This window comes from Scyliorhinus torazame, chromosome 12 (assembly GCF_047496885.1).
Source record: "Scyliorhinus torazame isolate Kashiwa2021f chromosome 12, sScyTor2.1, whole genome shotgun sequence".
In the NCBI taxonomy this organism is placed as follows: domain Eukaryota; kingdom Metazoa; phylum Chordata; class Chondrichthyes; order Carcharhiniformes; family Scyliorhinidae; genus Scyliorhinus; species Scyliorhinus torazame.
Window position 1 is genome coordinate 93,170,515 of NC_092718.1, and position 121,896 is coordinate 93,292,410.

Consider the following 121,896-nt stretch of genomic DNA (forward strand, 5'->3'; position numbering starts at 1 on the left):
CCTAGGAAGTCCTCCTCCGGGACCTCGCTCCCAACTTGGCTGGCAGCCCCTGGACCCATCCTGCTCCGCAAACACGTGCGGGCGCACAAGTCGGACCCAGTGGTCGAAAGGGTCCATCTCCTCCATGCTAACCCTCAGTACACCGACGGCTGACAGGATACGGTCTCCCTACGGGACCTGGCACCCGCTGGATCCCCACACACACCCCCACCACCAATCCCACCCTCCCTCCCACCGCCCCCTTCCCAGGTGGATCGGTCCTCCCACCAGTCCCGTCTCGGGGTGATGAAGCTGCCGAAGAAGCTGAAGCCATCCTCCCGGAGCCACAGATGCCCGAGCTAGCGCCTGCATCACCACTGAAGCTACACCGATCGCAGAGGATGACCAGGGTCCCCAATCGACTAATTGCTTCATTCTGAACTGTAAATAAATTTTGTAAATAGTTGCGATGTGACGAGGCAAAACCACTGTACTGATGTATACCGGGTACCTCCACAACCTTAACCTCTACCACTGTGTAATGAGAGGCCACCAACCCCGCTGGACTCTTTTTTTAACAGGGGGTGAATGTGGTAGTCGGTATTAGGAGTATTACGGTACCCTGTAATGCTGTAAGACCATTGGTATAGGAGGTACTGCTTTCATTGGTTAAGCCTGCCTGCTGCTTCCTCCCAGTAAGGTGGAGTATAAGAGCCCGTGTCTCCCCAGCAGCTGCCTTCTGTACCTGCGTTGCTGGGGGAAACATCTAGTGTAATAAAGCCTTCAATTGTCTCCAATCTCACTTCTGGAGTTATTGATCGAGCATCAGTCACCTCTTCGAAAAGTTCAATCAAGTTGGTCAGGCATGAACTCTCCTTCACAAAACTGAAATGCTGACTGTTCTTGATTCGTCGCTGCCTCTCCAAATGCAGATTAATTCTGTCTCTCAGAATTGCTTCCAATAGTTTCCCCACCACTGATGTTAGACTGATGAGCCTGTAGTTTCCTGGTTTATCCCTTCCTCCTTTCTTGAATAATGATACCACATTGGCCATCCTCCAGTCCTTCGGCACCCCTCCAGCGGCCAGAGAGGAATTGAATATTATTGCCAGCACAATGATATTTCCTCTCTTGACTCACTCAGCAGCCTGGGATACATTTCATCTGGCCCTGGATATTTGTTTACTTTTAACCCTTCCAGATCACTCAGAACCTCCTCTCTGTCTATGTTAATCTCTTTAATTTTATTACAGTCATTCTCCCTGATTTCTATGGCCACACTGTACCTTTCGCGAATGAACACCGACACAAAGTATTCATTTAGAACCCTACCTACATCACCCAGCTCCACACACAAATTAACACTCTGATCCTGAATGGGACCTACTCTTTCCCTAGTTTATACTTTTACCCTTAATGTACTTGCAAAACAACTTATTTTACCTGCCAGTATCCTTTCATGACCCCTTTTTGCTCTCCTAATTTCCTTTTTAAGTTCCCTCTTGCACATTCGATGTCTCTAGGCCTTCTGCTGTTTTGCACCGTCACTCCTGGGTTGTTTTTCAAACACAGCCAGAGTCAAGGTGTCCCTCGCAGGTCTGGCAGTCTTTGTTCCTCCCTCTTTCACCCAATTCCCGTTTTCACCACCCTGAATGCAACAAGACAGCACTGAAGAAGCCCTCCTTTTATAGTTCCCGAATTCAAGGCTTCTGAAACTGCAGTACCTTTTATTGGGCCCAATCAACTAATTAGAATAAAGCAAATGAACAGGTGGACAAATTAAAAGGGGCCGCTCCCAAAAGGAATAAAGAGGAAACAGAAACTTAAAAACCATCAAACAATGATGTAAAAATTGGGGTGGATAAAGCAGTCCAACCCCTGCGGTGCCCACTGAGCACGGAAGGAACTCCTGTTTTAAAGCTGCAACTAAACATCACCGAGTCAAAAGAGCAACCTTTGGTTTGGTGCTAAATTAAAGAACAAACTAGACACTTGAATGAAATGAGCCCTTCTCATGATATTCAAACACACACATCATGATAGATAGACCAACAGACCAATTAGCACACATAACACGGCAGCCAATCACAGACAAGAGCAGACACCGTATAAGACAAGAAACACGACACCTGGTGGCTAGTCCATCTGGAGACAAGGACAAGGAAAGGACCTGATTAACAAGACACTCACTAAGTCACCACGTGATGAGTACCAAGACAGATCTGTAAATAACAAGTTGGAATAAAACTGCGTTGTACCAATCGCAACCGTGTTGGTTCATCTGTACCTCAGAGCACCCAACACCACATGATACCAGTGAGTGGATCGATACCTGCTGGCAAATCTGCCATCCTGAGCCATGGACACCCGCAACAAACCACAGCCGTTGCAAGTCGCTGGGAACCTGGGCACCAATTGGAAGCGCTTCAAGCAGCGATTCGAACTGTTCATGCGAGCCAACGAAAAACAGGGCGCCTCGGACGAAACAAAGATTGCCATGCTCCTCACTACCGCAGGTCAGCACGCCATCGATGTATACACCTCCTTGGTGTTCGCGGAAGACGAGAACAAATCTAAATATGACACGGTCCTCCTCAAGCTCGACCAGCACTTCAACGTTGAGGTCAATGAAAGCTTTGAGAGGTATGTCTTTCAGCAGCGCCTGCAAGGTAAGGATGAGCTCTTTCAACCCTTCCTGACGCACCTCCGCATACTCGCGCAGTCCTGCGGTTACGGCACCACCTCAGAGTCCATGATCCGGGACCAGATCGTTTTTGGCGTTGCCTCCGGTGGCCTACGCCAGCAGCTTCTTAAAATTAAAGGCCTGACCTTAGCATCTGCAGTGGAAGCCTGTGTCTTGCATGAAAATGCGACCAGCCGCTTTGCCCAATTTCAGGCGACCTAATCGGCACGGAGGGGGTCCCAAGCAATCGAATCGGCAAGCCAGGCCGCCCACGAGGCCAAACGCATCCAGGCAATCGAGTTTCTCCCGGCCCGCGGCCCGGACGAGGGCGGCCGTTTTGCGCGCTTTTTGAGGTCTCCCGTGTTTGTGCGCGCCAAAACCAACGGCATCATCGAGGGACGCACTGCGCAGGCGCGCCCGACGCAAGACCGAACTGCGCATGCGCAGTGGCGTAACGAACGCCATGACGTCATGACGTGCAGCAACTGTGGAGCTGCACATTTAAAAGGGCAATGTCCTGCAAAAACCCGACAATGCCTACGCTGTGGCAGGATGGGCCACTACGCTGCCTACTGTCGAGCGGTTCAACCGATGGATCCTCCACATCTCCGACAACCTCGCAGACACGTGCGAACCATCCAGCCTCCACATCAGGACATCCAACCCAATGACACAGTTGACCAAGACGCCTTCTGGGTTGCGGTCATTGATGTGAACCGAGTCAACATCATCAATCCGGCCGATGAATGGAGTGCCACCCTGACGGTCAACCCAAATTCGTCGCCCACCTACTAGACTGGACTTATGAGACTGTTCACACGTCAAAGTTTAGCAACTATTGTATTGTAACAAATGTGAGGTAATGCATTTTGGAAGGTCTAATGCAGGTAGGGAATATACAGTGAATGGTAGAACCCTCAAGAGTATTGAAAGTCAAAGAGATCTAGGAGTACAGGTCCACAGGTCATTGAAAGGGGCAACACAGGTGGAGAAGGTAGTCAAGAAGGCATACGGCATGCTTGCCTTCATTGGCCGGGGCATTGAGTATAAGAATTGCCAAGTCATGTTGCAGCTGCATAGAATCTTAGTTAGGCCACACTTGGAGTATTGTGTTCAATTCTGGTCGCCACACTACCAGAAGGATGTGGAGGCTTTAGAGAGGGTGCAGAAGAGATTTACCAGAATGTTGCCTGGTATGGAGGGCATTAGCTATGAGGAGCGGTTGAATAAACTCGGTTTGTTCTCACTGGAACGAAGGAGGTTGAGGGGAGACTTGATAGAGGTCTACAAAATTATGAGGGGCATAGACAGAGTGGATAGTCAGAGGCTTTTCCCCAGGGTAGAGGGGTCAATTACTAGGGGGCATAGGTTTAAGGTGAGAGGGGCAAGGTTTAGAGTAGATGTACGAGGCAAGTTTTTTATGCAGAGGGTAGTGTGTGCCTGGAACTCGCTACCGGAGGAGGTGTTGGAAGCAGGGACGATAGTAACATTTAAGGGGCATCTTGACAACTACATGAATAGGATGGGAATAGAGGGATATGGACCCAGGAAGTGTAGAAGATTGTAGTTTAGTCGGGCAGCATGGTCGGCACGGGCTTGGAGGGCCGAAGGGCCTGTTCCTGTGCTGTACATTTCTTTGTTCTTTGTTCTTTGTAACATGTTACTGTTTTATCGTTCCAGATCTCGTTCGGCCGGACCACACTTCAAAGTTTTTCTTCTTTTGTTATGGTACAACCTCGTTAGCATGCCACACCTGACATCGCCCCTTGTATATAGTTACGCCACATGTACATGCTGTAAATATCACGCACACACACCTTTAGCTGCACTCAGGACACATTCATATTTATAACCACGTAGGCACATAATCTTGTAAAAAAGGGGGGATGTCATGATATTCAAACACACACATCATTATAGATAGACCAACAGACCAATTAGCACACATAACACGACAGCCAATCACAGACAAGAGCAGACACAGTATAAGACAAGAAACACAACACCTGGTGGCCAGTCCATCTGGAGACAAGGACAAGGACAGGACCTGATTAACAAGACACTCACACAGCTGAACTCTCATACAACAAGCAGTCAGTGCTGGCTTCAAACCCTGTTCAAATTGTACACAACTAATCTTCCAAAAACTAACTCCTGAAAACTCATGTATGCCGACGATATCCGCCTCACTACACAAGCCCCAAAATTCACCACCTTGGACCAGACCCTCAATGTGGACTTGTCAAAAACTGAACAACGGTGACTAAAGCCAAGACCTGCAAAAATAGTATCCAGCTCATTCCATCTTCATAATGCAAAAGCCAAGAAAGAACTGAGCATCCAAAGGAATGGCCACATGTTAAAGCAGCACCCAACTCCAATATACCTTGGAGTGACCTTAGATCGGACACTAAACTTCCGGAAACATCTAAAAACAGCTGCAGTCAAGGTCAAGTTTAGAAACAACTTGATTGTCAAACTAGTCGGCTCAACGTGGGGTTCTGTTACCACCACACTTTGAACCTCAGCATTCGCACTCTCATACTTAGTAGCAGAATGCTGTTTGGTCAAGGTTACTGTGGTAATACCAGGTATTGTGGTACCAGATAGAGGAATAACCATTGGTCTACCATTGGGCAATGTGGGGTATAAGAACCAATGCCATCCCAGCAGCCTTCACTTCTGTAACTTCACTGCTGGGTACAGTTCTATCTGATTAAAGCTGAATCGATATGACTCCACGTGGACTCAAGCGTATTGATTGTGTATCAATTTAATCAGATAAGTACTTTTGAAGGATGGATCTCCTCATCAAGCCGGCGTGCCTTCAGCTCAGCCCGCACGCAGAAAACTCTACCGAGATTTTTAAGCATTGGCTGGCGTGCTTTCAGAGCTACCTCGAGACGGCTGCCGACACCCCCATGGAAATGCAGAAAATACACCTCCTATGCTCGCGGGTCAGCCCGGCGATCTACCCTCTGATCGAAGGGGCGGCGAGCTATGATAAAGCCATGGAACTGCTGGAAGGACACTACATTCGTCCACTTAATCAGGTCTATGCCCGTCACCTGCTGGCAACGAGACGGCAGAGCCCAGATGAGATGGTAGAAGATTTCTACAGGGCACTGATTGTGCTGGGCCAAAACTGCGGCTGCCCAGCGGTGACGGCGAATGAGCACTCCGAACTTTTAATTCGAGACGCTCTCGTGGCAGGTATGATCTCCCCCGACATTCGCCGAAGGTTGCTCGAAATGGAGACGCTGGGCCTCACCGAGGCCCGGGCCCTGGCAGGGTCTATGGATGTGGCGTACAAAAACGCCCTTGCGTACGCCCCCGCGTGCACCGCACCCCCCTGGGCTGCGTGGCACCCCGCCGTGGCAGCCGCCCAGACTTACCCGCTTAACTCCCAGACTTACCCGCTAACTCCGCAGGCCTGCGCGACAAGGTGCCCCGCTACCGCCGCCGGCCAACGCTGCTTCTTCTGTAGCCAAGCGAATCACCCGCGCGCGCGCTGCCCGGCCCGCACCATCACCTGCAAAGGGTGCGGCAAGAAAGGCCACTATGCCGCGGTCTGCTTCGCCCGTGCGGTGAACACGGTGTCCAATGTCTACCCGCAGCCATTCCTCCAGCCGCCCGCTGCGCAACCACAGCCGTTATTCCACGTCCCGACCGTCCCAGGCCCACCGCCGCACTCCCTTTTCCCAGCCCCGCCGGCCCAACGCACACCGCAGCCTTTGCCCCACCAGGCAGCGTCGCAGCCGCAGTCATTTTTCCCCCCGGCAACCATGCTGGAGGAGTACGCGCAGCCATTTTGTCCCTCGCCGGTCCAATCGTCGGGGTCTCCGTCCCCGAACCCCATGGGCGATCCCTGGCCGGCGCCATTTTGGATGGGGCCTCAAGCCCCCAGCGCAGCTGGCTATGTGCTGCCGGACCAAAACCCCTTGCTGCAGCTGGTCTCCGTCACACTGGAGCAGCATGCGCCGCCAGTTTACTCCTCCCCGCCGCCATCTTCCGAGTCCACGTGCGATCCATGGCCGGCACCATCTTAGATTGGGCCTCAAGCCCCCAGCGCGGCTGGCTCCGCGCTGCCCGACCAAAACCCTTTGTTGCAGCTGGCCTCCGCCTCGTGGGAGCAGAGTGCACCGCCATTTTGTCCCTCCCCACCGCCATTTTGTTTCTCCCCGTCGCCATCCTCGGAGTCCCCGGACTCCATGTGCGATCCATGGACGGCGCCATCTTGGATGGGGCCTCAAGCCCCCAACACGGCTGACGATGCGCTGCCAATCTTCACTCCTTGCTGCAGCTGGCCTCCGTTACCCTGGACCAGAGTCGGCCCCGAATGCGAGCAAAGGCCACCATGATGATCGACATCAACGGCCACGTTACGTCATGCCTCATCGACTCCGGGAGCACGGAGAGCTTCATCCACCCCAACACGGAAGTCCTCCTCGGGGACCTCGCTCCCAACCTGGCTCGCAACACCCGGAACTGCCCTGCTGCGGAAACATGCGAGGGCGCACAAGTCGGACCCGCTGGTCGAAAGGGTCCACCTGCTGCATGCCAACCCCCAGTACGCCTACGTAGCGTTCCCCGACGGACGCCAAGAAACGGTCTCCATCCGGGACCTGGCGCCCGAGCACCACGCGCGCCCGAGCCACTGCCACCCCCCGCCCCCCCTCCGTACCCGACCCAGAGCCAAGCAGGCACCGACGCCCCCTACAGGCACCCCTTCCTTCTGCCCATCTTTTGACCTTACAGCGCCGCCTAGGGGTGACGAAACTGCCTGGGTGGAGGACACCACGTTCCCGGAGTCACTACTGCCGGGGCCCTCACCAGGATCGCCGCAGAAACTTAGACGCTCCAGCAGGACGACCAGGCCGCCCGATCGTCTGATTGCAGCACCATGAAGAAAATTAACAACGCAAGAACTTTCTCCGCAACCCTCGATAGCATGGTACCTGCAATACCTGGTCCTACCATGAAAAGGCGGCAGTAATACTGGCCATCACCCCGCTGACTCTTTTGTAACAGGGGGTGAATGTGGTAATACCAGGTATTGCGGTACCAGAGAGGAATAACCATTGGCTAGACCGCGGGGTCTACCATTGGGCAATGTAAATAGCCCCGCCCTGAGAGGCAGGGTATAAGAACCAATGCCGTCCCAGCAGCCTTCACTTATGTAACTTCGCTGCTGGGTACAGTTCTATCTGATTAAAGCTGAATCGATATGACTCCACGTGGACTCAAGCGTATTGATTGTGTATCAGTTACGACGCACACACAGAGTTGACGCTCAGCTGGATGCTACCACGCGTATCATTACTGCAACACTGCACTCAACGCCATTCCCCTGGCTCCCTCTCCTGGCAAACATCACTCCTCCACATATCCACTGTCGTGCCACAACTCCCCAAATGATTTAAAAGGTTCACAATGCTTTCCAACCTGCCACTTTATGCTGACCTATACAGTCCACCCAAGGTATCATTCCCATCGCGAAGGTCGATCTGGAAAAAAACCTCCCACACAGGTCAATGCAAATTCTGCCTTGACAAATAAATGGGAATCATTGGGCATGACGTGTGCCTGATCTCAAACCCAACCCGACAGCTGCCTGGCTTCAATCTTCCAAGGAAAGAGTGGTCTACCCCCCATAGTTCCAGAACTGCCCATGGCCCCTGCTTGGCCTCCGGCCACAGATGGGGCATTAGTGCCTGCACCCTATGTGCCTGTGGGAGAGAGCAAACTATGCACCACATCATCGATGTTTGTCCGGTCCACAGACTCAGCGGAGGCCTATCCCCACTCAACACAGCAGGGCCAGAACAAACTGCTTGGCTTAGGGACTTTGTATTCGCTAAAAAAATAACAATGTAGTGCCCCCTCAGTACTGCTCCCAAAAGTGTGGAACTCCTGTAGTGCTGATCCTCTGACAGAGCGATGCTCCTATACTGCTGCCCTCAACAGTTCATTGCTCCCTCAGTACGGACCTTTTGATAGTGCAGCGCTCCCTGACAGCTGATTCTCTGACAGTGCAGCGCTCCCTCAGTACTGACCCTCTGACAGTGCAGCACTCCCTCAGTACTGACCCTCTGACAGTGCAGCGCTCCCTCAGTACTGATCCTCTGACAGTGCAGCACTGCCTCAGTACTGACCCTCTGACAGTGCAGCACTGCCTCAGTACTGACCCTCTGACAGTGCAGCACTCCCTCAGTACTGATCATCTGACAGTGCAGCACTCCCTCAATACTGATCCTCTGACAGTGCAGCACTCTCTCAGTACTGACCCTCTGACAGTGCAGCACTCCCTCAGTACTGACCCTCTGACAGTGCAGCACTGCCTCAGTACTGACCCTCTGACAGTGCGGCACTCTTTCAGTACTGACGCATTAACAGTGCAGTGCTCCCTTAGCATTGAATCGCTGACAGTGCAGCACTCCCTCAATACTGACCCACTGACAGTGCAGCTCTCCCTTATACCTGGCTTAGGACACAAGTTCAAAGTGAGGGGCAGGAGGTTTAGGGGGGATGTGAGAAAAACCTTCTTACTTCGACGGTGGTGACGGTCTGGAATGTACTGCCTGGATGAGCTCTTGGCACCTCATAACATTCAAGGCTATGGGCCAACTACTGGTAAATGGTGTTAGGTAGGTAGGTCAGGTTTTTTTCATGTGTCAGTGCAGACTCGATGGGCCTCCTCTGCACTGTATTTTCTGTGATTCTGTGGTTATTGACTCTCTGACAGTGTTGCAGTTCCTGGGTAGAGGTTTAAGTTGTTGAACTGCGACTTGAGAAAGAATATCCTGTGCCGATCTTCATTCAGCCCTGATCCAGTATCACAAAACACTATTTATTTGCGTCATATCAAATTGTGTGTTGTAGGATCTTATTGTGCTCAAATTGCCTGCCAGATTCCTGCATTGATTCATAGAGTCATAGAAGTTTACAGCATGGAAACAGGCCCTTCGGCCCAACTTGTCCATGCTGCCCAGTTTTTACCACTAAGCTAGTTCCAATTGCCCGCATTTGGCCCATGACCCTCTATACCCAGCTTTCCCATATAACTGTCTAAATGCTTTTTAAAAGACAAAATTGTACCCGCCTCTACTACTGCCTCTGGCAGCTCGTTCCAGACACTCACCACCCTCTGTGAAATAATTGCCCCTCTGGACCCTTTTGTATCTTACCCCTCTCAATTTAAACCTGTGCCCTCTAGTTCTAGACTCGTCTACCTTTGGGAAAAGTTGTTGACTACCTATCTTATCTATGCCCTTCATTATTTTATAGACCTCAATAAGATCACCCCGAAGCCTCCAACGTCCCAGGGAAAAAGTCCCAGCCTACACTTCACAAATACATTCTATCGCCTCTGAAGTGCTTTGGGCCACCCTGAGGTTGTGAAAGGTGCTATTTAAACACAAGACATTCGCCATCATTGTGTGACGGTTCCACATGTGATGGCCATGCAGGGAGACACCCAGTGCTGACTCAGGGTTTGGTCTTCATCAACAACCCATGTTAGCAAGATCTCCATGGCAGAACTGTGTGGCAGTCTGATAAACCATTCCAACCACCGGATACATACAAGCTTATGGCACGGAAGGGAGCCATTCAGTCCATCGTTCCTGGACTGGTTCTCTGAACAAATTTTCCAGTTGGCCCCATGCTGAAGTCCTGCCCTCAGATTTGTCCAAAGTTCTGCAATTCCGCTTGCCTTTTGATAATTCCTTTGGCCCTCCCAAGAAGTGTGCTCCAGATCGTAACAACCCTCCTCCTGGAAAGAACCTTTGCTCATCTCCCCCTCTCATTCTTTTACCCTTTCTATCCAACCTGTGTGACACCACTGACTGGAAAGGGATTCTCCTGATTTACACTAACCAAACCCCATCGTGATTTGGAACGTCTGGATTGAATCTTCCCTGACCCTCCCCTGCCCTAAGGAGAACACGCTTAACTTCACCAGTCTCTCCACATTCACTGAAGTGCCTGATGCGTGTTATTATTCTGGTAAATCTCCTCCACACCTTCTCCAACACCTTGGCACTTTTCCTAAACAGTGGCACCCAGGGTTGGACACAATCCTCCAGTTGATACCGAGGCAGTGATTTGGCAAGCTGTACACTAACTTCTTTGTTTTGTCCTTTATGCTCCAAGCTTGAGAACTAGGACCTGGCATCATGTCAACATCCTGCGTGCAGTGACTAAAGCACAGAATTGTTGAGGCCAATCTTTAATGCTTATTTTGGACATTAATATAGAATTACCGCAGAGAAACAGTCCATTTGCCCCATCTGCTCGGTGTTTCTGCTACAAAGAGGCTCCTCCCTCTGCCTCTCATCTCACCCCATCACCATATCCTTCTATGCCTTTCCCTGCCTCATCTGTTTATCCAGCTTCCCCCAAAAATGTATTGATACTCTCCTCCTCAACCACTCCGTGTGGTAGCAAGTTCCACATTCTCACCACTCTCTTGGTAAAGGAGTTTCTCCTGAATTCCCCATTGGATATTTATCTCCCACAGTTCTGGTCTCACATACTTGGAAACATCCTGTCTGCATCTGCCTTATCGAAACACCTTCATAGTTTTAAAATCCTCTATCAGGTCAGCCCGCGCCTTCTATTCTGTAGAGAAAAGAGCCCCAAACTGTTTAGGCTGTTTCAATAAGTACATCCACTCAGTCCCAGTATGATCCCTGTGAACGTTTGTCTGCATCATCTCCATTATGTCCATACTGTTATGGGCGAGGCGTTTTCAGAACCCCAAAATGTATCATGGAGTTCAACCAACCTCTCCCTTTAATGGATTTGTTGCTTCTCTGAGCACGCGGCTTTTTCCCTAGGTGCTGGATTACAATTATGGACACGTGGGTTTTTAAACACAAAACACTGTTTATTCCATGAACTCAACTTAACATCTTAAATAAACATTGGATCTCTTAACACCCCTTACTTCAAAGATAACTCAGAAAATATTGCAACAGTAAATAATTCCTTAAAATGTTCCTTCAAACTTCCAAGAGACTTAACACCTTTAAACAAAATCACATCAGGTTAAAGGTTTTACTATTATGAGTTTAAATCTCCCAAATGATCCAGAGATGGTCTTTTATGGCAGAGATCACAGCAAATCCAGCTCACTGTAAAACACAGACACTCACAAGCTCTTTTCAAACTAACTGCAGCTCTCTGGAAACACACAGACACACACACACTGCTTTTTAAACTGAAACTAAAAACCTGCAAAATGGCTGACCTGAGCTGGGCTCCACCCACTCTATGACATCACTGTTTTCTTAAAGGTACATTGCTTAAACATCCAGTTCTTAAAGGCACTCTCGCATGACAATACCTTTTTTTAACAATATGGAAACCAGAACTGCGCCCAATAAAGTTGATTGTGCTTTAACCTTCTCATCTAAAGGCCTAACTGACTTTCCCTTTTATTCAAACATTGGGACTTCCTCTCCTCACCAACTCAACCAGAAATCAAAATGGCGTCCATGAAACCATTATACAAAAGGGGCCTGTTGTAAATGCCCCGTGTGTGGTTGCTTTATCCAACCTTCGACCCTCCACAAAGCTGAGCTCATCCAAATCGCAGTTACCTCTTATCCTAACCACTCGCTGCTTCAAAATTGTTTTCCTGATATCGACTTTCAGTCGTTTCTCTTCACCTTATTTTGATGTCATCTGCTTCACAGCCCCCCTGTCAATGGGAAAAGATTCACCTGTTCTACTTTGTCTAAGTTTCTCCTGATTTAAACACCTCTGTAAAATGTTGTGGGTTCCTCAAATCACCAACATCAAGGACTTCCAACAAACCTAGTTCATTCCTAAGCTCAACAGCTACATTCAGTAATTCTGCTCTGCCCAAGATTCTGGGGATCATTCCAGCACTCCCTCCGCAAAACCTCGTTTGCAGTCTCATCATCACATTGTCACGTGACTACTCGGTCTGCATCTTCCCCATTTAGTTGCAACACCCGATGGGGTGAGATGTAACAGTATGTGACATGGGAAAGCATGCACAGATCATTGTGTGACATGGAGTAGAACAATGGACAACTATTTACATGTCTCTTTATGGCACAAATTAAGCTGTAGCAACTGGTGCAAAGCCCATCGCGTTTCCCACTCCCACCCCCGCCTTTTCTGTTGGAAAGGAAGTGGAATTTCAAAAGTCAGTTAGTTACAGGCGAAGTGGTAATAAATGACTATATACTACAGATTTGTGTTTGGCCTGCTCAGGTTCCCTGAACGTTTGATTACACCAGTTGGTGTGTAGACTTTCTGTGACCAATGACCTCACTGGTAGCAACACAGTGAGCATTTCATCCGTGTGTTCGTCAGGTGCAGGAGTAGCTATGTTGACCTCCCGAGGAGTCTCCATGCCTGCTATTGCAGGGGCCTTGGGTGGATGACTGAAGTGGTGTGCTATCTGTTGGTGCTGGTTCTGCTATGGAAGTGACGGCGATTGGGTACATAGTGGGCACCATCTGAGGCTACCACATAGCTATTTGGTTGCAGGGTATTACTGCATCCCACCGCCAACTGGTCATGCGGTATGAATCCTGACCGCTTGACCAGCTCTGAGATGGCCGAGCCTATGGGCATCTCTATCAGAGTGCATTTTGTTCTTAATCTGCGTTTCAGGAGGACATCATTCACGTGATCCTGGTGTGTCTGGAAAAGAGTCGTTGTGGCAGAACCTGTCACAGCAGATTTCACAGGTTGAGGAGTGCTGGATAGTATACTGTGTGATCCCGGGCACGTTTCTTGAGAAGGTGCTTGGCTGAGCGAACCGCTTGTTCCACCAAACGGTTGGAGTCTGGATATAGGGAGTTGCTCAAAGTTCATGGGTTGGATTCTCCACCGGCGGGATGCTCGATTACGCCGGCCGGTCAACGGGGCTTCCCATTGTGGGGCAGCCCCACGCCGTCGGAAACCACCGGGTTGCTGGCAAAATGGAGCATCCCGCTGGTGGAGAATCCAGCCTCATGTGTGTGCAAAGTTTCAAAATTCAGTAGCGATAAATTGGCGAGTGTTGTCTGTCATGAGTCTCTGAGGGATGTCGTGTGTGGCCAAGTGTCTCTTGAACTTGATGGTCACTGTTTTACTGGTCATGTTTGGCAGGTGGTCAAGTTCAAACCACCTGGAATACAAATCGGTTAAAACTAAATGTTGTTCAGCATTCCACTCAAAGAGATCGGCTGATGTGAATGACAATGGGAGATCTGGCACCTCGTGCAGATGCAACGGTTCCTTTGCTGAGGTTGCAGAGTTGCAGCTTTAGCATCATGCGCTTTGAACATGCAGGCGCAGTGTGGAGCAGCTTCTTTAAGAATAGTTCTGAGGGACTGATGATCTGTTTCAATAGTTGTAGGATCAACACATATGAAATCATGAAATTCCTGACAGGTGAAGACGGGAGCAAGGAGTCACTTTTCGATCTGTGCATAGCGAGTCTCAGTGTCAGTGAAGGCCCTTGAAGAAAGGCTATTGGTCTGTCATTCTGGATACAGACTGCACCAAGTCTGTGCTGGGAGGCATCTGCTGATATTTGATTTGACTTGATTTGATTCATTATTGTCACATGTATGAGTATACAGTGAACAGTATTGTTTCCTGCATGCTATACAGACAATGCATACCGTACATAGGGAAGGAAGGAGAGACAGCAGAATATATTGTTACAGTCCTAGCTAGGGTGTAGAGAAAAGATCAACTTAACATGAGGTAGGTCCATTCAAAAGTCTGATGGCAGCAGGGAAGAAGCTGTTCTTGAATCAGTTGGTACGTGACCTCAAACCTTTGTATCTTTTTCCTGATGGAAGAAGGTGGAAGAGGGTATGTCCGGGGGAGTATGCGTGGGGTACTTATTTATGGTGGCTGCCTTTCCGAGGCAGCGGGAATTGCAGACAGATATGAGAACGGGTGCCCGAACGTCAAAGTATTGTAGCACTGGTGTGGCTGAGAGTGTCTGTTTGAGTCCCTTGAAGACCGCTGTGTGGTGACCTTGTCAGCACCATTCGACATCCAGGTGGAGAAGCTGACAAACATGTCCAGTGACCTCACTATAAAATGGGATGAACTTATAAAGATAATTCTTCACACCAGGAAAGTGCTGTAAAGCGTGCTTGTCCACGGGAATGTTCATCTGCTGTATAGCCGATGTCTTGTCTGGGTAGGGCTTTACACCAACGGCTGTGAGTAGATGACCCACATGAGGAATCTGGTTGACCCTGAATCTGCATTTTGCAGAGTTCAGCTTCAGCTGTACAGTCCTAAGTCAGTCGAGGACGAGATGAAGATGTGAATCATGTTCTTGCATAGTACGACCCCAAACAAGGATGTCATCAATAATAATCTTGCAGGGTTGGCCTGCAAAGAATTGCTCCATGCATCGCTGGAAGATCTCGCTGCCAATGGAGGTCCCATAGGGTATGTGAAGAAAATGATATCTGCCTACCAGAGACATGAATGTGCCGAGTTTCAAAAATTCAGCATCTAGCAGGATCTTTTTAGAACCTGCATTTCGCATCGAGAATGCTGAACATCGTGGCACGTCTGCTATTGCCTGTTCCATGTCTTCATAGGGTGTTGAGGTCTGAGCAGTGTCCTGTTCAAGTACACTGGGTCAATACATATCCTGACTCTGCAATCTTTCTTTACTGAAGCCACCATTGCTGAAATCCACTCTATGGTCTTGCCTATGGGATTTACGATGCCTCGTGATGTCATCCGATTGAGCTCATCAGTGGCTTTCTGCCTCATGGCTACTGACACTCTTCTTGGAGCACGGCCTGTTGGTCGTACCAAATCATCTTGTCTCATGTGGTAGATAAATGATGGCTGACCAATAACGTGACAGTTGAAAAGATGTCATCTCTGAGGTTTGGAGTTGTAGAGTATCCCACGTCTGACACCGTAAAATGTTGTGGGTTCCTCAAATCACCGATACCAAGGACTTCCAACAAAGGCAGTTTATTCCTAAATTCAGCAGCTACATATAATATAAATTCAGATTACTGCGGATGCTGGAATCTGAAACAGAAACAGAAAATACTGGACAACTGCAGCAAGTCTGACAGAGTCTGTGCTGAGAGAAGGGAGCTAACATTTTGAGTGTAGATGCCTCTTCGTCAAAGCTTTGACAAAAAGTCATCTCAACTGGAAACATTAGCATCATTCTCTCTCCAGCTGCATATAGTACTTGTGTTCTGCCCAAGATCCCAGGGGTAACTCCAGCGGTTCCGCCATGTGACCTCCTATGTGGCTGCGTCATCACTTTCTCGGTCTAAAACCACTCGGTCTAAAACCTCTAATAAATCTCCTCTCCTCTTCTCCTCTCAGGCCCCTTTTCCAAGAAGAACAGTTCCAGTTTCTCCAGTCTATACAGGTGACTGAAGTTCCTCATCCCTAATCATTCTCGTAAATCTTCTCTGCAGCCTGTCTAATGATCTCCTTAAGTATGGAGCCCAGAATTGGACACAATATTCCAGTTGAGGATGAGCCAGCATTTTAGAAAGGTTTCAAATAACTTTCCTGCTTTTGTACTATATGCGGCAACTTATAAAGCCCAGTGATAACTTCTGCCTCAACTTTACACCTGCAAATTTTCTCATATTATCCAGTTCTTACAACCCTCCCTATCACTGTAACCACCTCCAACACCTACAACCCTCCCTTATCTCTGTACCCCTCCAATTCCCATAACTCTCCCTATCTCTGTATCCCTCTCTAATGCCTACAACTCTTCCTATCTCTGTAACTGCCTCCAGCCACTAAAATCCTCACTAACTCTATAACCTCCTCCTGCCATACAACCCTCCCCATCTCTGTAAACTCCTCCAGCCCTTACAACCCTCCCTATCACTGTAACCACCTCCAGCCCCTCGAACCCTCATTATCTCTGCAATCTCTTCCAGCCACTACAACCCTTCCTATGTCTCTAGCGTCCTTCAGTCCCTACAACGTCTCTATCTCTGTAACCACCTATCTTAGTAACCTCCTCCAGCACCTACAACTCTCCCTATCTCTGTAGCCTCCTCCAGCCCCAACAACCCTCCCTATCTCTGTACTCTCCTCCAGCCTCTACATTCCCCTCTATCTCTGTATCTCCTACAGCACTTACAACCTTTCTTTATTACTGTAACCACCTCAAACCCTCACAATTCTCCTTATCTCTGTATCCCTCTCCAACAGCTACAACCCTTCCTATCTCTGTAACTGCCTCCAGCCCCTACATCCCTCAATATCTTTGTAATCTCCTCCTGCCCCTACAACGCACCCCCCCTCCCCCCCGTCCCTGTAATCTCCTCCAGCCCCTTCAATCCTCCCTATTTCTGGAACCTCCTCCAGCCACTACAACCATCCCTTTCTCTGCAACATCCTCCAGCCCCTCCAACCATCCTATCACTGTAACTTCTGCCAGCCCCTCCGACCCTCCCTATACCTGTAACATCCTCCAACCTCTACAACCATCCCTATCACTGCAACCTTCTCCATCCCCTATGACCCTGCCTGTCTCTGTAACCTCCTGCATCCCCAACAACCATCTCGATCTTTGTCACCTCCACCAGCCCCTGCGACCCTGTCTATCTCTGAAACTTATTTTATCCACGGTGACCCTGCATATCTCTGTAATATCCTCCAGACACTAACTCTCTGAAATCCCTGCACGCATCTAATAATAATAATAACCTTTTATTGTCACAAGTATGAAGTTACTGTGAAAAACCCCGGGTCGCCACATTCCGGCGCCTGTTCGGGTAAGCTGGTATGGAAATTGAACCCATGCTGCTGACCTTGTTCTGCATCACAAACCAGCTGTCTAGCCCACTGAGCTAAACGCGACCTCTTGATCCCTCGATTTTCATCGCCCCAACATTGGCGTCCGTGCCTTCAGCCACCTGTGCCCCTCAGCTCTTGAACGCCCTGCCTGAACCTCCCCACCTCTCACTCTCCACCATTAAGCCGCTCCTTTACTCCTGCCTATATGACCAAGTTTTAGTCACTTGTCATAACATCCTGTGACTCAATGAGGAATAGGGAGAGAGAGCAATTAAACACGTGGCTACAGGGATGGTGCAGGCGGGAGGGATTCAGATTTCTGGGTAACTGGGGCTCTTTCTGGGGAAGGTGGGACCTCTACAGACAGGATGGTCTACATCTGAACCTGAGGGGCACAAATATCCTGGGGGGAGATTTGTTAGTGCTCTTTGGGGGGGTTTGAACTAATGCAGCAGGGACATGGGAACCTGGATTGTAGTTTTAGGGTAAGGGAGAATGAGAGTATAGAGGTCAGGAGCACAGATTTGACGTCGCAGGAGGGGGCCAGTGTTCAGGTAGGTGGTTTGAAGTGTGTCTAGGGATGTAGAGGAAAGGATGGCGAAGATGATTCTGGATAAGAGCGAAAGTAACAGGGTAGTTATTATGGGAGACTTTAACTTTACAAATATTGACTGGAAAAGATATAGTTCGAGTACATTAGATGGGTCGTTTTTTGTACAATGTGTGCAGGAGGGTTTTCTGACACAATATGTTGACAGGCCAACAAGAGGCGAGGCCACATTGGATTTGGTTTTGGGTAATGAACCAGGCCAGGTGTTAGATTTGGAGGTAGGTGAGCACTTTGGGGACAGTGACCAAAATTCGGTGACGTTTACGTTAGTGATGGAAAGGGATAAGTATACCCCGCAGGGCAAGAGTTATAGCTGGGGGAAGGGCAATTATGATGCCATTAGACATGATTTGGGAGGGGTAGGTTGGAGAAGTAGGCTGCAAGTGTTGGGCACACTGGATATGTGGAGCTTGTTCAAGGAACAGCTACTGCGTGTTCTTGATAAGTACGTACCGGTCAGGCAGGGAGGAAGGCGTCGAGCGAGGGAACCGTGGTTTACCAAAGAAGTGGAATATCTTGTTAAGAGGAAGAAGGAGGCCTATGTGAAGATGAGGTGTGAAGTTTCAGTTGGGGCGCTTGATAGTTACAAGGTAGCGAGGAAGGATCTAAAGCGAGAGCTAAGACGAGCAAGGAGGGGACATGAGAAGTATTTGGCAGGTAGGATCAAGGAAAACCCAAAAGCTTTCTATAGGTATGTCAGGAATAAAAGAATGACTAGGGTAAGAGTAGGGCCAGTCAAGGACAGGGATGGGAAGTTGTGTGTGGAGTCTGAAGAGATAGGCGAGATACTAAATGAATATTTTTCGTCAGTATTCACTCAGGAAAAAGAGAATGTTGTGGAGGAGAATGCTGAGACCCAGGCTATTAGTGTAGATGGCATTGAGGTACGTAGGGAAGAGGTATTGGCAATTCTGGACAGGCTGAAAATAGATAAGTCCCCGGGACCTGATGGGATTTATCCTGGGATTCTCTGGGAAGCCAGGGAAGAGATTGCTGAGCCTTTGGCTTTGATTTTTATGTCATCATTGGCTACAGGAATAGTGCCAGAGGACTGGAGGATAGCAAATGTGGTCCCTTTGTTCAAGAAGGGGAATAGAGACAACCCCGGCAACTATAGACCGGTGAGCCTCACGTCTATTGTGGGTAAAGTCTTGGAGGGGATTATAAGAGACAAGATTTATAATCATCGAGATAGGAATCATATGATTAGGGATAGTCAGCATGGCTTTGTGAAGGGTAGGTCATGCCTCACAAACCTTATCAAGTTCTTTGAGAAGGTGACTGAACAGGTAGACGAGGGTAGAGCAGTTGATGTGGTGTATATGGATCTCAGTAAAGCATTTGATAAGGTTCCCCACGGTAGGCTATTGCAGAAAGTACGGAGGCTGGGGATTGAGGGTGATTTAGAGATGTGGATCAGAAATTGGATAGCTGAAAGAAGACAGATGGTGGTGGTGGTTGATGGGAAATGTTCAGAATGGAGTTCAGTTACAAGTGGCGTACCACAAGGATCTGTTCTGGGGCCGTTGCTGTTTGTCATTTTTATAAATGACCTAGAGAAGGGCGCAGAAGGGTGGGTGAGTAAATTTGCAGACGACACTAAAGTCGGTGGTGTTGTCGACAGTGCGGAAGGATGTTGCAGGTTACAGAGGGACATAGATAAGCTGCAGAGCTGGGCTGAGAGGTGGCAAATGGAGTTTAATGTAGAGAAGTGTGAGGTGATTCATTTTGGAAGGAATAACAGGAATGCGGAATATTTGGCTAATGGTAAAATTCTTGGAAGTGTGGATGAGCAGAGGGATCTCGGTGTCCATGTACATAGATCCTTGAAAGTTGCCACCCAGGTTGATAGGGTTGTGAAGAAGGCCTATGGTGTGTTGGCCTTTATTGGTAGAGGGATTGAGTTCCGGAGTCATGAGGTCATGTTGCAGCTGTACAAAACTCTGGTACAGCCGCACTTGGAGTATTGCGTACAGTTCTGGTCACCTCATTATAGGAAGGACGTGGAAGCTTTGGAACGGGTGCAGAGGAGATTTACCAGGATGTTGCCTGGTATGGAGGGAAAATCTTATGAGGAAAGGCTGATGGACTTGAGGTTGTTTTCGTTAGAGAGAAGAAGGTTAAGAGGAGACTTAATAGAGGCATACAAAATGATCAGAGGGTTAGATAGGGTGGACAGTGAGAGTCTTCCCCCGAGGATGGAAATGGCTAGCACGAGGGGACATAGCCTTAAACTGAGGGGTAATAGATATAGGACAGAGGTCAGAGGTAGGTTCTTTACGCAAAGAGTGGTGAGGCCGTGGAATACCCTACCGGCAACAGTAGTGAACTCGCCAACATTGAGGGCATTTAAAAGTTTATTGGATAAGCATATGGATGATAATGGCATAGTGTAGGTTAGATGGCTTTTGTTTTTTGACTTCCCATGTCGGTGCAACATCGTGGGCCGAAGGGCCTGTACTGCGCTGTATCGTTCTATGTTCTATGTTCTATGTTGTTTGATAATTGATGTTGAGAAATGGCTTTGCCTATTGTGGTACAGTAAAGGTGCTATATAAATGCAAGTCATTGTTGTTGCTGTTGCTGCTTTGTGTTCCTTCCTTGACTGATGAACAGCTTGGTTTCGGTGATGGACGATAAGATGTACAGGTTGCTTCGGGGACATTCCAACCTTTCTTGTGGGGACAATGACGATGCTTAATATTCAGACACGCAAAGCTTGCAAGACAAGATTCTTCTTTAATGCGTTTGGATATGCCTCAATCAAGAGGAATAACTAAAATTTTAATTTCCTCATTCCCCCCTGGAGGAAACTATATTGTTGCAGCAAGTTCAGGGGATTCTGAATTTGTTCACATGCAGGTAGCTGGTCACGGAATCTAACTGGAAACTGGTACAAAAGCAAAACACGAGCAAAACTTAAATTGTTGACTCAGCCAAATGTACATCAACCCTTCTTTGGAATAGATGAGTTGCAGTTTCCTTGTAGGTCTTAGAATATTTCCTGCTGGGGACCTGCCAGAGTTCTGACCAATGAAATGATTTTCAGGAGCGTAGTCACTGTTGTTCTGTCGGAAATACAACTGCCAGTTGTTGCACAGCAAACTCTACTGAGACAGCAATGTGAGCAGGACCCATATCTTTGTTTTTTGTGATGTTGGATCCCGGGGAGAATGTTCCCTATTCACATTTTTACAATAACATTATGGGATCTTTCACACCCTGATCAAAAGTCAGGTGAGGCACTGCTTTCATGTTTAATCTGAACCCCTTTACTTGCTATGTGCAATGCGCTCTCTGGCCCAGTCATAATGCCTCTAGTTACAGCTGGAAAGCATGAAGATCGAATATCACCAAATCATTCTAAAAACAAAAGATACAGAGGTCTTCAGCTCGATTTGGACATGTTTCATCTTAACGTTTGCATCTCTGATGATGCAGCACTCGGTCAATACAGGGTGCTTCAAACAGTGCAACATTACTTTAGCACTGGCTCTTGAACAGTACAGCACTCCCTCCGTATTGACCCTCCGATACTACTGACAGCACCGCAATCCCTCGGTGCTGACACACCGACAATGCAGTACACCATCAGTATTGACCCTTCCGCTGATGCAGCACTCCCTCGCTATTGGCCCTCCGACAGTGCAACAGTCCCTCAGTGCTGACCTTCTCACAGGGCAGCGTGCCCTCAGTACTGACCCGCCAACAGTGCAGCTCTCCCTCAGTACTGACCCTCTGACAGTGCAGCACTCCCTCAGTACTGACCCTCTGACAGTGCAGCACTCCCTCAGTACTGACCCTCTGACAGTGCAGCACCTCCTCAGTACTGACCCTCTCACAGTACAGCACTCCCTCGCACTGACACAGCAACAGTGCAGCGATTTCTTAGTACTGACCCTCTCACAGGGCAGCGTGCCCTCAGTCCTGACCAGCCAACAGTGCAGCACTCCCTCAGTACTGACCCTCTGACAGTGCAGCACTCCCGCAGTACTGACCCTCTGACAGTGCAGCACTACCTCAGTACTGACCCTCTGGCAGTGCCGCACTCCCTCAGTACTGACCCTCTGACAGTGCAGCACTCCCTCAGTACTGACCCTCTGACAGTGCAGCACTCCCTCAGTATTGACCCTCTGACAGTGCAGCACTCCCTCAGTACTGACCCTCTGACAGTGCCGCACTCCCTCAGTACTGACCCTCTGACAGTGCAGCACTCCCTCAACACTGACACTCCAAGAGTGCAGCACTTTCTTAGTACTGACCCTCACTCAGTGCAACACTCCCTCAGTGCTGGCCCTCTCACAGGGCAGCATGCCCTCAGTAATGACCCTCTGACAGTGCAACACTGCTTCAGTATTGACCCTCTGACAGTGCAACACTGCCTCAGTACTGACCCTCTGACAGTGCAACACTCCCTCAGTACTGACCCTCTAACAGTGCAGTGCACCCTCAGTACTGACCCTCTGACAGTGCACACTGCCTCAGTACTGACCCTCCGACAGTGCAGCGCTCCCTCAGTACTGACCCTCTGACAGTGCCACACTGCCTCAGTACTGACCCTCTGACAGTTCTGCACTCCCTCAGTATTGACCCTCTGACAGTGCAGCATTCCCTCAGTACTGACCCTCTTACAGTGCAGCACTCCCTCAGTACTGACCCTCTGACAGTGCAGTGTTCCCTCAGTACTGACCCTCTGAGAGTGCAGCACTCCCTCAGTACTGACCCTCTGACAGTGCAGCACTCCCTCAGTACTGACCCTCTTACAGTGCAGCACTCCCTCAGTACTTGTAGTGTTGGGTGCTCTGAGGTACAGACGAACCAACACGGTTGCGATCGGTACAACGCAGTTTTATTCCAACTAGTTATTTACACATTTGTCTTGGTACTCAGCACGTGGTGATGGTGTGAGTGTCTTGTTAATGAGGTCCTGGCCTTGTCCTGTCTCCAGATGGACTGGCCAGCAGGTGTCGTGTTTCTTGTCTTATACTGTGTCTGCTCTTGTCTGTGATTGGCTTTCGTGTTATGTGTGCTAATGGGTCTGTTGGTCTGTCTATCATGATGTGTGTGTTGTGATGTGTGTTTGAATATCATGACATCCCCCCCTTTTTTACAAGATTATGTGCCTACGTGGTTATAAATATGAATGCAGCTAAAGGTGTGTGTGCGTGATATTTACAGCATGTCCATGTGGCGTAACTATATACAAGGGGCGATGTCAGGTGTGGCATGCTAACGAGGTTGTACCATAACAAAAGAAGAAGAACGTTGAAATGTGGTCCGATCAAACGAGACCTGGAACGATAAAACAGTGACATGTTACAATACAGTAGTTGCTAAAACTTGACGTGTGAACAGTCTCATAAGTCCAATCTAGTAGGTGGGCGACGAATTTGGGTTGACCGCCTCAAGGGTGGGTCGTGAACCACCGGCTGAGGTGCGAGCCTGGCCACGGGCGGCGACAGAAGGGGCATGGTATATGGCAGCTCCACGAAGTCGCTATCAGGAACCAGTGGAGGACACGGCGTCTGTGTATGGTTCCATTGCGAGCGTGGAAGTAGGCGAAGGGCTCGCCGATTGCGCCTACGCACGGATCCATCCGGCATGCGTACCAGGAACGAGCGGGGAGCCACGCGTCGGAGAACTTCGGCAGGTGCTGACCAGCCACCGTCTGGTAGATGAATGCGGACGTTGTCTCCAGGGGCCAGGGAGGGAAGATCAGTTTCCCTTGTGTTGTACGATCTCTTCTGGCGATCGCGCTGCAGTTGCATCCTATGCAGTACCGGAGCATGGTCTATTGTTGGTGCCAGGATGGAAGGCACAGTGGTTCTGAGGACGCGACCCATCAGCAGCTGTGCTGGCGAGAGACCCGTGGCTAGTGGGGCCGTGCGATAGGCCAGCAGGGCGAGGTGAAAGTCCGATCCGACAGCAGCAGCCTTGCAGAGGAGCCGCTTGGCAATGTGAACGCCCTTCTCCGCCTTTCCATTGGACTGGGAATGCAGAGGGCTGGACGTCACGTGTGTGAAGCCATACGAGGCTGCAAAGGACGACCATTCATGGCTGGCAAAACAGGGCCCATTGTCCGACATGACAGTCATCGGAATGCCGTGGCGAGCAAAGGTGTCCTTGCAGGCCCTGATGACAGCAGACGACGTCAGATCGTGCAGGCGTGTGACTTCTGGGTAATTGGAGAAGTAGTCCATGATGATAACATAGTCCATGCCAAGCGCGTGAAATAGGTCGACACCCACCTTCGCCCAGGGGGACGTCACCAGCTCATGGGGCAGAAGCGTCTCAGGAGGTTGCGCCGGCTGAAACCTTTGGCAGGTTGTACAGTTGATCACCATGTTGGCAATATCATCACTAATGCCCGGCCAGTATACCGCCTCTCGGGCCCTCCGTCTGCACTTCTCGACCCCCAAGTGGCCTTCGTGTATTTGATCGAGAACCAGCTGACGCATACTGTGCGGAATGACAATCCTGTCCAGCTTCGGAAGGATCCCATTAATGATGGTTAGGTCGTCTCGTACATTATAGAACTGCGGGCACTGCCCTTTGAGCCATCCTCCCGTCATATGGCGCATCACTCGCTGTAAAAGGGGGTCGGCCGCTGTCTCTCGGCGTATGCGGACCAGACTGGAGTCGTCAGCCGGCGGATTTTCCGCTGTCAAGGCCACCTGTGCCTCGACCTGACATACGAACCCCTCCGCATCTGGCGGCGTGCTCACTGCTCTGGATAGGGCATCCGCCACGATGAGGTCCTTCCCTGGCGTGTAGACCAGTTGGAAGTCATACCTCCTGAGTTTAAGTAGGATGCGCTGGAGGCGAGGGGTCATCTCGTTCAGGTCCTTGCTTATTATGCTGACCAGGGGGCGGTGGTCAGTTTCGACCGTGATCCGTGGAAGACCACAGACATAATCGTGGAACTTGTCTAAACCGGTTAGCAAGCCCAGGCATTCTTTTTCGATTTGCGCGTAGCGCGGCTCCGTGGGGGTCATAGCCCGCGATGCATAGGCAACCGGGGCCCATGATGATGTCATCCCTCTGCAGGAGCACTGCTTCAATGCCGGATTGGCTGGCATCAGTTGAGATTTTGGTGGGACGAGACGTGTCGAAGAACGCCAACACTGGTGCCGTGGTGAGTTTGCGTTTGAGCTCCTCCCTTTCCAGCTGGTGTGTGTTGCCACTGGAACTCTGTAGATTTTTTGACGAGGTGGCGCAGAGTCGTTGTGTGGGAGGCAAGGTTGGGAATGAATTTCCCTAGGAAGTTGACCATGCCAAGTAATCGTAGGACAGCCTTCTTGTCGGCCGGCTGCGGCATGGCTGTGATGGCGCTCACCTTGTCTGCACCCGGACGGACCCCTGACCGGGAGATGTGGTCCCCCAGGAACTTCAATTCGGTCTGGCCAAAGGCGCACTTGGCTCGGCTGAGGCGCAGGCCGTTTTCCCGTATGCGGGCAAAAACGCGTTGGAGACGATGTATGTGCTCCTGCGGTGTGGTGAACCAGATGATGACATCGTCCACATATACACGCACCCCTTCGATGCCTTTCATCATCTGCTCCATGATTCTGTGGAAGACCTCGGATGTCGAGATGATGCCAAATGGCATCCGGTTGTAGCAGAATCTGCCGAAAGGGGTGTTGAAGGTACATAGCTTTCGGCTGGACGGGTCCAGTTGGATCTGCCAAAATCCTTTAGAAGCATCCAGTTTCGTGAATATCTTCGCTTGGGCCATTTCACTGGTGATCTCCTCCCGTTTGGGTATGGGATAATGTTCCCGTATAATGTTATTATTGAGGTCTTTGGGGTCTATACAGATGCGGAGCTCGCCAGAGGGCTTCTTGACACACACCATGGAGCTGACCCATGGCGTGGGCTCTGTGACCCTGGATAGGACCCCTTGGTCCTGGAGATCCTGCAGCTGTAGCTTGAGGCGGTCTTTAAGTGGCGCAGGAACCCTGCGAGGTGCGTGAACGACCGGGATGGCGTCCGGTTTGAGGCGAATTCAGTATGTGTATGGCAGTGTTCCCATGCCTTCGAATGCCTCCTGGTTATGGGCGAGGAGAGATTGGAGCTGTGCGTTGAACTCAGCATTCGGGAAGTCAGATGTGCCGTCTAGAGAGAGAGAAAGAATTTGTTGCACAAGGTGGAGAGCCTTACATTCCTGTGCGCCCAGCAGGGAGTCCTTCGATGAGCCAACTATCTCGAACGAGAGTGTGGCCGTGTGTGTTTTGTGTGTCACCTGGAGCTGGCAGGATCCCATGGCCGGGATAACGTTCCCGTTGTAGTCGACATCTTGTACCGGGATGGCTGGATTGGTGGTCTGACCTTCATGGCATAGAATGCTGACCATGCTATGAGGTTGGCGGATGCGCCAGTGTCCAGGCGGAAAGTGATCGGCGATCGGTTGACCGTCAGGGTGGCACTTCATTCATCGGCCGGATTGATGGTGTTGACCCGGTTCACATCAATGACTGCAACCCAGAAGGCGTCTTGGTCATCTGTGTCGTCGGTTTGGATGTCCTGATGTGGAGGCTGGATGGTCCGCAAGTGTCTGCGAGGTTGTCGGAGATGTGGAAGATCCACAGGTTGAGCCGCTCGACAGTAGGCAGCGTAGTGGCCCATCTTGCCACAGCGTAGGCATTGTCGGGTTTTTGCAGGACATTGCCCTTTTAAATGTGCAGCTCCACAGTTGCCGCACGTCATGACGTCATGGCGTTCGCTACGCCACTGCGCATGCGCAGTTCGGTCTAGCGTCGGGCGCGCCTGCGCACTGCGTCCCTCAATGTTCCCGTTGGTTTTGGCGTGCACAAACGAGGGAGGCCTCAAAAAGCGCGCAAAACGGCCGCCCTCGTCCGGGCCGCGGGCCCGGAGAAACTCGATTGCCTGGATGCGTTCGGCCTCGTGGGCGGCCTGGCTTGCCGATTCGATCGCTTGGGACCCCCTCCGTGCCGATTCGGTCGCCTGAAATTGGGCATAGCGGCTGGTCGCATTTTGATGCAGGACACAGGCTTCCACTGCAGATGCTAAGGTCAGGCCTTTAATTTTTAGAAGCTGCTGGCCTACACTGGATGTGTGTGTTGTGATGTGTGTTTGAATATCATGACAGTACTGACCCTCTGACAGTGCAGTGTTCCCTCAGTACTGACCTTCTGATAGTGCAGCACTCCCTCACTACTAACCCTCTCACAGTGCAGTGTTCCCTCAGTGCTGACCCTCTCACAGTGCAGTACCCCACCAGTGCTGTTCTGGGCAGTTAGCCTGGAATCTGTTCTGAAGTCTCTGCAATGAAACCTATTTACATAACCTCTCTCTGTCTTAACTTGGAGAGATAGAGAGAGAGAGAAAGAGAGGAGGATAGAGAGAGAGAAAGAAGAGAGTGAGATAGGGATAGAGATAGGGAGAGAGTGTGCTATATGACTGGAGCCAGGAGGGAGGTGGGAGCTGGGAATTTGAACATTTTTCAGTTGAGACTTCCACTATGAATAGCAGTCATAGTGCAGATGAATTAGAGAACAGTTTAGATAGATGGGAAGTGTTAGACTCGAAAAGGTAGACAAGGATCAGGCGTGGTAAATTTGCTTTAGACTTTATTGGAGATCTCAAAATGGCGAGGAAACCAGGGACAGGATTCTCCCCTACCCGGCGGGGCGGGGGGGTCCCGGCGGGATGGAGTACCGTGAACCACTCCGGCATCTGGCCGCCCCAAAGGTGCAGAATCCTCCGCACCTTCAGGGGCTAGGACCGCGGCGGAGCGGTTTGCTTAAACATCCAGTTCTTAAAGGCACTCTCGCATGACACCTCCCCCCAAGAATAAAAAATAAACCATCAACTTCAAGATGGTTTCATTTTTCACTTTTGCGCCATCCACGAAGAAATGTACACAGTAAATATACCTTTTCACTTTAAAAAAACGCAACACATGCAAACAGGTATAATAATATAGTCCATTTTTCTTTGTTCTTCTTCCTCCAACCGAAATCCTTCTCGATTGAAAGTCTCTTTGAACAAAGTCTCTGCACGATCCATCCATTCCTCTACTCCTCGGCATTTCTCTTCAGAATCAGATAATTTAGTTCAATCTGACCACAAAGTCCCTTGCAATTCTCCAAGACAGGAGCATTGGTGATCACAGCTTTCAGGCAGTCAAATGCCTGTTGAAAATCCGCTGTCCATTGAATTTTTTTACGTTTCTTCAGCAATTCCTTCAGTGGAGTAATCACACCACAAAACCTTTGCCCAAATGTTCGATCAAATCCATTCATGCTAAGAAATCACATTATTTCCCTTTGTCTTGAGGATATCGGAAACTCCGCAAGGAAAGTGATTCGGGCTTCTCCAAATTCACTTTCGGCCAAGTTCATCACCAAACCCGCCTCCTGAAGTCGATCTAAGAACTCCATACGATGGTTTAAATGTTCTTTCCATGTCTGGAAGTTAGAAATAAAAGCAGATTGTCCCACTTTCACAATGCAATCCTTCAAATGTGAGATAGGATAAGAGTCCGTTCTTGTAACTGCATTCACCTTTCTATAGTCCACACACAACCATTGGGTACCATCTGGTTTAGGTACCATCACTATGGGTGAGCTCCAATGTCTGCAACCCACTTGAATTATGCCATTCTTCAGCATACTCTGAATCTCTCTGTTAAACTGTGCCAATTTTAAAGGGTTAAGTCTATATGGATGTTGTTTGATAGGAACAGCATTTCCCACATCTACATCATGTATAGCCATTTTAGTACTTCCCAATTTATCTCTACAAACTTGGCCATGTGATATCAATAACTCTTTCAGGTCAGTTCATTTTTCCCCTGGAAGGTAACTTAACAATTCATCCCAATTTTTAAGAACATCCTCATTTTCCAATTAAATTTGCGGTATGTGAAATTCACAGTCATCTGGATTTGGTTGGTCACGTTGAGTTAGAATCATTAAAACCTCCCTTTTCTCTCTTTCCCTTTCAAAGTACCTTTTAAGCATATTCACATGACACACTCGGTGAGTCTTCCTTCTGTCTGGTGTTTTTACCACATAATTCACCTCACTTAATTACCTTTCAATCTGATACGGTCCACAAAACCTAGCTTTTAAAGGCTCCCCTACCACTGGTAACAACACTAAAACTTTATCCCCACTGGCAAAACTGGCGATCGAACCATTGGCCATGTCATTGAGGGAGTCTAATAAATGGAGGGGGGTGGTCCGAGGGGGAGAAGAGCATCGGGTGTCGCTATATGCGGATGACCTGTTGCTGTACATGGCGGATCCAATGGAGGGGATGGTGGAGGTCATGCAGACTCTAAGGGAGTTTGGGGAGTTTTCGGGCTATAAGCTCAATGTAGGGAAGAGTGAGCTCTTTGTATTACAGGCGGGGGACCAAGAAAGAGGGATAGGGGACCTACCGCTGAGGAGGGCGGAGGGGATCTTTTGGTATCTGGGGATGCAGATAGCCAGGAGTTGGGGGACCCTACATAAACTGAATCTGACGAGGTTGGTGGAGCAAATGGAGGAGGATTTCAAAAGATGGGACATGTTACCGCTCTCGCTGGCGGGTAGAGTGCAGTCGGTCAAAATGGTGGTCCTTCCGAGGTTTCTGTTTGTGTTTCAGTGCCTTCCCAGCGTGATCACTAAGGCCTTTTTTAAGAGAGTAGGCAGGAGTATTATGAGGTTTGTGTGGGCGAATAAGACCCCGAGAGTAAGGAGAGGGTTCCTGGAACGCAGTAGGGACCGAGGAGGGTTGGCGCTGCCAAACCTGGGGAGCTACTACTGGGCAGCAAATGTGCCGATGATCCACAAGTGGGTTATGGAGGGAGAGGGGGCGGCATGGAAGAGGATGGAGATGGCATCCTGTGAAGGAGCGAGCCTGGGGGCGTTGGTGACGGTACCGCTGCCGCTCTCGCCGACAAAGTATACCACGAGCCCGGTGGTGGCGGCAACGCTAAGAATCTGGGGCCAGTGGAGACGGCACCGGGGTGCAATGGGAGCATCGGTGTGGTCCCCGATCAGGGGTAACCACCTGTTTGTCCCGGGGAAGATGGACGGGGGGTTCCAGAGCTGGCATCGGGCGGGGATTCGAAGAATGGGGGACCCGTTCATCGACAGGACGTTTGCGAGCCTAGGGGCACTGGAGGAGAAGTTAGAGTTACCCCCGGGAAATGCCTTTAGATATATGCAGGTGAGGGCTTTTGTGAGGCGACAGGTGAGGGAATTCCCATTGCTCCCGGCACAAGAAGTTCAAGATAGGGTGATCTCGGGTGTATGGGTCGGGGAGGGCAAGGTGTCGGAAATGCACCAGGAGTTGAAAGAGGGGGAAGCGCTGGTAGAAGAGTTGAAGGGTAAATGGGAGGAGAAGCTGGGGGAGGAGATCGAGAAAGGTCTGTGGGCTGATGCCCTAAGTAGGGTTACTTCCTCTTCCTCGTGTGCCAGGCTCAGCCTGATCCAATTTAAGGTGGTCCACAGAGCGCACTTGACGGGGGCGAGGTGGAGTAGGTTCTTTGGGGTAGAGGACAGATGTGGAAGGTGTTCAGGGAGCCCGGCGAACCATGTCCATATGTTTTGGTCATGCCCGGCACTGGAGGGGTTCTGGAGAGAGCAATATCTCAGGTGGTGAAAGTCCGGATCAAGCCAAGCTGGGGGCTAGCAATATTCGGAGTAGTGGACGAACCGGGAGTGCAGGAGGCGAAAGAGGCCGGCATTCTGGCCTTTGCGTCCCTAGTAGCCCGGCGAAGGATCTTGCTAATGTGGAAGGAGGCGAAGCCCCCCAGCCTGGAGGCCTGGATAAATGATATGGCTGGGTTCATAAAGTTGGAGAGGATTAAGTTCGCCTTGAGAGGGTCTGCGCAGGAGTTCTACAGGCGGTGGCAACCGTTCCTAGACTATCTCGCGGAGCGTTAGAGAGGTCGGTCAGCAGCAGCAGCAGCAACCTTGGGGGGGGGGGGGGGGGGCGGGGATGTCCTGGGAGGGGGAGGGGGGAGAGGGGGGACTGCCTGGGAGGGAGGTTTCCCATCAACCACCACCCTCTGTCTTCTTTCAGCTAGCCAATTTCTGATCCACATCTCTAAATCACCCTCAATCCCCAGCCTCCGTATTTTCTGCAAAAGCCTACCGTGGGGAACCTTATCAAACGCTTTGCTGAAATCCATATACACCACATCAACTGCTCTACCCTCGTCTACCTGTTCAGTCACCTTCTCAAAGAACTCGATAAGGTTTGTGAGGCATGACCTACCCTTCACAAAGCCATGCTGACTATCCCTGATCATATTATTCCTATCTAGATGATTATAAATCTTGTCTCTTATAATCCCCTCCAAGACTTTACCCACTACAGACGTGAGGCTCACCGGTCTGTAGTTGCCGGGGTTGTCTCTGCTCCCCTTTTTGAACAAAGGGACCACATTTGCTATCCTCCAGTCCTCTGGCACTATTCCTGTAGCCAATGATGACATAAAAATCAAAGCCAAAGGTCCAGCAATCTCTTCCCTGGCCTCCCAGAGAATCCTAGGATAAATCCCATCAGGTCCCGGGGACTTATCTATTTTCAGCCTGTCCAGAATTGCCAACACCTCTTCCCTACGTACCTCAATGCCATCTATTCGATTAGCCTGGGGCTCAGCATTCTCCTCCACAACATTATCTTTTTCCTGAGTGAATACTGACAAAAAAGAGACCGAGGGAGGGGAGAGATGGAGAGACTGAGGAAGGGGAGAGATGGAGAGGCTGAGGAAGGGGAGAGATGGAGAGGCTGAGGAAGGGGAGAGATGGAGAGGTTGAGGAAGGGGAGAGATGGAGAGGTTGAGGAAGGGGAGAGATGGAGAGGCTGAGGAAGGGAGAGATGGAGAGATTAAGGAAAGGGAGAGATGGAGAAGCGGGGGAAGGGGAGAAATGGAGAGGCTGAGGAAGGGGAGAGGTGGAGTGGCTGAGGAAGGGGAGAGATGTTGCCAGCCTATTCACTTGCTCTATTTAATCGTTCCCTAAAATTTGACATGTAATCCAATAGTGTAATTTCCGATTTCCCACCCACCAATTTTTCCTTAATCAATTTAAGTGGTCCTCTTACCTCATGACCAAAAATTAGTTCAAAAGGACTAAATTTGGTAGACTCATTAGGTGCATCCCTAATTGCAAACAATACGAATGGGATTCCTTTATCCCAATCCTCTGGATAATCTTGACAATATGCCCTCAACATTGTCTTTAATGTCTGATGCCACTGTTCTGATTCTGAATGGTACCTAGTTGATTTAAATTGTTTTATTCCTAAGCTATCCATAACTTCTTTGAATAACTTTGCAGGAAAATTCGTTCCTTGATCCGATTGAATTTCTGTGGGTCGTCCATATCGAGTAAAGAATTCAAGTAACTCCTCCACAATCCTTTTAGCTGCAATATTACGCACTGGAATGGCCTCTGGAAACCTAGTAGACACATGCATTACAGTCAAAATATATTGATTCCCACTTTTTGTTTTAGGAAGCGGTCCTACACAATCGATTAGGACCCTTGTAAAAGGTTCCTCAAATGCTGGAATGGGTATTAAGGGCACTGGTTTTATTACTGCTTGAAGTTTCCCTATCACTTGACATGTGTGACATGATTGACAAAATTTAACTACATCTTTATGTAGTCCAGGCCAATAAAAATGTTTCTGGATTTTAGCTTGAGTTTTCCTTATTCCCAAATGACCTCCCACTGGTACCTCATGTGCAACTCGCAACACCTCCTTTCTATACCCTACCAGCAATACTACTTGAAGAACTTCTGCCCACTTTTCATCCGCCTGCATATGTACAGGTCTCCATTTTCTCATCAAGACATCATTTTTACGGTAATAACACTCTGGTATACTCTCAGATTCCTCTTCCGCATATGCTTTCGGATATATCCGTTTTATTTCTACATCTTTCTGTTGTAACTCCGCCAATTTTCCTGAACTAAAAATATCCGCCTCATCCTCCACCTATTCTTGTTCTTTTTCAACCATCTGATCAAAAATCGTTTCTGATAATTGCACTTCAACATCACCTTCATTCTTTGATTTCTCCTCTTGTCTTAACCTGTGACTTTGCGACTTTGTTACTACACCATCCGGAAAAATCCCAGGATATTCGCCCTTCAACACTTCAGTTGACTGATTTTCCACTGGCTTATCAACCACAGTAGGCATCAGTCCCACCTGCGATCCAGCTATATCATTACCCAAGATGAACTGTATTCCTGGACAAGATAGTTTATCTATTAGTCCTACTACCACTTCACCACTCTTCACTGGACTTTCCTACCTTACCTTATATAATGGAACGCGACTCCTCTCACCCTGAATTCCACATATCACCACCTTTTCTGGCAACATTCTTCCCAAACGACATAATTCCTCATCTCTTACCATTAAAGATTGACTAGCCCCTGTATCTCTTAAAATTGTGACTTCTTTACCTGCTCCTCCTAATGCACATGAGTAAACTTTACCCACACAAGTAAATTCTTTAAATACATCTGGCACCTTCTTAACAATTACTCCTTGAACAGGCTGTACAATCGTTTGCATCTTCTTTGCTTCCCTTGGGCTTTCCTTTACCACACTAACAAACCCCACTGTCTTATCCTGTTTTACCACATCAGCCTTCCCAGTGCTTTTCTTCAACCACCAACACTGTGACTTTACATGGCCTAGTTTATCACAGTGAAAACATTTGAAACTTTTCGTTTCTTTTCCACCTTCCTGGATCTCTTTTTAAAATCTGAGGTACACTCCCCTTATTATCTCCCATCAGATCACCTTTACCTTTTCCACTTGAATATTTCTCATGTCACCAGTTTCTATCACTCACCGGCTGAAACTGATGTCGGAAACCAATCTTTGATTATAAACTAATTCATAATCATCTGCCATTTCCGCTGCTAATCTTGCAGTTTTAACCCTCTGTTCTTCCACATGAGTTCTCACTACATCATGAATTAAATTTTTAAACTCCTCCAAAAGTATAATTTCTCTGAGAGCTTCATACGTTTAGTCTATTTTCAATGCCCTTATCCACCTATCAAAATTACTCTGTTTGAGCCTTTCAAACTTCATGTATGTTTGACCAAATGTTTTCCTTAAATTTCTAAACCTTTGTCTGTAAGCTTCATGCACTAGCTCATATGCACTTAAGATGGATTTCTTCACCTCCTCATACATTCCAGATACCTCCTCCAGCAGTGATGCAAACACTTCACTCGCTCTACCTACCAGCTTTGTTTGAATCAGTAACACCCACATGTCCTGTGGCCATTTCATTTGTTTAGCTACCTTCTCAAATGAAATGAAAAAGGCTTCCACTTCCTTCTCGTCAAACCTTGGCACTGTTTGGACATATTTAAATAGATTCCCACCAAGCCTTCGACTATGACGCTCTTTCTCACTATCCTCATCACTATCATCCAACTGTACGTTTCCCTTCACGTCTGTCAATTTTAACTGATTGTCATGTTTCATGGCCATTTTCTGAAGTTCAAACTCCCTCTCTTTATCTTTTTCCCTGATCTGTATCTCCTTTTCTTTTTCTTTTTGTTCTGCGAGGGCTATTCTTTCTTTTCTCCTTTCTTCTCTCTCCTTTTCTTTTTTCTCTCTCTCTCTTTCTCTTTCTTTTTCCTCTCTCTTTCTTTCTCGTTCTTTTTCCTCTCTCGCACTCTCGTATTCCAGCCACTTTAATTCTTTCTCATGTGTCATTTGTTTAATTTGCAACTGAATTTTTTCCATTTCCAATGAGTCAAACTCTATCTCAGGCAACTTTAAATGCTTAACCACTGCCATAATTACCTCATCTTTTCGCATTTTGTCAGGTAATGTTAATGCAATGTTCTTCCCAAATCTAATAGTCTGCTTTTCGTTTATGTCCGTAAAGTACTAGGTGTGACATTCTCCACCCCCAAAAACTTCTGAGCCTCTGAAAGAGCCATTGTTCACAACACTCTCCCCACTTAAACTAAAATACCACACCGGAAAAGCAACAATCCTTCACAGGCTTTAAGTTCACAAAAGCCAATCCAACAGATAGACTTTTCTCCCCCTCGAGCCCCCAATTGTTATGGGCGAGGCGTTTTCAGAACCCCAAAATGTACCATGGAGTTCAACCAACCTCTCCCTTTAATGGATTTGTTGCTTTTCCGAGGACATGGCTTTTCCCTAGGTGTGGGATTACAATTATGGACACGTGGGTTTTTAAACACAAAACACTGTTTATTCCATGAACTCAACTTTGATTACAGAGTGATATCCCCATTGGGGAGTGAGTGTTGATGTGTTTGATTACAGAGTGATATCCCCATTATCGAATGAGTGTTGGTGTGTTTTAATTATGAGTGATATCTCCATTGGGGAGTGAGTGCTGGTGTGTTTTATTACACAGTGATATCTCCATTGGGGTGTGAGTGTTGGTGTGTTTATTACAGTGATATCCCCATTGGGGAGTGAGTGTTGGTGTGTTTGATTACAGAGTGATATATCCATTGGGGAGTGAGTGTTGGTGTGTTTAATTACAGAGTGATATCTCAATTGGAGAGTGATTATTGGTGTGTTTAATTACAGAGGGATATCTCCATTGGAGAGTGAGTGCTGGTGTATGTTATTACAGATTGATTTCGTCATTGGGGGTTGAGTGTAGCTGTGTCTTTTACAGAATGATATTCCCATTTGGGAGTGAGTGTTGGTGTGTTTTATTACAGAGTGATATCCCCATTGGGGAGTGAATGTTGGTGTGTTTTATTACAGAGTGATATACCGATTGGGGAGTGAGTGTTGGTGTGTTTTATTACAGAGTGATATCCCCATTGGGGAGTGAATGCTGGTGTGTTTTATTACACAGTGATATCCCCATTGGGGAGTGAATATTGGTGTGTTTTATTAAAGAGTGATATGTCCATTGGGGCGTGAGCATGGGTGTGTCTTATTACAGAGTGATATCCCCATTGGGGAGTGAGCGTTGGTGTGTTTTATTACAGAGTGATATCCCCATTGGGGAGTGAATGTTGGTGTGTTTTATTAAAGAGTGATATGTCCATTGGGGAGTGAGTGTTGATGTGTTTGATTACAGAGTGATATCTCCATTGGGGAGTGAATGCTGGTGTGTTTTATTACACAGTGATATCTCCATTGGGGTGTGAGTGTTGGTGTGTTAATTACAGTGATATCCCCATTGGGGAGTGAGTGTTGGTGTGTTTGATTACAGAGTGATATATCCATTGGGGAGTGAATGTTGGTGTGTTTAATTACAAAGTGATATATCCATTGGGGTGTGAGCATTGGTGTGTCTTATTACAGAGTGATATCCCCATTTGGGAGTGCATTTTGGTGTGTTTGATTAAAGTGTGATATATCCATTGGGGAGTGAGTGTTGCTGTGTTTGATTACAGAGTGATATCTCCATTGGGGAGTGAGTGTTGATGTGTGTTTTTACAGTGATATCCCCATTGGGAGTGAGTGTTGGTGTGCCTTCTTACAGAGTGAAATCTCGATTGGGAAGTGAGTGTTAGTGTGTGTTATTACAGAGTGAAATCTCCATTGGGGAGTGAGTGTTGGTGTGTTTTATTACAGTGAAATATCCATTGGGGAGTGAATGTTGGTGTGTGTTATTACAGTTATATCTCTATTGGGGATTGAGTGTTGGTGTGTGTTAATACAGAGTGATATCCCCATTGGGGATTGAGTGTTGGTGAATTTTATTCAATGATAGCTCCATTGGGAATTGAGTGTTGATGTGTTTTAATACAGTGATATCTCCATTGCGGAGTGAGTGTCGGTGTGTTTGATAACAGAGTGATATCTCCATTGGGGAGTGAGTGTTGGCGTGTTTATTACAGCGATATCCCCATTGGGAAGTGAGTGTTGGTGTGTTTTATTACACAGTGATATCTCCATTGGGGTGTGAGTGTTGGTATGTTTTATTGCAGAGTGATATCTCCATTGGAGAATGAATGTTGTTGTGTTTTATTGCTGTGGTATCTCCATTGGGGAGTGAGTGTTGGTGTGTTTTATTACAGAGATATATCTCCATTGGGGAATGAGTGTTGGTGTGTTTTATTACAGAGTGATACCCACATTGGGGAGTGAGAGTTGGTGTGTTTTATTACAGAGTGATATATCCATTGGGGAGTGAGCATTGGTGTGCTTTATAACAGAGTGATATCTCCATTGGGGAGTGAGTGTTGGTGTGCTGTATTACAGAGTGATATCCCCATTGGGGAGTGAATGTTGTTGTGTTGTATTACAGAGTGATATCTCCATTGGGGAGTGAATGTTGTTGTGTTTTATTACAGAGTGATATCTCCATTGGGGTGTGGGTTTTGGTGTGATTTATTATGCAATAACTCCATTTGGGAGTGAGTGTTGGTGTGTTTTATGACAGAGTAATATCCCATTGGGGAGTGAGTGTTGGTGTGTTTGGTTACAGAGTTATATCCCCATTGGGGGGTGAGTGTCTAATTGTTTGATTACAGGGTGATCTCTCCATTGGTGAGTGAGTGTTAGTGTGTTTTATTACAGAGTGATATCTCCATTAGGGAGTGAGTGTTGGTGTGTATTATTGCAGAGTGATATCTTCATTGGGGAGTGATTGCTGGTGTGTGTTATAACAGAGTGATATCTCCATTGGGGAGTGGGTGTCTGTGTGTTTGATTGCAGAGTGATATCCCCATTGGGGAGTGAGTGTTGGTGTGTGTTATTGCAGTGTTATATCTCCATTGGGGTGTGAGTTTTGGTGTGTTTTATGACAGTGATATCCCCATTGGGGAATGAGTGCTGGTGTGTTTATTACAGCGATATCCCCATTGGGAAGTGAGTGTTGGTGTGTTTTATTACAGAGTGATATCTCCATTGGGGAGTGAATGCTGGTGTGTTTTATTACACAGTAATATCTCCATTGGGGTGTGAGTGTTGGTACGTTTTATTGCAGAGTGATATCTACATTGGGGAATGAATGTTGGTGTGTTTTATTGCTGTGATATCTCCATTGGGGAGTGAGTGTTGGTGTGTTTTATTACAGAGTTATATCTCCATTGGGGAGTGAGTGTTGGTGTGTTTTATTACAGATTGATACCCACATTGGGGAGTGAGTGTTGGTGCGTTTTATTACAGTGATATCCCCATTGTGGTTTGAGTGTTGGTGTGTTTTATGACAGTGATATCCCAATTGGGGAGTGAGTGTTGGTGTGTTTATTACAACAATATCCCCATTGGGAAGTGAGTGTTGGTGTGTTTTATTACAGAGTGATATTCCCATTGGGGAGAGAATGTTGGTGTGTTTAATTACAGAGTGATATCGCAATTGGGGTGTGAGTGTTGGTGTGTATTACTACAGAGTGATATATCCATTGGGGTGTGAGTTTTGGTGTGTATTATTACAGAGTGATATCTCCATTGGGGAGTGAGTATTGGCGTGTTTTATTACAGTGAAGTCTCCATTGGGGAGTGGGTATAGGTGTGTGTTATTACAGTGATATCTCCATTGGGGAGTGAGTGTTGGCGTGTTTTGTGAGAGTGATATCTCTATTGGGGATTGAGTGTTGGTGAACTTTATTACAGTGATATCTCCATTGGGAATTGAGTGTTGATGTGTTTTCTTACAGTGATATCTTCATTGGGGAGTGAATGTTGGTGCGTTTTATTACGGAGTAATGTCCCCATTAGGGAGTGAGTGTTGATGTGTTTTATTACAGAGTGATATCTCCATTGGGGAGTGAATGTTGGTGTGTTTGATTACAGAGTGATATCCCCATTGGGGAGTGAGTGTTGGTGTGTTTTATTACAGAGTGATATCCCCATTGGGGAGTGAGTCTCTATGTGTTTGATTACAGAGTGATATCTCCATTGGGGAGTGATTGATGGTGTGTTTTATTACAGAGTAATTCCCCCATTGGCGAGTGAGTGTTGATGTGTTTTATTACAGAGTGATATCTCCACTGGGGAGTGAATGTTGGTGTGTTTTATTACAGAGTGAATTCTCCATTGGGCTGTGACTGTTGGTGTGTTTTATTATCCAATAACTCCATTGGGGAGAGATTGTTGGTGTGTTTTATTACAGAGTGATATCTCCACTGGGGAGTGAATGTTGGTGTATTTTATTACAGATTGAATTCTCCATTGGGCTGTGACTGTTGGTGTGTTTTATTATCCAATAACTCCATTGGGGAGTGAGTGTTGGTGTGTTTGATTACAGAGTGATATCTACATTGGGGATTGAGTGTTGGTGAACTTTATTACAGTGATATCCCCATTGGGAAGTGAGTGTTGGTGTGTTTGATTACAGAGTGATATCTACATTGGGGATTGTATGTTGGTGTGTGTTATTACAGTTTGATATCTCCAATGGGGAGTGAGTGTTGGCGTGTTTTATTAGAGTGAAATCTCCATTGGGGATTGAGTGTTGGTGAACTTTATTACAGTGATATCTCCAATGGGGAGTGAGTGTTGATGTGTTTTCTTACAGTGGTATCTTCTTTGGGGAGTGAATGTATGTGCGTTTTATTACGGAGTGATGTCCCCATTTTGGAGTGAGTGTTTGTGTGTTTTATTACAGAGTGATACCCACATTGGTGTGTGAGTGTTGGTGTGTTTTTTACAGAGTGATATCTTCATTGGGTATTGTATGTTGGTGTGTGTTATTACAGTTTGATATCTCCATTGGGGAGTGAGTGTTGGCGTGTTTTATTAGAGTGATATCTCCATTGGGGATTGAGTGTTGTTGAACTTTATTACAGTGATATCCCCATTTGGAAGTGAGTGTTGGTGTGTTTGATTACAGAGAGATATCTACATTGGGGATTGAGTGTTGGTGAACTTTATTACAGTGATATCCCCATTGGGAAGTGAGTGTTGGTGTGTTTGATTACAGAGTGATATCTACATTGGGGATTGTATGTTGGTGTGTGTTATTACAGTTTGATATCTCCAATGGGGTGTGAGTGTTGGCGTGTTTTATTAGAGTGAAATCTCCATTGGGGATTGAGTGTTGGTGAACTTTATTACAGTGATATCTCCATTGGGAATTGAGGGTTGATGTGTTTTCTTACAGTGGTATCTTCTTTGGGGAGTGAATGTTCGTGCGTTTTATTACGGAGTGATGTCCCCATTTTGGAGTGAGTGTTGATGTGTTTGGTTACAAGGTGATATCTCCATTGGGGAGTGAGTATTGGCGTGTTTTATTACAGTGAAATGTCCATTGGGGAATGGATGTTGGTGTGTGTTATTACAGTGATATCTCCATTGGTGATTGAATGTTGGTGTGTGTTATTACAGAGTGATATCTCCATTGGGAATTGAGTGTTGATGTGTTTTATTACAGTGATATCTTCATTGGGGAGTGAATCTTGGTGCGTTTTATTATGGAGTGATGTCCCCATTGTGGAGTGAGTGTTGATGTGTTTGAGTACAGTGTGATATCCCCATTGGGGAGTGTGTGTTGATGTGTTTGATTACATAGTGATATCTCCATTGGGGGGTGAGTGTTGGTGTGTTTATTACAGTGATATCCCCATTGGGGAGTGAGTGCTGGTGTGTTTTATTACAGTGATATCTCCATTGGGGAGTGAGTGTTGGTGTGTTTTATTACATTGATATCGCAATTGGGGAGTGAGTGTTGGTGTGTTTATTACAGTGATATCCCCATTGGGGAGTGAGTGCTGGTGTGTTTTATTACAGTGATACCTCCATTGGGGAGTGAGTGTTGGTGTGTTTTATGAAATTGATATCCCAATTGGGGAGTGAGTGTTGGTGTGTTTTATTACAGTGATATCCACATTGGGGAGTGAGTGCTGGTGCCTTTTATTACAGTGATATCTCCATTGGGGAGTGTGTGTTGGTGTGTTTTATGACAGTGATATCCCAATTGGGGTGTGAGTGTTGGTGTAATTATTACTGTGATATCCCCATGGGGAAGTGAGTGTTGGTGTGTTTGATTACAGAGTTATATCCCCCTTGGGGAGTGAGTGTTGGTGTGTTTTATTACAGTGATATCTCCATTGGGGGTGTGTGTTGGTGTGTTGTATGACAGTGATATCCCAATTGGGATGTGAGTGTTGGTGTGTTTATTACAGTGATATCCCCATTGGGAATTGAGTGTTGGTGTGTTTGATTACAGAGTTATATCCCCATTGGGAAGTGAGTGTTAGAGTGTTTTATTTCAGAGTGATATCCCCATTGGCGAATGAGTGTTGGTGAGTTTTATTCTGGAGTTATATCCCCATTGGGGACTGATTGTTTGTGTTTTTGATTACAGAGTGATATCGTTATTGGGGATAGAGTGTTGATGTGTTTTATTACAGAGTGATAGCTCCACTGGGGAGTGAATGTTGGTGTGTTTTATTGCAGAGTGAATTCTCCATTGGGGTGTGAATGTTGGTGTGTTTTATTACAGAGTGAATTCTCCATTGGGGTGTGAGTGTTGGTGTGTTTGATTACAGAGTGATATCCCCATTGGGGAGTGAGTGTTGATGTGTTTGATTACAGATTGATATCTCCATTGGGGTGTGAGTTTTGATGTGTTTGATTACTGTGTGATACCCCCATTGGGGAGTGAGTGTTTATGCGTTTGATTACAGAGTGATATCTCCATTGGGAAGTGAGTGTTGGTGTGTTTTATTACAGAGTGATATCCCCTTTTGCGAGTGAGTGTTGGTGAGTTTTATTACGGTGTGATATCCCCATTGGGGAGTGAGTGTTGATGTGTTTGATTACAGAGTGATATCCCCATTGGGGAGTGAGTGTTGATGTGGTTGATTACAGAGTGATATCCATATTGGGGAGTGAGTGTTGATTTATTTGATTACAGTGAAATCTCCATTGGGGAGTGGGTGTTGGTGTGTGTTATTACAGTGACATCTCCATTGGGGATTGAATGTTGGTGTTTGTTATTACAGAGTGATATCTCCATTGGGGAGTGAGTGTTGGTGAACTTTATTACAGTGATATCTCCATTGGGAATTGAGTGTTGATGTGTTTGATTACAGAGTGATATCTTCATTGGGGAGTGAATGTTGGTGCGTTTTATTACGGAGTGTTGTCCCCATTGGGGCGTGTGTGTTGATGTGTTTGATTAAAGAGTGATATCTCCATTGGGGAGTGGCTGTTGGTGTGTTTGATTACAGAGTGATATCCCCATTGGGGAGTGAGTCTCTATGTGTTTGATTACAGAGGGATATCCCCATTGTGGAGTGAGTGTTGATGCGTTTGATGACAGAGTGATATCTCCACTGGGGAGTGAATGTTGGTGTGTTTTATTACAGAGTGAATTCTCCATTGGGTTGAGAGTGTTGGTGTGTTTTATTATCCAATAACTCCATTGGGGAGAGATTGTTGGTGTGTATTATTGCAGTGATATCTCCATTGGGGAGTGAGTGTTGGTGTGTTTTATTACAGAGTGATACCCACATTGTGGAATGAGTGTTGATACGTTTTATTACAGTGATATACGCATCGGGGTGTGAGTGTTGGTGTGTTTTATGACAGTGATATCCCCATTGGGGAATGAGTGCTGGTGTGTTTATTACAGCGATATCCCCATTGGGAAGTGAGTGTTGGTGTGTTATAATACAGAGTGATATCCCCATTGGGGAGTGAGTGTTTGTGTGTTTTATTACAGAGTGATACCCACATTGGGGTGTGAGTGTTGGTGTGTTTATTACAGAGTGATATCTTCATTGGGGATTGTATGTTGGTGTGTGTTATTACAGTTTGATATCTCCATTGGGGAGTGAGTGTTGGCGTGTTTTATTAGAGTGATATCTCCATTGGGGATTGAGTGCTGGTGAACTTTATTACAGTGATATCCCCATTGGGAAGTGAGTGTTGGTTTGTTTGATTACAGAGTGATATCTACATTGGGGATTGAGTGTTGGTGAACTTTATTACAGTGATATCCCCATTGGGAAGTGAGTGTTGGTGTGTTTGATTACAGAGTGATATCTACATTGGGGATTGTATGTTGGTGTGTGTTATTACAGTTTGATAGCTCCAATGGGGAGTGAGTGTTGGCGTGTTTTATTAGAGTGAAATCTCCATTGGGGATTGAGTGTTGGTGAACTTTATTACAGTGATATATCATCATTGGGAATTGAGGGTTGATGTGTTTTCTTAAATTGTTATCTTCTTTGGGGAGTGAATGTTTGTGCGTTTTATTCCGGAGTGATGTCCCCATTTTGGAGTGAGTGTTGATGTGTTTGGTAACAGAGTGATATCTCCATTGGGGAGTGAGTATTGGCGTGTTTTATTACAGTGAAATGTCCATTGGGGAGTGGATGTTGGTGTGTGTTTTTACAGTGATATTTCCATTGGGGATTGAATGTTGGTGTGTGTTATTACAGAGTGATATCTCCATTGGGAATTGAGTGTTGATGTGTTTTATTACAGTGATATCTTCATTGGGGAGTGAATGTTGGTGCGTTTTATTACGGAGTGATGTCCCCATTGGGGAGTGAGTGTTGATGTGTTTGAGTACAGTGTGATATCCCCATTGGGGAGTGAGTGTTGATGTGTTTCATTACAGAGTGATATCTCCATTGGGGAGTGAGTGTTGGTGTGTTTATTACAGTGATATCCCCATTGTGGAGTGAGTGCTGGTGTGTTTTATTACAGTGATATCTCCATTGGGGAGTGAGTGTTGGTGTGTTTTATTACATTGATATCGCAATTGGGGAGTGAGTGTTGGTGTGTTTATTACAGTGATATCCCGATTGGGGAGTGAGTGCTGGTGTGTTTTATTACAGTGATACCTCCATTGGGGAGTGAGTGTTGGTGTGTTTTATGAAAGTGATATCCCAATTGGGGAGTGAGTGTTGGTGTGTTTTATTACAGTGATATCCCAATTGGGGAGTGAGTGTTGGTGTGTTTATTACAGTGATATCCCCATTGGGGAGTGAGTGCTGGTGTGTTTTATTACAGTGATACCTCCATTGGGGAGTGAGTGTTGGTGTGTTTTATGAAAGTGATATCCCAATTGGGGAGTGAGTGTTGGTGTGTTTATTACAGTGATATCCACATTGGGGAGTGAGTGCTGGTGTCTTTTATTACAGTGATATCTCCATTGGGGAGTGTGTGTTGGTGTGTTTTATGACAGTGATATCCCAATTGGGGTGTGAGTGTTGGTGTAATTATTACAGTGATATCCCCATGGGGAAGTGAGTGTTGATGTGTTTGATTACAGAGTTATATCCCCCTTGGGGAGTGAGTGTTGGTGTGTTTTATTACAGTGATATCTCCATTGGGGGTGTGTGTTGGTGTGTTGTATGACAGCGATATCCCAATTGGGATGTGAGTGTTGGTGTGTTTATTACAGTGATATCCCCATTGGGAATTGAGTGTTGGTGTGTTTGATTACAGAGTTATATCCCCATTAGGAAGTGAGTGTTAGTGTGATTTATTTCAGAGTGATATCCCCATTGGCGAATGAGTGTTGGTGAGTTTTATTCTGGAGTTATATCCCCATTGGGGAGTGAGTGTTGGTGTGTTTGATTACAGAGTGATATACCCATTGGGGACTGATTGTTTGTGTTTTTGATTACAGAGTGATATCATTATTGGGGATAGAGTGTTGATGTGTTTTATTACAGAGTGATAGCTCCACTGGGGAGTGAATGTTGGTGTGTTTTATTACAGAGTGAATTCTCCATTGGGGTGTGAATGTTGGTGTGTTTTATTACAGAGTGAATTCTCCATTGGGGTGTGAGTGTTGGTGTGTTTGATTACAGAGTGATATCCCCATTGGGGAGTGAGTGTTGATGTGTCTGATTACAGATTGATATCTCCATTGGGGTGTGAGTGTTGATGTGTTTGATTACTTTGTGATACCCCATTGGGGAGTGAGTGTTTATGCGTTTGATTACAGAGTGATATCTCCATTGGGAAGTGAGTGTTGGTGTGTTTTATTACAGAGTGATATCCCCATTGGCGAGTGAGTGTTGTTGAGTTTTATTACGGTGTGATATCCCCATTGGGGAGTGAGTGTTGATGTGTTTGATTACAGAGTGATATCCCCATTGGGGAGTGAGTGTTGATGTGGTTGATTACAGAGTGATATCCCCATTGGGGAGTGAGTGTTGATTTATTTGATTACAGTGAAATCTCCATTGGGGAGTGGGAGTTGATGTGTGTTATTACAGTGACATCTCCATTGGGGATTGAATGTTGGTGTTTGTTATTACAGAGTGATATCTCCATTGGGGAGTGAGTTTTGGCGTGTTTTATTAGAGTGATATCTCCATTGGGGATTGAGTGTTGGTGAACTTTATTACAGTGATATCTCCATTGGGAATTGAGTGTTGATGTGTTTGATTACAGAGTGATATCTTCATTGGGGAGTGAATGTTGGTGCGTTTTATTACGGAGTGTTGTCCCCATTGGGGAGTGTGTGTTGATGTGTTTGATTAAAGAGTGATATCTCCATTGGGGAGTGGCTGTTGGTGTGTTTGATTACAGTGTGATATCCCCATTGGGGAGTGAATATGGATGTGTTTGATTAAAGAGTGATATCTCCATTGGGGAGTGAGTGTTGTTGTGTTTTATTACAGTGATATCTCCATTGGGGAGTGAGTGTAGATGTGTTTGATTACAGAGTGATATCCCTATTGGGGAGTGGGTGTTGGTGTGTGTTATTACAGTGATATCTCCATTGGGGATTGAATGTTGGTGTGTGTTATTACAGAGTGATATCTCCATTGGGAATTGAGTGTTGATGTGTTTTATTACAGTGATATCTTCATTGGGGAGTGAATGTTGGTGCGTTTTATTATGGAGTGATGTCCCCATTGGGGAGATGTGTTTGATTACAGAGTGATATCCCTATTGTGGAGCGAGTGTTGGTGTGTTTTATTACAGAGTTATATCTCCATTGGGGAGTGAGTATTGGCGTGATTTATTACAGTGAAATCTCCATTGGGGAGTGGGTGTTGGTGTGTGTTATTACAGTGATATCTCCATTGGGGTTTGAATGTTGGTGTGTGTTATTACAGAGTGATATCTCCATTGGGAATTGAGTGTTGATTTGTTTTATTACAGTGAATTCTTCATTGACGAGTGAATGTTGGTGCGTTTTATTACGGAGTGATGTCCCCATTGGGGAGTGAATGTTGGTGCGTTTTATTACGGAGTGATGTCCCCATTGGGGAGTGAGTGTTGATGTGTTTGATTAAAGAGAAATATCTCCATTTGGGATGGAATGTTGGTGTGTGTTATTACAGAGTGATATCTCCATTGGGGAGTGAGTGTAGATGTGTTTGATTACAGAGTGATATCCCTATTGGGTGGTGGGTGTTGGCGTGTTTGATTACAGTGTGATATCCCAATTGGGGAGTGAGTGTAGATGTGTTTGATTACAGAGTGATTTCTCCATTGGGGAGTGGGTGTTGGTGTGTTTGATTACAGTGTGATATCCCCACTGGGGCGTGAATGTTGATGTGTTTGATTACAGTGTGATATTCCCATTGGGTAGTGAGTGTTTATGTGTTTGATTACAGAGTGATATCCCCATTGGGGAGTGAGTGTCTATGTTTTTGATTACAGAGTGATATCCCGATTGGGGCGTGAGTGTTTATGTGTTTGATTACAGAGTGATATCCCCATTGGGTAGTGAGTGTTTATATGTTTGATTACAGAGTGATATCTCCATTGGGAAGTGAGTGTTAGTGTGTTTTATTTCAGAGTGATATCCCCATTGGCGAATCAGTGTTGGTGAGTTTTATTCTGGAGTTATATCCCCATTGGGGAGTGAGTGTTGGTGAGTTTTATTCTGGAGTTATATCCCCATTGGGGAGTGAGTGTTGATGTGTTTGATTACAGAGTGATATCCCCATTGGGGAGTGAGTGTTTATTTGTTTGATTACAGAGTGATATCCCCATTGGGGAGTGAGTGTTGATGTCTTTGATTACAGAGTAATATCCCCATTGGGGAGTGAGCGTCTATGTGTTTAATTACAGAGTGGTATCCCCATTGGGGAGTGAGTGTTAGTGTGTTTTATTACAGAGTGATATCCCCATTGGCGAATGAGTGTTGGTGAGTTGTATTGTGGAGTTATATCCCCATTGGGGAGTGAGTGTTAATGTGTTTGAAAACAGAGTGATATCCCCATTGGGGAGTGAGTGTTTATGTGATTTATTACAGAGTGATATCTCCATTGGGGTGTGAGTGTTGGTGGGATTTGTTAAAGTGACATCCCCCTTGCGGTGTGAGTGTTGGTGTGTTTTATTACAGTGATATCTCCATTGTGGAGTGAGTGTTGGTGTGTTTTATGACAGTGATATCCCAATTGGGGAGTGAGTGTTGGTGTGTTTATTACAGTGATATCCCCATTGGGATAGTGAAAAAAGAAATGAAAATTACTTATTGTCACAAGTAGGCTTCAAGGAATTTAATGTGACATGCCCCACGTCACCACATTCTGGCACGTGTTCAGGTAAGTTGTTACGGGAATTGAACGGTGGTGTTGGTCTATTTTGGTTTGCTTCCAAAGCCAGCGATTTAGCCCAGTGTGCTGAACAGCTCCTGAGTATTTATGTGTTTGATTACAGAGTGATATCCATATTGGGGCGTGCATGTTGGTGTGTTTTATTACAGAGTGATATCCCCATTGGGGAGTGAGTGTTTATGTGTTTGATCACAGACGGGTATCCCCATTGAGGACTGAGTGTTTATGTGTTTGATTACAGAGTGATATCCCCATTGGGGACTGAGTGTTGATGTGTTTGATTACAGAGTGGTATCTCCATTGGGGAGTGAGTGTTGCTGTATTTTATTACAGAGTAATTTCCCCTTTTGGCGAGTGAGTGTTGATGTGTTTTATTACAGAGTGATATCTCCACTGGGGAGTGAATGGTGGCGTGTTTTATTACAAAGTGAATTCTCCATTGGGGTGTGAGTGTTGGTGTGTTTTATTATCCAATAACTCCATTGGGGAGTGAGTGTTGGTGTGTTTTATTGCAGTGATATCTCCATTGGGGAGTGAGTATTGGCATGTTTTATTACAGTGAAATATCCATTGGGGAGTGGGTGTTGGTGTGTGTTATGACAGTGACCTCTCCATTGGGGATTGAATGTTGGTGTGTGTTATTACAGAGTAATATCTCCATTGGGGATTGAGTGTTGGCTTGTTTTGTTAGAGTGATATCTCCATTGGGGATTGCGTGTTGGTGAACTTTTTTACAGTGATATCTCCATTGGGAATTGAGTGCTGATATGTTTCAGTACAGTGATATCTTTATTGGGGAGTGAAGGTTGGTGCGATTTATTACGGAGTAATGTCCCCATTGGGGAGTGAATGTTGGTGTGTTTCATTACAGAGTGAATTCTCCATTGGGGTGTGAGTGTTGGTGTGTTTTATTACAGTGATATCTCCATTGGGGAGTGATTGTTGCTGTGTTTTATTACAGAGTAATATCCCCATTGGCGAGTGAGTGTTGATGTGCTTTATTACAGAGTGATATCTCCACTGGGGAGTGAATGTTAGTGTGTTTTATTACAGAGTGATATCTCCATTGGCGAGTGAGTGTAGATGTGTTTAATTACACAGTGATATCTCCATTGGAGAGTGAGTGGTGGTGTGTTTTGTTACAGAGTGATATCTCCATTGGGGTGTGAGTGTTGGTGGGATTTATTCAAGAGATATCCCCCTTGCGGTGTGAGTGTTGGTGTGTTTTATTACAGTGATATCTCCATTGTGGAGTGAGGGTTGGTGTGTTTTATGACAGTGATATCCCAATTGGGGAGTGAGTGTTGGTGTGTTTATTACAGTGATTTCCCAATTGGAGAGTGAAAAAAAAAATGAAAATTACTTATTGTCACAAGTAGGCTTCAAGGAATTTAAAGTGAAAAGCCCCACGTCACCACATTCCGGCACGTGTTAGGCTAAGTTGTTACGGGAATTGAACGGTGCTGTTGGTCTATTTTGGTTTGCTTCCAAAGCCAGCGATTTAGCCCAGTGTGCTAAACAGCCCCTGAGTATTTATGTGTTTTATTATAGAGTGATATCCCCATTGGGGAGTGAGTGTTTATGTGTTTGATCACAGACGGATATCCCCTTTGAGGACTGAGTGTTTATGTGTTTGATTACAGAGTGATATCCTCATTGGGGAGTGAGTGTTGATGTGTTTGATTACAGAGTGGTATCTCCATTGGGGAGTGAATGTTGGTGTGTTTTATTACAAAGTGAATTCTCCATTGGGGTGTGAGTGTTGGTGTGTTTTATTATCCAATAACTCCATTGGGGAGTGAGTGTTGGTGTGTTTTATTGCAGTGATATCTCCATTGGGGAGTGAATGTTGGTGTGTTTCATTACAGAGTGAATTCTCCATTGGGGTGTGAGTGTTGGTGTGTTTTATTACAGTGATATCTCCATTGGGGAGTGATTGTTGCTGTGTTTTATTACTGGTTAATATCCCCATTGGCGAGTGAGTGTTGATGTGCTTTATTACAGAGTGATATCTCCACTGGGGAGTGAATGTTAGTGTGTTTTATTACAGAGTGATATCTCCATTGGCGAGTGAGTGTAGATGTGTTTAATTACACAGTGATATCTCCATTGGAGAGTGAGTGGTGGTGTGTTTTGTTACAGAGTGATATCTCCATTGGGGTGTGAGTGTTGGTGGGATTTATTCAAGTGATATCCCCCTTGCGGTGTGAGTGTTGGTGTGTTTTATTACAGTGATATCTCCATTGTGGAGTGAGGGTTGGTGTGTTTTATGACAGTGATATCCCAATTGGGGAGTGAGTGTTGGTGTGTTTATTACAGTGATTTCCCAATTGGAGAGTGAAAAAAAAAATGAAAATTACTTATTGTCACAAGTAGGCTTCAAGGAATTTAAAGTGAAAAGCCCCACGTCACCACATTCCGGCACGTGTTCGGCTAAGTTGTTACGGGAGTTGAACGGTGCTGTTGGTCTATTTTGGTTTGCTTCCAAAGCCAGCGATTTAGCCCAGTGTGCTAAACAGCCCCTGAGTATTTATGTGTTTTATTATAGAGTGATATCCCCATTGGGGAGTGAGTGTTTATGTGTTTGATCACTGATGGATATCCCCTTTGAGGACTGAGTGTTTATGTGTTTGATTACAGAGTGATATCCCCATTGGGGAGTGAGTGTTGATGTGTTTGATTACAGAGTGGTATCTCCATTGGGGAGTGAATGTTGGTGTGTTTTATTACAAAGTGAATTCTCCATTGGGGTGTGAGTGTTGGTGTGTTTTATTATCCAATAACTCCATTGGGGAGTGAGTGTTGGTGTGTTTTATTGCAGTGATATCTCCATTGGGGAGTGAGTATTGGCGTGTTTTATTACAGTGAAATATCCATTGGGGAGTGAGTGTTGGTGTGTGTTATTACAGTGACCTCTCCATTGGGGATTGAATGTTGGTGTGTGCTATTACAGAGTAATATCGCCATTGGGGATTGAGTGTTGGCGTGTTTTATTAGAGTGATATCTCCATTGGGGATTGAGTGTTGATGTGTTTGATTACAGTGAAATCTCCATTGGGGAGTGGGTGTTGGTGTGTGTTATTACTGTGACCTCTCCATTGGGGATTGAATGTTGGTGTGTGTTATTACAGAGTAATATCTCCATTGGGGATTGAGTGTTGGCGTGTTTTATTAGAGTGATATCTCCATTGGGGATTGAGTGTTGGTGAACTTTTTTACACTGATATCTCCATTGGGAATTGAGTGTTGATATGTTTCAGTACAGTGATATCTTCATTTGGGAGTGAAGGTTGGTGCGATTTATTACGGAGTAATGTCCCCATTGGGGAGTGAGTGTTGGTGTGTTTTATTACAGAGTGATATCTCCATTGGGGAGTGAATGTTGGTGTGTTTTATTACAGAGTGATATCCCCATTGGGGAGTGAATGTCTATGTGTTTGATTACAGAGTGATATCCCCATTGGGGAGTGAGTGTTTATGTGTTTGATTACAGAGTGATATCCCCATTGGGGAGTGAGTGTTGATGTGTTTGATTACAGAGTGTTATCTCCATTGGGGAGTGATTGTTGCTGTGTTTTATTACAGAGTAATATCCTCATTGGCGAGTGATTGTTGATGTGCTTTATTACAGAGTGATATCTCCACTGGGGAGTGAATGTTGGTGTGTTTTATTACAGAGTGATATCTCCATTGGCGAGTGAGTGTAGATGTGTTTTATTACACAGTGATATCTCCATTGGAGAGTGCATGTTGGTGTGTTTTGTTACAGAGTGATATCTCCATTGTGGTGTGAGTGTTGGTGTGTTTTATTACAGTGATATCTCCATTGTGGAGTGAGTGTTGGTGTGTTTTATGACAGTGATATCCCAATTGGGGAGTGAGTGTTGGTGTGTTTATTACAGTGATATCCCCATTGGGAAGTGAAAAAAGAAATGAAAATTACTTATTGACACAAGTAGGCTTCAAGGAATTTAATGTGAAAAGCCCACGTCACCACATTCCGGCACGTGTTCGGGGAAGTTTTTACGGGAATTGAACGGTGCTGTTAGTCTACTTTGGTTTGCTTCCAAAGCCAGCGATTTAGCCCAGTGTGCTAAACAGCCCCTGAGTATTTATGTGTTTGATTACAAAGTCATATCCATATTGGGGAGTGCATGTTGGTGTGTTTTATTACAGAGTGATATCCCCATTGGGGAGTGAGTGTTTATGTGTTTGATCACAGATGGATATCCCCATTGAGGACTGAGTGTTTATGTGTTTGATTACAGAGTGATATCCCCATTGGGGAGTGAGTGTTGATGTGGTTGATTACAGAGTGATATCTCCATTGGGGAGTGAGTGTTGCAGTATTTTATTACAGAGTAATATCCCCATTGGCGAGTGAGTGTTGATGTGTTTTTTTTCGAGTGATATCTCCACTGGGGAGTGAGTGTTGGTGTGTTTTATTACAGTGATATCTCCATTGGGGAGTGAGTGTTGGTGTGTCTTATTACAGAGTGATATCCCCATTGGGGAGTGAATGTCTGTGTGTTTGATTACAGAGTGATATCCCGATTGGGGAGTGAGTGTTTATGTGTTTGATTACAGAGTGATATCTCCATTGGCGAGTGAGTGTAGATGTGTTTTATTACACAGTGATATCTCCATTGGAGAGTGTGTGTTGTTGTGTTTTGTTACAGACTGATATCTCCATTGGGGTGTGAGTGTTGGTGGGATTTATTACAGAGTGATATCTCCATTGGAGAGTGAGTGTTGGTGTGTTTTGTTACAGAGTGATATCCCCATTGGAGAGTGAGTGTAGATGTGTTTTATTACAGAGTGATATCCCCATTGGGGAGTGAGTGTTGGTGTGTTTTATTACAGAGTGATATCCCCATTGGGGAGTGAGTGTTGGTGTGTTTTATTACAAAGTGATATCTCCATTGGGGAGTGAGTGTAGATGTGTTTTATTACAGAGTGATATCTCCATTGGGGTGTGAGTGTTGGTGTGTGTTATTACAGTGATATCCCCATTGGGGACTGAGTGTTGGTGTATTTTGTTACAGAGTGATATCTCCATTGGGGTGTGAGTGTTGGTGTGTTTTATTACAGTGATATCCCAATTGGGGAGTGAGTGTTGGTGTGTTTATTACAGTGATATCCCCATTGGGAAGTGAAAAAAGAAATGAAAATTACTTATTGACACAAGTAGGCTTCAAGGAATTTAATGTGAAAAGCCCCACGTCACCACATTCCGGCACGTGTTCGGGTAAGTTGTTACAGGAATTAAACGGTGCTGTTGGTCTACTTTGGTTTGCTTCCAAAGCCAGCGATTTAGCCCAGTGTGCTAAACAGCCCCTGAGTATCTATGTGTTTGATTACAGAGTGATATCCATATTGGGGAGTGCATGTTGGTGTGTTTTATTACAGAGTGATATCCCCATTGGGGAGTGAGTGTTTATGTGTTTGATCACAGACGGATATCCCCATTGAGGACTGAGTGTTTATGTGTTTGATTACAGAGTGATATCCCCATTGGGGAGTGAGTGTTGATGTGCTTGATTACAGAGCAATATCCCCATTGGCGAGTGAGTGTTGATGTGTTTCATTACAGAGTGATATCTCCACTGGGGAGTGAGTGTTAGTGTGTTTATTACAGGGATATCCCCATTGGGAATTGAGTATTGGTGTGTTTGATTACAGAGTGAAATCCCCATTGGAGAGTGAGTGTTGGTGTGTTTTGTTACAGTGATATCTCCATTGGGGAATGAGTGTTGGTGGGATTTATTACAGTGATATCCCCCTTGCGGTGTGAGTGTTGGTGTGTTTTATTACAGTGATATCCCCATTGGGGAGTGAGTGTTGGTGTGTTTTATTACAGTGATATCTCCATTGTGGAGTGAGTGTTGGTGTGTTTTATGACAGTGATATCCCCAGTGGGGAGTGAGCGTTGGTGTGTTTTATTACAGAATGATATCTCCATTGGCGAGTGAGTGTAGATGTGTTTTATTACACAGTGATATCTCCATTGTGGAGTGAGTGTTGGTGTGTTTTATGACAGTGATATCCCAGTTAGGGAGTGAGTGTTGGTGTGTTTTATTGCACAGTGATATCTCCATTGGAGAGTGAGTGTTGGTGTGTTTTGTTACAGAGTGATATCTCCATTGTGGTGTGAGTGTTGGTGGGATTTATTACAGTGATATCTCCATTGTGGAGTGAGTGTTGGTGTGTTTTATGACAGTGATATCCCAATTGGGGAGTGAGTGTTGGTGTGTTTATTACAGTGATATCCCCATTGGGACGTGAAAAAAGAAATGATAATTACTTATTGTCACAAGTAGGCTTCAAGGAATTTAATGTGAAAAGCCCCACATCACCACATTCCGGCACGTGTTCGGTTAAGTTGTTACGGGAATTGAACGGTGCTGTTGGTCTACTTCCAAAGCCAGCAATTTAGCCCAGTGTGCTAAACAGCCCCTGAGTATTTATGTGTTTGGCAAATAGGGTGAAGGAAAATCCCAAGGCTTTTTACACGTACATAAAAAGCAAGAGGGTAGCCAGGGAAAGGGTTGGCCCACTGAAGGACAGGCAAGGGAATCTATGTGTGGAGCCAGAGGAAATGGGCGAGGTACTAAATGAATACTTTGCATCAGTATTCACCAAAGAGAAGGAATTGGTAGATGTTGAGTCTGGAGAAGGGGGTGTAGATAGCCTGGGTCACATTGTGATCCAAAAAGACGAGGTGTTGGGTGTCTTAAAAAATATTAAGGTAGATAAGTCCCCAGGGCCTGATGGGATCTACCCCAGAATACTGAAGGAGGCTGGAGAGGAAATTGCTGAGGCCTTGACAGAAATCTTTGGATCCTCGCTGTCTTCAGGGGATGTCCCTGAGGACTGGAGAATAGCCAATGTTGTTCCTCTGTTTCAGAAGGGTAGCAAGGATAATCCCGGGAACTACAGGCCGGTGAGCCTTACTTCAGTGGTAGGGAAATTACTGGAGAGAATTCTTCGAGACAGGATCTACTCCCATTTGGAAGTAAATGGATGTATTAGTGAGAGGCAGCACGGTTTTGTGAAGGGGAGGTCGTGTCTCACTAACTTGATAGAGTTTTTCGAGGAGGTCACTAAGATGATTGATGCAGGTAGGGCAGTAGATGTTGTCTATATGGACTTCAGTAAGGCCTTTGACAAGGTCCCTCATGGTAGACTAGTACAAAAGGTGAAGTCACACGGGATCAGGGGTGAGCTGGCAAGGTGGATACAGAACTGGCTAGGCCATAGAAGGCAGAGAGTAGCAATGGAGGGATGCTTTTCTAATTGGAGGGCTGTGACCAGTGGTGTTCCACAGGGATCAGTGCTGGGACCGTTGCTCTTTGTAGTATATATAAATGATTTGGAGGAAAATGTAACTGGTCTGATTAGTAAGTTTGCAGACGATACAAAGGTTGGTGGAATTGCGGATAGCGATGAGGACTGTCGGAGGATACAGCAGGATTTAGATTGTCTGGAGACTTGGGCGGAGAGATGGCAGATGGAGTTTAATCCGGACAAATGTGAGGTAATGCATTTTGGAAGGTCTAATGCAGGTAGGGAATATACAGTGAATGGTAGAACCCTCAAGAGTATTGAAAGTCAAAGAGATCTAGGAGTACAGGTCCACAGGTCATTGAAAGGGGCAACACAGGTGGAGAAGGTAGTCAAGAAGGCATACGGCATGCTTGCCTTCATTGGCCGGGGCATTGAGTATAAGAATTGGCAAGTCATGTTGCAGCTGTATAGAACCTTAGTTAGGCCACACTTGGAGTATAGTGTTCAATTCTGGTCGCCACACTACCAGAAGGATGTGGAGGCTTTAGAGAGGGTGCAGAAGAGATTGACCAGAATGTTGCCTGGTATGGAGGGCATTAGCTATGAGGAGCGATTGAATAAACTTGGTTTGTTCTCACTGGAACGAAGGAGGTTGAGGGGAGACCTGATAGAGGTATACAAAATTATGAGGGGCATAGACAGAGTGGATAGTCAGAGGCTTTTCCTCAGGGTAGAGGGGTCAATTACTAGGGGGCATAGGTTTAAGGTGAGAGGGGCAAGGTTTAGAGTAGATGTACGAGGCAAGTTTTTTACGCAGAGGGTAGTGGGTGCCTGGAACTCGCTACCGGAGGAGGTAGTGGAAGCAGGGACGATAGGGACATTTAAGGGGCATCTTGACAAATATATGAATAGGATGGGAATAGAAGGATACGGACCCAGGAAGTGTAGAAGATTGTAGTTTAGTCGGGCAGCATGGTCGGCAGGGGCTTGGAGGGCCGAAGGGCCTGTTCCTGTGCTGTACATTTCTTTGTTCTTTGTTCTTTGTTCTATGTGTTTGATTACAGAGTGATATCCATATTGGGGAGTGCATGTTGGTGTGTTTTATTACAGAGTGATATCCCCATTCGGGAGTGAGTGTTTATGTGTTTGATCACAGACGGATATCCCCATTGAAGGCTGAATGTTTATGTGTTTGATTACAGAGTGATATACCCATTGGGGAGTGAGTGTTGATGTGTTTGATTACAGAGTGATATCTCCATTGGGGAGTGAGTGTTGCTGTATTTTATTACAGAGTAATATCCCCATTGGCGAGTGAGTGTTGATGTGTTTTAATACAGAGTGATATCTCCACTGGGGAGTGAATGTTGGTGTGTCTTATTACAAAGTGAATTTTCCATTGGGGTGTGAGTGTTGGTGTGTTTTATTATCCAATAACTCCATTGGGGAGTGAGTGTTGGTGTGTTTTATTGCAGTGATATCTCCATTGGGGAGTGAGTATTGGTGTGTTTTATTACAGAGTGATATCTCCATTGGGGAGTGAATGTTGGTGTGTTTTATTACAGAGTGACTTCTCCATTGGGGTGTGAGTGTTTCATAGATTATCATAGAATTTACAGCGCAGAAGGAGGCCATTCGGCCCATCAAGTCTGCACCGGCTCTTGGAAAGAGCACCCTACCCAAGGTCAACACCACCACCCCATCCCCATAACCCAGTAACCCCACCCAACACTAAGGGCAATTTTGTACACTAAGGGCAATTTACCATGGTCAACCCACCTAACCTGCACATCTTTGGACTGTGGGAGGAAACCGGAGCACCCGGAGGAAACTCACGCACACACGGGGAGGATGTGCAGACTCCGCACAGACAGTGACCCAAGCCGGGAATCGAACCTGAGACCCTGGAGCTGTGAAGCAATTGTGCTATCCACAAGGCTGCCGTGTTGGTGTGTTTTATTGCAGTGATATCTCCATTGAGGAATGAGTGTTGGTGTGTTTTATTACAGAGTGATATCCCCATTGGGGAGTGAATGTCTATGTGTTTGATTACAGAGTGATATCCCCATTGGGGACTGAGTGTTTACGTGTTTGATTACAGAGTGATATCCCCATTGGGGAGTGAGTGTTGCTGTGTTTGATTACAGAGTGTTATCTCCATTGGGGAGTGATTGTTGCTGTGTTTTATTACAGAGTAATATCCCCATTGGCGAGTGAGTGTTGATGTGCTTTATTGCAGAGTGATATCTCCACTGGGGAGTGAATGTTGGTGTGTTTTATTACAGAGTGAATTCTCCATTGGGGTGTGAGTGTTGGTGTGTTTTATTATCCAATAACTCCATTGGGGAGAGAGTATTGGCGTGTTTTATTACAGTGAACTCTCCATTCGGGAGTGGGTATAGGTGTGTGTTATTACAGTGATATCTCCATTGGGGAATGAATGTTGGTGTGTGTTATTTCAGTTTGATATCTCCATTGGTGAGTGAGTGTTGGCGTGTTTTATTAGAGTGATATCTCCATTGGAGATTGAGTGTTGGTGAACTTTATTACAGTGATATCTCCATTGGGAATTGAGTGTTGATGTGTTTTCTTACAGTGATACCTTCATTGGGGAGTGAATATTTGTGCGTTTTATTGCGGAGTGATATCTCCATTGGAAAGTGAGTGTTTGTGTGTTTTGTTACAGAGTGATATCCCCATTGGGAAGTGAGTGTTGGTGTGTTTTGTGACAGAGTGATATCCCCATTGGGGAGTGAGTGTTGGTGTGTTTTGTGACAGAGTGATATCCCCATTGGGGAGTGAGTGTTGGTGTGTGTTATTACAGGGTTATCTCCATTGGGGTGTGAGTGTTGGTGGGATTTATTACAGTGATATCCCCACTGCGGTGTGAGTGTTGGTGTGTTTTATTGCAGTTATATCTCCATTGGGGAGTGAATGTTGGTGTGTTTTATTACAGAGTGAATTCTCCATTGTGGTGTGAGTGTTGGTGTGTTTCATTATGCAATAACTCCATTGGGGAGTGACTGTTGATGTGTTTGCTTGCAGAGTGATATCCCCATTGGCGAGTGAGTGTTGATGTGTTTTATTACAGAGTGATATCTCCATTGGGGAGTGAGTGTTGGTGTGTTTTATTATAGAGTGATATCCCCATTGGGGAGTGAATGTTGGTGTGTTTATTGCAGAGTGATATCCCGATTGGGGAGTGAGTGTTGATGTGTTTTATTACAGAGTGATATCTCCATTGGGGAGTGAGCGTTGGTGTGTTTTATTACAGAGTGATATCTCCATTGGAAAGTGAGTGTTTGTGTGTTTTGTTACAGAGTGATATCCCCATTGGGAAGTGAGTGTTGGTGTGTTTTGTGACAGAGTGATATCCCCATTGGGGAGTGAGTGTTGGTGTGTTTTGTGACAGAGTGATATCCCCATTGGGGAGTGAGTGTTGGTGTGTGTTATTACAGTGATATCTCCATTGGGGTGTGAGTGTTGGTGGGATTTATTACAGTGATATCCCCACTGCGGTGTGAGTGTTGGTGTGTTTTATTGCAGTTATATCTCCATTGGGGAGTGAATGTTGGTGTGTTTTATTACAGAGTGAATTCTCCATTGTGGTGTGAGTGTTGGTGTGTTTCATTATGCAATAACTCCATTGGGGAGTGACTGTTGATGTGTTTGCTTGCAGAGTGATATCCCCATTGGCGAGTGAGTGTTGATGTGTTTTATTACAGAGTGATATCTCCATTGGGGAGTGAGTGTTGGTGTGTTTTATTATAGAGTGATATCCCCATTGGGGAGTGAATGTTGGTGTGTTTATTGCAGAGTGATATCCCGATTGGGGAGTGAGTGTTGATGTGTTTTATTACAGAGTGATATCTCCATTGGGGAGTGAGTGTTGGTGTGTTTTATTACAGTGATATCTCCATTGGGGAGTGTGTGTTGGTGTGTTTTATTACAGAGTGATATCCCCATTGGGGATTGAGTGTTGGTGTGTTTTATTACAGTGATATCTCCATTGGGGATTGAGTGTTGGTGTGTTTTATTACAGAGTGATATCCCCATTGGGGATTGAGTGTCGGTGTGTTTTATTACAGAGTGATATCCCCATTGGGGAGTGAGTGTTGGTGTGTTTTATTACAGTGATATCTCCATTGGGGATTCAGTGTTGGTGTGTTTTATTACAGAGTGATATCCCCATTGGGGATTGAGTGTTGGTGTGTTTTATTACAGAGTGATATCTCCATTGGGGAGTGAGTGTTGGTGTGTTTTATTACAGTGATATCTCCATTGGAGAGTGAGTGTTGGTGTGTTTTATTACAGTGATATCTCCATTGGGGATTGAGTGTTGGTGTGTTTTATTACAGTGATATCTCCATTGGGGAGTGAGTGTTGGTGTGTTTTATTACAGAGTGATATCCCCATTGGGGATTGAGTGTTGGTGTGTTTTATTACAGAGTGATATCTCCATTGGGGAGTGAGTGTTGGTGTGTTTTATTACAGTGATATCTCCATTGGAGAGTGAGTGTTGGTGTGTTTTATTACAGAGTGATATCCCCATTGGGGATTGAGTGTTGGTGTGTTTTATTACAGTGATATCTCCATTGGGGATTGAGTGTTGGTGTGTTTTATTACAGAGTGATATCCCCATTGGGGATTGAGTGTCGGTGTGTCTTATTACAGAATGATATCTCCACTGTGGTGTGACTGTCAGTGTGTTTTATTAAAGAGTGATATCCCCATTGGGAAGTGAGTGTTGATGTTTTTGATGACAGAGTGATATCCCATTTGGAGGGTGAGTGTTGGTGTGTTTTATTACAGAGTGATATCCCCATTGGGGAGTGAGTGTTGATGTGTGTGATTACAGAGTGATATCCCCATTGGAGAGTGAGTGTCAGTGTGTTTTATTACAGAGTGATATCCCCATTGGGGATTGAGTGTTGGTGTGTCTTATTACAGAGTGATATCTCCACTGTGGTGTGACTGTCAGTGTGTTTTATTAAAGAGTGATATCCCCATTGGGAAGTGAGTGTTGATGTTTTTGATGACAGAATGATATCCCATTTGGAGAGTGAGTATTGGTGTGTTTTATTACAGTGATATCTCCATTGGGGAGTGAGTGTTGGTGTGTTTAATTACAGAGTGATATCCCCATTGGGGATTGAGTTTGCTGTGTTTTATTAAAAAGTGATATCTCCATTGGGGAGTGAGTGTTGGTGTGATTTATTACACAGTGATATCCCCATTGGGGAGTGAGTGTTGATGTGTTTGATTACAGAGTGATATCTCCGTTGGGGAGTGAGTGTTGGCGTGTTTTATTGCAGTTATATCTCCATTGGGGAGTCGCACCTCTCCGTGTCCTACCTCCTCTCTCTCTTCCTCATCAACCACCACGTCGTTTTGACAATTCTTTAAAAGCACAAGTGAACCGTCCCATCGGGGTATCGGCCCACCGGAGGTGGTGATTTGCGGAGGCCCGGGAGAATACCGGGTCCGGCCCACGAATGACATGCAAGCATCGTCTGCTGTACGTTCCGTTATGCATTGCGATTCTGCATCAAATCGTTGTCAGCCGCGATTTTGGTATCGGAACCTATTCCCTGCCCAATCGGGTTTTGCGATTTTGCTGTCGGCCGATGGAAATTCCCACTCCATATGTTTGCAGGTGTAGAATGAGAGGTTTCTGTCAAGGCCAACTACATCGGCTGACTGACAGGGAATAAAGTTGGAGTCATGGGTCGTCCCATGGAGAAATCCTTTATTATCAGTATCAATTTCTTCAGTCCATTTTCATCTCAACTGCACCCTCCCACTTCATCCCAATATCCCTGCTTCCGTTGGTGCTGAAAAATGTCTTGAACTCATTCTAGAATAGTCTCAGCGACTGAGTATCCATAGCTCTTTGGGATAGAGAAAGCCAAAGATTCACAACCTTCTGAATGAAGACATTTCTCCTCATCTCCGCCCAAAATGGCTTGTGGTGTTGGGTGCTCTGAGGTACAGACGAACCAACACGGTTGTGATTGTTACAACGCAGTTTTATTCCAACTAGTTATTTACACATTTGTCTTGGTACTCAGCACATGGTGACTTAGTGAGTGTCTTGTTAATGAGGTCCTGGCCTTGTCCCTTCTCCTGGTGGACTGGCCCCCAGGTGTCGTGTTTCTTGTCTTATACTGTGTCTGCTCTTGTCTGTGATTGGCTGTCGTGTTATGTGTGCTAATTGGTCTGTTGGTCTGTCGATCATGATGTGTGTGTTGTGATGTGTGTTTGAATATCATGACATCCCCCTTTTTTACAAGATTATGTGCCTACGTGGTTATAAATATGAATGTGACCTGAGTGCAGCTAAAGGTGTGTGTGCGTGATATTTACAGCATGTATATGTGGCATAACTATATACAAGGGGCGATGTCAGGTGTGGCATGCTAACGAGGTTGTACCATAACAAAAGAAGAAGAACGTTGAAATGTGGTCCGATCAAACGAGACCTGGAACGATAAAACAGTGACATGTTACAATACAGTAGTTGCTAAAACTTGACGTGTGAACAGTCTCATAAGTCCAGTCTAGTAGGTGGGCGACGAATTCGGGTTGACCGCCTCAAGGGTGGGTCGAGAACCACCAGCTGAGGTGCGAGCCTGGCCACGGGCGGCGACAGAAGGGGCATGGTATTTGGCAGCTCCACGAAGTCGCTATCAGGAACCAGTGGAGGACACGGCGTCTGTGTATGGTTCCGTTGCGAGCGTGGAAGTAGGCGAAGGGCTCGCCGATTGCGCCTACGCACGGATCCATCCGGCATGCGTACCAGGAACGAGCGGGGAGCCACGCGTCGGAGAACTTCGGCAGGTGCTGACCAGCCACCGTCTGGTAGATGAATGCGGACATTGTCTCCAGGGGCCAGGGAGGGAAGATCAGTTGCCCTTGTGTCGTACGATCTCTTCTGGCGATCGCGCTGCAGTTGCATCCTATGCAGTACCGGAGCATGGTCTATTGTTGGTGCCAGGATGGAAGGCACAGTGGTTCTGAGGGCGCGACCCATCAGTAGCTGTGCTGGCGAGAGACCCGTGGCTAGTGGGGCCGAGCGATAGGCCAGCAGGGCGAGGTGAAAGTCCGATCCGGCAGCAGCATCCTTGCAGAGGAGCCGCTTGGCAATGTGAACGCCCTTCTCCGCCTTTCCATTGGACTGGGGATGCAGAGGGCTGGACGTCACGTGTGTGAAGCCATACGAGGCTGCAAAGGACGACCATTCATGGCTGGCAAAACAGGGCCCATTGTCCAACATGACAGTCATCGGAATGCCGTGGCGAGCAAAGGTGTCTTTGCAGGCCCTGATGACAGCAGGCGACGTCAGATCGTGCAGGCGTATGACTTCTGGGTAATTGGAGAAGTAGTCCATGATGATAACATAGTCCATGCCAAGCGCGTGAAATAGGTCGACACCCACCTTCGCCCAGGGGGACGTCACCAGCTCATGGGGCAGAAGCGTCTCAGGAGGTTGCGCCGGCTGAAACCTTTGGCAGGTTGTACAGTTGATCACCATGTTGGCAATATCGTCACTGATGCCCGGCCAGTATACCGCCTCTCGGGCACTCTGTCTGCACTTCCCGACCCCCAAGTGGCCTTCGTGCATTTGATCGAGAACCAGCTTGCGCATGCTGTGCGGAATCACAATCCGGTCCAGCTTCAGAAGGACACCATCAATGATGGCTAGGTCGTCTCGTATATTATAGAACTGCGGGCAATGCCCTTTGAGCCATCCTCCCGTCATGTGGCGCATCACTCGCTGCAAAAGGGGGTCGGCCGCTGTCTCTCGGTGTACAGGGGCCAGACTGGAGTCGTCAGCCGGCAGATTTGCCGCTGTCAAGGCCACCTGTGCCTCGACCTGACACACGAACCCCTCCGCATCTGGCGGCGTGCTCACTGCTCTGGATAGGGCATCCGCAACGATGAGGTCCTTCCCTGGAGTGTAGACCAGTTGGAAGTCATACCTCCTGAGTTTAAGTAGGATGTGCTGGAGGCGAGGGGTCATCTTGTTCAGGTCCTTGTTTATTATGCTGACCAGGGGGCGGTGGTCAGTTTCGACCGTGAACCTTGGAAGACCATAGACATAATCGTGGAACTTGTCTAAACCGGTTAGCAAGCCCAGGCATTCTTTTTCGATTTGCGCGTAGCGCGGCTCTGTGGGGGTCATAGCCCGCGATGCATGGGCAACCAGGGCCCATGACGACGTGTCATCCCTCTGCAGGAGCACTGCTCCAATGCCGGATTGGCTGGCATCAGTTGAGATTTTGGTGGGACGAGACGTGTCGAAGAACGCCAACACTGGTGCCGTGGTGAGTTTGCGTTTGAGCTCCTCCCTTTCCAGCTGGTGTGTGTTGCCACTGGAACTCTGTAGATTTTTTGACGAGGTGGCGCAGAGTCGTTGTGTGGGAGGCAAGGTTGGGAATGAATTTCCCTAGGAAGTTGACCATGCCAAGTAATCGTAGGACAGCCTTCTTGTCGGCCGGCTGCGGCATGGCTGTGATGGCGCTCACCTTGTCTGCATCCGGACGGACCCCTGACCGGGAGATGTGGTCCCCCAGGAACTTCAATTCGGTCTGGCCAAAGGCGCACTTGGCTCGGTTGAGGCGCAGGCCGTTTTCCCGTATGCGGGCAAAAACGCGTTGGAGACGATGTATGTGCTCCTGCGGTGTGGTGGACCAGATGATGACATCGTCCACATATACGCGCACCCCTTCGATGCCTTCCATCATCTGCTCCATGATTCTGTGGAAGACCTCGGATGCCGAGATGATGCCAAATGGCATCCGGTTGTAGCAGAATCTGCCGAAAGGGGTGTTGAAGGTACATAGCATTCGGCTGGACGGGTCCAGTTGGATCTGCCAAAATCCTTTAGAAGCATCCAGTTTCGTGAATATCTTCGCTTGGGCCATTTCACTGGTGATCTCCTCCCGTTTGGGTATGGGATAATGTTCCCGTATAATGTTATTATTGAGGTCTTTGGGGTCTATACAGATGCGGAGCTCGCCAGAGGGCTTCTTGACACACACCATGGAGCTGACCCATGGCGTGGGCTCCGTGACCCTGGATAGGACCCCTTGGTCCTGGAGATCCTGCAGCTGCAGCTTGAGGCGGTCTTTAAGTGGCGCAGGAACCCTGCGAGGTGCGTGAATGACCGGGATGGCGTCCGGTTTGAGGCGAATTCGGTATGTGTATGGCAGTGTTCCCATGCCTTCAAATACCTCCTGGTTGTGGGCGAGGAGCGATTGGAGCTGTGCGTTGAACTGAGCATTCGGGAAGTCAGACGTGCCGTCTGGAGAGAGAGAAAGAATTTGTTGCACAAGGTGAAGAGCCTTACATGCCTGTGCACCCAGCAGGGAGTCCTTCAGTGAGCCAACTATCTCGAACTAGAGTGTGGCCGTGTGTGTTTTGTGTGTCACCTGGAGCTGGCAGGATCCCATGGCCGGGATAACGTTCCCGTTGTAGTCGACCATCTTGCACCGGGATGGCTGGATTGGTGGTCTGACCTTCATGGCATAGAATGCTGACCATGCTATGAGGTTGGCAGATGCTCCAGTGTCCAGGCGGAAAGTGATCGGCGATCGGTTGACCGTCAGAGTGGCACTCCATTCATCGGACGGATTGATGGTGTTGACCCGGTTCACATCAATGACCGCAATGCGGAAGGCGCCTTGGTCATCTGTGTCGTTGGTTTGGGTGTCCTGATGTGGAGGCTGGATGGTCCGCACGTGTCCGCGAGGTTGTCGGAGATGTGAAAGATCCACAGGTTGAGCCGCTCGACAGTAGGCAGCGTAGTGGCCCATCTTGCCACAGCGTAGGCAGTGTCGGGTTTTTGCAGGACATTGCCCTTTAAAATGTGCAGCTCCACAGTTGCCGCACATCATGACATCATGGCGTTCATTACGCCACTGCGCATGCGCAGTTCGGTCTTGCGTCGGGCGCGCCTGCGCACTGCGTCCCTCAATGTTGCCGTTGGTTTTGGCGCGCACAAACGCGGGAGGCCTCAAAAAGCGCGCAAAACGGCCGCCCTCGTCCGGGCCGCAGGCCGGGAGAAACTCGATTGCCTGGATGCATTCGGCCTCGTGGGTGGCCTGGCTTGCCGATTCGATCGCTTGGGATCCCCTGTGTGCCGATTCGGTCGCCTGAAATTGGGCATAGCGGCTGGTTGCATTTTCACGCAGGACACAGGCTTCCACTGCAGATGCTAAGTTCAGGCATTTAATTTTAAGAAGCTGCTGGCGTAGGCCACTGGAGACAACGCCAAAAACGATCTGGTCCCGGATCATGGACTCTGAGGTGGTGCCGTAACCGCAGGACTGCGCGAGTATGCGGAGGTGCGTCAGGAAGGGTTGAAAGAGCTCGTCCTTACCTTGCAGGCGCTGCTGAAAGACATACCTCTCAAAGCTTTCATTGACCTCAACGTTGAAGTGCTGGTCGAGCTTGAGGAGGACCGTGTCATATTTGGATTTGTTCTCGCCTTCCGCGAACACCAAGGAGTTGTATACATCGATGGCGTGCTGATCTGCGGTAGTGAGGAGCATGGCAATCTTTGTTTCGTCCGAGGCGCCCTGTTTTTCGTTGGCTCGCATTAACAGATCGAATCGCTGCTTGAAGAGCTTCCAGTTGGTCCCCAGGTTCCCAGCGACTTGCAACGGTTTGGTTTGTTGTGGGTGTCCATGGCTCAGGATGGCAGATTTGCCGGTAAGTATCGATTTACTCACTGGTACCATGTGGTGTTGGGTGCTCTGAGGTACAGACGAACCAACACGGTTGCGATTGGTACAACGCAGTTTTATTCCAACTAGTTATTTACACATTTGTCTTGGTACTCAGCACGTGGTGACTTAGTGAGTGTCTTGTTAATGAGGCCCTGGCCTCGTCCCTTCTCCAGATGGACTGGCCCCCAGGTGTTGTGTTTCTTGTCTTATACTGTGTCTGCTCTTGTCTGTGATTGGCTGTCGTGTTATGTGTGCTAATTGGTCTGTTGGTCTGTCTATCATGATGTGTGTGTTGTGATGTGTGTTTGAATATCATGACATGGCTGACCTGATAATTTGAATCCTGAATTTCAGTCTCACCAGCCAAGGAGGAATCTTTGCGCGAAACATGTCACACCTCTAAGTTTGCTGACGTAGAGAACTCCAAAGATTCACAACCCTGTGGGGGAAGAAATTTCAGTTTGAAATAGCTGACCCCTTATCTTGAGATTCTGATCCTGTGTTCTAAACTCACCAGCAAGAGGGAAACAGCCTCGCAGCATCTATCACTCCCTCTAAAATATACTATGCATTTCAATGAGATCAACTCTTGTTCTTTTCAACTCCAGAGGCTCCATCCCTCCCTGTCATGATATGCAGACATGCACATAATGAGATACAGACAGGCAGCTAATGAACACAGAGAACTGGACATAACCAATCAGCAGGCAGAACACTTGGGGGTGGTCTCCCACTATAAAAGGCACGAGGCACTCACACTCCGCCTCTTTCTACTGGGGACATCTACAGAGTGAGTCAGGTATGTATATCACATAACACCTACAGCACGTGACTAAGAGCTAGTCTGGTTCAGTCAGACAGAGTAATAACACTTAGGTTAGCAGAGAGTTGAACTCACAGATAACTGAGCTAACTGTGTGGTAGGTTCAATAAATCAAATTGAACTAACTTCAAGGTCTGGAGTATCTTTCAGTTATAGCTGCATCCAGTTGCAGCCCGTGTTATCTCAGTGTGCTTAACACGACATGGTACCAGAAGACTGCTATCCCTAGGTGGTTTGCCTCAATCTGTTCCATGATGACCAGCAAATGTATCCCGGCACCATGGAGAAGATCCTGGCTCCTCAATAGCTGCGGACCTCCGGCAATCTCAGTGCCAACTTGCGGACTTTCAAGCAAAGGTTTCTGCTGTACATCGAAGCCTCAGACCTTAAGGGTGATACAAGAAAGATCGCGCTTCTCCTCTCAACTGCGGGGGATCAGGCCATCCAACTCTTCAACTCGTTTAACTTCACCGAAGGCCAGGACAAGACAAAGTTTCAGACCATCCTGGACAAGTTTGATAGGCATTGTGAAGTGGACAGCCCGTGTTATCTCAGTGTGCTTGTCACGTCACTCCCCATTCGACAACATCCCGTGGCAGGAAATCATCTGGTGAATCTTCATTGCATCTTCTCTCAGGCAAATATGTCAATCTTCGGACGACGAGTCATTCAGACTCAAAAAGCTAACTCTGTTTCTCTCTCTGCAGATGCTGCCAGACCCGCTGAGTTGATCCAGAATTTCCTGCTTTGATATTTTTCATTAGGTGAGAAGGCTAGACGTGTTAACAATACTCCAGGTTTGGTCTGACCATAACCTGTCCAATTACAGCAAGACCTCCTGAATCTCATTCTCCAAAGACTCTTGCAATGAAGGTTGACTTTCCCTTGCTGTATGGCTGAGGTCCACTGATGTGAAATAGGGTCCACTTTTTTCTGGAAAAAATATACTTTATTCATAAAATATTTGAAAGAACTTCACAAACATGTCATGGCAGGTGCAGTATCATTTGGATCAATGTGAGGTTATCCACTTTGGTAGCAAAAACAAGAAGGCAGATTATTAACTGGATGGCCATAAATTAGGAGAGGGAAATGTGCAATGAGACCTGGGTGTCCTTGTACGCCAGTCAATTAAGGTAATCATGCAAGTACAGCAGGCAGTAAAGAAGGCAAATGGTACACTGGCCTTTATCGCGAGAGAATTTAAGTACGGGAGCAGGGATATCTTGCTGCAATTATACAGGCCTTGGCGAGGCCACACCTGGAATATTGTGTGCAGTTTTGGTCTCCTTATCTGAGGAAGGATGTTCTTGCTATAGAGGGAGCGATTTAATGGCCGCTTTGTGCGAAAGCGAAAGCGCACAAGGCCGTTAAATCGCAACAGAGGTCAATATAAAGAACCGCAACGGGCGTCGATCTGATGCGATCTAACCTATCTGCTCCAGTTAGCGAAATCTGAATCCCATCTCAGCATGGCAAGAAAACAATAATCACTACTTAAGCCCAACGAGAGCGAAGACCGATCTAATGCCCCACCGTGATCTAACTCTAACTGCCTCCCCAGAAGTTATCACACATGAACTGATCAGTACTCCTATTTAAAAACGTGAAGCTGGAAGAAGAACTGCTGTGGGGACACGAGGAGGTGAGTAGCCATCTTCGCTCCCGGGCAAAAAGATCACGGACACTGGGATTCCTGCTCCGGTGCTTGAAGGTGGTTTGCGGTGCCACCGGCGGCCAGCCTCGGTCGGGGGGGACCGCCATCGGAGCAGGGGTGTGTGTTGCGGAGAGGGGGGTGGCTGCCCATGGCCTGGCCTCGGCTTGTGTGGGGGGGGGGGGGGGGGCATGGGTGTCCCAGCGCCCGCGGGTCCACATGCAAACCCGTGGACCGTGTGGTCCCCTTCCAGGGGCAACCCCAGCCCCACCCCACCTGCCCCACCGACCACCCCTAACTCCTACTGACCATGGAAGCCTCTGGCCATCTGGCTGAAGGTGATTGGCAGTAGGGAATTGCTAATCATAGTTAAGTGAGCACTTCACACATCCTAACTGCATCACCGTGGGTTGATGCGCCATGTAGCATGCGGGGGTTATTGCCTAACATCCCAAACAGACCATGATGCCTGGACACTGTGGGAGGCAATACCATGGAAGCAGTGGCCAACATCTGAACACCCAAGCGATTTACGCCAGCACCGGGGACATTTCCGCGACCAGAGGATGGATGTGTGCACAGGGGAGGGCAAGCACCCTCTCCAGGTAACGTTATGTGCACGTGTCTGGGGTGTAGGATCTGGGATCTGGTGAGCAGTGGCCCCCGTTGCGGCCAGGGGAGCGTGGGCAGGGCGAACCTGGGGACAGGAAGTAGGGGTGTGTGGTGGGAGGAGCAATGGGTCTGGAGTGTCTCCGGGCAGAAGACACTGCTGATTGTCAATCTCTCCTGCTCCAATCATAGGTATATGGTCAGATACATCGAAAAGTAAATTGTCGCCGTATAATAGCCTGTGTTCCATCCCACCCCCTTATTATCTCCCTCCATTTATTTGAGCACCTCAGCGTAATGGTCAAGGACTCTTTTGCTTGTGTAAATAGTAAAGGGGACATGGCCATCCTTGTCTCAGTCCCCTCTGTAGCTGAAAATACACCAAGCTCAATTTGTTTGCCTGTACACTCACCCTCGGATCTGTTTACAATAATTTGACCAATGCTGCAAATTTAGGCTCAATCCCGAACTGAAAATGAAAAATGGAAATCGCTTATTGTCACAAGTAGGCTTCAATGAAGTTACTGTGAAAAGCCCCTAGTCACCACATTCCCGCGCCTGTTCGGGGAGGCTGGTACCGGAATTGAACCGTGCTGCTAGCCTACCTTGATCTGCTTTAAAAGCCAGCTATTTAGCCCAGTGTGCTAAACCAGCCGCAAAATGTTCCAACACCGCAAACAAATACTTCCATTCGACTCTATCGAACACGTTCTCTGCATGTAATGCCATTATTACATCCTGCTCCTTCTCCTCTGCCGGAGTCAAAACCACGTTTAACAGGCGTCGTACATTTGAAGCTAGCCGACTGCCCTTTCCGAATCCTGTCTGGTCATCCCCCACTCGCCGCGGTAGGCATTTCTCTAATCTAAGAGCCAGCATCTTTGTCAAAATCTTAACATTTATGTGTAATAATGATATGGGCTGAAATGACCCACACTCCATCGGATCGTTATCTTCCTTCAACAATAGTGAAACTGAAGCTTGACCCATTGTGTCTGGGAGCACTTTCCTTTTCACTGCATCTTCAAACATCATTACCAGCAGTGAAGCCAGTTTATCCATAAGTTTCTTGTAGAACTCCACCGGGAGTCCATCCAGGCCTGTTGCCTTCCTTGTCTGCACCTTCCCCATTGTAGTCTGTATTTCTTCCACCCCTATAGGTCTTTCCAATCCAGCCTTACCTTCTTCATCTAGCATTGGAAATTTCAATTAATCGAAGAACTTTTGCATATCCCAATCATCCCCTGGAGGCTCTGCTCGACACAAATTCCAATACAACATCTCGAACACCTTATTCATCTATTCTGGTGTGAATACCAACCTCCCTGTTTCATCCCAGACATATATAATCTCCCTCGAGGCCATCTGATGCCTAAGTTGCCAGCATCCAACCAGTCTTGTCCAATATTCATACACTGCCACTCTAGCTCGTCTTAACTGGCGTACAGCTTTCCTGGTCAATAGTAAATCAAACTTCTCTTGAAGCTCCTTCCTGCTGTTCAATAACTCCGATGTGGGTTTCACCTCATACTTCCCATCCACCACCAAAACTTTGTCCACGAGCCGTTGGTATTCTTCCTTCACTTCCCTATCCATCTGTGCTTTGCATGAGATCATTTCCGCCCCCCCTCCGCACTCCTGCTTTTGAGTTCCCCAAATCATTGAAGGCGAGACGTCCTCATTATTATTATGCATAATATGTTCAGCGATAACTTTACTCTTCTTTTCGTAAACGCCCAAATCTGCCACCAATCCCACATCCATCCGCCAGCAAGTCTTTGAATCGGACCCTTCTCCAAGACTAGTTCCACCAAATGTGGGGCATAATCCGAAATAGCGATGGTGGAATAATCCACTTTCTCACCCCCATAGTAGCACCCTCACTATGATGAAAAAAATCGGTCCTTGAATATACATTGTGCACCGGAAGGAAGAAGGAGTATTCCCTTCCCTCCGCGTGTAAAAACCACCATGGGTCTACGCCCATTTCCTTCATAAATGCTGCCAATACTATCACCCCACCTGAAGGATTAAATGTGCGTGGCTTCGAATAATCTAACTTTGGGTTCAGTACAATGTTTAAATCTCCACCTAGAATCAGCTGATATGTATCTAGACTTGGAATGGCTGCCATCAGCCTTTTCATAAACCCTACATCGTCCTGGTTTGGTTTCTGTAAACCTCACCCCCTTGTTGATTGGTATTGCCACTCCCCTTGCCCTCGCCCCGTAACGTGAGTAGTATGTCTGTCCCACTCAGCCCTTCCTTACCAGCAGTCGGTCCTTCTCCCTCAGGTGCGTCTCTTGTAAGTAGATTATGTCTGTTTTTAGGCTTCTTAGGTGGGCGAAGACTCTGGATCTTTTCACCGGGCTTTTTAGTCCCTTTACGTACCAGGAAACAATCCTGGTGCGGGGTTTCTGACCCCCCCCCCCCCAGGGTCCTGCGGGATCACCCATGCTTGGATGAGCCCCTGCACTCTGGTTTCCTTTTGTTAGGGGGCCGTCTAAAATGACCTCAGCACCGCTCTCACCATGAGGTCGGGCCCCAGCGCTTCAGGGCTTCCCTTTGTCCAGGGGGCACCCAACATGGCAGCCAAATAGGTGTACACCATGTGGATGTGCCCCTGCACTCCAGGGTCTCCCTTCGCCCTGATACCCTCTCGAGATGTTGTTTGCGGCGCCATCGCGCCCTGCTCCATACCTGCCGAGACCGGTGTCTGCTCTGTTTCTCTACCTCAACCTTCCCTTTTGTTCTGCGCTCCACCCCGACTCCTTTCCTTCCTCCCCAGCCCATCCCTCTGTCTACACCCACCTCCCCCCCCCCCTGTGTTCTTCCCCCTTCTGCCTCGTTCTCCTGCCCCCCCTTGTGCCAGACTCCCTCTCCCCTGTGAGGTGCACCGCACCCCTCCTTTCTTTTTGCCCTCGTGTTGGCCCTCCTCGCTAGTACGGTGGCTCCCCTCCCTGAGCTTGCCCGGCTCTGGCCCTGCTTTACCCTCCTCCTTCCACCTCTTCTCTCGCCCACCTGTCTGCTTTTCTGACTCATGCTCCCCTTGCTCTGCTCCCCCTCATCACATTGAGAGAAGAGGCTAGCCCGAAAATGATGTAGTACAATCGATTGATTGATTAAATTTATTGTCACATGTACCGAAGTACAATAAAAAGTATTTTTCTGCAGCCAAGGGAGAGTACACAGTACGTACATAGTAGACAAAGAGAATAATCAACAGAGAACATTGACAAATGGTAAAAACTGGATAAATGCAAATAACGGGATGCTGGAATCAGACATGAAAGAGAAAATGCTGGAAAATCTCAGCAGGTCTGGCAGCATCTGTAGGGAGAGAAAAGAGCCAACGTTTCAAGTCCGATGATTCTTTGTCAAAACTTTGACAAAGTCATCGGATTCGAAACGTTAGCTCTTTTCTCTCCCGACAGATGCTGCCAGACCTGCTGATATTGACAAATGATACAGCAACAGACAGTGATTGGTTACAGTGCGGAACAAGGGGCCATACAAAGCAAATACATGAGCAGAGCAGCATAGGGCTTCATGAATAGTGTTCTTACAGGGAACAGATTATACCAAGGGGGAGTCGTTGAGGAGTCTTGTAGCTGTGGGGAAGAAGCTGTTCCTATGTCTGGATGTGTGGGTCTTCAGACTTCTGTACCTTCTGCCTGATGGAAGGGTCTGGAAGAACCACTTCCACTGGCATAACCACTTCCTTACCTTGCAGGTCAGCTGTTCGGGAGAGAGAGGGAGCCAGGACCTTGGAAACAGCGCGGGAGTTTCAAAAAGCGCGGGAGCTGCGAGGCAGAGGGGACAGTTTAAAAGGGCGCGCTGTGGGTGAGGTAAGTACTGCATAACCACTTCCTTACCTTGCAGGTCAGCTGTTCGGGAGAGAGAGGGAGCCAGGACCTTGGAAACAGCGCGGGAGTTTCAAAAAGCGCGGGAGCTGCGAGGCAGAGGGGACAGTTTAAAAGGGCGCGCTGTGGGTGAGGTAAGTACTGCATAACCACTTCCTTACCTTGCAGGTCAGCTGTTCGGGAGAGAGAGGGAGCCAGGACCTTGGAAACAGCGCGGGAGTTTCAAAAAGCGCGGGAGCTGCGAGGCAGAGGGGACAGTTTAAAAGGGCGCGCTGTGGGTGAGGTAAGTACTGCATAACCACTTCCTTACCTTGCAGGTCAGCTGTTCGGGAGAGAGAGGGAGCCAGGACCTTGGAAACAGCGCGGGAGTTTCAAAAAGCGCGGGAGCTGCGAGGCAGAGGGGACAGTTTAAAAGGGCGCGCTGTGGGTGAGGTAAGTACTGCATAACCACTTCCTTACCTTGCAGGTCAGCTGTTCGGGAGAGAGATCAGTTTTGGGAGCAGGCCTATTGGCTGACTGTAAATCAGGAAGGATACAAAGGGTGTGGCTGAAGTGCCTTTAGAAATGAAGTGCTGAAGGCAAACAGAGTGTATCTGAGTTTGGGTAAGGCTGAGTTCGGGTAAGAGGGGAGTGACAAAAAAAAAAAAAAAAAAAAAATCAAGTTAATTAAGTAAAGTAATTAACTAGTTAAGGGAATTTGGTGCTCACCTGAAGGAGGTGCAGAGAAGCAGACCTGTGAGGGAGTCTCTGGAGCAACTACATCACAGCCAGCAGGTAAGTGTTTGGCTTGTAACTGGTAAGTGATTTCTCTCTCTTTGACTTTCTCCTAGCTGTGTAGTGTAGTTCAAAGTTAACTTCAGGTTTAAGTCATGGCAGGAGAGCTCAGACCCGTGTCATGCTCCTCTTGTGAGATGTGGCAAGTCAGGAACCCTTCTGGTGTCCCTGACTCCTTCATCTGCAAGAAGTGTGTCCAACTGCAGCTCCTGTTAGACCACTTGACGGCTCTGGAGCTGCGGATGGACTCACTTTGGAGCATCCGCGATGCTGAGGAAGTTGTGGAAAGCACATTCAGTGAGTTGGTCACACCGCAGATTAAAATTACTGAGGCAGATAGGGAAAGGGTGACCAACAGACAGAGGAAGAGTAGGAAGGCAGTGCAGGGATCCCCTGCGGTCATCTCCCTCCAAAACAGATTTACCGTTTTGGAAACTGTTGGGGGAGATGGCTCACCAGGGGAAGGTGGCAGCAGCCAGGTTCATGGCACCGTGGCTGGCTCTGCTGCACAGAAGGGCGGGAAAAAGAGTGGCAGAGCTATAGTGATAGGGGATTCAATCGTAAGGGAAATAGACAGGCGTTTCTGTGGACGCAAACGAGAATCCAGGTTGGTATGTTGCCTCCCTGGTGCAAGGGTCAAGGATGTCTCGGAGCGGCTGCAGGGCATTCTGGAGGGGGAGGGTGAACAGCCAGCTGTCGTGGTGCATATAGGCACCAACGATATAGGTAAAAAACGGGATGAGGTCCTACAAGCTGAATTTAGGGAGTTAGGAGTTAAACTAAAAAGTAGGACCTCAAAGGTAGTAATCTCAGGATTGCTACCAGTGCCACGTGATAGTCAGAGTAGGAATGACAGGATAGCTAGGATGAATACGTGGCTTGAGAGATGGTGCAAGAGGGAGGGTTTCAAATTCCTGGGACATTGGGACCGATTCTGGGGGAGGTGGGACCTGTACAAATCGGACGGTCTGCATCTGGGTGGGACCGGAACCAATGTTCTCGGGGGGGTGTTTGCTAGTGCAGTTGGGGAGGGTTTAAACTAATGTGCCAGGGGGATGGGAACCGATGTAGGAAGTCAGTGGGGACAGAAACAAAAGGCAGGAAGGGAGAGTGTGTAAAGCATGACCAGAGAAAGCAGGGCAGAGAGCAAGGAAGGTCTACATTAAACTGCATTTATTTCAATGCAAGGGGCCTGACGGGCAAAGCGGATGAACTCAGGGCATGGACGGGCACATGGGACTGGGATATTATAGCTATGACTGAAACATGGCTAAGGGAGGTGCAGGACTGGCAGCTCAATGTTCCGGGCTACAGATGCTACAGAAAGGATAGAACAGGAGGTAAGAGAGGAGGGGGAGTGGCGTTTTTGATTAGGGAGAACATCACGGCAGTACTTAGAGGGGATATATCCGAGGGTTCGCCCACTGAGTCTATATGGGTGGAACTGAAAAATAAGAAGGGAGAGATCACCTTGGTAGGACTGTACTACAGGCCCCCAAATAGTCAGCGGGAAATTGAGGAGCAAATATGTAAGGAGATTACAGATAGCTGCAAGAATAATAGGGTGGTAGTAGTAGGGGACTTTAACTTTCCCAACATTGACTGGGACAGTCATAGCATTAGGGGCTTGGATGGAGGGAAATTTGTTGAGTGTATTCAGGAGGAATTTCTCATTCAGTATGTGGATGGACCGACTAGAGAGGGGGCAAAACTTGACCTCGTCTTGGGAAATAAGGAAGGGCAAGTGATAGAAGTGCTAGTGAGGGATCACTTTGGGACAAGTGACCATAATTCCATTAGTTTTAAGATAGCTATGGAGAATGATAGGTCTGGCCCAAGAGTTAAAATTCTTAATTGGGGCAAGGCCAATTTTGATGGTATCAGACAGGAACTTGCAGAGGTAGATTGGGGGAGACTGTTGGCAGACAAAGGGACGGCTGGTAAATGGGAGGCTTTTAAAAATGTGTTAACCAGGGTGCAGGGTAAGCACATTCCCTTTAGAGTGAAGGGCAAGGCTGGTAGAAGTAGGGAACCCTGGATGACTCGAGATATTGAGACTCTGGTCAAAAAGAAGAAGGAGGCATATGACGTACATAAGCAACTGGGATCAAGTAGATCCCTTGAAGAGTATAGAGATTGTCGAAATAGAGTTAAGAGGGAAATCAGGAGGGCAAAAAGGGGACATGAAATTGCTTTGGCAAATAATGCAAGGGAGAATCCAAAGAGATTCTACAGATACATAAAGGGGAAAAGAGTAACTAGGGACAGAGTAGGGCCTCTTAAGGATGATCAAGGGCATTTATGTGCAGAGCCACAAGAGTTGGGTGAGATCCTGAATGAATATTTCTCATCGGTATTCACGGTGGAGAAAGGCATGGATGTTAGGAAACTAAGGGAAATAAATAGTGATGTCTTGAGAAGTGTGCATATTACAGAGGAGGAGGTGCTGGAAGTCTTAAAGCGCATCAAGGTAGATAAATCCCCGGGACCTGATGAAATGTATCCCAGGATATTGTGGGAGGCTAGGGAGGAAATTGCGGGTCCCCTAACCGAGATATTTGAATCATCGGCAGCCACAGGTGAGGTGCCTGAAGATTGGAGAGTGGCGAATGTTGTGCCCTTGTTTAAGAAGGGCAGCAGGGAAAAGCCTGGGAACTACAGACCGGTGAGCCTAACGTCTGTAGTAGGTAAGTTGCTAGAAGGTATTCTGAGAGACAGGATCTACAAGCATTTAGAGAGGCAAGGACTGATTCGGGGCAGTCAGCATGGCTTTGTGCGTGGAAAATCATGTCTCACAAATTTGATTGAGTTTTTTGAGGGAGTGACCAAGAAGGTAGATGAGGGTAGTGCAGTAGACGTTGTCTACATGGACTTTAGCAAAGCCTTTGACAAGGTACCGCATGGTAGGTTGTTGCAGAAGGTTAAAGCTCACGGGATCCAGGGTGAGGTTGCCAATTGGATTCAAAATTGGCTGGACGACAGAAGGCAGAGGGTGGTTGTAGAGGGTTGTTTTTCAAACTGGAGGCCTGTGACCAGTGGTGTGCCTCAGGGATCGGTGCTGGGTCCACTGTTATTTGTGATTTATATTAATGATTTGGATGAGAATTTAGGAGGCATGGTTAGTAAGTTTGCAGATGACACCAAGATTGGTGGCATAGTGGATAGTGAAGAAGGTTATCTAGGATTGCAACGGGATCTTGATCAATTAGGCCAGTGGGCCGACGAATGGCAGATGGAGTTTAATTTAGATAAATGTGAGGTGATGCATTTTGGCAGATCGAATCAGGCCAGGACCTACTCAGTTAATGGTATGGCGTTGGGGAGAGTTATAGAACAAAGAGATCTAGGAGTACAGGTTCATAGCTCCTTGAAGGTGGAGTCGCAGGTGGACAGGGTGGTGAAGAAGGCATTCGGCATGCTTGGTTTCATTGGTCAGAACATTGAATATAGGAGTTGGGACGTCTTGTTGAAGTTGTACAAGACATTGGTACGGCCACACTTGGAATACTGTGTGCAGTTCTGGTCACCCTATTATAGAAAGGATATTATTAAACTAGAAAGAGTGCAGAAAAGATTTACTAGGATGTTGCCGGGACTTGATGGTTTGAGTTATAAGGAGAGGCTGGATAGACTGGGACTTTTTTCCCTGGAGCGTAGGAGGCTTAGGGGTGATCTTATAGAGGTCTATAAAATAATGAGGGGCATAGATAAGGTAGATAGTCAACATCTTTTCCCAAAGGTAGGGGAGTCTAAAACTAGAGGGCATAGGTTTAAGGTGAGAGGGGAGAGATTCAGAAGGGCCCAGAGGGGCAATTTCTTCACTCAGAGGGTAGTGAGTGTCTGGAATGGGCTGCCAGAGGTAGTAGTAGAAGAGGGTACAATTGTGTCTTTCAAAAAGCATTTAGATGGTTACATGGGTAAGATGGGTATAGAGGGTTATGGGCCAAGTGCGGGCAACTGGGACTAGCTTAATGGTAAAAAACTGGGCGGCATGGACTGGTTGGGCCGAAGGGCCTGTTTCCATGCTGTAAACTTCTATGATTCTATGATTCTATGAAGGCAATGCCTGTGTGTGAGAGGTCTCTGATAATGTTGTCTGCTTTCCTGAGGCAGCGGGAGGTGCACACAGAATCAATGTGGGGGTGGCAAGCATTTCTTGCGATCTTGGACCGAGCGATTGCCATACCAGGCTGTGATGCAGGCGGATAGGTTGCTCTCTATTGCACATCTGTAGATGTTTGTGAGAGTCAATGCAGACATCCCAAATTTATTTAGCTTGCCGTGTAAAACAGAAAACAGATGCTTACAGTTCATGATATTATTGACTCTGTTTGTGGTCTGTCCTCCGCTCTTTGGTCCGATTTTTCCCCCGTCCCTTCAGTTTGCATTGTTGTTGCGGTTATTCCTCCCAGAGTTTGTTCGATTTAACAAACTCGTCAACCTCCGTTGGTGTGTTGAAATACAATTCCTTTCCCTTAAATATTACCCAGAGTCTGGCCGGGAATAACATCCCAAATCGCACCCCACTTTTGTAGAGTGCTGATTTTGCTCTGTTGAATTCGGCCCTCTTTTTTTGCCAGGTCTGCCCCAATGTCTTGGTACACCCTTATATTCTTCCCTTCCCACGTACACAATTTCGTCTGACAGGCTCACCTTCAGATTTTGTCCCGGCCCTGGAACTGGTGCAGCTTCACGATAATTGCTCTGGGCTGCTCCCCGGCTTTGGGCCTGAGTCAAAGCAAACTTGTGCGCCCTGTCCATTTCTGGAGCCCCCCCCCCCACAACTTGCCCAGCATTTGGGTGATGTAGCCTGTTGGGTCTCTGCCCGATATCCCCTGTGGCAGACCCACTATTCTGCCATCTGGACCTGTTTTCCTGGTGCTCCACTTTCCCTCTTAGGTTCACCTGGTCGTCACCAACCTGCTCACCTCGGTTTCCAGAGCTACGATCCTGTCGCTCTGGTCAGAGGCAGCCTTCTCCAACTCCAGCAATGGAGAGAGGGAGTCACTCCCACAGCTTTTGTTTCATCATAACTACTTGCTCCTTCCAGTTTCTAATGTATGCTCTGGTTACTCTGAACTATATCACCAGCACCTTCAGGCTATCTCTGTCTGACCTGACAGTGAAGGTGACAAGGGAGCTGTCAGCCCAGTTCCCGAACAATATGGGACTCCACTGCCTGGGATGATCACTCCTCTTATGCCCGAATCCACCCTCATGAACTCAGCAAACGGTTGTGTACAACGCATGAACAGGACGGAAGAGAGAGGGCAGCCCTGCCTGACTCCAGATTTAATTGGAAAGCTTTCTGATTCCCACCAGTTGATTGAGACTGTGCTACTGATGTTTGTGTAGAGTAGTTGGATCAAATTGTGGATCCTGCCATTTTCACCTGTCATGTGAGAGTACCTTTAAGAAATGGGTGTTTATCAAATAGCTGCAGTGATGTCAGTGTGTGGGTGGAGCTAAGCTGTGACTCTGCTTTTACTTTTGCTTTAAGCAAAAAGCTGGCGTGTGTGTGTTTTAATTTCGTTTTCAGAGTTGAAGAAGCTGCAGTCACAGCAAGAAGGTGCATTGATCTCTCTCTGCAATCTAAAGACTGTCTCCAGATCATTTGAGGATTAATACCTGTTTCCGTATAAAATTTAAACCCGCTGTCTTTCTGTAAAAAGGGTTTTTTGGTCTTATGAATGTTGTTAGGAAAGTTATGAAGGGTTACTTATAGAATATTGTATCTGTGGGGATTAATGGTGTTGATAGTTGTTAAGATGTTTACTGTGGGTTTATAAAGTGTTAACTGGATTCATAAATAAACATGGTTTTGTTTTAAAAGTACTTTAGATCTCTGTTGCATCACATGTGTAAAGTAGGCCCTTGTGCTCCCCATAACCACAATCTATAAAAAGTTGTGGGTCAGATGAACTCCATGATACACTTTGATGTTCTCTAAACCCTGGCCCATAACACACCGCAGTTCTGGTCAGGATGGATCACCGACGACATCAGGCCTGACACGATTGGCCTTGACCTTGGACAAAATGTTATAGTCCACATTCAACAGTGAAATTTGGCACCAATGCCTAATTGCTTGCCTTTCTACCTCCTGCATGTGGATGAGGGTAATAATGCCTTACCTCATAGATTCTGACATAGTCCCGGTCAGAAGCAAACTCTCTTATTACGCAAGCAGGTCAGGGTCGATCGAGTCCCACAGAGCCAAATCCAGCTCAGCCAGTAAGCCATCGCTTCCAGGAGTTTCACTCCTCGTGAAGGACTCGAGGGCCTTAGTCAACTCATCCAGAGTGAATGATATATGCAGGCTCTCACGTTTGCTGCCTGCTACAACCTCCATGATAGAGGACAGGAGGGTTTGGGAGGCCTTGCTGTCTGTGGCCTTCATGTCATACAGTCTGGGATAAAAGGATATGCTGATCCTCAAAATGTCAGACTGCGATGACTTTACAGAGCCATCTTCTTCCTGCAGGTTGCTGATCACAGAGCTCTCTATGTGTACCTTTTGGAAGAAGAAACCCGAGCATGTCTCATCCACGTAGCGGATACAGGACTGGTAGATGATCTCGGGTGGCTTCGTGATGAAGAGCAAGACTTGCTGCCCCTTCACCTCCTGGAAATCCTCCTTGATATCAACCCCAACTGACTGCAGCCAGAGCAGTTTCTGCATGCCTTTCTGGAGCTAGGATATTTCCCCCTATCTCTCTCTCTCACCTTCTGAACACCTTTGAGGATGAAAAACCTCTTGATGTTCTCCTTGATTGCTTCCCACCAATGCTTCAGGGAGTCAAAGAGGGATTTCACTGTTCTCCAATCTTTGTAATCCCTCTTGAGCTCCTCAGTATTCTCTGGGGCCGACAGTTTTACATTCAGCTGCCAAACCTCGGGTCACCTTGTAGGTGATAGTCATCCAGTGGGAGGCAGTGGTCAGAGAAGAACACCGGCTTGACATTGGTGGATCTGACCATGAAAGCTCAGGACACATACAGGAAGTTGATCCTCGAGCAGACAGACCTGTCTGGCTGTGACCAGGTATATCTACGATGTGCTCCATCTGCAGGGTTTCTGAAGATGTTGTGCAGCTTTGGCATCTTTTATGTTTCCATCAGGAGTCTGGATGAGTCGTGTCGTCTGTTGTCGGCACTGGTGGATCGTCCAGCTGCATCAGTTGAAGTCACTGCCCAGAATTACTTGGTATTTATGTACCGAGGATCCACACTCAGTTTGCTGCAGCCACACACAATGGTGGCCATCAGGATTATTATGTTGGTCATTCCATCCTCTGAGGTGCCTTAGTACAAATTGTTAAGTGGGAAGATCTATTAGGAAGCATCTACAGCAGGGGAACTGACTATTTCATCCAATTGGTCCGTGCAAGATTTATATTTCACATGAGCTTTCTCCCACCCTCCTCTCTTCATTTCACTCGATCTGAATTAACTTCCCGTCCCCTACCCCCTCATATATTTTTCCAGCTTCTGCTGGAATACATCAAGAGAACATTGGGATTGCTATTCTGAAAGTGTTACATTTTTGCCAACAACTACTCCATAATTCCACTGGGCGAATGTTATTTCTGTCGAAGGTTGCTTTTGTCACACTGAAAGGAGTCATTGTCATCAATTAATTGCTGTTGTATCTTGACTTGTGTGGATGGATGCCACTCCAACAACACACAAAGAGCTCGATACCATCCAGGGAAAAGCAATCCGATTGATTGAAACCTCAAACACCACTTTGACTATTTATTCTCGTTACTATGATCATACAGTGGCAAGAGTGTGTACCATCTGCAAGATGCACTACAGCCAAGGCTCCTTAGGCAGCAGCTTCCAAATCCATGATCACGACCACTAATAAGGACAAGGGCAGCAGACTGTTAGAATATCAGAACCCCAATTTTTGTTCAGATACCAAGTGAGAAATCCCAACAATTTGCAATTTGCAAAACTGTGAGTAAAGGATAATTCACCCTTGGAGTGATGACTCGGACCAATAGGTATTTTTAGTGTCAAAACAAACTTTAATTTAAGCACAGAATTAGCCACATTACTATTAAAGAAATAGCTTTACAATTAACAGTTAAATAAAAGAAAAAAACTGTAATTTATACTTTGCACCCTCATATTCCAAAAAGGGCTAGTTTAGCACAGGGCTAAATAGCTGGCTTTTAAAGCAGACCAAGGCAGGCCAGCAGCGTGGGTTCCATTCCCATACCAGCCTCCCTGAACAGGAGCCAGACTGTGGCGACTAGGGGCTTATCACAGTAACTTCATTTGAAGCCTACTTGTGACAATAAGCAATTTTTATTTCAATTCATTTCATTTCAGGTAGCCCCAATACAGTTCAAATGCCACTTATAAATAAAGTTAACCAAACAGTATTACTTCCGGTCGTCTGTGTAGAGAGGTTTGGAGAGAAACCCTTTCAAAATCAGATCCAGTACACTTATGTCTTATCAGGCCTTTCTGTTCAACCTAACAGCATTTGGCAGAACTGCAAACTACAGACAGACCTAGCTCCTCCCATTAATTACATCATTATATCCCATGATGACCCATGAACTGCTTCGCTAGGACTAAACACAGTCCCTCAAATTATCAGTACCCCAGGAATCCATCAAAAATATAAACACTATTCTATTAGTCCTTTATCTGTAACCAAATAAATGGTGTAAAACAGTAATCACCTCACCTTTTGCAACAACCTAATTACAGCTTTAGTAGACACACTACCAGTATGTATTTGAAACCAGGGTTTTAAATAACATCACTGCCACAAATTCATAGAATCATAGAATTTACAGTGCAGAAGGAGGCCATTTGGCCCATTGAGGCTGCACCAGCTCTTGGAAAGAGCTCCCTACTTAAGTCCAGAACTCCACCCTATCCCATAACCCAACAACCCCACCTAACCTAAGGGCAATTTAGCATGGCCAATCCACCTAACCTGCACATCTTTAGACTGTGAGAGGAAACCGGAGCACCCGAAGGAAACCCATGCAGACATGGGGAGAATGTGATGACTCCGCACAGACAGTGATCCAAGCCGGGAATCGAACCTGGGAGCCTGGAGCAGTGAAGCAACTATGCTAACCACTGTGCTACCGTGCCGTCCAATTTCTCATAAAAATTATCTAATAATTTCTTCCATTCATCACAAGACACATGTAACTACCCCCAAAGCGACTCACTATCCTGACTAGGAAATAATCCTTCACTGTCACTGGGTCAAAATCATAGAACCATCATAGAATCATAGAATTTACAGTGCAGAAGGAGGTCATCCGGCCCATTGGAGAGAGTACCCTACTTAAGCCCATGCCTCCATCCAATCCCCATAACCCAGTAAAACCACCTAACCTTTTGGACACTAAGGGGCAATTTAGCATGGCCAATCTGTTATATTTTAAATCATGACTTATCTAAAATACATATATTACTCTTGAATCCATCAGGATGATAAAATAGTCCTCTTGTTGAAAGATGAACTATTGAATGAGTAATAAAATAATAAACTGTGAGTCCTTTTACTCAATACTAAACTAACAATAAAGAATTAAAGTACATAACTATACAACTATGCACTGTCATAACAAACTAGTTCTAACTTCTCTCACTCTAGCTATTCTGTCTTGCTTGTTCACTATTCTGAATCACATCTTCATGTCATCTGACTTAGAAAAGGCGGGAAACCAGTTCTTATAGTATCTGACTGTGAGCCATCTAGTATTGAAATGACTGTACTACATTTACATACATTGATCATGTATATTGATATCTGAATATCACTACACAATCCACCCAACCTGCACATCTTTGGACTGAAACTGCAGCACCCAGAGGAAATCCAGGCAGACACATGGAGAAAGTGCAAACTCCACACAGACAGTCACCCAGGCCGGAATTAAACCCGAGTCCCTGGAGCTCTGAGGCAGCAGTGCTAGCCCCTGTGCCACCATGCCACCCTTTAACCCATGAACTCCATCCCTAACAGCATTGTGAGTGTACCTACACCACAGACGTCAGCGGTTCAAGAACGTGTCTGACGACCACCTTTTCAAGGACAATCAACGCTGGTCAAGTCATTGACAACAACATCTCAAAATTGAGTTAAAGATAAACTTTTTATTTTTTTCTCACAGGTTACTCCCTGATTTGTCACAAATGTAACAGTCTCACTGGCAGCTGTGCATTAAACACCACAACCGAGTGTAACAGAACAATTCATCATACATGCAGATCCATCAGTGTCAACGAAGTCTTTGGTATGTATTGTGCAACCTTCCACTGTGAGACTTCAACAACAGCAACTTGCATTTATATAGTGCCTAAATATCGCAAAGTGGTTCACAAAGTCGAGACCAAATAAAAATCTGACAGCCAGTCGCAGAGTGAAATATAGGTCACATTACCTGTGGTTAAAGTCATAGGTTTTTAAGGAGAATTCTAAAGGAGGAGAGAGAGTGAGAGGTTTACGGATGGAATTCCAGATCTTAAGGCCCAGGGAGCAGAAATCACGGACATCAATGGGAGAACAAAGGCATTCAAGGGATGGTCAATAGGGAAGAATTGAAGGAACTCAGAGATGTCGGAGGGTTAGGGTTGGAGAGCTGGAGGACAATACAGAGATAGGGAGGATTTTAGGGGCTGGAGGAGGCTGCAGAGATAAGGAGTGCTGTATGGCTGATGGAGGTTACCTAGATAGGAAGGGGTGCAGGGCAGGAGGAGGTTGCAGAGATAGGGAGGGTTGAAGGGGCTGGAAGTGGCTACAGATGTAGGGAGGACTGTAGGGGCTGGAGTGGTTGCAGAGTTAGGGAGGGTTATAGGGAATAGAAGAGGTTACAGATATTGGAGCATTGCAGAGATTGGAGAGGTTACTGAAAGAGGGAGTGTTGTCAGGCTGGAGGAGGTTGCAGAGAAAGGGACGATGTAGGAGCAGGATAAAGTTACAGAGATGGGAGTATTGTAGGAGCTGTTGGAAATTACGGAGATATGGAGGGTCGTAGGGACTGTCGGAGGTTACAGAGATGGGGAGGGTTGTAAGAGCTGGAGGAAGTTACGCAGATAGGGAGGGTTGTAGGGGCTGATGAAGTTTATGGAGTTAGGGAGGATTTTAGTGGTTAGAAGAGATTACAGTGTTAGAGAGGGTTGTAGGGGCTCACAGAGAAAGGGCGGGTTGTAGGGCCATGGAGCATATTCCAGAGATAGGGAGGGGTGAGAGACAGGAGGAAGTTACAGAAATGTGGGAGGGTTTAGGAAGTTACAGAGATGGGGAAGGTTGTAGTGTCTGGATTAATTTACTGAGATAGGGAGATTTGGAGGGTCTGTAGGAGGTTACAGAGATAGGGAGGGTTATCGGGACTGGAGGAGGTTACAGAGATAGGGAGAGTTACAGGGACTGGGGAGGTTACAGAGTTAGGGAGGATTGTAGGGGACTGGAGGAGGTTACAGAGATTATGAGGGTTGTAGGGGACTGGAACATATTCCAGAGATAAGGAAGGGTTGTAGAGTCGGGAGGAAGTTACAGAGGTGGGGAAGGTTGTACGGTCTGGATTAATTTACAGAGATAGCGAGATTTGGAGGGGCTGGAGGAGGTTACAGAGTAGCAAGTGTTGCAGGGGCTAATAGTGTTTACGGAGTTAGGGGGTTTTAGCGCTGGAGGAGGTTACAGAGATAGGGTGTGCTGTAGAGGCTGGAGGAGGTTACAGAGATAGGGTGTGCTGTAGAGGCTGGAGGAGGTTACAGAGGTAGGGTGTGTTGTAGAAGCTGGAAGAGGCTACAGAGATAGGGAGACTTGTAGCAGCTCAAGGAAGTTACGGAGACAGGGCGGGTTGTAGTGGCTGGAGAAGGTTACAGAGATCTGGAGGCTTTTAGATGTTTAAGGAGGTTGCAGAGGTAGATTAGAATATTTTCATGATCGTGAGAGGTCCTGAACTATAGAACTGTGTAGTGACAAGTAGAAAAAACATGCCATGGAATTTTGGCCTCTATTTCACAAGGGCTGGATTCCAAAGGGAAGCTGTGTTCTAGCCGCGCAGAGCTTTGGCTGGACACCATCCAGTGTAAGTGCATCAAATCTATACACTGTATCGCAGGAAGAATATTTCTCCCTTGAAGCGGATACAGTAGGTTGCTACCAGAACTAAATGGGTAATTAATGTGGACAGGTTGTGCAAAGAAGTTCTCTGAGACTTTGGTAATATAACATGATCTGATTTCTTCTGTTAGGTGCAGTACATACTCACTACATTCTGAGTGGTTGTGGAGGCTGTTTTGGCCTCCACTCCTTCAATAGTGAATTTTACTCCGACTATATACACACCACATGTTGCAGCTCCAGCCTCTGCAGTGATGATGTTAAGCCAGGTGAGACATTGAATCGCATAAATAGTGAGAGGAGGGGTGTGTGAGGGTGTCCGGTTCACCATTCTGTACCACACTTCTTTCAACCTTTAGAGAGAGAACCAATTGCAATATCTGGAATCTCCAAGTTAAAGAAGAAATTTACTTTTATATGGTGTCTATCACAACACCAGGCTACCCCACAGCACGTCAGAACCAATCTATTTGCCAAGGCTGTCGGAAACTGAGCAGTTTGCAATTATTATGAACATTTTTAAAATTTTAATATGTCTGACAAAATTGTGTTTGTGGAAGTGGTTCGTTTGTGGCACCCAACAGCCAGCGGGAGATAGAGGAGCAGATGGGTAGACAGATTTTGGAAAGGAGTAAAAGCAACAGGGTTGTTGTGATGAAAGACTTTAACTTCCCCAATATTGCCTCGGACTCATATACTGCCAGGGGCTTGGACGGGGCAGAGATTGTAAGGAGCATCCAGGAAGGCTTCTTAAAACAATATGTAGATAGTCCAACTAGTCCAACTGGCCTGGTATTGGGGAATCAGCCCGGCCAGGTGGTAGAAGTTTCAGTAGGGGAGCATTTTGGGAACGTGACCACAATTCAGTAAGTTTTAAAGTGCTGGTGGACAAGGATAAGAGTGGCCCTAAGGTGAATGTGCTAAATTGGGGGAAGGTTAATTATAACAATATTAGGCAGGAACTGAAGAACCTAGATTGGGGGTGGATGTTTGAGGGTAAATCATCATCTGACATGTGGGAGGATTTCAAACGTCAGTTGAAAGGAATTCAGGACCGGCATGTTCCTGTGCGGAATAAGGATAAATACGGCAAATTTCGGGAACCTTGGATAACGAGAGATATTGTAGGCCTCGTCAAAAAGAAAAAGGAGGCATTTGTCAGGGCTAGAAGGCTGGGAACAGACTAAGCCTGTGTGGAATATAAGGAAAGTAGGAAGGAACTTATGCAAGGAGTCAGGAGGGCTAAAATGAGTAACGAAAAGTCATTGGCAAATCGGGTTAAGGAAAATCCCAAGGCTTTTTACACGTACATAAAAAGCAAGATGGTAGCCAGGGAAAGGGTTGGCCCACTGAAGGACAGGCGAGAGAATCTATGTGTGGAGCCAGAGGCAATGGGCGACGTACTAAATGAATACTTTGCATCAGTATTCACCAAAGAGAAGGAAATGGTGGATGTTGAGTCTGGAGAAGGGTGTGTAGATAGCCTGGGCCACATTGAGATCCAAAAAGACGAGGTGTTGGGCGTCTTGAAAAATATTAAGGTAGATAAGTCCCCAGAGCCTGATGGTATCTACCCCAGAATACTGAAGGAGGCTAGCGAGGAAATTGCTGAGGCCTTGACAGAAATCTTTGGATCCTCACTGTCTTCAGGTGATGTCCCGGAGGGCTGGAGAATAGCCAATGTTGTTCCTTTGTTTAAGAAGGGTAGCAAGGATAATCCAGGGAACTACAGGCCGGTGAGCCTTACATCAGTGGTAGGGAAATTACTGGAGAGAATTCTTCGAGACAAGATCTACTCCCATTTGGAAGCAAATGGACGTATTAGCGAGAGGCAGCATGATTTTGTGAAGGGGAGGTCGTGTCTCACTACCTTGATAGAGTTTTTCGAGGAGGCCACAAAGATGATTGATGCAGGTAGGGCAGTGGATGTTGCCTACATGGACTTCAGTTTGACAAGGTCCCTCAGACTGGTACAAAAGGTGAAGTCGCATGGGATCCGGGGTGAGCTGGCAAGATGGATACAGAACTGGCTAGGTCATAGAAGGCAGAAAGTAGCAATGGAAGGGCGCTTTTCTGATTGGAAGGCTGTGACTAGTGGTGTTCCACAGGGATCAGTGCTGGGGCCTTTGCTGTTCGTAGTATATATAAATGATTTGGAGGAAAATGTAACTGGTCTGATTAGTAAGTTTGCAGACGACACAGAGGTTGGTGGAATTACGGAGAGTGATAAGGACTATCAGAGGATACAGCAGGATTTAGATTGTCTGGAGACTTGGGCGGAGAGATGGAAGATGGAGTTTAATCCGGACAAATGTGAGGTAATGCGTTTTGGAAGGTCTAATGCAGGTAGGGAATATACAGTGAATGGTAGAATCCTCAAGAGTATTGACAGTCAGAGAGATCTAGTTGTACAGGTTCACAGGTCACTGAAAGGGGCAACATAGGTGGAGAAGGTAGTCAAGAAGGCATACGGCATGCTTGCCTTCATTGGCCGGTGCATTGAGTATAAAAATTTGCAAGTCATGTTGCAGCTGTATAGAACCTTAGTTAGGCCACACTTGGAGTATAGTGTTCAATTCTGGTCGCCATACTACCAGAAGGATGTGGAGGCTTTAGAGAGGGTGCAGAAGAGATGTACAAGAATGTTGCCTGGTATGGAGGGCATTAACTATGAGGAGAGGGTGAATAAACTCGGTTTGTCCTCACTGGAACGACGGAGGTTGAGGGGCGACCTGATAGAGGTCTACAAAATTATGAGGGGCATAGACAGAGTGGATAGTCAGAGGCTTTTTCTCAGGGTAGAGGGGTCAATTATTAGGGGACATAGGTTTAAGGTGCGAGGGGCAAGGTTTAGAGGAGATGGACGAGGCAAGTTTTTTACACAGAGGGTAGTGGGTGCCTGGAACCTGCTGCCTGAGGAGGTGGCGGAAAAGGGACGATAGTGACGTTTAAGGGGCACCTTGGTAAATACATGAATAGGATGGGAATAGAGGGATACTGACCCCTGAAGTGCAGAAGATTTTAGTTTCAACGAGCATCATGGTCGGCACAGGCTTGGAGGGCCGAAGGGCCTGTTCTTGTGCTGTACTTTTCTTTGTTCTTTGTTCTTTGTTCTTTTTGTGTGTGGCTGTGTGTGACTAATTCAGCTTAGGACTGAGTATCGATGAAATTGAGACCAACAAAGGGATCAGGCGGGAAAAGTAATGAGTTGAAGTAAATATGGCCAAATTGGATATTCTACAAGTAAACAAAATGTGGGGTGAAATTTGTATTGGGTAATAGATAACGCTTTGGATTTTAGTTGTTAACTTTCAGAGAGAACGAAAAGGTTAAGACGGCACGGTGGCACAAGGGCAGCACGGTAGCACAGCGGTTAGCACTGTTGCTTCACAGCGCCAGGGTCCCAGGTTCAATTCCCGGCTTGGGTCACTCTCTGTGCGGAGTCTGCATGTTCTCCCCGTGTCTGCGTGGGTTTCCTCCGGGAGCTCCGGTTTCCTCCCACAAGTTCTGAAAGACATGCTGTTAGGTGAATTGGACATTTTAAATTCTCCCTCCGTGTACCTGAACAGGCACCAGAATGTGGCAACTCGGGGCTTTGTGCAGTAACTTCATTGCAGTGTTAATGTAAGCCTACTTGTGAGAATAATAAAGATTATTATTACTATTTTTAAATGTAAGGAAAGGTCATAAAGATATTGGGAAAGGTTATTGGGCTGGATTCACTGTTTTTGCTTAAGTGGAGGATCTGTGCCGTTTTATGTTAAAAAAATTGTTGCCGACCCCTGAAGTAAAAAACTCACCACGATTCTTAGAATTCCCCCTATACCAAAAAGGGTCAATAAGACATTCTAAATGGTGAACAGGGATTCTCACTCCCTGACTCCTATGCAGATTTAGGTGGGTGCTTTTCAGGTCAGTCTATGTTTTCAAGTTATCCCCCGGTATAACCCATATCTTCATAGAAGAATGTTTTCTATTTACCACTTAGTAGCATCGATCCTGGGTCCCGCGTTGCTAAGTAAGTAAAGTAGTCTTTGTACTAACCACTGTTTCAGGTTAAAACTTTTAAGTTATTTTATTTTTATATTTTTTCTTTTAAAAGATGCAATCACTGTCTTTACAGAAAAGTTAAAAGATCTTGCTTCTGGATTCTCCTGGTTTGTTTAAAAGACCTTCAGGTCCACCTTGACAATCATTCTTCTTTAGCTTTTGGTCTTCCTCAGATGGATTCGCTGTTCTGCTCGGTTTCTGTGCTCTATCCTTCCCATGACCGAGCTATGACAGCTGACCAAGGGCTTATATTCTCCTTCTAGCAGTTATTAAGTTTATATGACATTATCGTAAAGTAACTTTATTTTACTCTTGATTGTACAAGGTACCTTTAATCTGAATTATTTCTAACACAATTATGTGTTCATGTTGAGCATGACTTCAGCTCATCGAACTCTGATTACATTGTTTCCCTTGTGATGTTCAAAAGTGCTTTGATCCTAGAGGGGTGTTACATCTGCTTTCTGTCACTTCTAAAGTTGTTTTATTATCAAATAGTGCCCTTAGCTCAGAACTCTGACTCTGTTTAGGGGTTAACGTGTGTTCTCGTGGACACATTGTCTCCAGCTTCCCATATTCACCTGGTGTCAGCAGAATTTCACACCTAAACATTTGTCACCCAATTCAACTGAAGATCCTAGCAATTCTTTTTTAGCTGCTTACTAAAATAATTAACTTCAAAGAAGGGGCAAAATATTGCTTTTCACCATATAACTAAAAGTTCAATCTGCTGTGATTTAAAAGATATGCATCAGTTTTACGGCTTGAATAGTCACAAGATGTTTTCTTAACGCCTGTTTGATAAAGGCTATCTGCATTTCAAAACCTTCTTTTGCAGCTGCTGTTAACCCTTCGTGGGATTTTTCTCGACATTTTCTCATGTACCCTGAGGTCAGGTATTACCAGACTTCCATGTTTCAAATGACATATTTTTCCATTTTTACTTTTACATCCCGCACCAATCCTGTAAATGTTGAGGAGCTAGCAGACGCACCGCATAAACCTTCCGGCTCCCACGATAAAAGTAGCTGGAGAATTGCTGGGTCCGAGACCACGCATGCGCATGGCAACGACCTGCAGCGGTCGCGCTGTGAAACATGTCACCGGCCGTGCGCGGACCCCCTGGCCACATTCTGGCCACCCTCCATCAGTCCCCCCAGCCTTCGCGGAAGCCCTCCTCCCCCAGCCAGCAGCATGGCTCCCCCCCACCGACTGTGGCGGCACTGGACACAGTCCACAGTCCGCAGCTGCCACGCCGGGTTCCCGACTGCTGAGACCATGAGCCGACCGCGCAGTCGGGAACTCTGCCAATCAGGGGCGGAGAATCGAGGGAGGGCCTTCAGGTGACGGCGTCCAAACGCCGTACGGCGCGAGACGAGATGATGCCATTTCGGAAGGGGCGGAAGATACAAAACCTGTGAAAAGCAAAGTGATGCAGTCTTTGACCCCCTGAAGAGTCCTGTTGTTTTCAAAATGCTGGGTTTTCATAAAATTATCGAATTTTTACAGTGCAGAAGGAGGCCAATCGGCCCATTAAGTCTGCACTGAACCTCCGAAAGAGCACCACCCTATCCCTGCAGCCCCACCGGACCTGTACATCTTTTGGACACTAAGGGGCAATTTTATCATGGCCAATCCACCTAACCTGCACATCTTTGAACTGTGGGAAGAAACCGGACACCCGGAAAAAACACACGCAGAAATGGGGAGAAAGTGCAAACTCCACAGAGACAGTCACTCAAGGCCAGAATTGAACCCGGGCACCTAGTGCTGTGAGGAGGAGGTGCTAACCACTGTGCCACCACGCTACCCTTTGTGCCACCATGCCGTGGGTAGTCAGCAGGTGAATTACTCAGCACAGGATTCACAGCTTGGATTGGATTTTGTTTATTGCCACGTGTACCAAGTTACAGTGAAAAGTAATTTCCCGCGAGTAGCTCAACAGATCATTAGGCACATGAAAAGAAAAGGAAATAAAAGAAAATACATAATAGGGCAACAGAAGGTACACAATGTAACTACATAACACTGGCATCACGTGAAGCATACAGGGGTGTAGTGTTAATAAAGTCAGTCCATAAGAGGGTTGTTTAGGAGTCTGGTAACAGCGGGGAAGAAGCTGTTTTTGAGTCTGTTCGTGCGTGTTCTCAGACTTTTGTATCTCCTGCCCAATGGAAGAAGTTGGAAGAGTGAGTAAGCCGGGTGGGAGGGCTCCATAATACTGATAATGGGGAACTCAAGATGCAAAGCCATTGAATATCAACGGGTAATGGTTAAATGCTCTCTTGTTGGAGATGGGCATTGGCTGGTGTTTATGTGGTGTGAATGTTACTTACCTGGATATTTTCCAGGGCTTGCTGCATTTGGAGATGAACTTCATTATCTGAGGAGGTGCGAATACTGCTGAACATTGTGCCATCATCAGCGAACATCCCTTTATGATGGAAGGAAGGTCATTGATGGATCAGCCATCAATGGTTGGGCCTTGGACATAGTGCAGGTTACTGCACAGGAGGCCATTCGGCAGATGGAGGGCGCAATTCAGCAACCCTGTTGAGCCCAGTGTGGAACCGGGTGGAATGGGTGAATTGTGCAAGAGCTTCAAATTGGGCTCCGCACCGGCTGCCGGGCGATCGCGAGTCACCCGACTCACTCCGCCTGCATGATCTGGATCTCACCCTCGCTGGGCAAGATCCAGATCTGCATATTTAAACGAGCCATTATGTCAGATTCACTCGCCGCCCGGGACTCACCGGCCGCACCTGGGAGACCTCGCCTGGGCGCGGTTTAGTCCTGGTCCACACAAATGTGGACAGGGTGTATCAGCACCTGGGGGCTTCTCTCAGGACATTGGAAAGCCGTGGGTGGTCTGAGTCAGGGCAGTGTGGCACCCTGGCACTCCCCCTGGCACCTGGGTAGGTTGGCACTGCCAGGGTACCAGGCTGGCAGTATCAAGGTACCCAGGTGGCACTGCAAGGGTTTGGTCCTGGGGGGGAACCTTGCCACTTGGAGTGGGGTGAGGGGGGCTCCCAAGGGCCGCGCCGAGGATCAGGGGGCGAGGGGGGTCGATAGGGTGGGGGGGGGGGGGGGGGGGGGAGAGGATCAGGTCTGCAAATCAAAATGGCACCCCGATCTGCGGACAGGTGGTCCTGCTGGCAAGATTATCTTGCCAGAAGGAAATCATTCCAAGTGAGGCCTTGGCAGGGAGAAACTCCCCGAGGCCAAACAAAAGCAGCAAAGTACCATTGAATAGGGGGTTGTTGCTCACGGCTATAACCACTGAGAAACACGCCGCTTAAACACGCCTGACAGTAGGCTGAATTGCACCTAGTGTTTTGCTGCTTTCTGCAGGTTAACTCACCTAGTTTCACCCTCCCATCTTTCCCTGTCAGCCTCCAATTTCTTTTCTCTTCGGATAATATTCCAATTTCCTTTTGAAAGTCTCGATTGAAAACTGCCAGCACCACACTGGCAGCATTCCCACTCCGAACCACTCGCTTTGTAAAACATTATTCCTCATGTCTCTGTTGCTTCTTTTGCCAGTCACCTAAATCGGCGTTCCTCTGGTTCTCGACCCTTCCGAAAATGGGAACAGCTTCTCCCGATCTGCAATGTCTCCCTGATGATTTTGAACACCTCGATCAAATCTCTTCTCCAAGGTGAACAGGCCCAGACTGTCCAACGTATCCAGGTCACTGAGGCTCTAGTGTCTATTAATGAACATGGTCCTGTGTTTCTAGTTTGGGTGGTGTTTGATGCTTTGAATAACTCTGATGAACAGAATGCGACAGGTTAACATTATTGTCTATTTGCATTGCAGAGATAGAAAACAGCACACTGAATGGTCTGGAATGTCATGGCTGCTTCACCTTTACCAAGGCTGGGTGCACATCGCTGCTGGCCAAAGTGAAATGTAAAGGACAAAAAGATCATTGTGTCCACACTTCAGGCTTAAAGAGAGTGGGTGGGTCCAATTCTTTACTCATCGTTTTACTGAGCGATACAGAGAGAACTACAGAACATGTGGACCATTACCACCCAAAAACAAACCATTCGGTCCAACTACCCCGTGTTCCACAGGAGCCTCCTCCAATACCCTCGTCATCTCACCTATCACCATATCTTTCTGTTTGCTTTTATTTATTCATTTATGGGATGTTGGTGTCACTGGCATTTATTTTTAAAAAAATATATATTTTATTAAAGTTTTTCGATCAAACAAAAACAAAAATTTCCCATTTTACAACTTTGTAATATATACATTGATCGTTTTTTAAATAAATAATATACTAACGGCAACTGCCAACAACAAAATAAGAAACAACAGAAAAAGTAACTAAAATAGTAACTTCGTAAAATCTAATATAAATAACTAATATATAAACACACACATAAAACCCCTGAAGACCCAAATGAGCCCTCCCGCCCGCCCCCCCCCCCCTCCCCCCTGGGTTGCTGCTGCTGTCTTTCCTATTTTCCCTTATCGCTCTGCGAGATAGTCGAGGAACGATTGCCACCGCCTGGTGAACCCTTGAGCCTCTTAGTGCGTACTTCATCGGCTCCAATTTTATGAACCCTGCCATGTCGTTTATCCAGGCCTCCACGGCCGGGGGTTTAGCTTCTTTCCACATAAGTAGAATCCTTCGCCGGGCTACTAGGGACGCAAAGGCCACAACATCGGCCTCTCTCACCTCCTGCACTCCCGGCTCATCTGCAACCCCAAATATAGCCAACCCCCAGCCTGGTTTGACCCGGACCCCCACCACCTTTGAAATCACTTTTGCCACACCCACCCAGAACCCATGCAATACCGGACACGACCAGAACATGTGGGTGTGGTTCGCCGGGCTTCCTGCGCATCTCCCGCACCTATCCTCCACTCCAAAAAATCTACTCAGCCTTGCTCCAGTCATATGCGCCCTGTGTAGAACCTTGAATTGTATCAGGCTGAGCCTGGCACACGAGGACGAAGAGTTTACCCTACTTAGGGCACCTGCCCACAGCCCCTCCTCAATCTCTTCCCCCAGCTCCTCCTCCCATTTTCCCTTCAGCTCCTCCACCATCGTCTCCCCCTCGTCTCTCATTTCCCTATATATATCTGACACCCTGCCATCACCCACCCATGCCCCCAAAATCACTCTGTCCTGGATCTCTTGCGCTGGGAGCTGCGGAAATTCCCTCACCTGTTGCCTCACAAATGCCCTCACTTGCATATAGCGAAATGCATTCCCAAGTGGCAGCCCATATTTTTCTGTCAGTGCTCCCAGACTCGCGAACGTCCCGTCTAAGAACATGTCCTTCAATGTCGCAATTCCTGCTTGCTGCCAACATTTAAATCCCCCATCTATCCTTCCCGGGACAAACCTATGATTGTTCCTTATCGGGGACCACACTGAGGCACCCGTCACTCCCTTATGTCGTCTCCACTGCCCCCAAATTTTCAGAGTTGCCACCACCACTGTGTTTGTGGTGTATTTTTTCGGGGAGAACGGCAACGTCGCCGTCACCAGTGCTTTTAGGCTAGTTCCCCTACAGGACGCCATCTCCAGTCTTTTCCACGCCGCTCCTTCCCCTTCCCTCATCCACTTACATATCATTGACACGTTGGCGGCCCAATAATAATCACTTAGACTCGGCAGTGCCAGTCCCCCTCTGTCCCTACTGCGCTGCTGGAACCCCCTCTTTACTCTTGGGGTCTTTCCAGGCCACACAAAGCTCATAATACTCTTGTCCACCTTTTTAAAAAAGGCCTTTGTAATCAGGACAGGGAGGCACTGGAACACAAAAAGAAACCTTGGAAGAACCACCATTTTAACCGCCTGCACCCTGCCCGCCAATGACAGGGGCACCATGTCCCACCTCCTAAAGTCCTCTTCCATCTGCTCTACCAGTCGTGCCAAGTTAAGTTTATGCAAGGTTCCCCAGTTCCTGGCCACCTGGATCCCCAAATACCGGAAATCCCTTGTTACCCTCCTCAACGGTAAATCGTCTATTCCCCTGCCCTGTTCCCCGGGGTGCATCACAAACAGTTCACTCTTCCCCATATTCAATTTATATCCTGAAAATTCTCCAAACTCCCTGAGAGTCTGCATTATCTCAGGCATCCCCTCCACTGGGTTCGCGACATACAACAACAAATCATCCGCGTATAATGACACCCGATGCTCTTCTCCTCCTCTAAGTACCCCCCTCCACTTCCTGGAGCCCCTCAGCGTTATGGCCAGTGGCTCAATTGCCAACGCAAACAGTAACGGGGACAGGGGACATCCCTGTCTTGTACCCCTATATAGTCGGAAGTGGTCAGATCGTTGCCTATTTGTAATCACACTTGCCACCGGGGCCCTGTACAGGAGCTGAACCCATCTAATGAACCCCTCTCCAAATCCAAATCTCCTCAGTACTTCCCACAGGTAGTCCCACTCCACTCTATCAAATGCTTTCTCTGCATCCATCGCCACCACTATCTCCGCCTCCCCCTCCGGTGGGGGCATCATCATCACCCCCAGCAGCCTCCGTATATTAGCATTCAATTGCCTCCCTTTAACAAACCCCGTTTGATCATCATGCACCACCCCAGGGACACAGTCCTCTATCCTCGTCGCCATCACCTTGGCCAAAAGCTTGGCATCTACGTTCAAGAGGGAAATAGGCCTGTATGACGCGCACTGCAGCGGGTCTTTGTCTCTTTTCAGGATGTAGCGCACAATGACTTACGAGAGAGACGAGAAGTGATGAAGTCGATTCAGGCTTTATTAAGCGAGACTTGTCCCCAGCAATTCAGCAATAGAATGAAGCGGCGGGGAGAAGCTCGGGTTCTTATACTCCACCTTCAGGGCAGAGCCAGGAGTCAGCAGCCAACCAGGACCCGGGATCTGTCAGCCAATAGCATCACGGCTTCACAGTCCCACAGATGAGTAGTGAATTTAAAAACTCTTACCTTTACAGGAGCAGCCCTTTGGATTTCGGCGGCAGCGGTGCGCAGGGGCCTTCTGGGAGGTGAGTACTTACTTTAAAAGCCTTACCTTTACAGGAGCAGCCCTTCGGATTTCGGCGGCAGCGGTGCGCAGGGGCCTTCTGGGAGGTGAGTAGTGAATTTAAAAACTCTTACCTTTACAGGAGCAGCCCTTTGGATTTCGGCGGCAGCGGTGCGCAGGGGCCTTCTGGGAGGTGAGTACTTACTTTAAAAGCCTTACCTTTACAGGAGTAGCCCTTCGGATTTCGGCGGCAGCGGTGCGCAGGGGCCTTCTGGGAGGTGAGTAGTGAATTTAAAAACCCTTATCTGGTCCCGTGTCTGTTCTTCTTTTCTGTTTTATTTGTTTTTATATAAGGCGGGAACCGGAAGTTCGACCCGCGGACCTCTGGGAAGTCCCCCCCCCCCCCAACCAATAAATTCTGGTGGAGAGGAAACCCGAGACACTACACGTGTAGTGTCTCCCACCCGCCCTCCTCCTCTAACCTAATAATAAGACCCATTGGTGTGAGGTAAGTGCCATATTATATTATTATTATATTATTAGCATTGTGCAGGTCAAGGTTCGGAGGTGGAGGAGCAGTCTCTGTCAGCGAGAGAACCTGAGAACATCTAAGACACTCAGAAGGTAAGAAGGTAAGTAAGTGATTTTTACTTATTTTTACTTTTATACCTTTTTTCAAATTGTGTGTGTCGGGGGGAAACTGAAGTGACATCACAGAAAAGCTGTGGCCAGAGTGGCGAGTATTTGGTAACTAATTAAACATAATAAATTAATTATAATTTAGAGGGATATCTAAGCCAGAGATCGGAGAGTACTATAGTTAGCTATCGCATTTCTATTAGAAATCTAGTGCTAGGAAACAGATAGTTGACAGTAACTTTGAAATTTAAAAAAAAATATTTAAAAAAAAGACAAATTTTAATTTTAATTTTAATTAATTGACGCAATGTCAGTTAGAGGGGTGCTGTGCTCTGACTGTGAGATGTGGCAGGTCCGGGAGGCTTCCAGCGTCCCGGATGGCTTCATCTGCAGACAGTGCACCCAACTGGAGCTCCTCACAGACCGCATGGTTCGGTTGGAGCAGCAATTGGATGCACTTAGGAGCATGCAGGTGGCGGAAAGCGTCATAGATCGCAGTTATGTAAATATGGTCACACCCAAGGTGCAGGCAGAGAAATGGGTGACCACAGAAAGGGCAGGCAGTCAGTGCAGGAATCCCCTGTGGTTGTCCCCCTCTCGAACAGATATACCCCTTTGGATACTGTCGGGGGGGATAGCCTATCAGGGGAAAACAGCAGCAGCCAGAGCAGTGGCACCACGGCTGGCTCTGATGTTCAGAAGGGAGGGTCAAAGCGCAGAAGAGTAATAGTAATAGGGGACTCTATAGTCAGGGGCACAGATAGGCGCTTCTGTGGACGTGAAAGAGACTCCAGGATGGTATGTTGCCTCCCTGGTGCCAGGGTCCAGGATGTCTCCGAACGGGTAGAGGGCATCCTGAAGGGGGAGGGCAAACAGGCAGAGGTCGTTGTACATATTGGTACTAACAACATAGGCAGGAAGGGGCATGAGGTCCTGCAGCAGGAGTTCAGGGAGCTAGGCAGAAAGTTAAAAGACAGGACCTCGAGGGTTGTAATCTCGGGATTACTCCCTGTGCCACGTGCCAGTGAGGCTAGAAATAGGAAGATAGAGCAGCTAAACACGTGGCTAAACAGCTGGTGTAGGAGGGAGGGTTTCCATTATCTGGACCACTGGGAGCTCTTCCGGGGCAGGTGTGACCTGTATAAGAAGGATGGGTTGCATCTAAACCGGAGAGGCATAAACATCCTGGCCGCGAGGTTTGCTAGTGTCACAAGGGAGGGTTTAAACTAGTATGGCAGGGGGGTGGGCACGGGAGCAATAGGTCAGAAGGTGAGAGCATTGAGGGAGAACTAGGGAATAGGGACAGTGTGGCTCTGAGGCAGAGCAGACAGGGAGAGGTTGCTGAACACAGCGGGTCTGGTGGCCTGAAGTGCATATGTTTTAATGCAAGGAGCATTACGGGTAAGGCAGATGAACTTAGAGCTTGGATTAGTACTTGGAACTATGATGTTGTTGCCATTACAGAGACCTGGTTGAGGGAATGGCAGGATTGGCAGCTAAACGTTCCAGGATTTAGATGTTTCAGGCGGGATAGAGGGGGATGTAAAAGGGGAGGTGGAGTTGCGCTACTTGTTCGGGAGAATATCACAGCTGTACTGCGAGAGGACACCTCAGAGGGCAGTGAGGCTATATGGGTAGAGATCAGGAATAAGAAGGGTGCAGTCACAATGTTGGGGGTATACTACAGGCCTCCCAACAGCCAGCGGGAGATAGAGGAGCAGATAGGTAGACAGATTTTGGAAAAGAGTAAAAACAACAGGGTTGTGGTGATGGGAGACTTCAACTTCCCCAATATTGACTGGGACTCACTTAGTGCCAGGGGCTTAGACGGGGCGGAGTTTGTAAGGAGCATCCAGGAGAGCTTCTTAAAAAAATATGTCGACAGTCCAACTAGGGAAGGGGCGGTACTGGACCTGGTATTGGGGAATGAGCCCGGCCAGGTGGTAGATGTTTCAGTAGGGGAGCATTTCGGTAACAGTGACCACAATTCAGTAAGTTTTAAAGTACTGGTGGACAAGGATAAGGGTGGTCCGAGGATGAATGTGCTAAATTGGGGGAAGGCTAATTATAACAATATGAGGAGGGAACTGAAGAACATAGATTGGGGGCGGATGTTTGAGGGCAAATCAACATCTGACATGTGGGAGGCTTTCAAGTGGCAGTTGAAAGGAATACAGGACCGGCATGTTCCTGTGAGGAAGAAAGATAAATACGGCAATTTTCGGGAACCTTGGATGACGAGTGATATTGTAGGCCTCGTCAAAAAGAAAAAGGAGGCATTTGTCAGGGCTAAAAGGCTGGGAACAGACGAAGCCTGCGTGGAATATAAGGAAAGTAGGAAGGAACTTAAACAAGGAGTCAGGAGGGCTCGAAGGGGTCACGAAAAGTCATTGGCAAATAGGGTTAAGGAAAATCCCAAGGCTATTTACACGTACATAAAAAGCAAGAGGGTAGCCAGGGAAAGGGTTGGCCCATTGAAGGATAGGCAAGGGAATCTATGTGTGGAGCCAGAGGAAATGGGCGAGGTACTAAATGAATACTTTGTATCAGTATTCACCAAAGAGAAGGAATTGGTAGATGTTGAGTCTGGAGAAGGGGGTGTAGATAGCCTGGGTCACATTGTGATCCAAAAAGACGAGGTGTTGGGTGTCTTAAAAAATATTAAGGTAGATAAGTCCCCAGGGCCTGATGGGATCTACCCCAGAATACTGAAGGAGGCTGGAGAGGAAATTGCTGAGGCCTTGACAGAAATCTTTGGATCCTCGCTGTCTTCAGGGGATGTCCCGGAGGACTGGAGAATAGCCAATGTTGTTCCTCTGTTTAAGAAGGGTAGCAAGGATAATCCCGGGAACTACAGGCCGGTGAGCCTTACTTCAGTGGTAGGGAAATTACTGGAGAGAATTCTTCGAGACAGGATCTACTCCCATTTGGAAGCAAATGGACGTATTAGTGAGAGGCAGCACGGTTTTGTGAAGGGGAGGTCGTGTCTCACTAACTTGATAGAGTTTTTCGAGGAGGTCACTAAGATGATTGATGCAGGTAGGGCAGTAGATGTTGTCTATATGGACTTCAGTAAGGCCTTTGACAAGGTCCCTCATGGTAGACTAGTACAAAAGGTGAAGTCACACGGGATCAGGGGTGAGCTGGCAAGGTGGATACAGAACTGGCTAGGCCATAGAAGGCAGAGAGTAGCAATGGAGGGATGCTTTTCTAATTGGAGGGCTGTGACCAGTGGTGTTCCACAGGGATCAGTGCTGGGACCTTTGCTCTTTGTAGTATATATAAATGATTTGGAGGAAAATGTAACTGGTCTGATTAGTAAGTTTGCAGACGACACAAAGGTTGGTGGAATTGCGGATAGCGATGAGGACTGTCGGAGGATACAGCAGGATTTAGATTGTCTGGAGACTTGGGCGGAGAGCTGGCAGATGGAGTTTAATCCGGACAAATGTGAGGTAATGCATTTTGGAAGGTCTAATGCAGGTAGGGAATATACAGTGAATGGTAGAACCCTCAAGAGTATTGAAAGTCAAAGAGATCTAGGAGTGCAGGTCCACAGGTCATTGAAAGGGGCAACACAGGTGGAGAAGGTAGTCAAGAAGGCATACGGCATGCTTGCCTTCATTGGCCGGGGCATTGAGTATAAGAATTGGCAAGTCATGTCGCAGCTGTATAGAACCTTAGTTAGGCCACACTTGGAGTATAGTGTTCAATTCTGGTCGCCACACTACCAGTAGGATGTGGAGGCTTTAGAGAGGGTGCAGAAGAGGTTTACCAGAATGGTGCCTGGTATGGAGGGCATTAGCTATGAGGAGCGGTTGAATAAACTCGGTTTGTTCTCACTGGAACGAAGGAGGTTGAGGGGAGACCTGATAGAGGTATACAAAATTATGAGGGGCATAGACAGAGTGGATAGTCAGAGGCTTTTCCCCAGGGTAGAGGGGTCAATTACTAGGGGGCATAGGTTTAAGGTGTGAGGGGCAAGGTTTAGAGTAGATGTACGAGGCAAGTTTTTTACGCAGAGGGTAGTGGGTGCCTGGAACTCGCTGCCGGAGGAGGTAGTGGAAGCAGGGACGATAGGGACATTTAAGGAGCATCTTGACAAATATATGAATAGGATGGGAATAGAAGGATACGGACCCAGGAAGTGTAGAAGATTGTAGTTTAGTCGGGCAGCATGGTCGGCACGGGCTTGGAGGGCCGAAGGGCCTGTTCCTGTGCTGTACATTTCTTTGTTCTTTGTTTGTTTATGACCCCTAATACATACCACCAATTCACCCCTTGTTAAAAAGGAACCCGGCGAGGTGGTGGTTCGCATGGTGGCAGGGGTTTACAAGGCTGGCCCTAGAAGGAAGATTTTGGACATGTTACTACAATTTTAGCCCTACACTGGGCTATGTACAAGTTTGTGAAACTATTTACAATATTAGCAAGAAAAAAACATTTTTTTTTTTTTTGTTACAATACAACAACATTCTTGGTGTCACGCGGATGCCACGAGTCGATCGGGCGGTCTGGTCTTCCTCGTCGATCGCCTCAGCCCCGGTGGTGGTGCAGGTGCTTGTTCAGGCGTTGTCGTCTCTGGGAGCGTTTCGGTGTTTGTTCCTGTTTTACTCCTGGGCGGGCACGGGAGGAGGACCGATCCCCCCGGGAAGGGGGCGGTCGCGGGGTGCGCCGGTGGCAGGGAGGGGATGATCGGTGTCGGGGGGGTGTGTGTGTTGCCGGCGGGCGCCAGGTCCCGCAGGGAGACCGTGTCCTGTCGGCCGTCGGGGTACGCCACGTAGGCGCACTACGGGTTCGCGTGGAGAAGGTGAACCCTCTCGACCAACGGGTCCGATTTGTGCGCCCGCACATGTTTCCGGAGCAAGATGGGTCCTGGGGCCGCCAGCCAGGTCGGCAGCGACGTTCCGGAGGAGGACTTCCTGGGGAAGACAAGGAGGCGCTCATGAGGCGTTTGGTTAGTGGTGGTACACAGCAGCGACCGGATGGAGTGGAGAGCATCCGGAAGGACCTCCTGCCACCGGGAAACTGGGAGATCCCTGGACCGTAGGGCCAGCAGGACGGTCTTCCAGACCGTGCCGTTCTCCCTCTCTACTTGCCCGTTCCCCCGGGGGTTGTAGCTGGTCGTCCTGCTCGAGGCTATGCCCTTGCTGAGCAGGAACTGGCGCAGCTCGTCACTCATGAAGGAGGACCCCCTGTCGCTGTGGATATACGCGGGGCAACCGAACAGTGTGAATATGGTGCCAAGGGCTTTAATGACTGTGGCCGCTGTCATGTCGGGGCAGGGGATGGCGAAGGGGAAACAAGAGTAATCGTCCACCACGTTCAGGAAGTATGCGTTGCGGTCAGTGGAGGGGAGGGGCCCTTTGAAATCCAAACTGAGGCGTTCAAAGGGGCGGGAAGCTTTGATCAGGTGCGCTCTATCCGGCCTGAAAAAATGCGGTTTGCACTCTGCGCAGATGTGGCAGTTCCTGGTGACTGTACGGACCTCCTCCACGGAGTAGGGGAGGTTGCGGGACTTTACGAAATGGTAGAATCGAGTGACCCCCGGGTGGCAGAGGTCCTCGTGGAGGGCTTGGAGGCGGTCTATTTGTGCGTTGGCACATGTGCCACGGGATAGGGCATCGGACGGCTCGTTCAGCTTTCCGGGACGGTACAAGATCTCATAGTTCAAGGTGGAGAGCTCGATCCTCCACCTTAAGATCTTGTCATTTTTAATTTTGCCCCGCTGTGCATTATCGAACATGAAGGCTACCGACCGTTGGTCGGTGAGGAGAGTGAATCTCCTGCCAGCCAGGTAATGCCTCCAATGTCGCACAGCTTCCACTATGGCTTGGGCTTCCTTTTCCACTGAGGAGTGGCGGATTTCTGAGGCGTGGAGGGTCCGGGAGAAAAAGGCCACGGGTCTGCCCGCTTGGTTAAGGGTGGCCGCCAGAGCTACGTCGGATGCGTCGCTCTCGACCTGGAAGGGGAGGGACTCGTCGATGGCGCGCATCGTGGCCTTTGCGATATCCGCTTTGATGCGGCTGAAGGCCTGGCGAGCCTCTGTCGACAGGGGGAAGGTAGTGGACTGTATTAGCGGGCGGACTTGTCTCCATACTGGGGGACCCACTGGGCGTAATATGAAAAGAAACCCAGGCAACGTTTCAGGGCTTTGGAGCAGTGGGGGAGGGGGAATTCCATAAGGGGGCGCATGCGTTCGGGGTCGGGGCCTATTATCCCATTGCGCACTACGTATCCCAGGATGGCCAACCGGTTTGTGCTAAAAACGCACTTTTCCTCGTTGTATGTGAGGTTCAGGGCTTTAGCGGTCTGGAGGAATTTTTGGAGGTTGGCGTCGTGGTCCTGCTGATCGTGGCCATAGATGGTTGCGTTGTCGAGATACGGGAACGTGGCCTGCAACCCGTGCTGGTCAACCATTCGGTCCATCTCCCGTTGGAAGACCGAGACCCCGTTGGTGACACCAAATGGGACCCTTAGGAAGTGGTATAGACGCCCGTCTGCCTCGAAGGCTGTGTACTTGCGGTCACCTGGGCGGATGGGGAGCTGGTGGTAGGCGGATTTGAGGTCCACGGTGGAGAAAACCTTATACTGGGCAATCCGATTTACCATGTCGGATATGCGGGGGAGAGGGTATGCATCTAGCTGTGTGTACCTGTTGATGGTCTGACTATAGTCTACGACCATCCTTTCCTTCTCCCCAGTCTTTACTACTACCACCTGGGCTCTCCAGGGACTATTGCTGGCCTGGATTATGCCTTCCTTCAGCAACCGCTGGACTTCAGACCAAATAAATATCCGGTCCTGGGCGCTGTACCGTCTGCTCCTAGTGGCGACGGGTTTGCAATCCGGGGTGAGGTTTGCAAACAAGGATGGCGGTTCAACCTTCATAGAATTTACAGTGCAGAAGGAGGCCATTTGGCCCATCGAGTCTCCACCGGCTCTTGGAAAGAGCACCCCACCCAAGGTCAACACCTCCACCCTATCCCCATAACCCAGTAACCCCACCCAACACTAAGGGCAATTTTGGACACTAAGGGCAATTTATCATGGCCAATCCACCTAACCTGCACATCTTTGGACTGTGGGAGGAAACCGGAGCACCCGGAGGAAACCCACGCACACACGGGGAGGATGTGCAGACTCCGCACAGACAGTGACCCAAGCTGGAATCGAACCTGGGACCCTGGAGCTGTGAAGCAATTGTGCTATCCACAAGGCTACCGTGCTGCCCAACCTTGAGAGTTGCGAGGCCGCAGATAGTGAGTGGGGGTATTGGGCCGCCAAATTGAAATGTTAGGCTCTGCAGGTTACACTGGAAATCTAATCCCAGTAATGTGGGCACGCAGAGTTGGGGAAGTACGTAGAGCCTGTAGTTCTTAAACTCCCTCCCTTGCACCGTTAGGTTCTCGATGCAGAACCCTTTGATCTCTACGGAGTGGGATCCTGCAGCTAGGGAAATCTTTTGCGTGCTTGGATGGATGGTCAGAAAACAGCGTCTTACCATGTCTGGGTGAATAAAACTTTCAGTGCTCCCGGAGTCGATCAGGCATGGTGTCTCGTGTCCGTTAATCAGCACCGTTGTTGTCGTCGTCTGGAGCGCCCGGGGCCGTGATTGATCCAGAGTCACCAAAGCCAGTCGTGGTAGTAGTGTCGCGGGGTCTTCTTCGGACCCCGTAGAGCAGTCGATGCTGGGGTCCTTTGTTGTCAACCAAGATGGTGGCGTCCATGAATCGCACGCGGCCGGGGGGTGGACAAAATGGCTGCCCCCATGGATCGCATGTGGTCGGGGGTGGACAAAATGGCCACCCCCATGAATGGCACGTGGCTGGGGGGTCACAAGATGGCGGCTCCCATCCTCTCCTCGTGGTGCCCGGGACCCAAAATGGCGGCACCCGCGGGTCGCACATGGGGCGCTGGGGGGGTTGGGGAGCGTTTGGGATATGCTGGGCTCGTTCTTCTCCGGGGATTGCGGCGACCCCCCGGGACCGGCACACTGCCGCGTAATGGCCCTTCTTGCCGCAGCTTTTACAAATAGCTGCGCGGGCCGGGCAGCGCTGCCGGGGGTGTTTCGCTTGCCCGCAGAAATAGCAGCGGGCCCCCCCGGGATGGTCTGGCGCTTTAACCGCGCAAGCCTGCGAGGGGGGGGGGTTTGTCACAACGGGGGTCCACGGAGCCCAAGGGGCTGCCGCGCGGTCGGGGCCGTAGGCGCGGGCGTTTTGCGAGGCCACATCTAGGGAAGCTGCAAGGGCCCGTGCCTCTGAGAGTCCTAGCGACTCTCTTTCTAAAAGTCTTTGGCGGATTTGGGGAGAGTTCATACCTGCCACAAAAGCATCGCGAATTAGCATGTCCGTGTGTTCGATCGCGTTCACCGGCGGGCAGCTGCAGCCCCGTCCCAAAATTAGCAGCGCGGCGTAGAAACCTTCTCGCGATTCTCCGGGACTTTGCCGTCTCGTTGCGAGTTGGTGGCGCGCGTAGACCTGGTTAACGGGCCGAACGTAGATGCCCTTCAGTAATGTGAGCGCCGTCGGGAAATCCTCTGCGTCTTCTATGAGAGGGTAAATTTCCGGGCTTACCCTCGAATGCAGGACCTGCATTTTCTGGTCTTCTGTGATCCGGCCGGGGGCCGTTCGGAGGTAGCCTTCAAAACATGCTTGCCAGTGTTGAAATACTGCTGCCGAGTTCGCTGCGTGGGGGCTGATCCGCAGGCATTCCGGGGCGATCCAGAGCTCCATAGTCTTCTAAGCACGCTTAATAAATTGTAGCGCACAATGACTTACGAGAGAGACGAGAAGTGATGAAGTCGATTCAGGCTTTATTAAGTGAGACTTGTCCCCAGCAGTTCAGCAACAGAATGAAGCGGCGGGGAGAAGCTCAAGTTCTTATACTCCGCCTTCAGGGCGGAGCCAGGAGTCAGCAGCCAACCTGGACCTGGGATCTGTCAGCCAATAGCATCACGGCTTCACAGTCCCACATGACCCCTAATACATACCACCACACAGGATCAGCGATATCATCGCCTCCGACATCGTCGGGGGTAGTGCCCCCTTTCCCTAGCCTCATTAAAGGTTCTCGTCAGAAGTGGGGCCAGCAGGTCCACGTATTTCCTATAGAACTCCACCGGGAACCCATCCGGTCCCGGGGCCTTCCCTGCCTGCATGTTCCCAATTCCTTTTACCACCTCCTCCACCTCAATCTGCGCTCCCAGTCCTGTCATCTCCTGTTCCTCAACCTTCGGGAACTCCAGCTGGTCTAGGAAACGCATCATTCCCTCTTTCCCTTCCGGGGGTTGAGCCTTATATAGCCTCTAGTAAAATACCTTAAACACCCCATTCACCCTCTCCGCTCCCCGTTCCATGTTTCCCTCCTCGTCTCTAACCCCTCCAATCTCTCTCGCCGCCCCCCTCTTCCTAAGTTGTTGGGCCAGCAGCCGGCTCACCTTCTCTCTATATTCATACTGCACTCCCTGTGCCTTCCTCCATTGTGCCTCTGCCTTACCCGTGGTCAACAAGTCAAAGTCCGTGTGCAATCTCCGTCTTTCCCTGTATAGCCCTTCATCTGGAGCCTCCGCATATTGCCTATCCACCCTCAAAATCTTCTCAACAATCTCTCCCTTTCTTTACCCTCTTGTTTCCCCTTATGGGCCCTTATGGAGATCAGCTCCCCTCTAACCACCGCCTTCAGCGCCTCCCAGACCACTCCCACCTGGACCTCTCCGTCATCATTAATCTCTAGGTACCTTTCAATACATCCCCTCACCCTTACACATACCCACTCGTCCGCCAACAGTCCCATATCTAATCTCCAGAGTGGGCGCTGTTCCTTTTCCTCTCCAACTTCCAGATCTACCCAATGTGGGGCATGATCTGAAATGGCTATAGCCGAATACTCCGTTCCTGCCACCTTTGGGATCAGCGCCCTTCCCAGGATAAAGAAGTCTATCCGGGAGTACACTTTGTGGACATGGGAGAAGAAGGAAAACTCTTTACTCCTTGGCCTAGTAAATCTCCAGGAATCCACTCCTCCCATCTGCTCCATAAAGCCCTTAAGCACCTAGGCCGCTGCCGGCCTCCTCCTGGTCCTAGATCTGGACCGGTCCAGCCCTGGGTCCAGCACCGTGTTGAAGTCCCCCCCCATTACCAACTTTCCCATCTCCAGGTCCGGGATGCGCCCCAACATACGCTTCATAAAGTTCGCGTCATCCCAGTTCGGGGCATATACATTCACCAGCACCACCGCCTCACCTTGCAATCTGCCACTCACCATCACGTATCTACCCCCACTGTCCGCCACTATGGTCTTCGCCTCAAACAATACCCGTTTCCCCACCAGTATTGCCACCCCTCTATTTTTCGCATCCAAGCCCTAGTGGAATACCTGTCCCACCCATCCTTTTCTTAATCTGACCTGATCCGCCAGTTTCAGGTGCGTCTCCTGAAGCATGACCACGTCTGCCTTTAGCTTCTTTAGGTGTGCAAGTACCCTTGCCCTCTTAATCGGCCCGTTCAACCCTCTCACGTTTCACGTGATCAACCGGGTTGGGGGGCTCTTTACCACCCCGCCTCATCGACTAGCCATCCCCTTTTTTAGACCAACTCCTCACCCGGTTCCCACGCACCCGCTTTCCCCCCCGACGGCGCCCTCCTGTCCCGACCATCCCATCCCGTAACAGCTCCCCCTTCCCCTTAGTAGCAGCAACCCAGTTAACCACCCCCCCCTCCCCCCCCGCTAGATCCCTCTCCAGCTTAGTTGCTCCCCCCATATTGCTTCCGGAAGTCAGCAAACTCTGGCTGACCTCGGCTTCCCCCGTTTATCCTTAGCCTCCCATCATGTGAGGCCCCCTCCTTCCTGCGCCCCCTTTTCCCGCCACAATTTCCATAGCGCGGGGACAAAGCCCGCGCTTCCCTCTCGGCCCAGCCCCGATGGCGCAGCTCCCTCTCTCCTTCCCCCTCCCCTTCCCCACCGGCGCCCACATTTCTTCGTATCCCCCCCCTTCGAGGGGAAAGAAATTTCCCCCCCCCCATCTGATTCACAGTCCCTTGCCACCACCTCACTACTTCATTTCAACCACTCTTTCTCCAATCTAGTCCAACCTCTCCTCTTCGATAAATGTCCACGCCTCCTCTGCCGTCTCAAAGTAATGGTGTTTGCCCTGGTGTGTAACCCACAGTCTTGCCGGCTGCAACATTCCGAACTTCACTTTCCTCTTGTGGAGCACCGCCTTGGCCCGATTGAAACTCGCCCTCCTTCTCGCCACCTCCGCACTCCAATCCTGATACACGCGGATCACCGCGTTCTCCCACCTGCTGCTCCGTGTCTTTTTCGCCCATCTCAGGACCATCTCCCTGTCCTTGTAGCGGTGGAACCTCACCACTATTACTCGAGGTATTTCTCCTGCCTTTGGTCTTCTCACGAGGACTCGATACGCTCCCTCCACTTCCAGGGGGCCCGTCGGGGCCTCAGCTCCCATTAAGGTATGGAGCATCGTACTCACATACGCCCCAACATCCGCTCCCTCTGCCCCTTCGGGAAGACCCAAGATTCTTAAGTTCTTCCTCCTCGAGCTATTTTCCAGGGCTTCCAGTCTCTCCATACACCTCTTATGCAGTGCCTCGTGCGTCTCTGTCTTCACCACCAAGCCCTGTATCTCATCCTCATTTTCGGCAGCTTTTGCCTTCACTCCACGGAGCTCCATCTCTTGGGTCTTCTGCGCCTCCTTTAACCCCTCAATCGCCTGCAGCATCGGTGCCAGCACCTCCTTCTTGAGCTCCTCCACACATCGACGGAGGAACTCCTGCTGTTCCAGGCCCCATACCAACTGGCCTCCCTCCGCCGCCATCTTGCTTCTCACTTTCCTTCTTTGCCGCTGCTCCAGAGGATCCTCCGCAATCTGGCCACTATTATCTCTTCTGTCCATTCACATCCGGGGAGACTCCCTTCTATGTTGCCTCACAGTGGGTTTAGCCTTCGAAAATTGCCGTTGGGGCTCCCGATAAGAGCCCAAACGTCCGTTAAAATGGGAGGTGCCGAAACGTGCGACTTAGCTGGTCATCGCCGGAAGTTCACTGCCATTTATTGCCGATTCCCGAGGGCATTGGAAGAGTCAACCACACTGTTGTGGTTCTTGAGTCACATATAGGCCAGACCAGGTATGGATGGAGCAGATTTTCATCCCGGAAGAACATGAGAGAGCCAGCTGGCTTTTACGACAAACCTCGTCGTTAGGTTTTCAATTCCAGATTTTTATTGACAAATTTCACCATCTGCAGTAGTAGGATTCGAGCCCAGATCTCCAGAGCGTTAACCAGGGTCTCGGGATTACTATACCACTGCCTCTCCCTTCTATTCCTTTCTCCCTCATGTGTTTATCTGCCATCCACTTTATTGCAACCATATTCTCCACATCAGCCTTTCCCTACGGCACTTTCGCACACTCTGATATACATTTCCTATTCATTGAAGTGCTTCGCTGGCTAGGCCAGCATTTATTGCTGATCCCTAATTGTCCTTCAGAAGAGAGCAGTGAATTGCCTTCTTGAACGGCTGCAGTCCCAGAGATGCAGGTACATCCACAGTGCTGTCAGGGAAGATTTCAGGATTTTGACCCCTGACACTTGAAGGTGGTGATATTTGCAAACGTGATGGCACAACTGAAAGAATTGACCATTATCAGGAAAGATTGAACAGGCTGGAGTTTGTTTCCACTAGAAATGAGAAAGGCGGTGAGGTGATCTGGTAGAGGTCTTTAAGATTGTCAAGTACTGGCGCTCTGAGAGTGCAGCACTCCCTCAGTACTGACACTCTGGCAGTGCAGCACACCCTCAGTACTGATCCTCTGGCAGTGCAGCACACCCTCTGCACGGACCCAGTGACAGCACAGCACTCCCTCAGAATTGACCAATTTGATAGTGCAGCACTTCCTCAATTCTGACCCTTCGACAGTGCAGCACTCCCTCAGTACTGAGCCTCTGACAGTGCAGCACTCCCTCAGTACTGACCCTCTGACAGTGCAGCACTCCCTCAGTACTGCCCCTCTGACAGTGCAGCGCTCCCTCAGTACTGACCCTCTGACAGTGCAGCGCTCCCTCAGTACTGACCCTCTGGCAATGCAGCACTTCCTCAGTACTGACCCTCTGACAGTGCAGCATTCCCTCAGTACTGACCCTCTGACAGTGCAGCACTCCCTCAGTACTGACCCTCTGACAGTGCAGCACTCCCTCAGTACTGACCCTCTGACAGTGCAGCGCTCCCTCAGTACTGACCCTCTGGCAATGCAGCACTCCCTCAGTACTGACCCTCTGACAGTGCAGCATTCCCTCAGTACTGACCCTCTGACAGTGCAGCACTCCCTCAGTACTGACCCTCTGACAGTGCAGCATTCCCTCAGTACTGACCCTCTGACAGTGCAGCACTCCCTCAGTACTGCCCCTCTGACAGTGCAGCGCTCCCTCAGTACTGACCCTCTGGCAATGCAGCACTTCCTCAGTACTGCCCCTCTGACAGTGCAGCACCCCCTCAGTACTGACCCTCTGGCAATGCAGCACTCCCTCAGTACTGACCCTCTGACAGTGCAGCATTCCCTCAGTACTGACCCTCTGACAGTGCAGCACTCCCTCAGTACTGACCCTCTGACAGTGCAGCATTCCCTCAGTACTGCCCCTCTGACAGTGCAGCACTCCCTCAGTACTGCCCCTCTGACAGTGCAGCGCTCCCTCAGTACTGACCCTCTGGCAATGCAGCACTTCCTCAGTACTGCCCCTCTGACAGTGCAGCAATCCCTCAGTACTGCCCCTCTGACAGTGCAGCGCTCCCTCAGTACTGACCCTCTGGCAATGCAGCACTTCCTCAGTACTGACCCTCTGACAGTGCAGCACTCCCTCAGTACTGACCCTCTGACAGTGCAGCATTCCCTCAGTACTGACCCTCTGAAGTGCAGCACTCCCTCAGTACTGGCCCTCTGGCAATGCAGCACTCCCTCAGTACTGACCCTCTGGCAATGCAGCACTCCCTAAGCACTGACTCTCTGACAGTGCAGCACTCCCTCAGTACTGACCCTCTGACAGTGCAGCACTCCCTCAGTACTGACCCTCTGGCAATGCAGCACTCCCTAAGCACTGACTCTCTGACAGTGCAGCACTCCCTCAGTACTGACCCTCTGACAGTGCAGCACACCCTCAGTACTGACACTCTGACAGTGCAGCATTCCCTCAGTACTGACCCTCTGACAGTGCAGCACTCCCTCAGTACTGGCCCTTTGACAGTGCAGCATTCCCTCAGTACTGACCCTCTGGCAATGCAGCATTGCCTCAGTACTGACCCTCTGGCAATGCAGCACTCCCTCTGCACTGACTCTCTGACAGTGCAGCACTCCCTCAGTACTGACCCTCTGACAATGCAGCACACCCTCAGTACTGACCTTCTGACAGTGCAGCACTCCCTCAGTACTGATCCACTGACAATGCAGGACTCCCTCAGTACTGACCCTCTTACAGTGCAGCACTCCCTCAGTACTGACCCTCTGACAGTGCAGCACTCCCTCAGTACTGACCCTCTGACAGTGCAGCACTCCCTCAGTACTGACCCTCTGACAGTGCAGCGCTCCGTCAGTACAGACCCTCTGGCAATGCAGCACTTCCTCAGTACTGCCCCTCTGACAGTGCAGCACTCCCTCAGTACTGACCCTCTGACAGTGCAGCATTCCCTCAGTACTGTCCCTCTGACAGTGCAGCTCTCCCTCAGTACTGACCCTCTGACAGTGCAGCAGTCCCTCAGTACTGCCCCTCTGACAGTGCAGCGCTCCCTCAGTACTGACCCTCTGGCAATGCAGCACTACCTCAGTACTGCCCCTCTGACAGTGCAGCTCTCCCTCAGTACTGACCCTCTGACAGTGCAGCACTCCCTCAGTACTGCCCCTCTGACAGTGCAGCACTCCCTCAGTACTGACCCTCTGACAGTGCAGCATTCCCTCAGTACTGTCCCTCTGACAGTGCAGCTCTCCCTCAGTACTGACCCTCTGACAGTGCAGCAGTCCCTCAGTACTGCCCCTCTGACAGTGCAGCGCTCCCTCAGTACTGACCCTCTGGCAATGCAGCACTACCTCAGTACTGCCCCTCTGACAGTGCAGCTCTCCCTCAGTACTGACCCTCTGACAGTGCAGCACTCCCTCAGTACTGACCCTCTGACAGTGCAGCACACCCTCAGTACTGACTCTCTGACAGTGCAGCACTCCCTCAGTACTGACGCTCTGACAGTGCAGCATTCCCTCAGTACTGACCCTCTGACAGTGCAGCATTGCCTCAGTACTGACCCTCTGACAGTGCAGCATTCCCTCAGTACTGCCCCTCTGACAGTGCAGCGCTCCCTCAGTACTGACCCTCTGGCAATGCAGCACTTCCTCAGTACTGCCCCTCTGACAGTGCAGCACTCCCTCAGTACTGCCCCTCTGACAGTGCAGCGCTCCCTCAGTACTGACCCTCTGGCAATGCAGCACTTCCTCAGTACTGACCGTCTGACAGTGCAGCACTCCCTCAGTACTGACCCTCTGACAGTGCAGCATTCCCTCAGTACTGACCCTCTGAAGTGCAGCACTCCCTCAGTACTGACCCTCTGGCAATGCAGCATTGCCTCAGTACTGACCCTCTGGCAATGCAGCACTCCCTAAGCACTGACTCTCTGACAGTGCAGCACTCCCTCAGTACTGACCCTCTGACAGTGCAGCACACCCTCAGTACTGACCCTCTGACAGTGCAGCACTCCCTCAGTACTGACCCTCTGACAGTGCAGCACTCCCTCAGTACTGACCCTATGACAGTGCAGAACTCCCTCAGTACTGACCCTCTGACAGTGCAGCACTCCCTCAGTACTGACCCTCTGACAGTGCAGCACTCCCTCAGTACTGACCCTCTGACAGTGCAGCACTCCCTCAGTATAGTTCATTCAGGTGATGAGAAATGTTGAACTACACTGATCGGGGATTGGATCTGGTGTGAGATGAAGGGGACCTGGATGAAACTCAATTGAATTTGTATGTATTAATCAAATCACTGTTTCTTTGCTACACACACAGTGGAAATAACAACTTACGTGATGAAAGACTGTGTTTCCGACTTTGTCTGTCTAAATCCTAATGCACTCAACCTTTCTGCTCTGGTTCCGACCATCGGATTCTACTGCTGCAAAGACAACCTGTGCAACCTCAAGTCATGGAACTTCACCAAAACTGACCCTACAGCCAGTCCCAGCTCTGACCCAACGCAACTGAATGCCTCCACAACCAATCTGAGCTCTGGCCCAACCCAAGTATCTCCACATCAATTCCGACAATGACTCTCAGCACTGGCCCAACCCAACTAAATGCTTCCATTGGCAACACGACTGCTTCCAACTCTGGCCCAACCCAACTGAATGCCTCTATTGGCAGCGCACTTCTCCCGGTCTTCCTGAAACTTGTGCTGTGAGCGCAATGCTTCAACTCTTCAACACTCTTCGACTGGGTGCAGTACCTTGTGGGTTGAGTCAGGGTTCTGAGAGGAATGGAGAATTCCAGCATGCTCAGTGTGGTTAAAACTCTCTTGTCCAACAGCTTTACCAACTCCCTCAATATCCTGCAATGTGAAAGTATTCAGTCTACTCCCTCTCAAACTGGGTTATATCTTGGCTCTGGTATTAACGGTGTCTGCTCAACAATGGCTGTCTTTGTGATATGACTCGTCCCAGGTCTAATAGGGGCCATTTGGCCCACCATAGCTGTGTCACATTTTTCTTGATCAATCTGAACTAATCCCACTGCCCCACTCTTTCCCTTTTGCCCTGTGTCTAATTCCAATTTATTCCCCTGTCCCACTCTCTCCCCATAGCTCCATCAATCCAAACTAATCCCACTGCCCCACTCTCTCCCCATAGCTCTGTATCAATCCCAAATTAATTCCTCTGCCCAGCTCTTTCCCCAAAGCCCTGCATGAATCACAAACTCAGCCCACGGTCCACATTCTCTCCCCATAGCCCTGCATCAATCCCAATCAAATGCCACTCTCTCCCTATTCCCCGTATCAATCCCAAACGAATCCCATTATAATGACCTTTTTCGTAATAAAGAGGACATGCTCTGGACTGTAGGAAATCACTGTTGAATCATTAACTTCTGAGATCTACCCTGCCTGTAACACAAAACCTTCCCCTCTGCTGGTCACTGAACATCATCTTAACTATTTAATAAACCAACATTTCACTGATTTTCTCAATAAATGATTTATTGTTAATGTGGAATTGAATATAAAGTTACACCTCTCTGCATCTCCCTCTATTATTGGACCCAGTCACCTTTCTCTGTCTGTCTCTCTACACTCAGCCACATTGCCCTCTGTTTCCCTCTGCTGGTGTATCTCTGTATCACTAGAAGTTCACTGTTTAAACCTCTCCAGTGTATATGTGCCAGTGAGTTCGGAGTTCAGTTTCAGAGAGTACCTCTGGGTGGAGTATTCCTTCATTTGGTGACCTTAATGAGACTGTTCAAGGGTTCATTTAGATATTGGTGAATATGATTGCAGATAACGGGGCAGGAGGTGTTAGACTGGGAGGGGGTGACACAATTCCCCCAGATATGATCTGAGGCATGTCACAGTTTGGGGGTACAACAGGCAGGTATTATAACTCGTGCAGAGGGGGTAACTTGCATTTTCACAATACCTCCCCCAGGGCCCAATATTGTCACCTCTCGGAGATTTTAATAATGTTCCGGAACACTCCAACTGAGAGTTCCACTTGTGGTGAGAATTAGCAAACCTGCCACAAGGCTAAGCGGATGTAATTTTAACTGTGACTTACGATGCTGTTTGAACGTAGCTGGGCCACCCCCGATGGAACAAATGGGAGCAATTTGCCCCTGAATTCTGGGGTGGTGGGAGGGGGGGAGGATTAAAGTGAGGACAGCGAATATCTTTGATGTTAAAGTGTGGCCTCTGTGCTCAGTGATAGATACAATCAGCAGTTTGATAGTAACTGAGAGTTACTGACCATTGCTTTAAAATGATTTACCCTGAAATTAAGAGCATGGGTTACGGTGACGGATATGTAAATGTTTTAATTTCCCAATCACTTGCAAACTACATAATAAATTGAAACGATTTTAAATCCTGCCCACCTTTTGTATTGTATGACTGCTGTCAATCGGTTTAAAATAAAGAAATTAATGTTCTCCTTCGTCCAGAACTTTGTCCAGAACTAGAGTCCATCATTGTCAGAGTGATTGGACAGGATTGGCAGCTAAACGTTCCAGGGTTTAGATGTTTCAGGTGGAATAGAGGGGGATGTAAAAGGTGTGGCAGAGTTGCACTACTGGTTTGGGAGAATATCACAGCTGTACTGCGAGAGGACACCTCAGAGGGCAGCGAGGCTATGTGGGGAGAGATCAAGAATAAGAAAGGTGCAGTCACAATGTTGGGGGTTTACTACAGGCCTCCCAACAACCAGCGGGGGATAGAGGAGCAGATAGGTAGACAGATTTTGGAAACGAGTAAAAACAACAGGGTTGTTATGATGTGGATGGGATTGTTGTGATGGGAGACTTCAACTTCCCCAATATTGACTGGGACTCACTTAGTGCTAGGGGCCTGGACAGGGCAGAGTTTGTAAGGAGCATGCATGAGGTCTTCTTAAAACAATATGTAGACAGTCCAACTAGGGAAGGGGCTGTACTGGATCCGGTATTGGGGAATGAGCCCGGCCAGGTGGTAGAAGTTTCAGTAGGGCAGCATTTCAGGAACAGTGACCACAATTCAGTTAGTTTTCAAGTGCTGGTGGACAAGGTTAAGAGTGGTCCAAGGGTGAATGTGCTAAATTGGGGGAAGGCTAATTATAACAATATTAGGCGGGAACTGAAGAACCTAGATTGGGGGAGGATGTTTGAGGGTAAATCAACATCTGACATGTGGGAGGCTTTCAAATGTCAGTTGAAATGAATTCAGGACCGGCATATTCCTGTGCGGAAGAAGGATAAATACAGCAAATTTCGGGAACCTTGGATAACGAGAGACATTGTAGGCCTCGTCAAAAAGAAAAAGGAGGCATTTGTGAGGGCTAGAAGGCTGGGAACAGACGAAGCCTGGGTGGAATATAAGGAAAGTAGGATGGAACTTAAGCAAGGAGTCAGTAGGGCTAGAAGAGGTCACGAAAAGTCATTGGCAAATAGGGCTAAGGCTTTTTACACATGCACAAAAAGCAAGAGGGTAGCCAGGGAAAGGGTTGGCCCACTGAAGGATAGGCAAGGGCAACTATGTGTGGAGCCAGAGGAAATGGGCGAGTTACTAAATGAATACTTTGCATCAGAATTCACCAAAGAGAAGGAATTGGTAGATGTTGAGTCTGGAGAAGGGTGTGTAGATCACCTGGGTTACGTTTAGATCCAAAAAGACGAGGTGTTGGGCGTCTTGAAAAATATTAAGGTAGATAAGTCCCCAGGGCCGGATGGGATCTACCCCAAAATACTGAAGGAGGCTAGAGAGGAAATTGCTGCGGCCTTGACAGAAATCTTTGGATCCTCACTGTCTTCAGGTGATATGTCCCGGAGGACTGGAGAATAGCCAATGTTGTTCCTTTGTTTCAGAAGGGTAGCAAGGATAATCCAGGGAACTACAGGCCAGTGAGCCTTACGTCAGTGGTAGGGAAATTACTGGAGAGAATTCTTCGACACAGGATCTACTCCCATTTGGAAGCAAATGGACGTATTAGTGAGAGGCAGCACGGTTTTGTGAAGGGGAGGTCGTGTCTCACTAACTTGATAGAGTTTTTCGAGGAGGTCACTAAGATGATTGATGCAGGTAGGGCAGTAGATGTTGTCTATATGGACTTCAGTAAGGCCTTTGACAAGGTCCCTCATGGTAGACTAGTACAAAAGGTGAAGTCACACGGGATCAGGGGTGAGCTGGCAAGGTGGATACAGAACTGGCTAGGCCATAGAAGGCAGAGAGTAGCAATGGAGGGATGCTTTTCTAATTGGAGGGCTGTGACCAGTGGTGTTCCACAGGGATCAGTGCTGGGACCTTTGCTCTTTGTAGTATATATAAATGATTTGGAGGAAAATGTAACTGGTCTGATTAGTAAGTTTGCAGACGACACAAAGGTTGGTGGAATTGCGGATAGCGATGAGGACTGTCGGAGGATACAGCAGGATTTAGATTGTTTGGAGACTTGGGCGGAGAGCTGGCAGATGGAGTTTAATCCGGACAAATGTGAGGTAATGCATTTTGGAAGGTCGAATGCAGGTAGGGAATATTCAGTGAATGGTAGAACCCTCAAGAGTATTGAAAGTCATAGAGATCTAGGTGTACAGGTCCACAGGTCACCGAAAGGGGCAACACAGGAGGTTGAGGGGCGACCTGATAGAGGTCTACAAAATTATGAGGGGCATAGACAGAGTGGACAGTCAGAGGCTTTTCCCCAGGGTAGAGGGGTCAATTACTAGGGGGCATAGGTTTAAGGTGAGCGGGGCAAGGTTTAGAGGAGATGTACGAGGCAAGTTTTTACACAGAGGGTAGTGGGTGCCTGGAACTCGCTACCGGAGGAGGTGGTGGAAGCGGGGACAATAGTGACATTTAAGGGGCATCTTGACAAATACATGAATAGGATGGGAATATAGGGATATGGACCCAGGAAGTGTGGAAGTTTTTAGTTTAGACGGGCAGCATGGTCGGCACGGGCTTGGAGGGCCGAACAGCCTGTTCCTGTGCTGTACCTTTCTTTGTTCTTTGTTCTTTGATAGTCAGAGGATACAGCAGGATCATTTGGTGACTTGGGCGGAGAGATGGCAGATGGAGTTTAATCCGGACAAATGTGAGGTAATGCATTTTGGAAGGTCTAATGCAGGTCGGGAATATACATTGAATGGTAGAACCCTCAAGAGTAGTGACAGTCAGAGAGATCTAGGTGTACAGGTCCACAAGTCACTGAAAGGGGCAACACAAGTGGAGAGGATAGTCAAGAAGGCATACGGCATGCTTGCCTTCATTGGCCGGGGCATTGAGTATAAAAATTAGCAAGTCATGTTGCAACTGTATAAAACCTTAGTGAGGCCACACTTGGAGTATAGTGTTCAATTCTGGTCGCCACACTACCAGAAGGATGTGGAGGCTTTATAGAGGGTGCAGAAGAGATTTAGCAGGATGTTGCCTGGTATGGAGGGCATTAGCTATGACGAGCGGTTGAATAAACTCTTTGTTCTTTGTTCTTTTGTTCTTTGTTCTCTCCAACCTGACTTCAGTGTCTTCAGTTTTTTGAGGCCTGGGATCGGAACATCCGGAAGTGATGGCCTCTATATTTCCAGGGCATACCTGCCCCACATCCCGATGATCTCTGTGCAGCAGATGCTGTGATCGGACAAACGTCTAATGTGGGCGGGGCTCGCCCTATCTCGTGCTCAGTCATGGTCTGCCAAGTGGCACTTCAATAACCTGCTGCTGGAGGACGAGCTGTTCCTGAGCTTGTTTTATCGCTTCTGGACCGGCTGGAGAAGGAAGTGGGAGGCTTTCCCTCCTTGAGGCTATGGTGGGACGTGGGCAAGACTGACGTCCGTGCCTTTGGTTAGGAGTAGGCGAGGGAGTTGACAAAGAGTCAGGAATCCAGGGTCAAGGAATTGGATAAGGAGGTCCTCGGCCTGGAGTCACGACTCGGTCAGCCCGATGAGGACCCGGCCCTGTGGCTGGTGTACAGAGGGAAGAAGGGTGCGCTGCAGCAACTGCAACTTGTCGGGTCCCGTGACGGGTACGTGAAGTCGCTGATCCAGAAACTCATGGACATGGACCATGGCTCCCCCTTCTTCTACTAGCTGGAAAAACGATGCAAGGTTCGTCATCAGCTCTTTACGCTGCTGGCCGACGACGGGTCCCTCGTCTCAGATCAGGAGGAGGTCAGGACCCAAATTCGAAGCTTCTGTAATGCCCTTTTCTCGCCAGATCTGTCCAGTGAGGATGCTTGCAGAGTTTTGTGGGAGGACCTGCCACAGGTCGGCCTGGAAGAGTTGGTGGACAACTCTCGACGGTCTGTGCAGGAGCACAACCCTGGGGCTGGGCTGGTGGAGTTCTTCAGGGAATTCTGGGATGTCCTGGAATGCAAACACGCTGGGGTCCTTGGGGAAAGTATTGCGACAGGAGAGATGCCCCTCTCATGGCACAGGGCCACTGTTACCCTGATGCCAAAGTGGGGGGATCTCCGTGAACTTAAAATCTGGTGACCCGTCTCCCTCCTCAGCACGGATTACAAGATCTTCGCCAAGGCGATATGTCTGCGTCTTGGCACCGCGCTGGACCACATGATCCACCCTGACCAGTCCTACATGGTCCCGGGTCGCACGATCTACAACAACATCCATCTGGTCCGCGACCTTGTCCCAGGGGGATGGCGTGTCAGGCGCATACCTGTCCTTGATCAGGAGTAGGTGAAAGACAGGGTGGATCACGAACATTTATTCGGGACTCTGCAAGCATTCATGTTCATGACGCATTTCGTCACCCGGATCCGACTTCTGTACACTGCCGCAGAGTGCCTCGTTAAGGTTACCGAGACCCTGACGGTGCACTGGGAGAGGAGTGGGTCAGGGCTGCCCCTTGTCAGTCCAACTCTATTCCATTTGAGTGGAGGCTTTCCTGTGCCTCCTGCGGAGGTGGTTTTCGGTCTGACTCGGCGCGGGCCGGGCATTGAGGTGGTCCTCTCGGCTTACATCGATGATGTGCTCCTCATGTTCACTGACCCTGCTGACCTGCGGAGGACGCAAGAGTGTCAGGCTGTGTACTCAGCCATGTCCTCTGCCAGGATCAACTGGGCCAAATGTTCCTGACTCCTGGGGGTGGTCCGTGGCAGATAGACCCCTTCCCAGAGGAACTCAGGCCTTTCACCTGGAGCAGGACCTGCCTCCTCTAATTGGGAGTCCATCTTTGCCCAGCTGAGGAATCCTGGCCGGTTAACTGGCAAGAGACCAAGGTCACCGCTCGCTTGAGACGCTGGACAGGACTGCTCCAAGTGCTGTCTTGCAGGGGCCGAGTTATTTTCATAAACCAGCTAATAGCCTCCATGTTGTGGTTCCGGCTGGTCACATTGACACCTCCCCTGACTTTGTCACAAAGCTCCAGAGAGTGCTTGCAGGGCTCTTCTGTGCCAAGAGACTGCACTGGGTCGCTGCTGAGGTTGTGAGTCTCCTGCTTCGGGAGGGCTGCCAGGCGCTGCTGTGCCTTTGCAGTTCCACCTCCAGACCCTGCAGCGATATCTCTACATTGAGCCTCCTCCACGATGGTGTGCCCTGGTGACGCATTTCTTCCACCAGGTTCACAGCCTGAATTATGACATGCAGCTCCTGTTCACAGATCTGCAGGGTCTTTGTAACCCTCGGCTAGCATTGCCCGTCCTTCACTAAGGTCTTCTTAAAGCCTAGAACATGGTCGTCTTGCACCGCACCTCTCCACCGCCAGGATTGGTGGCTGTCGTCAGGGAGCCGCTACTCAGGAATCCACACCTCCACCAATAGCATTTTGAGTGGCTGGCGGAGGAGTGTGCTGTGGCTGCCGGGGTGACCAGGATCGGGGACGTGCTGGGTGGCAGAGGAGTGGGCTGGATGACACCCCATGAGTTAGCACTATGCAGGGCGGTGGATGTCTGGATCGCAGCCGATGCCATCCGAAACCTCAAAACGGTCATGCTCGGACCCAATGGCATTCCTGGTCTATAGGATGTGTGTGTGTGGTGGCCTCCCGTCTAAGCAAACCCCTGCTCGGACGGAATTCCACATTGGCCCCAAGCCCAAAACCCCCCTCGGGCGCTGGCGCCCCACAATCCTAGCCACCTAACGGAAATGCCCTCCGTGCCTTTTCACACTGCATGGAGGATTTCCTTTAGGAGCTGCTGCTGCACACTCTTCACCTCCTTATATTCGCGCTTCACCCAGACACACCATGGCATGCCTTGTTGCCAACTGGCAATGGAGGCCCCCACTGGAGGTCCCTCTATGGAGAAGTCCTTCCCCCTCAATCTTGGAGACCTGGGCTGGAGGGTGTTGCATGCAGCAATGCCGTACAACCACCGGTTGCACTGCTTCATGGACTCCCAAGAAGCCTACCATTTTTGTGGTCTTGTGGAGCCTGTGGACCAGGTCTATATTCAGTGTCCGAGTCTGCACTCCCTTTTTAGTTTCTTAACAATGTTGTATTAAAGTTTTGTTTGCGCTTCAGTCCCACGCTCCTGATCTATGGGCACCGGGTGCGGAAAGGGGCAGAGAAGGCGGAGGACCTCCTTGTGAACCTGCTCCTGGGCCTGGCAAAGAGTGCCATTTATAGGCCCAGGCAGCGGACGACCAGGCTGTCTACCCCTTTTCCGTGGCTATATTCACGGCTGGGTATCACTAGAGGGGGGACCATGCGGTGTCCACGGGCACCATTGAGCCCTCCGTGCACAGTGGGCACCGCAGAGGTTGGGGTGCTTTATTGACCCCATCCAATGCATTCTTTTTGGATATTTATAAGTTTCCGTTGATCTTTGTTACTTTCGGGCAGTGTTTGTTTCCATTCTTATATGTGGTTGACCTCAAATGTGCGCCAATCCACCTGACCTGCACTTTTTTCTGAATTGCAGGAGGAAGCGGGAGAACTCAGAGGAAATCCACACTGGCACCGGGACAACGTGCAAACACTACACAGAAAGTTACCCAAGACCGAAATTGAACTTGGGTGCCTGGCGCTGTGAAACAGCAGTGCTAACCACCATGCCACTCTGCCACCCTCAGTAGAGAGGGAGAGCTGTGCTGTCAGAGGGTGGGTACTGAGGGAGTGCTGCACTGTCAGAGAGTCAGTACTGAGGGAGTGCTGCACAGTCTGAAGGTGAGTAATGAGTGAGTGGTGCATT

The 121,896-nt window shown here is 48.1% G+C and overlaps 1 protein-coding gene across 1 annotated transcript; it reads left to right on the plus strand.

Annotated features, from left to right (window-relative positions):
• Positions 1-80,221: 80,221 nt before the first annotated feature.
• LOC140387086 (uncharacterized) lies at positions 80,222-113,474 on the plus strand. Its single transcript, XM_072470095.1, has 6 exons — positions 80,222-80,477; positions 83,400-83,522; positions 85,486-85,623; positions 93,225-93,368; positions 113,084-113,243; positions 113,381-113,474. Exons 1-6 carry the CDS (start codon positions 80,222-80,224, stop codon positions 113,472-113,474), a joined length of 915 nt encoding a protein of 304 aa, XP_072326196.1.
• The last annotated feature ends 8,422 nt before the right edge of the window (positions 113,475-121,896 follow it).

Bases quoted from the DNA above. Each gene is read 5' to 3' on its own strand.
- LOC140387086 (XM_072470095.1), top strand. From the start codon at position 80,222: ATGAAAGCTCAGGACACATACAGGAAGTTGATCCTCGAGCAGACAGAC. The intron at 83,523-85,485 runs GTATGTATTGTG...TTCTTCTGTTAG, and splicing joins CAGTGTCAACGAAGTCTTTG to GTGCAGTACATACTCACTAC. The intron at 85,624-93,224 runs GTGAGACATTGA...TTTGCATTGCAG, and splicing joins CAGTGATGATGTTAAGCCAG to AGATAGAAAACAGCACACTG.